The sequence below is a fragment of the Prionailurus viverrinus genome, chromosome B1, assembly GCF_022837055.1.
Source record: "Prionailurus viverrinus isolate Anna chromosome B1, UM_Priviv_1.0, whole genome shotgun sequence".
Lineage (NCBI taxonomy): Eukaryota > Metazoa > Chordata > Mammalia > Carnivora > Felidae > Prionailurus > Prionailurus viverrinus.
The window spans coordinates 111,273,103-111,394,998 of NC_062564.1; the positions used below are offsets into that span (position 1 = coordinate 111,273,103).

A 121,896-nucleotide genomic window follows, 5' to 3' on the forward strand; every position below is an offset into this window, starting at 1 on the left:
TGTAAAGAATGACCACACCAATGACACAAAAGAACATCTAAACATTTGATTCTACTTATATAAAGTACAAAATCAGATGAAAGTAATCTATGCTAAGTCTCCTCCCTTTGTGGAGGGAGTGGGGGTGGCTGGAAGAGGGACTCTGAGGGTGGCTCATGATGGTAGTTCTTGATTTGGGTGCTGCTTACCTATGTGTTCCTTTTGTAAAATTTCATTGATCTTTACTAAGCTTCAAAAATCAAACAAAAACACAAAGTACAGTTTTCAGTATACATGTTGTGCTTCTTAAGAAGTTGACAAGGTAGTTGTTGGTGCTGTGCTTTATAGGACATAAACAGTGGTGCTTTATGCAACATAAAGTGATTAGCTAGGTTACTTTTACTGAATTTTAGCTCTGTGCTTCTGCATATTTAAACAACTAAATATATAATTGTTACAAATGTAGGACTAACACATATAACCTTACATTCCCAGATATTGCTCTGGCATCATCAGTTTTTATACACAGCTATTTGGGAGAAACCCAAAATCCTTGTATTTGGCCTCTTGTATGATGATTGTAGTTTCTATTCGTCCAACAGTTTGTAGGACATTTTCATACAGAACTCCACCCTCAAATTAACATGTTAAAAAGTTGCTAATTATATCCTCACCCCACCAGCACACCTCCTGAAAATCAACTCTCATCTTAACCTTATTTATTTATTTATTTATTTATAGTTCATTTTGAGAGAGAGAGCTTGTGTGTGGGGAAGGGGCAGAGATAGAGGGAGAGAAAGTCCGAAGCAGGCTCTGCATGGTCAGTGCAGAGCCTGATGTGGGTCTTGAACTTATTTTATTTCTTAAAATCAATTGTTGTGTTCTGTCACCTAGCCTAGAATTTCTTAGATAGCTTTTACTCTTCCATTTCCACCATTTTTTATCTGATCAGTCACCAAGGACTGTTAGCCCTTCTGACCTAGACCTTGCATTCATAACATCTTTTTCATTTTCTCTGAACTCCACTGCTTCATGACTGAAATAGTCTAATAGTTTTTTTTTTTTTAAGAACTTTTTTTTTAAACGTTTATTTATTTTTGAGAGAGAGAGCAAGCAGAGGAGGGGCAGACAGGGAGACAGAATCCCAACAGGCCCACAACTGTCAGCACAGAGCCTGACGTGGGGCTCAAACTCATGAACCGTGAGATCATGACCTGAGCCAAAAGCAAGAGTCAGACGCTTAACTGACTGAGTCACCCAGGCACCACCCCCAACCCTGACACTTTTTTTTTAAAGTAAGCTCCATGTTGGGCTTGTAGCCCAAAACGGGTCTTGAACTCACAAAACTGAGATTAAGACCTGAGTTGAGATCAAGAGCCAGACACTTACTTGTTTCTTCCTTCTTTCCAATAGTTGACATATTGATGCTGGTTTTTTTACAGATACTTTGATATCTTTCCCTTGTTTAAAATCTACAGTTGCTACAGGGTAAATCCCTGAATCTAACATTCAAAAATTTCTATAGACCGATCCTTATCAACCTATCCTATTCTTTATCTTTCCCTATTTTCTTTTTACGAACTTTCTTCAGCTGCTGAGATTTTTCAAACACACCAGGCAAGTTCCTCCTTTAGCATTTTCACATGTGCTGTTTTCTTAACTCTACTGATACAAGAGATGGTAACAAAGGTCAGCTAACAACCTTTGCTGTCGTCTTGAAGAATGAATCCTAAACCTGTAGTCGTCTTTCAGAGTATCTACTTATTATAATTAATAATAATGCAAGAATGTACTCGACTCGACCCAAGCTTGGTCATGAGAGCTGGTCTCCTAAGGGAAATGGGAATTTTGAACTGAGAGTCCATGAGCCTGGAGAACACTGTTGCTGAATCGACTGAACAGTAATTTGAAGTAGCCTCTCTAAAATCTGTGAGGAAATCCAGAGCTGTCCTGGCTCCTGTACTTTATTTACTTCTTTCTCAGATTTCACAAGTTTCCCTTGTATTTACAATAATTTTTTTTTCCCTTTGCTTAATCTAGTGTAGTTTCTATTTCTTGCAACCAAAAAATAGTAAATAATAGGGCATCTGACTGTTCAGTCAGTAGGACATTTGGTTCCTGATCTCATTTTCATGAGTTCTGGCCCCACACTGGGTGTAAAGCCTACTTACAAACAAAAACCAAAGAGAAGGGGCATATGGGTAGCTCAGTCAGTTGGGCATCTGACTTCAGCTCAGGTCATGATCTTGTGGTTCCTGAGTTCAAGACCCACATCGGGGCTTTCTGCTGTCAGCACAGAGCTCGCTTCAGATCCTCTGTCGCCCTCTCTCTGCCCCTCCCGTTGTGCTCTCTCAAAAACAAAATATTTCTCACTTGCTCTTGCACACTTATTCTTTCTTCTAAGTTTTTTTTCTTGCATACTTATTCTGTAAGTATGTTGCTGGGTCCCATACTGACCTATCCTTACTCTGACAGGTGAAGAGAAGTAAATCAACAGTCACGGAGTGTTTACTTCATGAGACGGGCAAGTTATAGCACAGCACAAAAGCTCTGTAGTTATTTACCAGTCGTGAGCATGCTTGAGAAGTGGCATGAGAACTTTTGGGCTAAGTACGCAGGAACGAGGGATACTTATAAACCTGGAGTGAATGAATGACTTGGAACTGGGGCAGTGGCCTTCTCAGATAATAGGACTGGAAACAAATAGGTGCCCCTCCCACTTGCTATTGCATAAGCATCTAATATTGACTCAACTTTTTTTTTTTTATTTAAAAAAAAATTTTTTTTTCAACGTTTATTTATTTTTGGGACAGAGAGAGACAGAGCATGAACGGGGGAGGGGCAGAGAGAGAGGGAGACACAGAATCGGAAACAGGCTCCAGGCTCTGAGCCATCAGCCCAGAGCCCGACGCGGGGCTCGAACTCCCGGACCGCGAGATCGTGACCTGGCTGAAGTCGGACGCTTAACCGACTGCGCCACCCAGGCGCCCCTATTGACTCAACTTTTAAGAAAAAGGGAGAGAACCCTACACTGACTGAGGTTAAGAATTTTGTAGAAAGTAGGGCTTGAAATTGAAATTAAGTTGAATTATAAAAATATAAAGTTATACTTCTTGCACACCTTTGTGGGCCAAGATTTATTATATCGCAACAGAAATAATGGATTTTGTAATACTTATTTTTGAGAGAGAAAGAGCACAAGTGGGGGAGGGGCAGAGACGGAGGGACAGAGGATCTGAAGAGGGCCCCAGGCTGATGGCAGCCAGCTATATGCAGGGCTCGAACTCATTAACCATGTGATCGTGACCTGAGCCAAAGGCAGTCATTCAACCGACTGAGCCACCCAGGTACCCTTGGATTTTGTAATACTTAAGTACTGTAAGATAAACATTATTTGACCATATCCATTGGATCCAAAATCTAATTTATCAATTATATAATGAATTCACTAGTTAACCCACAGTATATCAAGATTAATTTTAATACATTCACCCAATTTTTCTAAGTATCACTTTATTTAAAATAAGGATTAGGCAGGTGTGTGTTTGGTTACTAAGTAATTTCATGAAAAGTTCTTCAGGTATAGGGGGGAGAAGCCCCTTAAATCCTGATAAATTTTTTTAAGCTCTATGCCTGACATGGGGCTTGAACTAGAGTTGCATGTTCTACCAACTGAGCCAGCGAGGCACCCCCGACAATTTTTATTTAGTTACCCCACTAGGGACTTACAGAAATACAAATTCAGATCTATTCCAGTCAAAAGATAACAAAGCTTACCAAATGGTAAGACCTAGAACAGACTTTTCCTAGTATCGACTAAGTCTTTTGTAGAGCAATAAGCATTTGGATATTTTCAGTTGATTCTTTCAGTAACTGAGTCAGTATAAAAGCTATTACTATAAATACTACCACTGATTCCAGTTGTACTGTGGTTTCTCCAAGTCAGTGCTATCTTACTGAAATATAATGTGAGGCATGTAAGTAATTTAAAGTTTTCTATTAGCAGGGGTTCCTGAGCAGCTCAGTTGGTTAAGCATCTGACTTCAGCTCAGGTTATGATCTCAAGGTTTCTGAGTTGGAGAGCCCTGCATGGGCTCTCTCCTGTCTGCACACAGCCTGAGCCTGCTTCCTACCCTCTGTCTCCCTCTCTCACTGCCCCTCCCCTACTCGTGTGTGCATACTCTCTCTTCCTCAAAAATAAACATTAAAAACAAATTAAAAAAATAAAATTTTCTATAGCAACATTAAAAAGGTTAAAAAAAAAAGCAAATGAAATTAAGTTTAGTAATATTTTAAGCCAATAAATATTACCATTTCAATAAGCTATTCAAATACGAAAACATTATTATATATATTTTTAGTAAGCTCTATGCCTGAGGTGCCTGGCTGGCTTGGTTGGTACAGCATATGACTTTTGATCTTGGGACGAGTTTGGGAGCCATATTAAGTGAGTGTAGTTGACTTTTTTTTTCCAGATAAATAGAAAGCACATGCTCATGGGAGAAGGGCAGAGTAAAAAGAGAGAATCTTAAGCAAACTCCACTCTCAGCACATAGCTGACATGGGGCTTGATCTCACAACCATGAGATCATGACCTGGGTGGAAATCAAGAGTTGGATGCTCAATGGACAGAGTCACCCAGATGCTTTTTTAAAAATTAAACTCTGGAGGCACCTGGGTGGCTCAGTCGGTTAAGTACCCGACTTCAGCTCAGGTCATGATGTCACAGTTTGGTGGGTTCGAGCCCGTGTCAGGCTCTGTGCTGACAGCTCAGAGCCTGGAGCCTGTTTCGGATTCTGTGTCTCCTTCTCTCTCTGGCTCTCACCTGCTCACTCTGTCTCTCTCAAAAATAAATAAACATAAAAAAAATTAAAAAAATATATATATAAAATAAAAACTAAACTCTGTGCACAACATGGGGCTTGAACTTGTGACCCCAAGATTAGTGAGAGTCTCATGCTTTACCCACTGGATCAGCTAGGTGCCTCCAAAACACAACTTTTAAGACCAAGCCCTGGTTAGTCAAGATAGAGCAAATCTAAAACATTTCGGTAGACATTCACAATATAGTTATATATATTATAGTTGTAAGTATTGCTATAGAAATTTTTCCTATAATGGTTGCAAAACCTCAGGTTGACATTTAGAGATCCCTAGTATAATGTCTATACTTGAAAGTCCCTATTTTGATAACCTGCTCTGTAATATAAACCAAGTCTCCAGGTTTGGATCACCTCAGACCTGGAGTACTGTGGTAATTTACAAGAATGTTAGTTTTTTGTCTTATTTCCCCAGCAGTGTAAGGATGGTCTCAATCACAAAACAGAAAAAGCTAAGGGTCACTGGGCTGTCATGTACAGTGTGTAGATTGTGCACTATATACCTCCAAGAACACCTTCACATCGTACTCTATGCAAATGCTAGCACTGGTGCGTAACTTGTGCAGCTGCATAAATGAGACAGTCTTGTTTGTGATAAGTCAGTCATCAGACAAATGGGGAATAAATAAAAGTGATAGTGTGGACTCTTCTAGTGTGACTGCTTCCTACTTTTTCATTTTAATTCTCTTTATGTTATAAACTTCCCAAGGTATTAAAAAAAAATAAAATTTGTGACTTATTTTTTAAAGAAAGGTATTGCTTTAATTAAGATTGTATTTGTCCACGGGGCACCTGGGTGGCTCAGTTGGTTGAACATCTGCCTTCAGCTCAGGTCATGATCTCACGGTTCACGGGTTCGAGCCCCACATCGGGCTCTGTGCTGACAGCTCAGAGCCTGGAGCCTGCTTTGAATTCTCTCTGCCCCTCCCCCACTCATGCTCTGTCTCACAAAAATGAATAAATGTTAAAAAAAAAAAAAAAGACTGTACTTGTCCACAAAGTCTCATGCTAACTCAAAGATTCCTGCTTATCTGTCAATATTCTGAACATGAGAAAATAAGAAAAGAAGGCAGGATTCACAGACTCCAGACTGGGAAAAATATTTATACAACAAATGTATTATAAACCAAGTTGAAAGGCAAGTGGTTGAATGGGAGAACATATTTATAAGGATATGTTAACATAAAAAGTTCTGCAGTTCAGTCCTTAAAAAGAAATTATCCATGCCATAAAAATCTACAAATAATAATTTGTTGCAGCACCCAGGTGGCTTAGTCAGTTAAGTATCTGAATCTTGTTTTTGGCTCACGTCATGATCATATTTATCATGAATACACTTCACATTTTCATGTTTAGATCGGGAAAAATGAAAATGATTATGATTAGAACCTGTACTTTTTTTAATAGTTTATTCAAGAGTGAACAAGCATAGGCACAAGTTGGGAAGGTGCAGAGAGAGTGGGAGAGAGAGAATCCCAAGCAGGCTCTGAGCTATCAGCGTGGAGCCTGACGGGCTCAATCTGAAGAACCATGAGATCATGACCTGAGCCAAAACCAAGAGTTGGATGCTTAATTGACTAAGCCACCCAGGTGCTCAACCTGTACTTTTTAAAAAGTAAACTCTATGCCCAAAGAGGGGTTCCAAGTCATAACCCTGAGATCAACAGGTGCATGCTCTGCTGAGTGAGCCAGCGAGGCACCCCAGATTCTGTAAGAGTTTAGATTAAAAAAAAAAAAAAAGGGAAAATGTAATTGTTGCCCAGTGAAAATTTATACACCATTTTGGGCTATTTCAGACATACTAATATAAAAGATATATATGTATTTTTAACTTTTAAGTAGGCTCCATGCCCATCATGGGGCTTGAACTCATGTTCTACCAAAGGAGTCAGCCAGGCACCCCTAAAAGATATCTTTGTCCCAATTCCTATTCCAGAAATCTATCCCGCAAATACATTTCAATAAGGTGGACATGATGTTCATTGCAGCATTGCTCTTAGTAGTAAAAAAGCAGACAACTACTTGTCCAATAGAAGCATGGTTAAATAAACTACAGCACATCTCTACCATAACATGGAAAACATTGGCTAGAAAGAATAAAATAAGGAAGAAAAGGAGAAAGGCGGGAAGGTGGTTAAGAAGGGAGGTATCACAGTTGTTAAATGTGTGGTCTTTAGAATAAGAGAAACTGAACTTAAATCTCAGATTAGGTATTATAACCTTTGACAAGTGCTTTAGTTTCAACAACTACTAACAACAGACAATGACCAATGAGTGGTACTGAGCTAATGTAAGGTGCTTAAATAAAATTAGTTTTGCAGTTAAGAAACTAAATCCCACCAAAATACATAAAGACAGGTACATAGCAAGCACTTACAAAAAAAAAGGAATGTGAACACTGAGAATCAGCAAGTTGAGTAAGAAAATATCCTTCATTGGAGCAAACTGTAACATCCATCCTGGGGGTACATCTTGAAACACATATTCAATTTAACTCAATTAAACAAATATGTATTAAACAATTACTATGTGCTAAGTGTTAGATAAAAGGGAAATTCACTTACCCCCCCCCCCCAAATTAAAGGTTCATAGAAACCTTGGAAGGTCACTCAATTATCATGAGTAAGCTTTTAGGAATGTATCCCACATAATCTGGAGCTACTTGTTACATTACTTACATAGTATCATGATTATGTTGGCTTGTGGGTCTTCCCCAAGGCTGTAAACTGCTCAAGGGCAGGATGCCTTACCTTTTATTTGTAGCTGTTTGTCAGGGTCAAATGTGTAGCAAAGACTAAGTATTTCTTTAATTAAATGAATTAAAGAATAAATAGAAGAATGAATGAATGGGGTTTCTCCTCCACCTTTTCTGTTTGTCCTAAGGAGTTACGTAACAAAGTATAACTTTTATTACTTATTTTTGCTTACCGTCTCTAACTACTGCTGAACTATAAGGTCCATGGGAGAGAGATCTTTGTCCCAAGTGCTAAAAGTGTCCAAAGATATTTGCTGAATGACCACTTATCTTGTTTTAAAAACTGCCAAGGGGAGAATTTCTTAAATTTTACTTAATAACCCTTCCAAAGTCACCTTAAGACCGTCCTCACTGAGACCAACTGAATCCTTTAAACATACATCCAACTGTTGACTATTCTGGATCAACTGAAGCATATTTAGTCATAATCTTCATAATAAGGTTTAGTAACTATTTACAGATATTTCTTTCCCTCCATTACAGTGTGTGTACATTAGCTTTCCTTCATAGAGAAAAAAAAGGGAACGGGTCAGTTGGCAACTTGCCAGATACCTATTTTTAGTATTAATAAACTGCTGTCACCTCAACCAGTGAGGCAGCCAATCTCCTCAAATCCCTGGCCCACAGAAGTAGTTTCCTGACTGTAGGTCTTCTACAATTACGCACCAAATGAGGCCCTCACTTCTGGATAAAGCTGATGGAACTACAAATGGTTTCTAGCCCAAGGAAATGAACCCCATGGCTGTTTTTAATATTCTGATAGGGGATCAAGATGCCAGTCATGAAAAGGCCCTGTAGATTCAGTTCTGAGAAGGACTTAAAATACTCCAGTCTGCCACTTTCCTGAATAAAATGATAGAGTTCAGTTATGCCCAAGGCTGATTCTGAGAAGATGTTTTTTCTCCCTGTGTTCAGAGCATCTGGTACATTTTACTTTGGTTAAGCAAAATAAAATGTTTAACTTCATTTATGAAAAACAAACTCAATACTTTTAAAAGTTTAATATTTTAATTGGACAGTTCATATGGCCTATTCAGTGGAAGCTCAGATAAGCAAAGTGCAATGAACAGAATGAAGTATCACACATAAGTCTCTGTATAAGTCAACATGAAAAGATATCCTAGATATTTGAAATGGAAAAAGCAAACTATAAAACAAGTACAGTGAGTCTACTGTCAAACAGATTTTCTTAAACTATTTGTGTAGTATTATTTTTGCAAATATTTTGTTTTTTGTAATATAAAAACAACAAAATCAATGATAATGTTCAAAACATTTACTAATTATTTTGAGGTTGATTTGTAGAAGATAATTTCAGCAAATAAGACGTTTAATGTAAAACTGTGGGTATACAATGTACTTGTCTCAAAAAAAAGTCTTATTTACAAGTTAAGGAACAAAGGTATTTTTTTTAATTAACGTAGGTTTCAGAAAAACATTCTTTATTATTGACTACCATAATAAAATGGATTTCCTAAGAAAAGTTCAAGTAATCATTGAAATCTTAAGAGGTGAACCAAAAGTGTTTTTTAATCATATTCAGAAAATCTAATATGTTTACTTGCTTGTTGAGTCTTTGCCAGTCTAATCTTCTCAGCTTTGGTGATTAACTATGGAGAAAGAAATTAGAAATCAGAATGTACCGGATGCTTAAAAAGATAATTACGACTAGAAAAATCAGGTTGAATAAAAATTTTTTAAAAGAGGGAAAGGTAGACAAAAGACATAAATTAAGCGTAGCCCAAATCAATATAGAAAGAACTGTTCAGGATTATGGCTTATTAAGTATAATAGATAATAAATCTTAGAATTACCTAAAACACTCAAATTTTAGTTTCACATTACTAAAAAATTTTCAGTTGAAAACAGCCACTCCATGCTGGCAATTTTTTTTAACCTTTTAGGAGGGTTCAAGACCCATATTGGTTAGTTGTTTCATATCCCCTTGGACTTGAGTATTAATTACTAAGACATTTCTTAAAAGATATGTGGTCCTAAATAATTATATTGTGCGTGCGAATTCATGCATTATTGGAATGAGACAATATATTTTGGTCTGAGTGCTACACAAAGGTTTGCTTACAAATCTGAAGATTAAAATATTCTACCTAGGGATCCACTCTTAAGAGAACTTATTACTTACCACACCCTTACATAAATACTTTAATATTTTTAAAGGCAAATGAAATTGTATGGAATGTAGAAGACCGTTTAAGATGTCTAAATATTCCAAAAGTTTTCTTGATGTAAAAATTTTAAATATCTTATTGTAGCTTTGGAGGAAATGAAAATCTTACTCCCTTAAAAAATAGATTCTAGGGGCTCCTGGGTGGCTCAAGATGGTTGGGCATCCAACTTTGGCTCAAGTCATGATCTCATAGCTCATGGGTTTGAACCCCACGTCAGGCTCTGTGCTGACAGCTCAGAGCCTGGAGCCTGTTCTGATTCTGTGTTTCCCTCTCTCTCTGCCCCTTCCCTGCTCGTGTTCTATCTCTCAAAAATAAACATCAAAAAATAAAAAATAAAAAAAATAGATTCTAGTAATTATTCACCAGTTTTGTTAAAATGTTTTGTGACTGTGGCCATTGGTAGGAAGTCACTTTTATTTATTGTTTAGTTTCTTAAAGTGTTTGCTTAATATTAAAAGTTTACTTAAAAGTTAAAGTAGAAGTCAGCATAGAGATAGACCGGCTACACAAGTTAAAAATACAAGTACTTAAAGACAAAAACTCAAAAGATGCCAAGGTCACCAAACAGTCTGTTTATGATAGAAAACAGTAATAGCCACATGAGGACCACATTCACAAAAGTCATCAGCAAAGCCAGAACCAGGGTTTATATCTATGGAAGTAAATGTTTATGGGATATATTTAAGATTTTATTACCATGGATATGAAATTAGGGTGCCCCTGTATTTGTTGTTTTTGTACAAAAATCACTTCAAGATTAAACCAAAAGCCTGTTCCTCATTATAATTTCATGAATTCTGTCTTTACCTGTTGAATATCTGATATATCAGTAATTTGTAGAAAAAAGACCATGCTAACTAAATTTCAAATATGCTTTAAAAGCTAAGGATGAATGAGAAAAGACTCATGGTCTCCAGTAGCTGTTACTGCATTTTACCCACATGCTCAAAGTGATAGGGAAGACTACAAAGAAGGAATGAGCCCCTTTCTGGGGGACGCTTCCTCATCTTACTAATCTTCTGTGAGAACTTACCCATATTGATCTCTATGTGTAAAAAATATGACCATGAGTATAAAACACCTTTTTTCTTCACCTATTCTCCTCTTTTAATATTGCATAAACTGACTGGGACTTAGGAAACTGTCCCTAGTTTCCTTCTGCTCCCTGACATGAAAATGCAGAACGAAGATTCATTACCAGTGCTTTTCTTCCTTCGCTCATGGACCAAACACTACAATACTACTGGGAAACTTTGAACTGTCGTATCAGAAAAGCGCTAATGTCATACTTTTTTAGCCGCTAATTTTTTTCTAAATATTTAACTTCCGTTACTACGGTGCTTGCTCCCAGGGATCTAGCTGTAGTGGCCTCCTTCCCTTTAAGGCTTCTGTGCTTTCTGGTGCCTCTGCCTGGAAAGCTATGCATTTAAGCTCTCCTGCTTGTATGCTCAATTTCCTAAGGTCTGCTCTAGTGTCGCTTTCACAGAGAACTTCCCAGAACCTCATGTGATGTAAAGATATCTCACAATACCCTTTACTTTGCTCTTTATACACAGCATTTGTCATCACCTGACCTAAACTGTTCATCTGCAAACTTCACGAAAACAGGGTATTTTGTTACTTGCAGCTATTTCCTAGAATGGTGGCTAACACAAATCAGCACTCAAAAAATATTAATTAAATGAATTATCAAAAAGGTAGACTGACATACTAATTACTGTGTTTTCTGCAAAGTATGTACAATACCCACTTTGTGTGGGACCTTATTTTAATTACATGACAAGAGCCAACTAGCTACTTTCACATCTTCAGCTAGAATCCTATACTATTTATCAAACAAATCATGCTAAGGACAAGACTGGTGGTGCAACAGATAAATGACATCAGGAAAAAACTTTCCAACTCAGTAACAGAGGCACTCATTGTGTTCCAATGAAACTTATAAAATTCCCCAGTAACTGTTTATTTCCTTGCCTCAAGTTTATTTATGGAGATTGGATCTTTCTGAAAAACAAAACTAATTCCTAGTTTTAAAAACATATACGATTTAAATGAAATTTCACACCAATTAGAATGGTAAATACTATTTAACAAAGTGATTTCATTTTAGTTATGAGCTCTGGTTCAATGATTTTAACATTTAAATAATCTCAAGCAGGCTTTGAAATTACCACCTCTTAGACCTGAAAGAATCCTTAGGGAGGAAGGAGGCCTTCCCACATTTCAGCAAATTCAGTCTGTATTCATGGAAACAGAATTAACAAAGACCAGTAGGAAACCTCCCTTCAAATCACCTTAAATTCCAGTGAATCCTAGGCAATGCAAGGCCAATGAAAACCACTCAACAAACCTAGCACACAGGAAGTATTATGATTTTAAGTGTAACCAGTCATAGAAGAATGCATATCTTTTTAGATTCTTATTTAATAATACACATTTAAAAATTTTATAATAGCATTAGTTATTATGTACCCTTAATTTGTCCTAAGCACTTAAAGATGTACTACTATTTATAATAATCTGATTAAAAAGAATAAACGTGACAGCACACAAGCAACAAGTATTAAATTACTCAGTATCATTTAAAATGAAATTATTGAAACAGAGTCTATTTTACATTATTTAAAGTATTTAAGCTTGTTTGTTTCACTTGTTGACTACTAGAGAGAAAAAGGAATAAAGCTTCTCATTGCTATAACAAACATTAGGCATAAAGTCTCCCAATCTTATCTGTGGGGGGTCATATCTTAAAAAACTACACCCTTAAGTACATTGTGTTTTTACCATTAAGACAATCTTTAAATAATCATTTACTAACCAAACTATGATACATAGCAGCCAGAATTCAACACTGTTGAAATTAAACTGCTACTAACAGGTACAATAAAAGACAGGAAAACAAGAAAACTCTAAATTAAAATTATGTACCCTGTGGGGAAAATAATTCTAATTTCGTATATTTCAAAATCCATAGAAACAAGTATTGTCTCTCACAATTTAAAATGCAGTATACACCATGTAAATCTTTATCGTGTATAGGAAAACCAAGGTTATTTTAGGACTACACATTACTGACTTCCAGAAAACATTCAACCTCTTATATTTAAGCTATCAAACAACTATAACAAAAAACAAAAAAATGAATTGATTACCTTCTCAGTGCCTCTTTTCTTTTCACGAGGCTGATTAAGTTTGGCCTGCCTATCTACCAAAATCTTCTGCCAATACCTCTGCTCATGATCACCTTGAAAACAAACAAAAACAATAATCACTGATACAAATGAAGAAACATATTCAAGGCATTAATCACACTTCAATAATAAATCTATAGTTGCCTGATTAAATACTACTTTGTACATGCTAGAATATGAATAAAAAGTTTATTAATCAAAATCAGAAAACGTAGTACAATCACCTCTAAGTAAGAGTTATTAAAAAAGACTCTGACGTTTTACCAGAAAGGATCTCGAGATTCCAGCAGTGTTTCTTTTTAATTTCCGTATATGCGTTTATTACTGCTTGAGCATCCTCAGGGGTTTTAAACCTAGCATGGCATTCTGTATCTCCTTCTAGCAAATCCACATAAACAACTTCTGAGATTGCTGCCAAAGTATCCTGCATTAGAGTTTAGAAAGATTTTACATAAATAATAGAAATGTTTGATAATAATTCTAAAATTATTCCCATGGTTGTGTTAGAATGTGTTACATAAATAAGCCATATCCAGTTTAAAATGTGGAGTAACTATCCTACTTATCATACACAGGGGTGCCTGGCTGGCTCAGTCAGTACAAGTTAGGTGACTCTTGATCTAGGGGTTTTGAGTTCGAGCTTCATGTTGAGGGTAGAGATCATTTACATAATCTGGGCTAGAACTCACAACCCCAAGATCAAGAGTCATAAACTCTCTTGACTGAGCCAGCCACGCACCTCTAAAATATACACAAATACTCTTAAAATTGACTTGGACAAAGTTGAAAACTCTAATCAAACCCTTTTTTTCAATCACAATCTTAGAATATTAACTAGAATAGGACTACTACAGAGAGACAACAGATTTATAGAGCAGGATGTACAAATAATTTCCCCTAGCCCCCACATCAAGAAGGGGATTACAAGTCACAGTATAGTTAAAATAAGGAATACAATTAAAAACAAACAAAAAACCCAGAATGGATTGGGGGAGAAGGTGCGTTTCCACTTATCTGTACAAAATCCCTTATGACTTAAAATATATGAAAAAAAATTCAACTTTTTCTAACAACTTGTGAAAAAAAACATTTCATGGGAGCCTACAAAAATCCTAGGTTCCTGAGTAGATCTATGGGAATATAGCTCAAGAGTTCATACTTTCTGATGAAATACCTCAACAATCTCTTCTAAACAAGTTGTGGTCCCCCAGCAAGGAAAAGTTTTACCTATAATGCCTGCTGTGAGGGCAAATTAACAAGATTCCTGCATTCCTAACCATTTCTTCCCAGCATGTTCTGTGGTGTAAACAATGCAATTATGCAGGAATGTTATATAATTCTTCATTCATCAACTTCCATTCAGAAAACCAAAGAAATTACTAGAGATTCCCAACTTAAAAAAAAAAAGCACTTTACGCATCTGGCTTTACTTTTGACCCAAATTTCAAGCCTCAAAGAATTTAGATTACTTTTAGATGTTGGATTTTTAAGGTCTGAATTCTGTAACTGAGCAGTATTCTGGAAATATTATTTCACCACAATATAAGAAAAGTTTATTAGTTAATAATAAAGAATAAGCAATAAAAACCTGAGAAGCCAGGGAGTATTAACTCAACCCTACTCTTAGCATATTGCCTATCTCAAAATTGGCACTTACTGATTGCTAATTACATGAAAAAAATAGAACTGGAGGGAAATATACTTGCCAATTCTTTCCATTTGTACTTGAGTACTAAATTTAGAAAGCAAGACAAATAATTGGTATGAAGTTAATGAAATGTGAATATATTAACTGGTAGTGTTTTGTAACTGACTTACCAGATAGACCCGATTACTACAATTCAAAATATTACCTATATACCCATTATAATGTTAGGCTAATCCCAGGACTTAAAACCATTCCTTAAAATGATAAATTAGCCTGGTAATCACATGGGCAAGTTAAATAGCAGTAAATACCATAATAACTCCATTTTTGTTCTGGCAAAATATAAGTAACTACTAACTTTTAACAATGTTATGATTTTTTAAGTAATTTTTAACTGATACACTTATCTTTTAGATAACAAAAGCTCTTTGATGAATATTACTGAATCTATGTTATTTCAAATAACAAACTTCTTCTAATTTTTCTTTTAAATCTTTTGCAACCTGATTAACCACAGCTTCATTTACATCCTCAGTTTTTTACCCTTCTGATCTGAAATTCTGTATTGTTACCATACTCTGAAATATAAATTGGTAATACCAATTTGGGATTCACCAAATCCCTCATCAACATCTTAAAGAGAATCTAAATTTATGTTAGTGACAGCTACAGGATTTTACAGGAAACAGGATTTCAGATAAAGTGTTCACAAGCTTATTTCAGTGAGCAACTTCAATGGTCATGCAAGTTAAAAAATGTGACCGGTAGGAGTCTATGCAAAATCAAAACAACATACCAGATGACGATGAATGTCAGCATAACAATTGAAAATATATTTGCTATGAAAATATATATGCTATTTTACATAGGAATATGTCAATAAGAAAGAAATATGGTTGTGCTGTTACAAAAGGCTGTTAGAAGATCAAATAGATAAAGTGAAAAAAGACTGCAGAGCAATAGATATAACAATGTGTACTGTAAATTATATAGGACTCCGTATTTATTTGTACACGCATACAAAATTTTTGTAGCTTTTCAAAATATTTTACACTTTTCTGTAATTGTTTCACATTTTTTTTAATTGTTTCACATTTTTAAACAATCAGTGCAGACTGAAAATAGCAAAAAAAAATTAATAAATAGTATTAACAAAACCTTTCTTCTCCAAAAATATCTTTCATTTCTTCCAGGAAAAAATTTCAATTTCCAAGAGGATTAACAGACAAAATTACTAAATTTACGTTAAGTTAAAAAATATGCATATGATATCCCCTTTGTTCCAAAATAGCTCTGACTTTCTTTAGGTCACAAAATCTTTTGGGAATCTACTGGAAGTTAAGAGCTCTAATGAAAACAAATTATGTTCGCTACAAAATCAGACAACAACAGATGATTAAAAATTCGTAATAACTTCAGACCAACTCTAACGTTGACTAGATATTTAATACATTTTAGCATGAAATATTTTCTAAAATAAATTTTTTCTGAAAATAGATGTCCCTTAAAGGAATACCAGGAAAGCACTTTACTTATTCTTTTAAGTTATAATGACTATAGTAAGGCTTACTCATTCAACTACTCAATCAACCATTAACGGCACCAATAAAAATAAGCCAAGTGCAGTTCTATAGAAAGAGTAATTTAAACTGAGCTCACTGCAAATTTCATCCAGCAGGGAATTTCAGACTTCAGATTTTGCTTCAAGTCAAATACAAGAGTTACGGTAGAATCAAATCTAGACATAGTTTATTGCAGAGGAACAAATTCTAATTTTACTTGCTTTGTTTTCCATATGCAAAACATTTTCACATGGGGAAGTTTTAAAAAGGAAAGAGCAACAACTATCCTCAACACACAAAAGCATTACCCTGACTTGTTTCCTGCCAGGCAGAGGCTCAGTGCTAATGATCTTCACAATCACGCCACTGACAAACTGTGGTCCTGTTGCATTAACCTTTTCCTGGGGACAACACTCTTCACTGTTTGCTGTTGATTTGAAAAGGAAAGAGAAATAAGCCTCTTACACTCAGTAATTTAGTAGGCCCACTTTAGAAGAACAACAGTAATTTCTTCAGCTGATTTAAGTAACCAATTTTAATTTACTTAATGTAACTGTAAAATAAGTTATTCTGGTGTCATACTGCTTACTGCAGATTACCATGAATGAAAATACCCAAACCTTTACTACTCTAATTGCAGAGCCTGGTTAGAACACTTGTAAAACCTTAGAAAAAACTCCCCCTTTTTCTTAACCAAATAATAGAGTACTTTACTTAGTAAACAGACACAGAACAGTATGTTAACATTCAACAAACATTACGATTAAAATGTGAAAATTTAAGATTTTCAATTTGTAAGAATTCCAAATATGTCCTAATAGGATAAAATTACAGACGGAAATTGTAATTTTTGTTTCTACAAACTTTCTCAATTGATAGACACTCATCACTAATTCTGATTAATAAAAACTGTAGAGAAAACTTAAGTAAAAAAGACACTTTCTTTTTTCTTTTTTTAATTTTTTTAAGTGTCAAGGGCTTGAATTACAAGGGGCTTGAACATAGGACTCAGATCCAGAGACACATGTTCTACTGAGCCAGCCAGGTGCCCAGAAAAACAGGAGTCATGGAAACGAGCACTTCAAATATTCTTATATCAAAAATAAATTGCACATTTAAGTTTTTAAAAATTAAGGTTTATCCTGTAACTCAGAAATAGTACATTAGTATATAAACACAATACAATACTACAAAAACTATTATAGTGGTATTTACTTTTTTCATTTTCTATTCCAGAGTTAGGAGCTACTCCATTTGTTTCCATTTTTGACTCCGATTTTATTTGGGATATTGTTTTTTTTAAAGAAGACATGCTGGCTTTTTGCAGTGCTAAATACTCTTTTTTCAAATCCATCCATTCGCTCCTGTAACGAAAAGAATGTACTTTTGAAATAGTGAAAAAAGATGGTCAAATAAAAAGTTATTATCAAAGTATATACATTCACAGTGCTTTGTAATCTTTTCCTTCTTCAAACACATACATTCACACTACTTCTGGAGTCCTAAGTCCATCCAGTAAATATATAAAGGGGAGTTCCATCTGACCCAACATTCAGATTGAATGTTTTAAATTTGACAATTCAATTCTTGAGTATGTTTCAAATATTTTCATTTATGAAAATAAAAGTTTTGAATTAATTAACTAGTAACAATTAGTCATCACTAGGGGGAAAATGGCAGATTACTATTTAGAGATTATTTGTTAAACTGCTTCCAATTTGGGAGATAACATTCCTTAGCATTTACTTGACTCAAAAGGAATTTCTAAGAAGAAAAAAAACGCCCCATGGAAGCAATTTATTTATTTACATGCATTTAACATGTAGATGTTTCTTCAAACAGCTAGAGCTCCTCCAGATAGAAACACAATGCCTCTCCAGGCTCCACAGGAGCACTCATTGTTACTCTAATCTATGCCATCAAACAAGCAGATAGGGTTTTTTTTTTTTTTTTAAAGAGGATATCTTGTGGTAATGGTCTTAGCTGTTATTATTGACATCTGTATACTTCAAAAAAAAAAAAAGTATCCAGACCCACCCAGGATCATACATTCCCAGAGAGCTGATACATTAGAATAACAAAAACCTCTTGTAATGATTCTCTGAGATAAAAAGGCAAGAGGAATTCAGCAGTTAAGAATAGTATAAATACAAGTGCCTGAAGTCCTTGCCTTTTAACCTTCAAGAGGAGGACAGGGCACTTCGAGAGTGCAATTCAAGAAGGATCAGAAAAACTTTCTTGGCAAAGGTATGGTTTTTTGCCTTTTCTTTTCTTTTCCTACATGGCTTCCGCTTCTTGTGTGGATGGACTCCCTTTAACTTTAACATGGAAGTACTTTCTTTGACTTTTAAATAGTAAGTGCTTCCATGTTTTAGTAGAAGTGAATCCAAATCATTCCTCTGAATGTAACAAGGCAAGTTCCTTATATAGCCCAAGGGGAGCCCCTTTGCTTTAACATGGGGGTACCTGCTGTGTAAAACAAAAGTAAGTGCTTCCATGTTTCAGTGGAGGTGTTCCCAAATGGACACAACTTTTATCTTGATCCGGCATTTTCTAAGCTTACTTTACAGGTTAAGGAATGGTAACTTTTTCACATTTTTACAAGACTGGGCTCCCCACCACTTAAACGTGGATGTACTTGCTTTGTATCTAAAAAAGTAAGTGCTTCCATGTTTTAGTGATGGTAAGTCTTACTTTTACATTTTAGAAACTTACAAGGCTTAATTTAAGCCTCACCGAAATGACCATCTATGGTATATTTAAGCTGTACCCTTAAAACTGTTAAGGAACGCACTCTACTTTAACATGGAGACACTTGCTGTGACATGATAAAAATAAGTGCTTCCATGTTTTAGTGTGGTGGTTCCTTTCAAATCCTCAACTGCCTTATATCCATTATATGTGCAGATCTTGGCTACATGCCATGACTGTTGCTAATATGCAACTCTGTTCAATACAAATTGGAATTGCACTTTAGCAATGGTGATGGCGTGTGCCAATTTTCAACTACAGAATCTGTATCATCTACTTACTTTGAAAGTACTCTTAAGGGTATAACCTCTTCTCCCATTTTGTGCCTCTCTTTGTGTTTTTTCTTATGCTTCCTTTTTGCTTTTAAAAGGGATCCATCTTTTACATCTCCAGTATCCTTTTCCTCTTCAGTAGAGACTTCTAAATCTTAATATCAAAAAGTTAACTTTAGGTAAATAAGGATTTCTTAATCTCATTTTAATTTAATTGTAGATAAATTAACCTTGAAGTTGTCAATACCTTTGTTTTCTTTGGGAACTTCTACATCTTCTTTTTTAATGTTGTCTTTCTGTGTTATTTTCTTTACTTTTGACCTGGGAGTTGGGTGTTCTGCTTCTTCAGAGATACTTCTCTTCCTCTTCCCCGTTCTGACTGTAGGTAAGCTGGATGCTTCTGCTCTTTCCCGTTTTTTCTTTTTCTTTGACGGTGGCTTCTGGGGTTCAGTAATCTCTACTTCAGATCCCTCAGATGTGGTCCTGGATCTTTTCATTTTTCCTACAGTCTCTTTACTTGTGTCAATATTTGACTCTTTGGTCTGGATATTGTCCTCTTTCTTCATTCGGCCTTTCTTCTTCTTCTTCTTTTTCTTTTCTTCTGTAACAATGTTATCATTAGTGTTCATTTTAATTCAACTACATTTACTTAAATATCAATATTAAGTTACCTGATACTCCAAGGACAGGAATAGGCTTATTTTTTACTGTTTTAGGAAATATGCCAGGTTTTCTTGGTGCTTCTTCTGGTGGGTTGTTAAGAAACTGAAAACCAATAAAATTTTGTTACTATTTAAAAACACTTGCTAATTGTCTTTGCTTTTCTTTTTAGGTTCGGGACCTACCTCAATAGCTTTTGCTGCTTGTTCTTTTGTTTCAAATTCTACAAAGGCAAATCCCTTTGGATCTCCAGTAGATTTATAATGTGGTATACTTATATAAACAACATTGCCACATTTCCCAAATACTCTTTCAATCCAGCTGTGATTAACATTTTTGGGAAGTAATTCCTATAAGTGAGAAGCAATATTAAAATAGAACTTTTTCAGGGTCAATAAATTTTTTACTTGTAATGTTAGAATGTTTCTGTCATTCTTTTGAATGCCAGCACTGAGCTTTTAGAAAATAAGGTCTCACCACATACATACCACATACACTGTCCGCTCATCCTCATCTTTTGGTCGTTCACCTAAAGGCTTTTTTCTCCTGATTCTGGTGCCTTCTAAGTCCAGCTATGAAATAGTTACATGAGATTAATAACTGACATAATAATTCCACGATATAGTTGTAATAATTCTTACCTCTACAACAGATGAACTTTTCAGTGCTCTGGCTATTAACTTCCCATCTGTGGTCAATTTTTTCATTTTGTTGAAAGACACGAGAAGTGATATATCAACATCTAATGGAAATGCATAAGTTAGTATTACAGAGAATAATTGCATTTTGGTAAAAAATTAATCACATTTCCCTCCTTTCAAAATTAATTAGTAAAATGCCTTATGAGAATTAATGCACTAAGCACACAGCATTCAAGAAAACTCTGCTCACTGAAAACTGAGCTTGCAAGGAGCTCAACCACACAAACATGGAGCCTGGGTGGCTAGTTAGGTTAAGCCTCCGACTTTAGCTCAGGTCATAGCACAAAGCCTGCTTGTGAACCCCTGTCCCCATATCTCTGCTCTATCTCTAAGATAAACAAAAAAATATAGGATGTGTGTCTCCAGAATTAACTGAAATCTTTGTCTTTTAACACTAGAAATCTGTCTTCTAAAGCAAAAGTGAGCTGTAAGAGTTTTCACGTGTAAAAACTAATGGATTTGTATGTATAGTATATGGTATATATCACAATACAGAATATGCTACCATTGTATTTATGGTAAACGTTGTACAAGTTTAAGGCAGTAACCCTCTAAAACTAGTTCCATTCATTATACAGTGAAGTAAACTTACATCCATCTCTGGACTTTTCTATTTGTTCTCGAAGAAATCTATCCTTGTGAAGATTTGCATCTCCAAACCAGAAATCCACTTGCTTAGCAATATCTGCAAGCACTTGTTTAACTCGTGACCGTTTCTTTTTTTCTACTTCTTTTTTCTTTTCAGGGTTTTCTTCTTCCATTGCTTTTTCTTGCTTTCCACTTTCAGCTTCCATTCCTGTGTACTGAAAAAAGTTTTATATCACATGTAATAATAGGAAAATATTTAGGTTACCCTTTTTATTGTCTGAAGGGTTAATAGACTCATTCAGCTGACAGAGAACAAACTTTGGGTTAACACTTGTAATTAGCTGAGAAAACTTTCATTGTGGTTTTTTTTAAAATACCTGTTCACTTTTCATTGGCCTTTTTACTTTCAAAATAATTTACAACCTATGTCATTAATTAGCTTAAGGTTTTGATGCATTTTAGTTCAGGGTCAGAATGTTCTAGTACAGCATAAAATCTCTACCAACATCTATATCTCACCAAGCTACTACACTTCTAAATATGTCAAATTATAAGATTAAAGTCTCAGATATTCTCCATCTTAACAAACTAAAAAATACAATCTCCAATGAAATAAGTTGACCTTGGTTTTGATTTTTAAGTGTTTTCGTTTTCAGTGTTAAGTAATCTCTACACCCAAAGTGGGGCTTGGGGGCTTGAATTTACAATCCTGAGATCAAGAGTCCCATGCTCTATGGACTAAGCTAGCCACATGCCCAGAAATGTTAATTTCTGTTCATCAGAAACAAAACTGGCTTTCTCTTTTCCAGGTGACCTTCCCATCCCAGTGTTTATTTCTTGGGACAGCAAACCTCTTTCCTTGAGTTACTTTGCATGTATCTTCTTTGTTATCTAGCTCTTCCTAAAACCTGGTTATCTAGCTCGTCCTAAAACTGGTTTTCTAGCTCTTCCTAAAACCTGGCTGGCAAATCTTCAACTGAGGGCCTTCTGAATTTGCAAACACTTGCTGCCTAGATAACATGGCTTGCTCCCTCACTTGCTAAAGTCTTGTTCAAATGTCACTTCATTTAAAACTGCAAGTTTCTGGGGCGCCTGGGTGGCGCAGTCGGTTAAGCGTCCGACTTCAGCCAGGTCACGATCTCGCGGTCCCTGAGTTCGAGCCCCGCGTCAGGCTCTGGGCTGATGGCTCAGAGCCTGGAGCCTGTTTCTGATTCTGTGTCTCCCTCTCTCTCTGCCCCTCCCCCGTTCATGCTCTGTCTCTCTCTGTCCCAAAAATAAATAAACGTTGAAAAAAAAAATTAAAAAAAACTGCAAGTTTCTGGATACCTGTATCTCCCTTGCCTTACTTTTCCTCCATTGCACTTATCTTCTAACATTATTGTACATTTAAAAAAATGCTTATTTGTTTTTAGGAGTGGTGAGGCAGAGAGAGAGGGAGATAGACAATACTAGGGAAGCTCCTCAAAGCCTGACATGGGGCTCGAACTCATGAACCGTGAGATCATGACCTGACCTGGAAGTTGGATGCTCAACTAACTGAGCCACTCAGGTGCCCCTACTGTACATTTTTATTTATCCTTCCTAGAATGTAATATTAATGAAATCAGGTTTTTGTCTGTTTTGTTTACTGATGAATTCCCATTCCCTGGCACACAGTAGTCACTCAAAAATTTGTTGAATGAATTGTGGCCTCTTCACTGAACCACTAGAAGTACATACACAAAAAGAAGTAAATGAGCAAAGGCTTATTAAATCGGGCCTGCGGTGAGATTTATCTCTGTAACATAGTTTTCCCATATTTTATTTCCCAGGCTTTTATTTCCCATAACTGTTTTCTTGGGACACAGGAGAGTGAAGACATATGGGGAGAGTTTTATCTGATTGCACCAGGGTGGGAGCCACTATTGGTTGGTATGCAGGCCTTGGACCTATGCGACCAGAATGGCATACTAGATTGATGGGAAACAGGGGCTAAGGCTTTTACACATCAAGGTGACCTAAAACATTCTGGTCCGTTATCTATGGAAGTCACACACGTCTGTTGTAATGTAAAGGGGGGAAAAAGTGGATTTGGATTAATTGCTCAGTTTGAGTAAGTGCTGGGGCCGAGACTCCAGATGAGATGAAGATGCTGTCCCTACTGTATCTTCTGTCTTTATCCTTCTTTAAAGCTCAGTGTACATAGTATAAAGCCTATTTCTGTCTCTTTGGCCTGTCAGCTGGAATCAGTTACTGAGCACCAATGCTGCAGACAGTAATAGAAATAGAAAATGTGTTTCAAAGTGACACCCAGTAAGAGAGTACAAGCCATTAATGCATTTCACTTCAAATCTCCAACTAAACATGCAATCTCACAAAAATCAGATGAGTATTTTGGCATTTTCAGAACAGGCTGGAGCTGATGGACCAAGTACCAATTTTGAAAATATACAAGTAATGGGGCACCTGGGTGGCTCAGTCGGTTAAGCGTCCGACTTCAGCTCAGGTCACGATCTCACGGTCCGCGAGTTCGAGCCCCGCATCGGGCTCTGGGCTGATGGCTCAGAGCCTGGAGCCTGCTTCTGATTCTGTGTCTCCCTCTCTCTCTGCCCCTCCCCCGTTCATGCTGTGTCTCTGTCTCAAAAATAAATAAACATTAAAAAAAAATTAAAAAAAAAAAAAAAAAAAAAGAAAATATACAAGTAATGAAGTATTTATTGAGATACATATAAAAGAATTACTTGTCAGAATTAATCATTAAAAAAACCCAAAAAAAACCCAAAAACCAATCAGGTGTCATTCAGTGCTGAATAACCACATTCTTCAGCCCATCCTGTAAAGCTTCCCTTTCCATCATTCTAGTAAAACTGAAAACAGTGATCTCCACTGACTACTGGACCCCTAAGTAGCTCTTGCAGTCAAACTCCCTCTTTGAAAATATTTTCTTCATCTGGCTTCCAGGAGAGTTTTCCTCCTTCTCAATTTCCTTTTCTGGACCATTCTACTCTGCTCTACCTTTACATGCTACCCAGAATTGAATTCAGTCCTGGGCTCCCTTCTTATCTCCACACATATCCTTTCTGAGGGTCCCAGGCTTTACGCTGTTTAGCTCTATGTTGATGTTGCACAAATCTATATTCTCCAGCCCTTACTTCTCCCATTAGCTCCCCCCATTCCAATATTCAATCATCCATTTGACATCTTCACTTATCTTCCTGAACTATATATATCTCATGTGGAAAATGGCAAAAACCTAACACTCAAATTTTAACAAACCTCTTTTTGCCTTGTTTTCCCCATTCTGGAAAACACCAATCACAAAACTGTTGAGAGCAAAAATTCTGAAATCCTCCTTCTTTTCCTCATATACCACAACAAATCCATTAGCATTTTTGTTAGCTCTACCTTTATAAAATATATCCTGAATATGAATACTTTTCATTTATCACCTGGTTCATGCTATCATTGTGTCCTGTCTGAACTACTACAAGAACATAACTTGTGCTTGCTTCTACTCTCCTTCCATTATCACCAACTCTCCAGACAGCAGCCAGAATATGTAAACCAGAGATGTCAATATCTTGGACAAAGTCCTCCAAAGGATTTTTAATCACACTCAAAATCCAACTTCATTTCTAACAATTTAGTTAGATATCTAACTTCATGGGGATATCTAACTTCATTTCTTAACAATTCTTTCCAACAGGTTCACTCCAACTACAACATATCATTCCTTAAACATGCTAAGGCCATTCCCATCTCAAGGCCTGTGCTCTTGCTGTTTACCTTCCCTGCCACATCGCAGGGATTACTTCCCTGTTCATTCAGGTCTCCATAAATGTCAATTTCTCAAAAAGGCTTTCTTTCACTCAATCTAAGATATTCCTTACCTGGCAACTTTAACCCCACCTATCCCCTCTGTCACCACTTTGTATCCTTGTATCTTCTTGGAGTTATAATTTTATTGTCTGTCTACCCCACTAGAATGCAAAAAACTCTGAAGGTAGGGACTTGAGCTTGATCACAACTTAAGCATTTGTTAACTAATTATTTAAAAGGATCTCTCATACACTGCAAAACGTTAAGCACTTCAAGTTCTTTTGAAAGGGGGTAGGATTATAATTTAAAAATACGCGGAAGCTAAAAATTATTACATAAGGATCCAATGTTAACTTTTCTTTTTGTAAAAACTCCAAATTAGTAAATGGCATACTATTAGCTCTCTAGTTCCTTTCCTTGTCAGAGCCACCATCTAAAGAAACAGTGGACAGAATTGCAGAAGAAAGTCACGATTACCCCAAACCAGATTTTTCCTATCATTCTCATTTCAGAGACCCTCCTCATTCCTTTTCCTAAGGATTATTTTTGTGACCCGAATAATTAAGTTCCAAAACTCTTGCCTAGTGTGTATAACATATGTCTGCAATTTCGATTTTTTTTAAAAATTTTTTTTTAACGTTTTATTTATTTTTGAGACAGAGAGAGACAGAGCATGAACGGGGGAGGGGCAGAGAGAGAGGGAGACACAGAATCAGAAACAGGCTCCAGGCTCTGAGCCATCAGCCCAGAGCCCGACACAGGGCTCGAACTCACGGACCTCGAGATCGTGACCTGAGCTGAAGTCGGCTGCTTAACAGACTGAGCCACCCAGGCGCCCCTGCAATTTCGATTTTAAGAAATATATCCTCTAGATAATCAAATACATCTCTGTTATTAGAGGAAGATATGGATGAAACATAAAGTAACAAGATAGGATTCAATTTAACTTTCCTATGCAATGGCTGCTAGAAAATCAGGAAGTTACACGGCAGTACTTTTGTCAGTCTTGATTCTCTAACTCTACCTTCTCACTCCCTCCATAAAACATAACCATTATTATTACCATTATTATTACCAACTTCTGGAAGGGCTCTTTCTCTCCTTCCAGTGTGTTCACAACTACTGTCACTATAATACAGGAACAGTTTATAAATGGTTCCAGAAGTCATCTATCCTTCTCAGAAGCTGTGTAACTTGTCCAAAACACAGATCTAATTTTATGATTTTAATGTTACAACTTTCAACATTAAAAATCCTTTAGCGCTTCCTTACAATATGCAAGTTTAAAAAATTGGTAATAAAAAAATAAAAATTAAAAAATTGGTGATGAACCAGTGACATCTAACTGGCTTCTAAACAGGGGCTTAAGGAATAAAAGTTACTGTATAACAATGCCAGTTACTTTACATATATTGTTTTAAATCCTCAGTCACAATCAGGTAGTTTCTTCCAACTTGTTTTGACACAGGCTTAAAGGTGAAGTGAATTGGCTGAAACTAGCTAGGTAAACAAGTTCTGGTAAATTCGACTCCTATTAGTAGAACCTCTTGTAGTCTGTCATCATTCATTCTATCTTCTGACTCAGATATTCTTAACCTAAAGTCCAGGGAATTTTGGATGGCAATTTCATGAAATTGTTAAAAGATACATTTTAAAAAGAAATCTAAATATGTGAATATAAAATGAATACACATCAAATATTTTAAGTAATAAATCACGGAACTAGTTAAGTAGGATTTTTTATGTGTGTGTTCTGTGTTAGGAAACAGTTAAGTATTAAAAACTAGCTCAGGGGGTGCAGAGCTGGCTCATTCAGAAGACCATGTGACCCTTAATCTCAGGGTCATGAGTTTAAGGCCCATGTTCGGTGTGGAGCCTACCTAAAACAAGATAAATAAATAATAAATTTAAAAAATTATATAAAATACCAAATCGAAGGAGAATTAAAATAAATAAGCAATGAGGAACACTGAAATGAATTTGTTAATAGGTGTAAAACTGGTTATGGCAGTAATTGCAAAATTAATTTAATTCCAAGACTAATTTCCATTATTATCGTTTTCTACAACTTCCACAAAGTAAAATAACTCAATGACAATGAAAGAGATAACCTAGACAACACATACAATATAACGCTTCTTGGCCGTTTCAAGGTTCTTCATAATTTCCCTACAAAATTATACGCAAAATATTTGGACATGTACATGAATTTTCCTGGGAAACTCATCCATAGCTTTTATCGTTTTTGGAGGAAATGGTGTGTCAAAAACGTTAAGTTCTAGTCACGGCTGACCACCCAACGGTACCAGAACTCCCTTGCCTGTGTGCAAGTTCTGAATTAGTCTTTTTACCTTACTTGTCTTATAAACCTCTATTCAATTTTCAGGATCCACGTTAAATGGCATCTTACTCTCTATAGCTTTCCAAGACCACTTCTTCCTTAATTAACTGCTACCTTACTTTCCCTAAAGGGCATCTATGAACGCACTCAGTACACTTAACACTTCTACTTTGTTAGCTCCTTCCCGTAATTGATTTTCGACATCCTTTGATGACAAAAACTAGAATCCTGAAAAAGAAAATGACTTAACTTCACAACACAAGCCCTCACATTCGCTATCGTTTGGCCGCCAAGGCTCAGATCGACGAAGTAAGGTAATTTCCACTTCGGCTACGGCCCCCCTCAGCACCCGTCCTTTCGCAAGGACGTCGCCAAATGCTGGGCGGACCCCCAACCTCCCAACGCCGGACAATACGCGCCCCCAACCTCTGAAAACTGGAACTACAAGGGCTGCCAAAGCATTTCTGCGCGTGCGCACAGAGAACTAGCACAAGCAAACTGATGGGTTTGCGGGAGGGGGCGAGGTGAGAAGAACGATAGATAAAATGGACTGCATGAAAAAAGAGAAACTGAGACCTCGCTCAACCTGACCAACACTATCTACAGTCTACTTGGAACTTACTCCGCTCAATTCCCAACACACAGGGCTGGGGACTGCGTCTTCCAACCTTTTCGTCTCTAGATCCTTATGGTCCGGGTTTCCGCGTCATAGGACGAGCGACACCGTTCTCCCGTACGCCTCGGAAAAGACAAGCACGGAGACCGCGCGTCCGTCGCTTACGTCACAAGCGTGAGCTGGCGCAGGGGGCGGGGCGTCGGAGTACGCGGCTGGCCTAGGCTCTCAGCGAAAAGTTTGGCGGTTTGAAAATGCTGCTTCTCGTGGGCGGGCCAAGTATTGGGTCCTGACTTGTTCCGGTCGCGGGCTAATGACGCCACAGTTTTTCGCGGGAGAAATTCGAAAGTGGATTTTATGCAATGGACCGGTGAAGTGTTTTCCCGGGATTGAGGGTGGATAGGCAAGGGGTTTTTGAGCGAGAGGCAGCGTCACTGATTTAGGGCAAAGAGTTAAAAGAATCTGTTCCGCCAGAAGCGGACTGGTCCGGGTGCCGTGCGGACCACGTTTGGGTAGTGACTGTCGCAACTTGCTCCGAATCCCTGTTAAATTGCTGCCTCCTCTTCGCCGCGTTTCCAAGCCTCTGCTCTGCAGTTCCCGCATACGTGTAAGGACCAGGGAGGGTTTTTCTGTTTGTTTTTAGGACTGACAAAGGGTCAAGTCCTTTGTCAGTCTCATTGCCACTTGGTTAACACAGGATCATGGTAATTACTATCTTGGTAAATGAAGTGTGGGCTTCTTTTGGTTACTTGGACTGACTGGTTTCTTAAACAGGATATTGGGTTCGAGACTCCAACTTTTGAATCTGAACCATTTATGGATTCTAAAGGTCCTGCTTGTTCCAGAATAAAAGACAAAAAAAATCTTGTGGTACTTAAAAGGAAGTGGTACTCATTTTATTGAGAACACTGAATTTTATATATGAATGTACAAAGCAGTGTAAGGATATATGAGTATATATGTGTGTGGGGGTGTGTTTGTATGTGTCTGGTTATATAAACATCACACCATCTGAGGGCTCCATACCACTTTAAAAGTTTTCCACATTAAACTTTGACCCTTTAGTGGATCAACACTTGATGTTGATGAAGACTTTAAGGAAATTTTTTTTTTCTTTTCAAAATGTTATGTAAATTATAGTTAATTAACATACAGTGCAATTTTGGTTTCAGGAGTAGAACTCCGTGATTCATCAAGGAAGACTTTAAGGAAATTTTTTTTTCTTTTCAAAATGTTATGTAAATTATAGTTAATTAACATACAGTGCAATTTTGGTTTCAGGAGTAGATCTCCGTGATTCATCACTTGCATACAACACCCAGGGCTCTTCACAAATGCCCTCCTTGGTACCCATCATGCATCTACTGTCCCCCACCTTCCTCCCTCCATCAACCCTCAGTTTGTTTTTTATCCTTAAGAGTCTCTTATGGTTTGTTTCCCCTTTTTCCCCCCATCCTGTAAGTCTCTGACTGACTTACGTGGCTTAACGTAATATACTCTAGCTTCATCCACATCGTTGCAAATGGAAAGATTTCATTCTTTTTGATCGCTGAGTAATATTCTATTGTGTGTACATGTATATATGTATAGATACAATACATCTTTATCCATTCATCAGTTGCTGGACATTTGGGCTTTTCCCATAGTTTGGCTATTGTTGATGTTGCTATAAACATTGGGATGCATGCACCTCTGAATCTGTACTTTTTTTATCCTTTGGGCAAATACTAGTGCATTTGCTGGACTATAGGGTAGTTGTATTTTTAACTTTTTGAGGAACCTCCATTATGTTTTCCAGAGTGGCTGCACCAGTTTGCATTTCTACCAACAGCTCAAGAGGGTTCCCATTTCTCCACATCCTGGCCAACACCTGTTGTTTCTTGTGTTGTTTACTTTAGCCATTCTGACAGGTGTGAGGTGGTATCTTATTGTGGTTTTGATTTGTATTTCCCTTATGCTGAGTGATGTTGAGCATCTTTTCATGTGTCTTGTTTGCCATCTGAATGTCTTCTTTGGAAAAATGTCTATTCGTGTCTTCTGCCCATTTCTTAACTGGATTGTTTATTTTGGGGTGTTGAGTTTGATAAGTTTGTTATAGATTTTGGATAGTAACCCTTTATCAGATATGTCACTTGCAAATAGCTTCTTCCATTGCATAGGCTGCCTTTTAGTTTTGTTGATTGTTTTCTTCCCTGTGCAGAAGCTTTTTATCTAAAGTCCCAATACTTCATGTTTGCTTTTGTTTCCCTTGCCTTCCACAATGTCTCTAGTAAGAAGTTACTCTGGCCAAGGTCAAAGAGGTTGCTGCTTGTTCTCTTCTAGGATTTCGATGGTTTCCTACCTCACATTTAGTTCTTTCATGCATTCAAATTTATTTATTTATTTTTTTGTTTATTTATTTATTTTAAGAGAGACAAAGATGGCATGAGCTGAGGAGGGGCAGAAGGAGTTAGAGAATCCCAAATAGGCTCTGTGCTGCCAGTGCAGATCCTGATATGGGGCTTGATCTCACGAATTGTGAAATCATGACCAAAACCAAGAGTTGGACACTTAACTGACTGAGCTACCCAGGCACCCCCATTTTGAATTTATTTTTGTGTATGGTGTAAAAAAGTGGTCTGTTTTCATTCTTCTCCATGTTGCTGTCTGGTTTTCTCAACACCATTTGTGGAAGAGACTGTCTTTTTTCCACTGGATATTCTTTCCTGCTCTGTCAAAGATTAATGGACTGTATAATTATGGGTTTATTTCTGGGTTCTTTGTTCTGTTGATCTATGTGTCTGTTTTTGTGCCAGTACCATACTGTCTCTATGACTACAGCTTTGCAGTATAGCTTGAAATCCAGAATCAGGATGCCTCCAATTTTGTTTTTCTTTTTCAGGATTGCTTTGGCTATTTGGGGTCTTTTGTGGTGCCATACAGATTTTAAGATTGTTTGTTCTAGCTGTGTTACGAATGCTGGTGTTATTTTGATCATGATTGCATTGAATATGTAGATTCCTTTTGGTACTATAGACATTTTAACAATGTTTTTTCTTCCAGTCCGTGAGCATGGAAAGCTTTTCCATTTCTTTGTGTCCTCCTCAATTTCTTTCATAAGTGTTCTATAGTCTTCAAGAGTATAGGTCTTTTACCTCTTTATTTACCTAGGTTTATTCCTAGGTATCTAATTGTTTTGGTGCAATTACAAATGGGATAGATTGCTTGATTTCTTTTTCTGCTGCTTTGTATTGGTGTATAGAAATGCAACAGATTTCTGCATGTTGATTTCATATCCTGAGACTTTGCTGAATTCATGTATTCTGGTAATTTTTTTGGTGGTGTCTTTTGGTTTTCTACATAGAGTATCATGTCATCTGCAAATAGTAAAGTTTGACTTCTTCCGTGCTGATGTGGATGCCTGTTTTTTTCTTTTTGTTGTGTGATTGCTGAGGCTGACTTCTAGTACTATTTAAATAGTAATGGTGAGACTGGAAATCTGTCTTATTCCTTCCTGACTATAAGGAAAAGCTCTCCGTTTTTCCCCATTGAGGATGATACTAGCTGTGTGTCTTTCATATATGGCTTTTATGATGTTGAGGTATGTTCCCTCTATACCTACTTTGTTGAGGGTTTTTATCAAGAATGGATGCTGTATTTTGTCAAATGCTTTTCCTACATCTTTTGACAAGATCATATAGTTCTTATCCTTTTATTAATGTGTATCACGATCGATTTGTGAAGACTGAATCACCCTTGCAGCCCAGGAATAAATCCCACTTGACCATGGTGAATAATTCTTTTAATATACTGTTGGATTTGATTTGCTGATGTCTTGTTGAGAATTTTTGCATCCGTGTTCATCATTGATATTGGCCTATAATTTTTCTTTTTAGTGAGATCTTTGTCTGGTTTTGGAATCAAAGTAATGCTGGCCTTATAGAATCAGTCTGGGAGCTTTCCTTCCAATTCTATTTTTTTGGAACAGTTTGAGAAGAATAGTTACTAGCTCTTCTTTAAAAAAAAAAATTATATATTTTGGGATGGAGAGCAAGTGTGTGCACCTGTGTGAGAGGGAGGAGCAGAGAGAGAGGGTGAGAGAGAATCCCAAGTAGCCTCCTCACTGTCAGTAGGAACCTGATGTAGGACCCGAACTCACGAACCATGACCTGAATCAAAATCAAGAGTCAGGTGCTTAACCGAATGAGCCACCCAGGCACTCCAGGCCTCTTTAAATATTTTTGAATACAGTTAGCCTTTTTTTTTTAAGCTAGTCTTTTTTTTTTTTTTATCTAATTTACACTTCTGAGAGCATGGATCTTTACAATTCCTTTTAAATTGTAAATCCCGCAAGTAGTATCTCAGATTTAGGAAAACAATGGGGATTTATCTTGCAATTCGTAAATAGAATATAAGTAATCCTATATTAGTAAATACCGGTTTCCTAATCTGTATGTTGTGGTGATAATATCTAAACCAGTGCTTTAGATCATGCCTTCAGGTTCTGAGACTGGCAAATATTATATATAATTTTTATATGATATAAATTATCTAGTCTACTTCCTGCCTGATATAGTAGGCACTCAATAAATAGTTATATGTCATATTTGTGAGTATGAGTGCCAGAGTTTAGACTACTTAGTTTTTAAAATTTCACATTTTTTTAAGTAAACTTTATGCCCACCATGGGCTTGAACTCAACTGGAGATCAAGAGGTGCATGCTCTAGGGGCTGAGCCAGGCAGGGGCCCCTAAACTACTTAGTTTTGAATTTTGAATCTGCCATTTATTTTGTGATCTTGGGCAAATTATTTACTGATATATACTTTCGTTTCCTTTTTTTGTAAAATAATGTGAAAATTGAAATCTATACAGTAAGGTTGTGAGCATTTAAAGCATGTTAGATGTCTAGCACATAATTGCACTGAATAAATGATAGCTGTTATTAAAGCAATCTCATATCAATAACTGCCACATGCCAAGCACTGTGCCTACACCATGTAGTCTCATACCTATGTAGAATGTCCAACACATTCAGTGGCTGGGAGCAAGTTGCTCTAAAACAGTAGTGAAAGATGTGTTTCTCTGGACATCTGTTATCTTCTTGGCATTCATTAGGGATTTAGCAATTCCTGTGGGTTTGAGGGGAGGGATGTAGGATATGGGAGTTTTTATCTCTGAAAGGCAGTGCCTCCAATAGGCCTGTGTCCTGTCCTGTGAACTATGTCCTGGGGCAAGTATTCATACCTCATTTGCCTAATCCCTTATCCCTCCTATCTCCATTCACCAGCCAGAGCAATCTTTGTAAAACCCAAGTCAGATTATGTAATCTTATTCTTAAAACCCTACCCTTCCCACTGCCTTTATGCAAAGTTCAAACAACTCGGCATAGCATAGAAGGCCCTCCTATTATTTCTCGGTTTTTTTCAGTCTTCTCTCTCACTATTCCCTATCTTGACTCCTTAATTGTACTGAGTTCCTTGATCATGCCTTGCTGTGTCTTTTCACACGTCCTTGTATATATTGATTTCATTTTGGAAATACATTCCTGGCATCTTTTGGTTATGGTTATTTCAACTTGCAGCTTAGACATTATGTTCTTCGGGAAGCCTTATTTGATGCCCTAGACCCAGTTAAGTGCCCCTCCTGTGCTTATTTCTGTCATGGTTTATTGTAAGTACTGTTTTTCACCCTGCTACACTGAAATTTCCTTGATTAAGAATAGTATTTTGTTCATTTTAGTACCTAGTTTAGCACATTGTCTGGCAAGTACTAAGGGAAATAATATATGTAATTTATAAATGATACGTATGTGGTATATTTTATATGTATGAAAGGGGATTTGAATCTAGAATCGCAAATTATACTTTTATTGAATCATCCTGGGTGGTTTAGCCGTGTGTTCTCAAAATTGAGCATATATCACTATCACTTGCAGGGCATGTTAAAACGAAGTACTGGGCCTGACCTTAGACTCTCTGATTGAACAGGTCAGGGGTGGGACCCAAGACCTTGAATTTCTAACTAGTTCCCAGGTGATGTTGTCTTGTTAGTCCAGGGTTCATACCTTTGGAACCAGTGCTTTAGAAATTTTTTTTTCATTGGCATCTCTGTTTACTTCTTCAATTCCCCATCAGTAATTTTAGATTTCTAAATTTGCCCACAGTAACAATTTTATCCAGTAGCATAGGATAACTACAGTACTCATTCCAATATCATTGCAGTGATATTGCAAAGATTATTCCTTGCAGAGGAAATTTGTATATTCTTGGATGCTAGGATATGTTGACTTTAAGATGTAAAAGGAAAAATTCAAAACGCAAGGGGGCCATCTTGTGGTGCCTATAGCAATTTAGAAAATGGAAAATTGAAGCTCTTTCCACAAGGATCCCATATGTTGTAGGATCATTTTCAGATACATGTTATGGCACCTAGAAAAAGCTTTCCATGCTAATTATTTTATATAATATATATATTATTGTTATATAATATATATTAATAACATGTTATTTTATGTATTTTATAATATACATTATCTTACATATTTTACTTAGTTTTCTCTTTTAGTTTTTCTTGGCAAATTCTTTTTCCACAGGGTAGGGTCACTCTTTTATTGTGTACTTAGTATCAGATAATTTGATTATACCTATGTTTCCCTTGGTGATTCTAAGAGACTTAGAACTCTCAGATTTCTCTCTTCTGTCGAGTTTGTGGGAAACAATTGTGTTTGATATTTATTCTTTTCGTCAAGGTTGAATGTTCTTTGTTTTCATTTTAGGTGATAGAAATAATTGAATAGCCACAGTTATTTTCTGGACCTGACTCGTTTATAACTTCGGAAGAAATAATGGAAAGCCAGGAATTTATTGTGAGTCTTACCAGTTTTCACTATTTCCTTTTTTCTTTTTTTAAAATCCTCTTTATTTTATTATTATTATTATTATTTAATATTTTATTTTCAAGTAATCTCTACACCCACTGTGGGGCACTAACTTACAACCTTGAGATCAAGAATTGCACGCTCCATGCATTGAGCCAGCCAGGTGCCCCACTATTTCCTTTTTCTTACTTCCTTTCACATTTCACAAATGTCTTGCTAGGGTTGATAGATTTAACAAACAACCTCAGAACCTAAAAGCAAGACACTTAGTTAAATTTAAGTATCAGATAAACAGTGAATAATTTTTTTGGTATAAATATGTATATTTCAAATATTGCCTGATGTTTTACCTGGCAACCCTATCTCTTGCCTACTATTCAGGTTTGTTATACAAAGTCCTTTGGAACAAACTCTTTGTAAGCTCTTTGTTAGGACCAGGAAATAATTTCTTTTGAAGAATTGGCATGCCTCTTCTATCTAGATTAGTGATTCTTAAAACTGTTTGGTCTTAGGATCCTTTTATGCTCTAAACAATTATTGGGGACCCAAGAGAATTTTTGATTCTGGGGCTTATGTCTATTGATGTCTTTCATATGATAAATTGTAACAAATTTAAAAAATATTTATTAATTCATTAAAAATAACCCATTACATCGGACATAAATTACTTTTTTTTTTTAATGGAAATAGCTATATTTTCCAAAACAACAACAGAAGAAAAACACATAGAAAAAAGTGGCATTGCTTTACTTTTTTTTGCAAATCCTCCTAGCAATTGACTTAATAAAAGTCCGCTAGATTCTCAGATCTGCCTCTGCATTAGTCTGAAATTGAATCTTACAACATTGCATATACATAACCCTGGGAAACTCCATTCTGCATGCCTGAAGAAATGAGAGAAAAGGCAAATAACATCACGAAAATATGACCTCATAGACCTATGACCTCATAGACCCCTGAAAAGGTCTTGGGGACTTATAGGAGTCTCTGGACTACATTTTGAGCACAGATCATGACTTCTGTATAACTCAACAAATATTTTCCTTCCCACAGATGACTGAGAAGCTCAAAATTACCATTGTTATTATTTTTTTGAGCGAGAGAGAGAGAGTGTGTAAGTGTGCGTGCAAGCAGGAGAGAGGGGTAGAGGTGGGGAGAATCCTAAGCAAGTTCCACGCTCAGCACAGAGCCCAATGTGGGGCTCAGTCCCACAACCCTGGCATCATCACCTGAGCTGAAATCAAGGGTCAGATGCTTAAGTGACTAAGCCACCCTGGTGCCCCTCAAAATTGTTGTGGTCCAGTTAACTTTTCAGTTTCCTCTTTAGATTTTATCTTGTTTCTTTCCTGCCTTGACTTCTACTACCAAGTTTCTTTTTTTTAAATTGATGTTTGTTGTTATTTATTATTATTATTGTTTTTTCATGTAAGCTCAGGGCCCAGTGTGGGCCTTGAACTCACAGTTATGTACTGTGCCAACTGAATCAACCAGACACCCTGATGTTTTGTTGTTATTATTATATCTTTTGTTTCGATAAAAGATGTCTAAATATTTTTTGTGGGTAGGAAGTGTATAAAGATATATAACATTTAATACATGTAAAAAGAAACCATTTCTTTTGTACTTTTGGAAATAAGGTACTGTATACTCATCAAAAAATGAAGAAGTCAAAAGTGTGGCAAGATGGAACTCTGAAGATCACTCACTTGGGAAACAAAGTAAGTACAAAGCAGTTGACTACAAAATTCAAGAGCTAGATTCTTGCCTTTTGATTGAGTATTAAAAAAGACTCTATAGATGATAGAATGTTAAATTTGTCCATAAACTGAAACAATATGAAAACAGAAGTGATCAGATGATTATAGTGATTAATTTGTGCATTATAGAAGTTCAGTAAATATTATTGAATTTGTTTTGATTTTCAAAAGTTGAATTAGGTTTTCTATAAAATGATTTAGGAATTTTGGCATTTTTTTTTCTTTGCAGGCATGAGTTTAATGATAAAAAAATATATTAAAATATATTTCTAACATGGTAATAGAGGGAAATGGTATGTACAGAGTTGACACACCATTGTAGAAAAGTAGCTGATTTCTAAAATTATGTACAGAGTACTCTTTATTTTCATGTTTTCTTTTAATCAGTTACTTTGATCGTGATATGTACCTATCAGTCTTGAGAGAATTATTTGCTAGGGTGATCTTTTACTTGACTAGATATGGTAATCCTTCTATGGGTTACTTTTCTCACCCCCAAGGATCTCCATCTGCCAAATTGTAATATTCTTTAACCAGTTCTCATGACCTTATGCAACACTGTTGGCTCCTCCATTCTTCTTCCTGATACCTCTTCATTTGACTTTTGTGACACCACACTTTCCTGATGTTGCTTACTGACGTCTAAGTATTTTCTGTGGGCTCATTCTCTTCTCAAAGTTTAAATTTTTCCTTAGGACTCAGTCTTACATGTACTTATAAAGAAATACATAAAGGTATATAAATCTTTCTTTCTCTTTTATCCGTGTGTGTGTGTGTGTGTGTGTGTGTGTGTGTGTGTGTGTACACACGTAGAGAGAGAGAGGGAGAAAAGAGATTTATTCTAAGGAATTGGATGATGTGATTGTGGAAGCTGACAAGTCCCAAGATCCGTAGTTGGTAAGATGGGAGACCCAAGAAAGCCAATAGTGTAGTTTCAGTATAAATGTTGGAATGCTTGAGACTCAGGAAGAGCCAGTATTTCAGTTTGAGTCAAAAGGCAGGAGAGCACTCATAACTCAGCTGAGAGACAATCAGGCAGGAGGAGTTTTTTCTTACTCAAGCTTTTTATTCTCTTCGGTCCTTCCTCTGATCAGATGAGGCCCACCCAATTAGGGAGAGCAATCTGCTCTATTTATTTTTTTATTGAAGTATAATTGACATTTAACATTATGTTAGTTTCAGGTGTACAGTATAGTGATTTGATATTCATATACATTGCAAAATGATCACAGTAAGTGTAGGGTACCATCTGTCACCATATATAGTTAACAAAATTTTTTTTCTTTTATTTTTTGTGATGAGTACTTTTAAGATTTACTTTTAGCAACTTTTAAATATGCAGTATGGTGGTATTAATTATGGTCACTATGCTGTACATTATTTATTTTTATAATTAGAATTTTGTGTCTTTTGACATCTTCATCCATTTTGTCCCTTCATTCCCCTTCCCAGATGGATTAAAAAAACATTTTTTTTTAATGTTTATTTATTTTTTGTGAGAGACAGAGTGCAAGCAGGGGAGGGCCAGAGAGAGGGAGACACAGAATCTGAAGCAGGCTCTAGGCTCTGAGGTGTCAGCACAGAGCCTGATGTGGGGCTCAAACCCACAAACCACGAGATTATGACCCAAGCCAAAGTAGGATGCTCAGCCAACTGAGCCACCCAGGTGCCCCCCCGGATGGATTTTTAGAAAAACTTATATTGTCAACTGCTTACTAGGTGCCAGGCATGCTTTAAATGTGTCAACTTACTTAGTCTACATAACTCCACTATTAGTTACTCTTTTTATCTTTATTTTACTGAGGATGAAACTGAAGCACAGAAAGGTGAAGTAACTTGTCCACAGATCTCACAGTTAGAAAATGGAGAAGTCATATGTGACCCTAGGCTTTTTGGTTCCAGAGCCCATATCCTAACCATTCTGCTGTCTCTGTTAATATTACAAATTAAAAACAAAAACAAAAAAAACCCTCCAACACATTTGAGTTGACAATACATGAAGTTAGAAGTCATACTTCTCAGTTAGCAGTTAAAGATCTCCATATTCTGTCCTTATTCTACATATCTATCATTGTGAAATTACCAGAGAAGCTTTTCAATGTAGAAAGGCTACTTGTTATTATTTTTAAATTAGCAATTAGTTAAAACAAAATTAAAAGAAAAAAATCGTTTTGCCTTAAGCCTTCAAGTTCAACTTACACTTCCTATTAACTTTAACGTTCAGTGGGTTTAACGTTCAGTCAATTTAAGTTGAACAAACTGGATACTTTTAGTCATCAGTCTAGTAACAGACAAAATTTTAAATATTTTAAATTTATAAATTTTTTTTCTTTTTTCTTTTTCTTTCTTTTTTTTTTTTTTAAGATTTTGTTTTTAAGTAATCTATACCCAACATGGGGCTCAAACCCACAACCCTTAGATCAAAAGTGAAATACTCCTCCTACTGAACAAGCCAGGTGTCCGTTTCTTTTTTTTCTTTCTTCCCCCCTCCCCCCCAAAGTAATATCTACATCCAATGTGGGGCTCAAACTCATGATCCCAAGATCAAGAGTTGCATGCTGGGGCACATAGGTGGCTCAGTCGGTTGAGTGTCTGACTCTTGATTTCAGCTCAGGTCATGATCCCAGGATTGTGGGATCAAGCCCTCCCTTGGGCTCCACATTCAGTGCAGAGCCTGCTTGGGATTCTCCCTCTCCCTGCCTCTGTGCCTCTCCCCCACTCACGCTCTTTCCATCTCTCAAGTAAAAAAAAAAGAAAAAGAAAAAAAGAGTTGCATGCCATACCAATTGAGCCAGCCAGGTGCCTCTGATTTTCTTTCTTTAGCATTTTAGTTGTCCTAACAAATAAAAACCTCCCAATTGCCAAAATCCTTCTATTATATCTAGTAAATTAAACATAAACATAGTTATTCTTAAGGCTTTGTAAGTATTCTAATACTGTTTATAAACTTAGTAAAATTTAGTTACCCACCTCTCTCACTTAAAAAGTCACATATCTGGGGCACCTGGGGGGCTCAGTTGAGTATCTAACTGTTGATTTCAGATCAGGTCATGATCCCAGGGTTGTAGGATCAAATCCCATGTTGGGTTCTGTGCTGAGCATGGAGCCTGCTTAAGATTCTCTTTCTCTCTCCCTCTGTTCTTCTCCCCTGCTTGCATTCTCTCCTGCTTGCATTGACCCAGCCAGGTGACTCTGATTTTTTCTTTCTTTCTCTCTCTCTCCCCTTTCCTTCCTCTCTCTCTAAGAGTTACAAAAAAATAAAGGCCACATATCCAAAATGAATTTTTCAGTTACACATTTGGGATCATAAATGTATAATCTGTCTTTGTAAATTGAAACATTACAAATACTTTTTAAAGTAAAAAATAATTTTTGAATGTTAAAATAGCACAGATACTTCAAAATCATGGGTTGCATAATTACTAAAACCTATTCATGATCTTAACTCAAAAGCATTGATATTTTGGGGGTGATTTACTGCCTTATCACTATCCAGTTCTAAATGTTTCAGGAGTTAAAAAGTCCTTTTCCATAGTTAAAAAAATTTTTTTTTTTTTAGGGGCACCTGGCTGGCTCATTCCATAGAGCAGGTGACTCTTGGTCTCAGGGTTGTGAATTGTGAGTTTGAGTCCATTGGGTGTAGAGATTACTTAAAAATAAACAAACAAACAAATAAATAAACTTTAGATAAAAATGTTACTGCCCAAGTAAATTGAAGGTATATCAGTGAACACAAGTTACTAATTATATTCTAGGCTGGGACTTGAGACCTAGGGTTATAGATAATCACTGTACCCTTACCAGCATCATAAAGGGATATGTTGAGCCTTGTGTTTAGTGGGAGTAACAACAGGATGTCTAAGTCCATGCCCTTTAGAGAGTGTTGGTCTCATAGTTGATATCTTAGGTTTAAGTCATGGCATTATCTAATTCTTTTATTATTTTTTAATTTTTACTTACTATTAAAAATTTTTTTTCAATGTTTATTTTTGAAAGAGAGAGAAAGAGAGACAGAGCGTGAGTGGGGGAGGGGCAGAGAGACAGGGAGACACAGAATCCAAAGCAGGCTCCAGGCTCTGAGCCATCAGTACAGAGCCCGATGAGGGGCTCGAACTCATGAACCTTGAGATCATGACCTGAGCTAAAGTCAGACATTCAACTGACTGAGCCACCCAGGCATCCCTATTTTTTAAAATTTAAGTCAAAGTTAGTTAACATATAATGTAATAATTTCAAGAATAGAATTTAGTGATTCATCACTTACATATAACACCCAGTGCTCCTCCTGACCAGTGCCCTTCATAATTCCCATCGCCCATTTAGCCCATCCTTGCTCCTAACACCTTACCAGCAACCCTCAGTTTGTTCTCTGTATTTAGAGTCTCTTATGGTTTGTCTCCCTCTCTGCTTTTATCTTATTTTTGCTTCCCTTCCCCTATGTTCATCTGTTTTGTTTGTTAAATTCTACATATGAGTGAAATCATATATTTGTCTTTCTCTGACTGACTTATTTCACTTAGCATGATGCATTCTAGTTCCATCCACGTTGTTGCAAAGGGCAAGATTTCATTCTTTTTGATTGCCGAGTAATATTCCATCGTATATGTATACCACATCTTCTTTATCCACTTGTCAGTTGATGGACATTTGGGCTCTTTCCATACTTTGACTATTGTTTATATTGCTGCAGTAAACATTGGGGTGCATGTGCCCCTTCGAATCAGCACTCCTGTATCCTTTGGATAAATACCTAATAGTGTAATTGCTGGATTGTAGAATAGTTCTATTTTTAATTTTTTGAGGAACCGCCACATTGTTTTCCAGAATGGTTGCATCAGTTTGCAATTATCTAATTCTTTTAATCTGAATAAATGAATGTCTATGCCTGCCCTCATTGATATTTTTAAATAATTTGTCTTAAACTAATTAATCCATTCACTGTTAGAGCTATTCTTTCTCTCTCTATATATATACACATATTTAATAGTTTTCCTATTTGGTTGGGCCAAGTCTGCAAAGTCTTACAGATTTTGTCTTATATTAAAAGGACATCTGGGGCCCCTGGGTGGCTTATTTGGTTAAGCATCTGACTTCGGCTCAGGTCATGATCTCGCAGTTTGTGAGCTTGAGCTCTGCATCGGGCTCTGTACCAACAGCTCAGGGTCTGGAGCCTGCTTTGCGTTTTGTCTCCTTCTCTTTCTGCCCCTTCCTTGCTCTCTCTCTTTCTCTCTCAAAAATAAATAAACATTTAAAAAAAAGGCATCTGATTAGATTCTGCATATCCTTCATGTCTTCTGGTACAAAATCATAATATTAGGTCACACTAGTGGTGTTATCCAACTTTATCTGCACGTATAGCATATATTTATTGAATGTCTATTTTATGCCTCTCATTGGTAAGTTACAGGAAGACAAGATAAATTCAAGTTAGTCCTAGGGATTTTCTGTGATGCAAGAAAGTTAGTAGATCCTAAATTACAGCCTTGTTCTCAAATCCAAACCACTGCTTGCACCATTTCTCTTACTAGTATTACCTTTTCCCTACCTATCCAAATTCTTACTGTCACAGTTACTCAACTTCCATTAATTGAGTCATCATTCAATAAACATATGTTGCTGGTAGGCAGTGGGAGAAGTTAAATAAGACATATGGAGGCAATGTAGAAGACCAGTTAATGTCAAACAACCTTAGTTTGAATCCTGGTTCTTCACTTACTAGATATGTAATCTTGGCAAGTTATTTAGTCTCTCAAGGGCTATAGTTTCTTTAAGTTGTCTTGAGGATTAAATAAGAAAAATAAGAAAAATGTATAAATCTCTTATCAAAGTACCTGGCACACTGTAAGAATGCAATAAATGGTAACTGTTATTATAGTTTTTGCCTTCAAGGAGCTTTTACCTGAGAACATAAGATTATAATATGTAAAGAGATATGCTTAGGGTTCTATAAGATTACAAAGGAGAGACATCAAAGTCTGACTCTGGTTCAGAGAAGTCTTTCCAGATGCAGCATAATTTTTGAGGATTTGTTTTGTTTTGTAAACAGAATTGATAGCTTGGAGGGACGGAAGTTAAAGATGGTATAACTGTAACAACGTGGAGGTATGGAAGTGTATTAAACATTTGGGGAACTATAAGCAATTAAATATGCCTGGAATGAAGGACTCATATTGGACAATTGTAGAATATAGCTAAAGAGGCAGTCAGGAGTCATATAATGAAGGACTTTGTCTTCTCTGCTTCAGGAGCCAGTGAAGAATTAGGAGTCGAAGAGTGACATAATCATGTTTCTATTTTAGAAAGATCACTTTGGCAGTAATGTGTATCATAACTTCTGAGCTGTGTAGGATGAAGTTAGGAAGAGTGTAGTCTAAAGAATAATGTAGACAAAAAGTGATGGGGGTCTGGCCAACCAGGCATTAGCAATGACAGTGGAGAGAAAGGATGATTAGGGAGAAATTATGAAAATATTATAGAATCTTAAGGTCTTGGATGTGAAAGATGAGAATTCACAATGACTTTCAGGTTTTTGTATTGTTTTTATGGTACTGAAATAGGATATCTCAAAAAGAAAAAAAGCAAGTTTAGGAGGAAAAATTAAGATTTTGAGTTCCATTGTTTTGAATTTACTGAATTTTTTCTGTCCTAGGAACATTTAAGTAATTGTCTCTAGAGACCTGGAACTCAGGAAAGTTCTGGGCCACTGATATAGAGATGTTAGGAGTATTTAACACTTAGATATTTGAAATTCCTGGAGTGAATACATTCATCTATTCATTTAGCAGATATTTTTTGAGAACCTGTTATGAGTTACACACTATTCTAGGGGATGCAGAGAGAGCAAAACACATAAATCCCTGACTTCATGGAAATAGCATGGAGGAAAGAGACCAATAAACTAAATGAATACGTATGGCTAGTGAGTTAGGCAAACAACAAGGAGTAGGGTGAGCAAGGGTGAGAATGGAGATAAAGGGGATTATGTAAGCCTTATTGGTCATTGTAGGAACTTTTGTTCTTATTCTTTGGGAGCTGTGGAGACATTGGAAGGATTTGAACAGAAGCATCACATGATCTGGTTTGTGTGGATGATATCGCCAAAGGATGGAGTAGAGAATGTAAAGAATAGAGGGGAAAAGATAGGGCCTTTGTAAACACCAATCTTTTAAAGAGTTGTGTTGAGATAACATTCACAAACTTTTCAATTCACCCATTTAAAGTATTCAGTTTAATGGTTCTTTGTATATTCACAGAATTTTGCTGACCATTGCTACAATATAATTTTAGAACATTTGTCACCCCTAAAAGAAATCCCATACCTATTAATGGTCACTACTCAGTATCCACCTCCCAACCCTAAGCAACCACTAATCTACTTACTGTCTCAATAGATTTGCCTATTCTGGACTTTTCACGTGTATGGAATTGTATAATATGTGTTCTTTCATTGAATGACTACTTTCATTTAGCATGTTTTCAAGGTTCATCTATGTTGAAGCATGTGTCAATACTTTATTCCTTTTTATTGTTCAGTAACAGTCTATTGTGTAGATATGTCACATTTTATTTATCCATTCTTCAATTGGTATACATATGAGTCATTTCCACTTTTTTGGCTGTTATGTGTGTTATGTGTAATGTTGGTATGAACATTTGTGTGCAATATTTGTGAAGTTGTGAAGATCTATGTTTTCATTTCTCTGTATATATATCTAGGAGTGGAATTGCCGGATCACGTGGCATCTCATGTTTAACCTTTTAAGCAACTGCCAAACTATTTTCCAAAGTGATGGAAACAGTAATATTTAAGGGACTAGTGGAGAAACTGGTATAAAAAATGTCTAGAGATAACAAGGAGAAAGCCAGAAAGTTATAACTACCTTAGTTTCCTTTTTCTCCTTCAAATTTTATTCCTTATACCTCATAAACAAGTATCCGTCCCAATGCTGATGACTTATTTCAAGCACTGATCATCTCCCTGGTGCTCTGTGCCACACCATTACCATAATCTCTTTACTCATTTTGCCTTCTGTTTTGCCCTCTAATACATTCCAGTTCTGTTTTCTTTCCAGTTCCATCCCAGATCCTTCTGGTAGAGATTAAGTTTGTGAATTCCTTATATGTATACCTTTGCTGTCTTGCACAGACTGAATAGTTGCTTAGGAAACATTTGAGATAGATGCACTTTTTTTCCTTGTTTTTGTTTTTTGTTTTTTTTACTTTTTAAAAAATGTTTGTTTATTTTGAAAGAGAGAGAGAGTGAGTGTGCTCAAATTGGGGAGGGCAGAGAGAGACGGGGACAGAGGATCTGAAGCAGGCTCTGCACTGATGGCAGCAAGCCCAATGTGGGCTTTATCTCATGAACCATGAGATCATGGCCTGAGCTGAAGTCACACTTAACTCACTGAGCCACCCAGGTACGCTGAAATACACTTTCTAGTCCAAAACAAAGTGGGTAATTCTTTCATTATATGATTACTTATGCAACAACTTTTGATTTGCTATTTATTGAAGATGTTTAAGAAAAGCAATATTATATTGTTTAACATTTGTTTTAATACAGGCAATTTTATATGATGACAAAGGAGAATGTTTGGAGAGTATATTTCTTAAGTGCCTTGAGGTATTTTAATGTTTCTATCTTATTTTTAAGTTATCTAAATCTCTATATTTAAGTTAAAAACATCTCTTTTTTTCCTTTATGAATATTGTCAAATACTATTAGTGTTACTATTAGTGTTGCTATAGTATTAATTATAGTTAGTACTTATTGAACATTTATTATTAGCCACACTCTGTGCTAAAAACTTTTAGATATTGTTTCATTTAATCTTTCCACAACCCTGTGATTTTTATAGATTAGGAGTGCAGTACAGAAAAGTTAAGTAACTTGCTCATGTTCATAGAGTTACAGTGGTAGGGCTGGGATTTGAACCCGGGAAGTGACCCTATAACCTAACTCTATTACATGATCTTGATAGGCTGAGAACTACAGTGGGGAATATTTTGTGAAATTATTCCTATTTATAATATTTTCTCAAATATTCTCTGTTTTTCCCTTTTGGAGGGAAAAAAAGGGAACTAAAGGCAATTTCAGTGTAAAGAATAAGGCTATTAAAGTAGGTCATTCTGGGTTCATGTCCCACTTTCAAATGCTTCCTAGCTAACCTCTCTCTGTGTCTAACTTCTCTACTGTTTATAAAATATAGACAATAGACAGATTTCATTGTGTTGGTCTAAAAATTAGAAATAATGTATGTGAAGTGCTTAGCAGTTTAGTATGGTGATTCTAAAAGTGTTAAAATGCATATTCTTGTTATCATTGTGTTGATTTTGACCATGGTGTTAAATCTTTTAAAATTTTTAAAGAAAAAATTTTTTAATGTTTATTTATTTTTGAGACAGAGAGACAGAGCATGAACAGGGGAGGGGCAGAGAGAGAGGGAGACACAGAATCTGAAACAGGCTCCAGGCTCTGAGCTGTCAGCACAGAACCCGATGCAGGACTCGAACCCACGAACCGTGAGATCATGACCTGAGCCAAAGTCGGGTGCTTAACCAACTGAGCCACCCAGGCGCCCCATAAATCTTCTAAAATTTTATGTGACATTAATAGTGGTTGTGGTATCTTTATATTTATCATAAAGAGGAAAAGCACTATCTCTGTAGATGCTTAATTGGGCCTAACTACTGTTATTTCATTTTAAATCATTTGCTAATGAGTAAAGACTAAGCACATTGTCTGAGATAATACACAGATTTTGTGTATTACCAGGGGTTAATAATCTTATTTTTATGCTACAGAGATGGTGGCAGGTGCTATGTTTTTTGGGTTTTTTTTATTAAAAATTTTTTTTTGTTTTTAATGTTTATTTTTTGAGAGAGAGATTGACAGAGTGTGAGCAGGGGAGGGGCAGAGAGAGAGAGGAAGACGTAGAATCTAAAGCAGGCTCTAGGCTCTGAGCTGTCAGCACAGAGCCTGATGCGGGGCTCCAACCCACAAACCGTGAGATCATGACCTGAGCTGAAGTCAGACACTCAACCGACTGAGCCACCCAGGCGCCCCTGTTTTGTTTTTTAAAAGTATTTTGTTTATGGGGTGTCTGGGTGGCTCAGTCAGCTAATCATCCAGCCTCAGCTCAGGTCATGATCTTATGGTTTGTGAGTTCGAGCCCATGTCGGGCTGTGTGCTGACAGAGCCTGGAGCCTGCTTCGGATTCTGTGTCTCCCTCTCTCTCTGCCCTTCCCCCACTCACACTCTGTCTCTCTGTCTCTCAAAAATAAACATCTTAAAAAATATATTTTGTTTATTCAAGTAATTAAAATGCATTTTTGGATTATGATTATTTCAGCAATTTCGGTTAATAATTTATAATATTATTTCAGTTAATAATTTATAATAATAATTAATTTGTAATAATTATGAGCATATAATTCATCTGAATTTATAAGGATAAATATATAATTGCTATTTAATAGCTCTAATTTAAAAAATTACGTTTAGTTCCTGATGAACTCCTTGAAAGAGGGCATACTTGTGCTGCTTGTCATTGTACCTCCTGCATGCAACAAAGGGTCTCATGTGTATTATTGGATACATAAATTGGTGACAATTTTTTTGCTGTATTGTTCCTTTTTGTGCTTCTTAACTAGTACATAATAATAAAGACTTAGTTATCGATTCATACATTTAACAATTATTTATCGAATACCTATTGTGTCTTGCTAGTAGTGTTAGTGACCTACTGGAACACAGAATCCAATAATCAGATATATGTGATTTTGAATTTATGTTTTAGAACTTATTTGTTCTTTAAAATGTATTGTTTAAAATTTAGGTGAAGCCTGGAGATGACTTAGAAGGTGACCGATACTTAATCACAGTTGAGGAGGTTAAAGTTGCTGGAAGCATAGCTATTAAACAGGATGTCAGTAAAGAAGCACCAGAGTTAAGTCCAAGGACATTTCTATCCTCTGGCCGATCCCTTGGATGTCAGCCTGCTGGTTTAAAAAGGAAGTTTACTGTAAGTTTATCTGTTGAAAATAATAAGTCAATATATATTTATAATATTGTTCCAAGAAGTAGTGAATTTGAAGCTATTGTACTCTATGTCATTAAAATGGTACTTCATAATATATGTTTAGGTAGGGAAGTAAACCCTAATTAGAAAAATCTTAATACAAATGAGCATTTACATTTTAATTTAGCAGATTTTATATCTTTATTACTGTACCTGGTAAAACAGACTCCTTTTTTTTCTTTCCTTTTTTTTGAGCCAGTTCATTTTACACTTCCTTTGTAGATAATGGGACAGCTAATAATTGTTTTAATATTTTTAGGGTTTTCAAGGACCACGTCAAGTGCCAAAGAAAATGATGATTACAGAAAATGGTGAATCAACGGCATCACTTGAGGCTAAGAAACCTGGCCCTAATTTTCTTTCTCCCTTGTACAGCATACCTCCTTTGTTTTCTACTGCTGGCAAGAAAGATATAAATAATATGCCAATAGACCCTGAGAACATTGTCACTTACAGGAATAGAGAAGCAAATGGCTTACGTTTTTCTTCAGTTGTCTCTACTCCATCTTTTAAGAGTAACCCAGAAATGCTATGTGAAGAAAGTTATTCTTGCTTTCCTGTCTGTTCTGTAAATAAGCATTCAGATTCTTTACTGACCAATGAGGCCATAAAAAAAGATGGTTTGATATCTCACCGTTTGGGAGTTTCACAAAACGTCAGAAGCAAAGCACATATATTAGCTCTTTTGAAGTCCAAGTCAACTATGTGTAAGGAGCCAAATTCTGGGATTACAGAACATCTCCCTCAGATACAACTACAAGGAAGTATAAACATTCCTACTAAACCAAAGTGCATAATTGAACAGAAGGAGTGTGCTGACGTGAAGAGCACAGAAAGTTTACACGACCGGCATCAATCAGAAAAAAACGTGAGAAATAAAAGCCGGTGGGCCGTGTATTTATCCTCACAGAGCTCACCTGTACATTCTTCTAGTGAAGATGGAAATAATATAGAAAGGAAACCCAAGGCCCAGGGAGACAATATAGATTTAAATTTGAGAGACCTTTTGGTACAAGAAAAGATACAGTTCTTTGAAACATGTGCTGAAGAGGGTAAAAAGTATAATGAAGACAAGCCAGTAGATGCTAATGATCAATTTTGGGATCAGGAAGTAGAACTGGAAATTCCTTCATTCTGTGAAAGCAACCATATACCAGTTACCTGTAGCAATGTAGAGAATGATGGCTTATTATCCGAGCCTGACATTCAAAAAAATAATAAAATACCTGTTAATGAAAATGACCAGATGTGTCTAAAAGGATCAGTTCTCATTAGAGAAAATACTCAGGAGATAAATATATGTGGAACACCAGAAAAGGAGTACAAACAGCCAGTGTCGTTTCTGCCAGAATCTGAACATCTACAGATTGAATCTTCTAGAAGTAAAAATTCTAGGGTCTCTGATGACTTTACCAGCATGCTTTCTAACAGTAATACTGATAGTGAAAGTCTTAATAGTATTCCCAAACCTATGAGCAATGTAACACAGCCACTTGTGGAGGTGACTTTTAATCTGAACAATTTTGAAACCAGTGACACTGAAGAGGAGTCACAGGAAAACAACAAAGTTTCCCAGGATTCAGGGAGTCGTGTAAAGGAAACTTTGGTTAATGACAGTCCAGATGTTCAAAAGAGATGTGAAGATATAAGCTGTACAGAAGTTGGCAGTAAACATTTGTCTCCCTTAACGTCTATTGGGGATAAACCTACAAAGACATTTCCTATTAAAGAGACTCTTCTATCACAATTTTGTGATAAAGCTTATGTGGGTTTTGACACAGGACCTTGGAAAGCTGAAAACGTTAGAAAAGGAACAGAAGAGTACAGTGACACATTAAGCAATTTTGACTCATCCTTAGAATGGACTGATGATGTATATGTAGATAATAATGAAGATGCTAATAAATCTATTCAAAAAGTGAGAATTAACTATGATACTGCTTCACTACTGAGTAAATCTAAAGATGTCAGCTCGAATTTACATATTCCTCATTTAAATATAGTCATTAATCAGACTCCTGAAAATAGCCTATTCTCAGACCAGGAGGAGCCTCAGCCTTTTGTTATGGGAAGTAATTTAGACAAAAACGATGAATGGGTTTTACCATCAACTTCTAGCAGTGATATCAGTATCCAACAATTAAATGTCAATCAGAATCACTCTGAAGAATGTGTTGCACTTGATAAATCAAATACCCAAGTTTCTAATTCTTTGTTTTACCCTCTGGGAAAAAAGCGTCCAATTTCCAAAGACACAGAAGCGTGTATTCCTGAACCTGAAGATTTGGGAAGGATTAGAAGTTTAGACCATGACCATATTGATGTAGAAACTGTTGGAGAAAGCAAACAATACTGGAATATTCCTAGAAATCCTTCAGAACTCTCTGGATTAGTAAATAACATTTCCCTTTTAAAGTCATTGTCTGAACATAGTACGGCTTTAGAAGGCTTGGAAATATTGAAAAAGAAAAATACAACCTTTAAGCAACAAGGAACTCTGCAGACATGTGAGCCAGACAGCAATCCTGAAGGTTAGATTGGTGTGTTTGTTTTGGATTGTTCTCTGTATAACTGTTAAGGATGAGAAATATTTGCTTTGGAGGCTACGTTAAAGAATTAACATGGTATTGGTGCATCTGGGTGGCTCAGTCGGTTGAGTGTCCAACTCTTGATTTTGGCTCAGGTCGTGATCTCACGGTTCGTGGTTTCGAGTCCTGCGTTGGGCTCCATGCTGATAGTGCAGGGCCTGTTTGGGATTCTCTGTCTCTCTCCCTCTCTGCTCATTGTCTCTCTCTCTCTCTCTCAAAATAAATAAACTTAAGAATTACATAGTATTTAAATAGGTAATACATGTACTTGGTAAAATCAGTTCTAATAGATAATCTAGTAAGTTCTGCAGTCCCTCAGTCCAATCCTCAGAATTAGCCACAGTTTCCTTCCAGGATATCCTTCTGCAAATGTTTTATGCATATATAAACATATATAGGCATATATAAGCAATATGTGTGTGAATATCCATTCCTGTCTTACATTTTTAGATGTGTGCTAGAAGATGCTTTTTCTTTTTTTTTTTTTTTTTGAGAGAGAGAGAGCGCAAGTGAGCAAGGGGCAGAGAGACAGAGAGGGGGAGAGAGAAGTGGGGCTCACACTCACCCGAAGCAGGGCTCGAGTTAATGAACCCTAAGATCATGACCTGATCTGAAGTCAGAGGTTCATCCGACTGAGCCACCCAGACACCCTGCTGGAAGATACTTTTAAAAAATAATCATGAGTTCATATTGATATCTCTAATTCCAGTTCTAAACCACAGGGTTCTTCCTGTCCTTCCATTTCATTATTATATTTCTTTACTTCTAAAATGAGAAGGGGCCCTGGTTCCCAACAACATCCGTATATTTACTTCCTCAATTCTACATACAATACACATCAAATAGCTTCCAAATTGTTATACTAGTATCACTACTAGCAAAAAAACCTTTACAAGTTTGTGAAGTTCACAAATCCTTTGATTTTTTTTTTGTTTTTTTTTGTTTTATTGGTTTTTTTTTTAGAATGTATCCTGGGAATATAGAGTTGGAGTGTTATGTTCAAAAGTTACTTGGGTTACTTTTCTTTACTGTAATTGTAGTATCATTTGATGTAAATATAGTTAAGTTTATTGTTTATATTTCAGTATGAGGGGTTTTTTGTGCAACCTTGTTGATTTATTTTTATTTCTGACTATGTAAAATATGAACCTAGTTAAGAGTCAAAGCTGTATAAAAACATAAATTCATATGCCTTCCTTAAGCCTTTTATCCTGTTCTTACTCACCTGCTATATGTAACCAATATATCATACCTGTGTTTCTTTTTTGCAAAAATAAATAGCTCCATGTTTAAATTCTTGTCCCCCCGCCCCCCCCCGCCCCCGACACACACATATTCAACAAAAGACAGTAAAGTCTGTATATTCTTTAGCACCTACTTTTCACTTAATATATTCTGGAAATCACTTCATATCAATTCATAGGACACATCCTCAATTTATTTGTTTGTATCTGTGTAATACTCGCTGTGTGGATAAACCATCATTTATGCAACCTGTCTCCAATACTTTGCTATTACAAATAATGTGACAATACATAACCGTGTGTGTGTGTGTGTGTGTGTGTGTGTGTGTGTTTTGCATATTGTTTGAGGTGTGTCTTCAGGGCAAATTCCCAGTAGGTTTGCTGCGTAAATGCGTGACTTTATTAGATACTTCAAAATTCCCTCCATTTCGTAGCCCTGTCAGTAATGTAGGAGAGTGCTTGTTTCTCTGGTCTTGCCAATATAGTGTGTTACCAAGCTTTTGAATTTTGCTTATCTAATAGATGAGAAATGGCATTCAGTATACTTACATTTGCATTTCTCTTACTACAAGTGAAATTGAGCATCTTTTCATATGTTTAAGTATCATTTATATATCTTTTTTTCATGAACTTTCTTACCCTTTTGTCCAGATTTTAATGGGTGTTGTTCTTTTTATTCTCATTGATTTGTAAGAGTTCTTTATATATTAGAGATACTAGCCTCTTATCTATGATATATGTTGCAGATATTTTCTTTCAGTATGGTATTGGTCTTCTGACTTTGCTTATGGTATGTTGCCAACAGCAACATTTTTTTTAAAGAAAAACTATTATAGAACATATTAGTAAATATAGCAAATATTATATACATATGAATGTGAATGAACAATGTACTTTATGATACTCAAAGAAAAGTTAAAATTGAATTCTTATTTGAATATCTCAAGGATTCCTGAGGAAAATAGGAATAAATTATTATATGTACTGATATGTTTCTTTAAGTTTGTTTATTTATTTGAGTGAGAGAAAGGGGTAGAGAAAGCACAAGTATGGGAGGAACAGAAAGAGAAGGAGAATCCCAAGCAGGGGCTCGAACTCACAAACCGTGAGATCATGACTTGAGCCAAAACCAAGAGTTGGCCGGCTTAACCGACTCAGCCACCCAGGCACCCCTGATATGTTTCTTTAAAATGTAGTTGTTTGCAATAGCCAAATTGTGGAAAAAGCCTAAATGTCCATCAACTGATGAATGGATAAAGAAATTGTGGTTTATATACACGATGGAATACCACTTGGCAATGAGAAAGAATGAAATACGGCCTTTTGTAGAAACGTGGATGTAACTGGAGAGTGTTATGCTAAGTGAAATAAGTCGTACAGAGAAAGACAGATACCATATGTTTTTACTCATGTGGATCCTGAGAAACTTAACAGAAGACTATGGGGGAGGGGAACGGGAAAAAAAGTTGGAGAGGGAGGGAGACAAACCATAAGAGACTCTTAAAAACTGAGAATAGGAGCGCCTGGGTGGCTTGGTCGGTTAAGCGTCCGGCTTCGGCTCAGGTCATGATCTCACGGTCCGTGAGTTCGAGCCCCGCGTCGGGCTCTGTGCTGACAGCTCAGAGCCTGGAGCCTGTTTTAGATTCTGTGTCTCCCTCTCTCTGACCCTCCCCTGTTCATGCTCTGTCTCTGCCTGTCTCAAAAATAAATTTTAAAAAATGTTAAAAAAAATTTAAGAACTATAAAAAAAACTGAGAATAAACTGAGGGTTGATGGGGGGTGGAAGGGAGGAGAAAGTGGGTGATGGGCATTGGGGAGGGCACCTGTTGGGATGAGCACTGGGTGTTGTATGGAAACCAATTTGACAATAAATTTCATATTAAAAAATAAGTAAAGTAAAAATAAAATTTAATTTAAAAAATGTAGTTGTTTGATGGCAGTTGATAGTTTGTTTTCTAAAAATTAAAAAAAAGGAGAAATTTTAATGAAAAATAAGTAGGGGTAGATATGATTATGTAATATCATATAAGGATGTAAATCCATAGTATGAAGACTTGAGAATTATAGAATTTAGTTTTTTTTTTAATTTTTTTTTCAACGTTTATTTATTTTTGGGACAGAGAGAGACAGAGCATGAACGGGGGAGGGGCAGAGAGAGAGGGAGACACAGAATCGGAAACAGGCTCCAGGCTCCGAGCCGTCAGCCCAGAGCCTGACGCAGGGCTCGAACTCACGGACGGTGAGATCGTGAACTGGCCGAAGTCGGATGCTTAACCGACTGCGCCACCCAGGGGCCCCTAGAATTTAGTTTTAAGAAATCTTTTTTCTCATCAAGTTAAAAAGAGGATTGCAGTTGATTCTTCTTATTTGTGGTAGTTATATTCTATAAAATCAACATAAACACTGAATTAGTGAAAAATGAGTCATTGCTTTTAGGGGTAGATTCCTTCAAGCCTCTGGTCAAAGCATTTTCATCAACTGATCAAAATCTTGTTTTTATCTGTGTTTCCATTTGAAGACAATATATATTGTTGATCCATTAACATTGAATTTGTAGTGAACAGCACTATGACTAATGTCTGAAAGAAACCTCTGTCTAGGGGCGCCTGGGTGGCTCAGTTGGTTAAGCGTCCAACTCTTGGTTTTCGGCTCAGGTCATAATCTCAGTTTGTGAGTTGGAGCCACACATCAGGCTCTGTGCTGACAGTGCAGAACCTGCTTGGGATTCTCTCTCTCTCTCTCTCTCTCTCTCTCTCTCTCTCTCTCCCCCCCCTTTCTTTCTGCCCCTCCCCTGCTTGCACTCTCTCTCTCTCTCAAAATAAATAAATAAACTTAAAAAAGAAAAAAGAAACTCATCTAACATATGTTCTCTCTGTAAGGGACATCACAGCCTTCTTGCACTTAGCAACACTAGACAGCACTATGCTTAGGGAACATTTTAAATGCACAGTCCCTTACAAAAAGCCCCCAAACACAAAAACATGGGCTAAGTAGATGACAAAAAGGATACTTGTTTATAGTATGAGAGCTCAAGAAGGCAGAGTGTTGCCTTGTTCTACCTCAGCTGGGAATGTATATGTCGGGCAACTTATTTTTTGTAGTTCTGTGTGTCTACAAATGACCTCAAAAACAGGGTATTGATTTGGGGTTTCTGAATAAATTTTAGTGCGTAGGTAAGATCTGTGAGTAAGGAAGATTAACTGTATTTGTTTTCTGATATAAATGTATTTCTTCAAAAAGGAATGTTGGTTTTCTTAAGACAATCTGAGAAAATTAATACAGAATTAGAGATGAGTCAGTTTTACCACCAATTTAGGATGTGTGAATGTGTTAAAAAAAAAAGATTTTCTTCAGTAGGTTAAAGTTTTTATGAGATCATTGAGAATAACTTTGAAATGTTAATTTAGAATTTTATTCTTGAGTGAAGGCAATCAAGGAAAACACCAATTTTCATGCAGTGCATGAAAATCTTTTTAAAAATAGCATCAAGTTCCAAGATCCACTTATTTTTATTTCATTTAATGTATTCTGAATTTTAACAGGAAAATAATGAAACCATAAATAACAATTGACTAAAAAATTATAGTCTTGGCAGCTTTAGAAGGAATTGAAATGATTGAATATGCACTTTTCTTTAAGAAAAAAAAATCCTATTTTGAAACAAGGTAGGATGGCCTGGCCACCATGTCCTTTGTATTCAGTAGACTTGTCAACTTCTCTGTCTCAGAGTCTTTTTACTTGTGCCTTTGGTCTCAACACCTTTACCCCTGGCATAGCTGGTGGCCTTTTCTTATATTCAGATCTCAACTTAAATATCACTTCCCACGAGAGAGCTTTCCAATCATCATGTCTACATTAGTCTCTGTCATATCAACCTTTATGATGCCCTTTTGTATCATAATCTGAATTTATGCGGTTTGTTTATTCTGTGGCTCTACCTTTTCAAGGGACTGCTGTTTTCCCAGTGTCTGGCATAATACACTTGGAAATAATTGAAGTTTTTTTCCTCAAACCATAGTCAAATGGGTTTAAAATAGACCCAGAAATAGCATGAAGTTCTTCTTTTCTTTTCCGTGTTTGCACATAGCAGCTGTATAGTGCTGGTCTTGGCTTTCTTCTAACAGTTAATGTTTCATTTTTAGAATTTTTAGTATAGATTATTAGCTGTTTACTCAGTTTTTCAATTAGTTTGAAAAAAGGAAGCATTTCTAGTACTGACTTAGAACATAACCAAAAAAAATCTTATTTAAAAATTTTTATCATGAAAATGTTTGAACATACAGAGAATAGACAATGAATCCTCAAATATCCAAAATCCATATTCAACAATTATCAAGACTACCTTATCTTCAAATTTAAGTTGTATTCCTTGTTTCATTCAGTTTTAGGTGGTTTTTTAAAGATTTTATTGTTATTATTTTAAATGTTTATTTTGAGAGAGCATACACAGACTCGTGCAAGTGGGAGTTGGGGGGAGGCAGAGAGAAGGAGAGAGAGAATCTTAAACAGGCTCTGTGCTGTCAGCATGGAGGCTTGATCTCTCATGAGATCATGACCTGGGCTGAAATCAAGCATCAGATACTTAACCGACTGAGCCACCCAGGTACCCCCAAAGATTTTATTATTTTTAAGTAGTATCTATACCCAGTGTGGGGTTGAACCTACAACCCCGACATCAAGAGTTGTCATCATCAACTGGGCCAGCAAGGTGCCCCTAGAAATAAGTTTTTAAAAAGTTTAAAACACTACTATATGTATGATGAATAAAATAATTTCATTTTATCTATTATAGCTAGGAAACCATTGACTGAAGTAGTTTCACAAACTTTACCAAAGTTTCCTCATCTGAACCAGGATTCTCAACAGGTACGTCTTTTTTTTTTTTTTTTTCCTATCAGCATATTCTTATATTTTGATATAGAATGTTGTCATTAGTAATGAAATTACAGTAATATAAAGGGTTCCAAGCTATCTTGCTTCATGACTCTCCCACACCTTGTATCAGAATATTTTTCATTATATCCCTTGGCTAAAAGGAAAAAAGAAAAACCAAACCTGGCAGTTCCATTTATTAAGTTGTTAGTAGTATTAAACAACATAGTAAGTATTATGTCCTAGTAATTTAGTGAGCTTTTTATTTTTTCCATTTTCATTGATATAAAAGATATAACATTGTGATCAGTTTAAGGTGTACAACATAATGATTTGATATATGTATAGTGAAATGATTACTGTAAACATTTTATTTATTTTTAATTTTTAGTTTATTGTTTAATTTACATACAAGTTAGTTAGCATATGGTGCAACAATGATTTCAGGAATAGATTACTTAATGCCCCTTGCCCTTTTAAACCATCCCCCCCCCCAACCCCTCCAGCAACTCTCTGTTCTCTATATTTAAGTCTTTTAGTTTTGCCCCCCTCCCTGTTTTTATATTATTTTTGTTTCCCTTCCCTTATGTTCATCTGTTTTCTATCTTAAATTCCTCATATGAGTGAAGTCATATGATATTTGCCTTTCTCTGACTACTTTCGCTTAGCATAATATCCTCCAGTTCCATCCATGTAGTTGCACATGGCAAGATTTCATTCTTTTTGATTGCTAAGTATTACCCCATTGTATATATATATATATATATATATATATATATACCACATCTTTATCCATTTATCCGTCAGTGGACATTGGGCTCTTTCCATACTTTGGCTATTGTCAATAGCACTGTTGTAAACTTTGGGGTGCATGTGCCCCTTCAAAACAGCTCACCTGTATCCCTTGGATAAATACCTAGTAGTGCAATTGCTGGGTTGTAGGGTAGTTCTATTCTTAATTTTTTTTTTTTAATTTTTTTTTTCAACGTTTATTTATTTTTGGGACAGAGAGAGACAGAGCATGAACGGGGGAGGGGCAGAGAGAGAGGGAGACACAGAATCGGAAACTGGCTCCAGGCTCTGAGCCATCAGCCCAGAGCCTGACGCGGGGCTCGAATTCCCGGACCGCGAGATCGTGACCTGGCTGAAGTCGGATGCTTAACCGACTGCGCCACCCAGGCGCCCCAGTATTCTTAATTTTTTGAGGAACCTCCATATTGTTTTCCAGAGTGGCTGCACCAGCTTGCATTGCCACCAGCAGTGCAAAAGAGATCCTCTTTCTCTGCATCCTCGCCAACATCTGTTGTTGCCTGAGGTGTTCATGTTAGCCATTCTGACAGGTGTAAGGTGGTATCTCATTGCGGTTTTGATTTGTATTTCCCCGATGATGAGTGATGTTGAGCATTTTTAATGTGTCGGTTGGCCGTCTAGATATCTTTTTTGGAGAAATATGTATTCATGTCTTTTGCCCATTTCTTCACTGGATTATTTGTTTTTTGGGTGTTGAGTTTGATAAGTTCTTTACAGATTTTGGATACTAACCCTTTATCTGATATGTCATTTGCAAATATCTTCTCCCATTCTGTCGGTTGCCTTTTAGTTTTGCTGATTGCTTCCTTCGCTGTGCAGAGCTTTTTATTTTGATGAGGTCCCAAGAGTTCATTTTTGCTTTTGTTTCCCTTGCCTCTAGAGATGTGTTAAGTAAGAAGTTGCTGTAAGCATTTTATTTTTAAACACAATCACTGATAGAATGTATGCATTTGTTGGGCACTGCTCAGCTTCTCAAACCTTAGAATAATTAGTTCATGTTGTTTTTCTCATGGTAATTGATTTTTTTTTTTATCATAGCAATTTCTGAAAACTCAGCTTTACAAGGTGCCATTGAGAGAAATGACATAAGATCTGTTGTTGAAATACAACTACCTTGGGGCACCTGGGTGGCACAGTCGGTTAAGCGTCCGACTTCAGCCAGGTCAGGATCTCGCGGTCCGGGAGTTCGAGCCCTGCGTCAGGCTCTGGGCTGATGGCTCAGAGCCTGGAGCCCGTTTCCGATTCTTTGTCTCCCTCTCTCTCTGCCCCTCCCCCGTTCATGCTCTGTCTCTCTCTGTCCCAAAAAAAAATAAATAAACGTTGAAAAAAAAAAAAAAAAAGAACTACCTTGAGTTAGTAGTTCATTCAATAGAGGTCAAATGACACTGTATTTCCCTTAAATTTAAAATATCTTATGGAGCCCATGTTGAGTTTCCTGTGGCACCCCAAAGTACCTTGAACAGTTTGGGAACCATTGTAGTAATATAAAAATAATAGTACTAATTAGATACATTGAAATTCTAGAATAAAATTAATTTATTAGAATAAATCTAAATTCTTGTTTCTCAGTGGGGATACTATTAGCATATTTGGAGGGATAATTCATATGACACTTTTTCGAGAAGATATATTTAAAAGAAAAGAAAGTGAAATGTTTCATTTGTCCCACTTTGTATCTTACTCTGTTTTCCATGTTACTGTTTTTTTTTTTTAAATAATCTTGATGTTTTCTCTTTTTTAATTTTGGAGAAAGTGAAGAAAAAATAAAACAACCTACTGAGAGATAATTATTATTAGTGTTTCCAGGATTTTTTGGCCTATTTTTAAAAATATGGTTAGCTTGAAGTGTACAAATAGTTTTATGTCTTATCCCCTTAATGTATTTCTCACATCATTAAAACACTTATTAAATATCTTTTATTAATTTATTTTATTTTTTTAGCTGCTTGGTGAATAGGTTTATTATTATCTTTAATCTGAAAAATCTTCAAAGAAAATTATAGTTTGGTTTATTAGCTCTCAGCAGCCGATCCTGTGCTTTAAGGAAGCTGCCTTCTTCTCAGCTACTCGATCTTTCTTCTGGGCAAGAGACATTTTGGAATGGTTCCACCTTTTCTTTTTAACTTCTTTCTTAGGCTTCTCTCAAAGATTGGATTCTCTTGTACAGCAGCATGAGCTTTCTTATACATCTCCATCATGCCTGGAGTTACATTGTTCTTTATCAAGAGAATTGTTTCTTGTAAGCATCTTAGTCTTCTTCCATTAGTGGCACATATAATCTGCAGCATTCTGACCCAGGATGTGCTTCTGATGTATTTCTGCATTGAATTCCTTGCTTTCCCAATCACAACCAAGGAATCTTTTGGTACTGTGAGGGGTAGAGAAACCTCCATCCACAACTCCCTTGAGGGCCTCCCAAACTTGATTTTCAGTAGAGGTTCTGGCAAGCCCTGCATCCAAATAGCAGATGAAGACACCAGATTGACCATCAGTGTTTTCCACGTTGTATTCATCTTGTCACCTCCACTTGGCCTTCATAGACTTTTGTCCGTGCCAAACCTACTGAGAAGCCTGTGGACCAGCAGCATGCCTGTACACTATGCTGCAGCATGATTTGTCAGGCCAACCTTCACACCATACTTTGGGAGTTCATGCCCATGAGCTGCACAAACTACCGTATCTCCTTTAGGGGCATTAGCAATCTGACAAATGAGATCTCTGTTACACAAATTACCATCCTGTATTAAGGTGTGTTGTACTTATTTTTATCCTGAATCGCCGAGCATTTCAAAGCATTGTAATCAGTTTTGTGCTCTTGTCTTCTAAATTTCACTTGGTATCTCTTGAAATCAGTCTTATTCTTGACAACTTTAATAAACCCCATCCTGCAGAACAGAGTTTGGCATTGGCGGCTTGCTACTGGGTACTGACCAGCAGTTAAATATATCTTTTAGAGGTTACTTACTATTCCGTCCTATGGATATCCTGTGCTTTGGACAAGCAGTGCCCTATTTTGAACATTTGGGTTATTTCCAGCATTTTGCTAGGATAAATAAAATATTAGTAAATGTTTTTGCACATAAATCATTGCTTACATTTAAGTTATTTCCTTAGATGTGAGTCCCAGAAGTGGAACTGATAGCTTGAAAGGCTATGAACAATTTTCTTGATATGTATTGTCAAATTTAAAAGTCTTACTGTTTTACAATATGAATATTTATTTCACTCTACATTCACCAGTACTAAGATATTTTCAATTCTTGCTAAGTAAAATAGTGTTTCATTAACATTTTTTACTTCCTTGATTATTAGTGATGGTGTTCTTTTATTTCTTATGTCTAATTGAAATTTATGTATTTTTTGTAACTTACTACTACTTTTTAGTTGTTCTTATATTAATATTCTGTTCCTAAGATTATAAAAGAAAATGAAGTCAAACCAAGTGGACCACTTCAGTCTTTGCAGGTATGTTCATTTTTAAACTATAAAGTAGCCAGAAATTATAGTTGTATATATAGGTATGGCATATAATTTTATGTTTGTATTTTACATTGTCAGTTTTCAGTCTCATGTATCTTATTTTTTATTTTTTAATTAATTTATTTTTGAGAGAGAGAGACAGTATGTGTGTAAGTAGGAGGGGGGCACAGAGAGAGGAAGAGAGAGAGAATCTTAAGGTCATGATTGTGAGATCATGACCTGAGCCAAAATCAAAAGTCAGATGCTTAACGCCTGAGCCACCCAGGCACCACTAGTTTTCAATCTCATTTATAATTAGTTGCTCCTTTATACTTACTTAGATGATCCTGCTATCTTTTGTACCAATGCCTGTGTGGTCAATGCAATTTGGTTATATAACAAATCTTTTATTGTAAAACTAAGTCTGTAAACTTTGTAAGCATTACTTAATCCAAGAATTGTCATTGACAATTACAGCTACACCTGCAACTCCTTTGCCTAAAAGAGAACAAAACATAACAAATAAAATTCATATTGTGGTGGCTCAATCATTTTTCACCCTTTATGTATATAATAAGAGCAAATGTATAAAATCAAAATTAGCAACTGCATAATTTAGCTTATAAATGGTCACTTTTTTTTTAATATTTATTTATTTTTGAGACAGGGAGAGACAGCATGAACGGGGGAGGGTCAGAGAGAGAGGGAGACACAGAATCTGAAACAGGCTCCAGGCTCTGAGCTGTCAGTACAGAGCCTGACGTGGGGCTCGAACTCACAGACCGCGAGATCATGACCTGAGCCGAAGTCGGAAGCTTAACCGACTGAGACACCCAGGCACCCCTCTTTTTTTTTTTTTTAAGTTCATTTATTTCGAAAGAGAAAGAGAGCGGGTGCACCATGCACGGGAACAGGGGAGGGACAGAGAGAGAATCCAAAGCAGGAACCACGCTACTGGTGTGAACTCATGAAGCATGAGGTCATGACGTGAGCTAAAAGAAACTAAGAGTGGGATGCGTAAGTGACTGAGCCACCCAGGGGCCATATATGATCATATTCTTAATGCTTTCTTTCACTTGAAAAATTAAGATTTAACCCTTTCAAGAACAGTTATCACAAAGTATAAACTGCAAATAAACAATATCACTGTTTTTTCCTCCAGAATGAGTTTCCTCTTAAAACAAGTATTACATGTTTTGGGACGCCTGGGTGGCTCAGTTGGTTAAGCATGTAACTCTTGGTATTGGCTCAGGTCCTGATCTCACAGTTCATGAGATTGAGCCCTGCATAGGGCTGTGCACTGACAGTGCAAAGATGTTTGGGATTCTCTCTCTCCCTCTCTCTGCCCCTTCTTGCTCACGCTTTCTCTCTCTAAATAAATAAATAAGTAAATAATTACAAGGTTTTTAAAAAGTGCATTGTAATTTTAACAGTAATGAAAAAGGTCTTACGGTCCTTTGCAAAAAAAAAAATTATTTAAATCTGTAGCATTAATATAGGAATATATTTGCATTTATGTAATGCGTTTTGTACTACAACCCTCTGAAGCAATCTCTTCATGTACACTAGTGATAGAACTTTCAAAATTTTAAATTAGGGTCCTCTTTGAGGATACACTTAATGACACTGCCACTTTATTTCTTTTTAAAAAATTTTTTTTTTTTCAACGTTTATTTATTTTTGGGACAGAGAGAGACAGAGCATGAACGGGGGAGGGGCAGAGAGAGAGGGAGACACAGAATCAGAAGTAGGCTCCAGGCTCTGAGCCATCAGCCCAGAGCCTGACGCGGGGCTCGAACTCACGGACCGCAAGATCGTGACCTGGCTGAAGTCGGACGCTTAACCGACTGCGCCACCCAGGCGCCCCAACCACTTTATTTCTATAATTAGCTACACATAGCAAAGCAGAAGAGAAGGTGCTATGCTAATTGATTTTTTAAATTCACTGTATTAGAAAATTCTAATTCTAAAATGTGAGTTGATAAAAAAAAATAAAATAAGAGTTGAAAGTTTTTAAGAACTACTTCGTTGGGAGATGTGTTAATGTATTTTGTTATTAATGGAAAGCTCCCATTATTTGAAGAAATACACTAATTTATCTCTTCTGTCTATTGGGGAAATTTTTTTCTCTATATTTTTTAAACATAAAAATTGCTTCTCAGTTGAATTCATTTTTCTATCTAAATCATAGCAGAAATCATGGTTATTTTACATAGGCATTTGATGAACTAAAAATGACTAGTTTCTATTGTCTATATCTTGTGTTTTATGGTTGCTAGAAAATTATTCTTTTTTTTTTTTTTTTTTTTTTTTTTTTAAGTAGGCTTAACACCCAGCTTGGGGCTTGAACTCACAACCCACAACCCTGAGATCAAGAGTTGCGTGCTTGACTGAGCAAGCCAGGAGCCCTGATTCATTCTTTAGATAAACTGTTAACACTGTTTACAATTTTTCCTCCTTTGATTTCATACTAATTTTTGAATTAAATAATCTGCATTCGCATTAAATATTAGGTTTGATGGATAATTATCAGGTACTCAACAATTTTTTCTAGTGTTAAAACATTCAATTAAAATTTTAGGATTAGAATTTTTTTATTGCTGAATTTTAAAATTAGTTAGCATAGTGCCTTATCTGCTAGAGAACTCCTTTGCCAGGGGTACCTTTTATACATATGTATATACAGAAGATTGAAATGGCAAGTGTATTTTCAAATGGGAAACTTTAAGTTTTGGGAGTATTTTCCCATCTAACCCATGAACCACCTACAAAACTATTGTAGCTAACACACTTACTGATATTTTATTCTAGTTCTTTCCCTTGGGAGATGAAGAAGAGGCTACTTTTCTAGATGTTATTCCTAAACAGTTAGAGAGAAAAACCTGTGATCCTAAGGTAAAACTTGTGAAGAACTTTGATTTTCTAATCTACTATCTTTTCCTGCTGTTTTTTATACAACTATCAGAGTTTTCATAGGTAGAAGGTTAGTGAGCATAATGAATTAACCTGGTTTTAAGAGCAAGAGTAACTGACTACTAGCCTTTGTTTGGTCTTGAGCCCTTTCTCTTTACTCATGAACTAATAATAATGCATCTCATATATATGTATATATGAAGGATATATATATACGTGTATATGTATATATATATATGTGTGTGTGTGTGTGTGTGTGTGAAGGATGCCCTAGGGGTTGGACAGGAAGATAAATTAAGTATAATTAATGAATGTTCTGTGGAGAACAAAATAGAGATCTTTATAGCTATGAACATATAGTCTACTCTACCACTTCTACTTCTGTAGAAGTATATATAAACCAAGGTCTAAGTAGTTCCACCTACTGTATATCAAAAATTGATAGAGAAAGTAGCATATAAATAGTTGAGTTTTGTTAAGTATCGATTCTGTTTCTTAAACCCAATAGATCTCTACAGAAGAGATCCACTTAGAAACATAGACAACAAGGCATCTGTGTTCTTGTGGAGAATGTGTATTCCCCATCAAACAAAACGGAAATATACAGTCTTTAACAATTGAGACTTTTTTATTGAAATGTGTGTGCTTCATAATTCAGGATATTTTCAATAAAAGTCCCATACAGGGGCAATTTAGATTTGATTTTCCTCTCAAATGTATGATTTAGAATCTTCATTTTTAATAAGAGAATATTCAGATTATATACTATTATAATTTTCTTCATTTATGAGTTAGAAATAAATTTGTCCTTTATGTACATTCCTTTGGCTCTATTAGCAATCTTAATTTCCTACTTTTTGGGTAGGTTTGGTCACCCTGTGAGGAGTAAAAATCCTAGAGCCCTCAAGGGGGCAGCAGAGAAAACCATTTGGAGCCTGAAAGCTGATCAAGTCTCTGAGGAGATGACAATACCTCCCTGAAGTACATGCCTAGATTGGCATCCTATTCTTAGGTCTCTGGTCTCAGAGCAATAGGATCAGTTCTTCTGGGAGCCCCCATCCCTCCTCTATTAAGCCTGATAGTGTACAAAATGCCTAAACAAAGTAAAATGCTTCTTGTATTTCTTCTCTTACTTTCTTTCCTATTATCATGTTTATTGGCTGTCTCCTATATGCCAAAGACAGTGTTAAATGCACATTATATCCTCATGAAACAAAAAGGTCTCTTCCCTCAAGGAGCTTACAGTATAGGTAGTATATAGACAAGAAGAAACTTCGTTGTACTATAATGTGATAAGTCTATAATGGAAAATTTTATAATGTACAGGGGAAGCATAGAGAAAGGAGCAACTATGTCTTCCTGTTTTTTTTTTCTTCTAATGTTTATTTATTTTGAGAAAGAGCACGCACAGGTAGGGGAGGGGCAGAGAGAATCCCAAGTAGGTCCCACACAGAGCCCGACTGGGGGCTCAGTCTCACAACCATGAGATCATGACCTGAGCCCAAATCGAGACTTGGACACTTAACTGACTGAGTTACCCAGGTGCCGCATCTTTCTGATTTTTTTAATTTATTCGTTTATTTTTGAGAGAGAGCAAGTGGGGGAGGGGCAGAGAGAAAGGGAGGGATAATCTGAAGCAGGCTCCATACTGTCATCAGTGCAGAGCCTGACACAGGGCTCGAACTCACAAACTGTGAGCTGCTCCACATCTTTCTGGTGGAATTAGTTCATTATAACTATACTTTTATGCTTATAATGAAAAAATTAGTACTTATTCATTTTGAACTGAATTAAATCAATAACTGAATTATATTTCATAATTAACATATTATGATAATAGGGGTCTTTCCTGGTTTTAGTATTGGTCACTTAGTAATTACTTACATTAAGTAATATTTAATAGAGCTGAATTGTGCTTTCTGTGTATATATACATTGTGACTATATATCAATATATACTTATGCAATACTCATTTTTAATAATTTACTTGTAGCCTGTTGAGTTTCAAGGGCACCAAGTGAAAGGATCAGCCACTAGCACTGTGATGGTCAGAGGACACAACTCACAGCTAGAATGCAGTCAGTTTCCAGATAGTATTGAGTATGGAAACTGCATGACGGACTCTTGTTTTTTGACACCAAAATTGACTAGCGCTTGTATGCAGATTGATTTCTTGCAGGTAAAAATATTTTTTCTAGTTACACCTTGCCAAATCATTTTCTTTATGTAAGTGTTAAATCTTACAAACAGATTATATTTAAATCTTTGAACAAATGTAAGTTACAAAGGAGTTTAGTAAATTGATAAGAAGCATGATATCTGAAATCAATCTAAATAAGAGAAAAATATTTTATTTGAAAGATTTGCTGCCTTTTAGGACCTGGAATTTAAAGGATTACTTTTCATTTAAGAAGACTAGGGATTCATGACAATGGCAAATAGATCACATTTAGAAAATATATTTAACAGCTATAGATTTTTTCTTTTCTTCTATTATCCCCACCCCCACTTCACTGTGACACCAGGTACTTCTCATTGCTACCAAATAGAGGTCATAGAGAGGGAACAATATGCATATATTTGAAACAATGTCAAAGAGATTAATTTTTTTTTCTTTTTTATTAAAGTGTGATGCACATACAAAATAATGTATGTATATACCATATGCACATACCATATGTACATACCATGGTATGTATGTACATACCAAATGTACATACCATAAGTACACAGCTTAATGATTACCACGAAGTGAACACACCCATGTAACCTCCACCCAGAAGTCCCCTTCTACTCCCTTTCAACTACTACTCCTTCTGTTCCCTCCAAAGATAACCATTAGTTTGACTTAAAACACCATATATTCATTGTGCTTTTAAAACTTGATGTAAATAGAGTAGTAATATGCAATGTATTTTTTGTGTCTCATTCTTTTTGTTCAACACTGAACGTTTGAAATTCATCACTGTTGTTACCTGTAGCTGTAGTTTATTCATTTTCATTGCTGGTGTGCTAGTCCGTTGTATGAATATTCCCCAGTTTATCCATTCTTCAGTTGTTTGCATTTGGTTGTTATGGATAATGCTGATAGGAACATTCGTGTGCTGCCATGCACTTCTGTTAATTATACTTTATTGGAGTGAGATTGTTGAGTCACCAGATATGCATATCTTTGCTTTTAGTATATAATGCCAAACTGCTTTCCAAAAATGGTTGTTATAGTTTACATTTCTATCAGAAGTGTATGAGAGTCCCCATCACTCTATATCTTCATCAACGCTTGGTTCTGACAGTTTGTGTTTTGAATATTAGCTATTCTGGTAGATATGTAGTGGTATTTCATTGTGGTTTTAGTTTGCATTTTCCTGCCTAACAGTGAGGTTGGGACCTTTATAGATGCTTATTGGCCTTCTCTGTATTCTCTTTGATGAAGTATTTGTTCAGATTTCTTCCTCAGTTTTTAATTCATGTGTTTATCTTTTTAATTAATTTTTGAAATCCTTGATATATTGGATATATACTCATTGTCAGTTGAATACTTTGCAAATACCTTCCCTGATTCTGTCTTATATTTTACTCCTAATGATGCTTTTTGATGAATGGAAGTTTATAATTTTTTAACATAATACAATTTATCTACCCTTTCCTTTATGATCAATGCTTTTTTAGGTCTAAGAAGTCTTTCCTCCATGGGGCACCTGGGTGGTTCAGTGGTTGAGCGTCCAACTCTTGATTTCAGCTTAGGTCATGATCCCAGGGTTGCGGGATTGAGCTTCGTGCTGACTGTGGAGCCTGCTTGGGATATTCTCTCTCTCTCTCTCTCTCTCTCTCTCTCTCTTTCCCTCTCTCTCTCCCCCCCTCCCTCTGCCCTCTCTCCCCTGCTCAGATGCACTCTCTCTCTCTCTGTCTCTAAAAAAAAAGAAAAAGGAAAAAGAAAAGAAAATATTCTCTCATATTATCTTGTAGAAGCTTTATTATTTGCCTTTCACACTTTGATGTACAATTTTTTATGTATTGAGATATGGATAAAGTTTCATATTTTTTCCATATGGACATTCAGTTGACCTAGCACCGTTTATTGAAAAGGCTATCTTTTGTCCATCCTTTTGTGTTTCCCCCTTTGCTGTATAAATCACATGTCCTTATATTTCAGGTCCAGTTTTGGTTTCTGTTCTGAATCATTGGTTTGTAGTTTTGGAAGTCTTCATATCTTACAAAGTATGTGTTTTCATGCATCTCTAAATCTTCCCACTTTCTTCTTTTTAGCTTTTTGCATTTCCATATACATTTAGAATTAGCTTAATAATTTCCACACATGTACATAAACATGCTGGGAATTTGATTGGAATTTCATTGTGTATGTAAGTCTTGAAGAGAATTGACATTTTTACAATATTTTATTGATATTTTTTCAATATTGTAATAATGTATTTTCTATTTTGATCTTAAATTTTTCCCATAAAATTTTACATTTGTGGCATACAGCATTCTCTATCTGTTATTTGTATATTTGATTTGTAGGAGCTCTTTTCATATTAAGAAAACTAACCATTTGCCATTTTTCCTAATGTATTAGTGTTTTGGTTCTGTTTATGATTTTCTGCAGAAATGCATTTTTAATATTTTTGTAATCAGATCTATCAGTGCTTTTTTTCATGGTTTCTGGAGCCAGAGCTCTTAAGTTTTCCTTCAGTTCTTTTTAATAATGAATCTTGTTGCTTTTCTTTATTATCATGGTTTTACACTATTTTTAGTAAGAACTAATGATTGGCTATGTTAAGTAGAATAAGTTATTTCTGAATTCCTTCTTTATATTCTCTCAGATTCCTAGTATAACTATATCATTTTTAGATAAATAGATGTTCAACATTTGTATTATAAATATTGTAATATTTTCACAGCTGAAACAATATACTGTGGTTACATTTTGTTTCTTTTATAATTTTGAATTTTTTTTCTTAGTTTCTAATTGTCTCATTTTTAAAAATTTGCTTAGTATTCTTTGAATATTGGAGTAAAGATTTTTCACATACTCGAAAAGCTTTTTATAAAATACCCTTCAATACAGGAATCTACACAAACTTATTAGATAAACTTTGTTAGTTCATTTTTTTCCCCCTTGGATCTCTTTCCTATGTCCTCCATCTGTCCGTTCTAATCTACACTGTATAGTTGGCATCTTAAAATTAACCTTCGCCTAGGGGCACCTGGGTGGTTCAGTCGGTTGAACGTCCGACTTCGGCTCAGGTCATGATCTCGCAGTCTGTGAGTTTGAGCCTCGTGTCGGGCTCTGTGCTGACAGCTCAGAGCCTGGAGCCTGTTTCAGATTCTGTGTCTCCCTCTCTCTCTCTGCCCCTCCCCCACTCATACTCTGTCTCTCTCTCTCTCTCTCTCTCTCTCTCTCTCTCTCTGTGTCAAAAGTAAATAAACATTTTTAAAAATTTAAAAAAATAAACTTTGCCTATTTCCTAGCTTGAGTTGCCTATATCTTGAACATTGTCTTTTTTTCTTGTTTTGTTATGACACATCTTAAGTGCCTCTGAAGAAAGGGAGAATGGGAAATAGAATTTGGGAGACTTTGTATGTTGTAAATATTTTTATTCTGTTGTCATCCTTGATTGATAGGCTAAATATAGAAATTGGATATGATCTGCTATTTTTCTTTTTAAATTTAAATTTAGCAGTGTTTTCTCCTAGAGGTTTTTAAGCATATTTTCTTTGTATTCTTTATTCCTGAAATTTCACAGTGATGAACCTTCCTTCAGGTTTTATTAATACTGGATATTGAATTCTCAGTGAATCTATCCTGCAGATACAAGCCCACCAGTCCTGTAAAAATTTTTTTAAAAATAATTTTTTGGTAATTTCCTCCCCATTATTTTCTTGATTTTTCTCATTCTAAAGCTTCTATCAAATGTTTTTAGCCTTTTGTAGCCTACTTTTTCAGCAGCCCCTGTGGACGGCATAGTTTCTAAGTGTTTCCATGGTTATAGGGGTAAATCACTTTACTTGTCATTGGACTCCCCTGTAATAGGTACTTTGGTGTGACTTTCTTTCATATGATGAAGTTTGTATTCTTCCCCATCCTCTTAATATATGGTTGTTAAAGGTTACCATTGTTTCTTAGTTTCATCAAAGATAAAAGATGTTTTTGTGTCTTATTTCCTATGGTTTTTTTGAGGAGAATAGAGGCACTCATATTGAAAATGAAATTTGTATCCATTTGTTTTATTTATTTTATTTTTATTCCGTGCCCAATGTGGGGCTTGAACTCACCACCCTGAGCTTAAGAGTCACATGCTGTACCGACTGAGCCAGCCAGTCACCCCCATTTGTTTTATTTCTAATTATTTTTACATACGTTGGTTACGGTAATGTTTTGTATCATGAGTTTCTATGATATGTTTTAAGGCAAAATGACCAGATAGATCTAGGACCAGAGAGAATTTTTTTGGTGTGAGTGTGGCAAATTGCATATAGCAGTCTCTGAACTTTAAAAAAAATTCTGTAGTTCATTAAATTCTCAGGTGCTCTCACTGATTGAAAGGCGCACTGTTCTATTATACACCACTAAGAAAGAAGAACAGTCAGTTAACATACGATGCTTTATCACTTAGACTTTTTATTGACAACTTTTTATTGTGGTAAAAAACACATCATAAAATTTCCAACTTCATCCGTTTTCATGTGTATGGTTCAGTCATGTGAAGTATATTTACAATGTTGTGAAACAGATCTCTAGAACTTTTTCACTTTCACTTAGATTTTTAATGTTATATTTATTGAAAGAAGTCTTGGATTTATTTGTATATCACAAATAAGGTATATCACCCTGCTTTGTTTCCTTGCCCTTCTGTGAACACAAGACTTTTTTGTTCAATGGCAAATGATAATGTCATCCTTTTGAATACATTTAAACAGCAAAATTTCATAACATGGTAATTAATGCAAACTCCTATTTAAGTGACCAATATATGAACAGTATGTCTAACTTGCATATAGTTTCACTTGCACAGCAATACCGACTATGTTACAACCATTGCTGGTGCTATAGAGATGTAAAAGTGTCATCACAGGATTCATCTGCATTTCAATGGTGTTAAGGTATAAGAAATGTGAACTGTAAGAATAGATGAAATGTAATATATTCTACTTTCCCTGACTAGAATTGGTTTCATAACATATTGTTTTCTGTTTGTCTGTGTCTCGTTATAACCACAAGCTATGTGTGTATATATAGAGAGGTAGATAAAGATATAGATATGTACACACACACACACACACACACATACAGTTTCTTTTTACTAAATAAACTGATAAATGGATCTCTGTTTTCTAGTTCCCAGATGAAGACGACTTTCCAAAAGAAGGTATTAGTTTTAATATTGAAGACAATTTTCAAGTGAGAGCTGAGTCTAATAAGGACACAGTTGAAAATGACTGTAAGTAAATTCTAAATAAAACATAACATTAAAAAGTTATTTGACATTGAACAAACCATTATGTAAAAATCCATGCTTTTTTTTTTTTTTTTTTTTCTCCACAGCAATTTTAGATTTCTCTCCTAAAAAGTCAGAACGTTCATATCATTATTTGGATTCTGATTTTAAATCAGCAGAGAGGACTTCATTGGAAGCAAATAAGGTACAGTATAAGCAAAGTTTTAATAGTTGGTAGTAAAAAATCTTGGTAGTCTTATAGGAAATTAATCCATTAAAAACGAAAAGATAAAAATTTTAAGATTGGATCATTTTTAACGTGATAAAGTTTATCAATAACCAGCCAACATTATTTTAACGATAAAACAAGCAGCAAAATTTCTGTTAGAATAATTAACAAAATGTAGATGACTAGCATCTTATTATTCAAAGGTGTTTTGAATTTTCTAATATGACATGACATAGGAGGCATACATAATTAGAGAGGAAGAAATAGAAGAATCAATTAAAAATGAGAAGTTTAAGAAGAATTTTGTAAGTTAGTTGAAGGCAAGATAAACTTAAAAAATTAATAGCTTTCCTGAACCAGTTAGAAAACATAATAGAAAAGTGTTCCGACAATAATAACAACTGATATACAATGCCTAGGCATAATCTTAATTGTAAATATATGGAACATGTGTGGAATAGACTATGAAATTTTACTGTGAAATATAAAATTCATGAATACATAGCAATGCACCAATACCAAATACCCTCTGTAGGTCAGAACTTGTAAGACTTGGGTATAGAGTGATGGACAAAATAGGTATGTATGATCTCTGTCTTTAAAGGCCAAGGATAAAGAGGATGAGATGGTTAAAGGAGAGAGAGAGATGTTAATCAAGAGTGCAAGCAAACAAATAAATTGAGATAATTGCTATGTAAGAAAGCTATGAACGTACTCTGAAATAGGGGAATCTACTTTATGGATAAATCTACTTTATGGCTTTTCCAGCTGTGGCAGCTGTAGGGGGAGGAGCATACCTTGTAAAGAAACTGCAAGTATAAATACCCTGAGATCGAAAAGAGTTGAGTGGGCTTGAGAAAGTGGACGAAAGCCAGAGTAGTGGGATTGTAGAGGGTGAAAGTGGTATTTAGAGATTGGAAAAGTGAGCAGGGCCAGACACACAATCTTACAGGTGAGGTAAAGAATTTTGATAGTCCTCTGTGTTCCTCAGGGAAATCCATGAAGGGTTTTCAGCAGAAAATTACATGACTTAATTTACATTTTTTTTTTTTAATTTTTTTTTTTTTTTTTAACGTTTATTTATTTTTGGGACAGAGAGACAGAGCATGAACGGGGGAGGGGCAGAGAGAGAGGGAGACACAGAATCGGAAACAGGCTCCAGGCTCTGAGCCATCAGCCCAGAGCCCGACGTGGGGCTCGAACTCACAGACCGTGAGATCGTGACCTGGCTGAAGTCGGACGCTCAACCGACTGCGCCACCCAGGCGCCCCTTAATTTACATTTTTAAAAGGTTTGCTGGTTGCTCTGTGGTAGATGGGTTTAATGGATGCTGTGGTGGAAACAGAGAGACCAGTTTAGAGGAGACTTAATTGATAGGGACTTGAGGATAGGCATTGTGGCAGTGAAAGGAGTTAGAAGCATGGATGTTGATGGACTGAATGTAGATAGTTAGGGTGAAGGAAAAGGGAGAAGAAAGATTCCTGGCTATCTGACTTAACAATTGTGTGATTTTCACTGCGTGGAGTAAGAAGGAGGAGTGTATTAGTCTGCCGGGATTGCCATAACAAAATACTGCAGAATGTGTCTCTTACACAGCAGAAATTTATTTTGTCAGAATTTTGGAAGCCAGAAGTCCAAGATCATAGTTCTGGCTAATTTGGTTTCTCATGAGGACTGTCTTCCTGGCTTGCAGACAGCTACCTTCTCACTGTGTCCTCACATGGCCTTTCCTCAATGTGTACACATGGAAAGAAAGAGAGCAGGTGAATGCAAGCTCTCTTTTTATAAGACCACTAATTCTGTCAGATCACAGCCCCACTCTTATGACCTCATTTATCATTGAGACTTTGTTACCTATTAGAGGCCATGTCTCCAAGTACAGTTACATTGGGGTTAGGGCTTCAACATCTGAATTTGTGGGGGACACAATTCAGTCCACAGCAGGGAGGAGCGGGTTTGGTGAATACATAGGAACAGACAGAAACGCCTGTGAATCAGTCGGGTAGATATGTAAAGTTAGATATCAGATACATGGGTCTGGTTCAGAGAAGTTTGCATGGTCATTTGCACATAGCAAAGTTTAAAGCACTGAGAATGGATGGGTTCATTTCAAGAGTGTGCAGAGAAAGGAGAATGTGTTATATCCCATTCTTAAGAATTGGGGGGTAGGGAGGGTTTGCTATGTCAGTTATTGTGGAGACATTGGTAAAATGACAGAAACAGGTTCATGTGGCAACTTGAGGGTCATTGGTGACTTTGGCAAGAGCAGTTTCAGTGAAATAGTGAGGATTGAAACCAGTTTAGATGGATTAAATGGTAAATGAGATGTAAGAAAGTAGTGACTGGATATGGAAAATTCCTTAAAAAGAGTAACATATTTGATTGATCAGCCACTCATTCCTCAAATATTTTGGGGGCATCTACTGTATGTTGCACTGTTCTACGTGTTAGAGGTAGGCCTATGAATAAAACAGGCAAAGATCTGCTCTCCTGGAGCTTGCCTTCTGATGAAAGGAGACAGATAATAAGCAAGTATATAGTACCTTAGAGGGTTTAAGTGCTGTGGAGAACAATAAAGCTGTGTAAGAGGGATGGAGTTCTATTTTATAGGTAAAATAGGGCCTCTCTAATAAAACACTGGGGTGGAGAACTGAAAGAAAAGAGAGGAAGGGAGAGGACACGCATGCCATGCAGATATCTGGAGGAAGAGCATTCCAGGCATAAGGAATAGCAAATGGAAAGGTTTTGAGGTGGGGGAATGCTGGCCAATTTGTAGAACAGCAAGGAGGTAGCCATGGAATGAGTGAACAAACGAAGGGGAAAGTGGTAGGAAGTGAGATCAGAAAGGAAGTAAAGGACCTAATCTTATAGGGCAACTGGGTAGGACATTTTCAGAGCTTTGTACTTTGAGAGAGTTTGGGAACCATTAGTTTTAATGAGAAGAGTGAAATGATTAAACTTATGTTTAGAAAGAAACCTATGGCTGGTTGATAGAGAATGTACTGTGGGAACAAGGTGCATACTCAGTAAGTATTGCCTATTATTGTTACTTTTGTTGAAAGTGCAATACAATCTAAGCTGCCTAGGTTTGAATCCCAACTCTGCTGCTAATAAGCTAGATGAGTTTAAACAAGTTTAATTGCTTAACTACTCTTTTTCTCAATTCTCTCAGTTGTAAAATAAGGAAAATGAGAGTACTGACCTCATATGGTTGTGTAAGGATCAAATAAGTTAAAACTAAAAGGTACTTAGGACAGTCCCTAGCACATAGTAAGAATTTGTTATTATAAGACTATTACTATGGTAATGATTGAATGTAATTTCCCATTGATTTGTCAGTTTCTTCTACTAGACTGAACTCCCTGAATGTGGGGATCATGAGTAATCATCTTCACATCCTTATTTCCTAGCACAGCAGCTAGAACCAAATGACTAATTAAGCGAGTGTTTTAAAATTTATATATACATTTTTTACTTTATTGTAATTTACTGAAAAAAAAAAAGACATGCACATTCTAAAAAATTTAAACCATTCAGGAGTACATAAAGTTACAAGAATCCTTTCTCCTTAATTCCACCTGCATTAGACACCAACCACTCTTAACAGTTTGGTATGTATTCTTCCAAACTTTTATTCTTTCATTCTATTGTTATATATATATATATATATATATATATATATATATATATATATATATATAAAATGTGATCATCATATTATATTTTTAAGGTGATTAATTTCTGGAAGCAGCAAGAAAATTAAATACTGTTCTAAGGAGAATAACATAATGAGTAATATGACTATTCATGTCTTGAATAGATCAAAAAAGTTCAGTCCATTTGGGAGTAGTATCTTCAAGTTTAGGTCAACTGTAGATAAACCCTAGACCTGAGGACATAAGAGAAAGCTGTTCATTCCATGAGTCTGCAGGAAGTTTTACCTTCACATCTTCAAACATGAAATCTGAGTTAGTTTTAAGCCCTATTGACTAGAAATTCATCTTCAGAACCAAATCCCCATAACCCAGATCAGTCTAAGTCAGGATCTGACCCATTTCAAATAAATCCAATGGTTTTTATGTTCTGCGTTTTATTTTTTTATTATTCTTGTTGATTTTAGTGAGTTTATCCTGTCCCTTTGGGAAGAGTTTTTGCCCTACTGTAGTTCTACATAATGTGCTTCAAAGCATTATTTGTATGATATAGATTACTAGAATTCATTCAAACTATAGGGAAAAAAATGTAGTAACATTTGGTTAGTAATTTTGTTTCTTCTTTCTGAATAGATGACATCACCAGAGCAAAAGATCTCGACCTTAAACCCTGTTTCTACTTTTTCTTTGAACTCAAGAGATGAAGACTTTGTGCTAGAATTCTCTACGGAGTCCCTGAAAGCAAGAACTTTACCTGGTGACCTTTACTTCCTCAGCTTAGACAGTTGCTACCCTGCTGCTCTAATAATACTTATATGTGTAAAATGAAGTTTTTTATTTGAGAAATTGTCACTAAACTAAAAATATCTTGAAACCAGATTCAGTGTCATCCGCCTCAATCCTTCCCACACCACTTTTCTATTTGAGATGGCTCTTACTTCCAAATACAGTACACCCTTCTAACTCTCAGGTCCTTCTTCTCCTCTCAACTTCTCATGACAGACCTCTGCAAATGTCTTCCATCATTGCAGTACTTCTCACAGCTGTAACTCCAGAGTCGGGCCCCTCTATAGTGCCCTCCCCTCCCAGGGAATGATTCATTGTGAGTGTCTGATTTACACCATTGGTTGACTTTGGTATAACCTCTTGTTTCCCCTTTTTTGCTTTGGGATCCTGGCAAAATCAGGGAACTCTTCCAACTGTTGCTACCACAGTTGCATTCTCAGATCTCTGTGTTTTCATACATTTTAAGTCTTCCCTATGAGTAATTTCCTGCTTCTTGATAAGTACAGTACATTCTGTAGGATTCTTTCCACTAACTTTTCTTTCCCTCTCTCTTTTCTTGAAATCTCACCAACGTATCTTCCCTGATTCCGAAGTTATATTGGGTAAGGGATGAAGTTGTAGGTAATTTTGGGGAGTGGACGATATAAAAAAAAGAACAAAAAAACCCCACCAACTTTGTAATGTGAATGGGTAGTTGGGTTGAAGAAGGTTTAGTGGGTATGGCTAGTAGAGGAAGCAAGGTAGGGAAAAGTCAGTATGGGAGGAGTGGGTATCGAAAACAAATGAAGTGACAATGGAATAATAAATGATTTTCATAGTTAAAGCATGAATCTTACTCTTGATTTTTTATTCAAGTATGATTAACATGTAGTGTTATATTAGTTTCAGGTGTATAGTGTAATGATTTAACAACTTTAGACATTTCTCAGTGCTTATCAAGATAAGTGTACTCTTAATCCCTTTATCTCTTTCCCTCCTCCTCCTGCCCACTTCCTCTCTGGAAACCACCAGTTTATTCTCTGTATGTTAGAGTCTGTTTTTTTATCTCCGTTTTTCTTTGTTCGTTTGATTCTTAAATTCCACATATGGGTGAAATAATATATTTGTCTTTCTCTGACTTATTTCACTTAGGATTATACCCTGTAGGCCCATCCGTGTTGTTACAAATGGCAAGATTTCATTTTTTTATGGCTGAGTAATATCCCATTGTGTTTGTGTGTGTGTTGTGTGGGTAGGTATGTACTACCTCTTCTTTATCCATCCACGAATGGATACTTGGGTTGCTTCCATATCTTACCTATTGAAAACAATGCTGCAGTAGACATAGGGGTGCATATATCTTTTCAAATTAATGTTTTCATTTTCTTTGGGTAAATACCCAGCAGTGGAATTACTAGATCATATGGTAGTTCTATTTTCAATTTTTTGAGGAATTCCATACTGTTTTCCATAGTTGCTGCACCAATTTGCATTCCCACCAACAGTGCAGTGTTCTTTTTTCTCCACATCCTTGCCAACACTTGTTATTTCTTGTCTTTTTGATTTTGGCCATTCTGACAGGTGTAAAGTGATATCTCATTGTGATTTTAATTTGCATTTCCCTGATGATTAGTGAACATTTTTACATGTGTCTATTGGTCATCTGTATGTCTTTGGGAGAATGTCTCTTCTGGTCCTCTGCCTATTTTATTTTATTTATGTTATATTATTTTTGAGAGAGCAAGAGAGAGAGGGAGCGAGGGAGAATGGGGGAGGGGCAGAGAGAGGGAGACAAAAGATCTGAAGCAGGCTTGGCGATGACAACGCAGAGCCTGGTGTGGGGCTCAAACTCACGAACCGTGAGATTATGACCTGAACCAAAGTTGGACCCTTAACTGACTAAGCCACCCAGGTGCCTTGGTTCCTCTGCCCATTTTAATCAGATTATTGGCTTTTTTTGGTGTTGAGTCATATAAGTTGTTTATATATTTGGGATATTAATCCCTTATCTGATATATCGTTTGCAAATATCTTCTTCCGTTCAGTAGGTTGCCTTTTTCTTTTGTTAATGGTTTCCCTCACTGTGCAAAAGCTTTATTTTGGTGCAGTCCCAATAGTTTAATTTTGCTTTTGTTGCCCTTGCGTGGGGAGACCTATCTAGGAAAATGTTTCTATGGCCAGTGTCAGAGGAATTACTGTCTATGTTCTTTTCTAGGAGTTTTATGACATCAGGTCTCACGTTTAGGTCTTTAATCCATTTTGAGTTTATTTTTGTGTCTCGTGTAAAAAAGTGGTCCAGTTTTATTCTTTTGCATGTAGCTCTCCAGTTTTCCCAGCACCATTTGTTGAAGAGATTGTCTTTTCTCAATTGTATATTCTTGCCTCTCTTGTTGTATGACCATAAGTGTGGGCTTATTTCTGGGCACTACTCTGTCCCTTGATCTATATGTCTATTTTTGTGCCAATCTTTTACTCTTTAATGATGTTTTAACTTTTCTGTCAGTGTTGCTTGATTGGCTTGTTAGAATTATAAAATAACACTATAAAAGAATATCATTTGCTCACTTACTGCTCTACTACCTACCCAAATGATCCCCAAAGTTTATTCCCAACAAATATTAACTCTGTCAAAAAGGTACATTATTATAAAATAGGAAACCATAGCATTGTCAGATAAAAACGTTAAGCTTATATAGCTCCCATGCGGTATTATTTATTCATTTATTTATTGAACAAATATTTATTATTGCTTTTTACATTTTAGGAATATATTTATTATTAATACTGCTGACAGAAGGAATTCTAAAACTCAGCCAAAATCTAGTTTAGGAGAATTATACTCTTACCACATACCAATAGATCAGAATAAAGCTAACTATCTTCTTTACCCTGAAGGTTAACATATCACTTCATGGGTATAGTAAATATAAAGGAAGTTACAGTCACATAGATAAATAAACCGTGAACTTCAGTCTCTGGAGTAAGAATATACAATTAAGAACAAAAAACCAGTTCTCAGTTCATGTCCTGACTCTGCCAGTTGATAGTCATGTTACCTCTAGGCCTTGGCAATCTCATCTGTAAAATGAGAATAATAAATCCCTTCATGGTTGTAAAGTACTTTGAAAAGTTAAGTGCTATGTAAATATAATCTAGTGATTGGTGGTGGTGGGTTGGGGGAAATCTTAGCTAAGGGAAAAAGAAAAAGGGAAGGATTTCAAATGCATTAACCTTAAAAAAGTTTGAGTCTCTTGAGCTTTGAAATCTTCATTTTTTTGAGACTAAAATCATTAAAAATATTTTATTATAAAAAAGGAACTAAAATTAGATTTTTTGTTTTTTGTTTTTTTGTTTGTTTTGGCAAGGCAAGTTGTTACTTTTTCTTTCTTGTATAGATAGCTACTGGTTTTTAGAGCCTAGTTGATGGCCATAATACATTTTTATTTAATCAGCTCTTTTTTTTTTTTTTTCCAGTTATCAAAAAACCCAGTTCTCTGGGGAATAAGAACTTTCAAAGGCTTCCATTAGTAAGTAGAACCCGAGTTCCACTTATTACTTTGCCACGTGTTGATAGGTCACCTGATTTAGATTCTCGTTCATACGACATCATCTATGACAGGCAAGAATCTTCTGGTTCCCCCATATTCAACTTGTGTGAAAAGTCAGCGGTTCTTTCTTTTAGCTTTGGACTTGACAACCAAAGTGAAACTTCCTTCTCTAAAGAATCCAGAGAAGTGACTCCAAAGGATGTTTTACTTCTCAATAATACATCTACTCAAAGCAAGTGGCTGAAATATCAAAACATACCCCAGTGCAACTTGACTACTCTAAATGTAGTTGATAAAGTAACAGATGGCTTCTTTGCTGAGGTTGTTTCTGGGACACATTGTAGTGACATAGGTGAAAGACAGAGTGATGCTGTGAATGGAAGCTCCATGCATTTGCAAATGATAAAAGACATGCTCCATCAGCAGCAACAGGATTTTAGCAGTCAGGATTTGATTTCCAGAAAGAAAGCACTGTCTTTGAATTTAAAGCAGACTACCAAGACTGAGAAAATTCACAATGTGTTAGGAGAGTCTGCCTGCTGCAACTACAGTGTAACAGGAGATTTACAGGTGAGTAAATGAGCCAATGTATCTTGGTGCATTGTGTCCAATAGTTAGTGTTTGAATTTCAACAAAAGAATTACCAAAATCATATAGGAGCAATGATTTTACTTTTAGAGCTAATGACTTCTTTTTTTGAGTTTTACAGAACTCTAGCTATAGTCATATCTTCTTTGACTTAAAATCTTACCTAGTAGTTATGAGCATTAAAAGAAATTATGTGGTATCTGGCACGTAATAGGTACTTAATAAATGATAGCTCCAACTGTTTCCACTTCTGCCACTACTATTACTGTGATTGTTTTCATTTTTCACTATCAGCTCAATTTTGCCGATCAGATCATGATTAGGGTAAAGTTACATCTTATACATTGGTTTTGCAAAATTCTATTGTAGTTGTAACCGGAAATAGAAACACATAATGATACCATTCACATCAGCTAAGTTTTTCCTAGAAAAAAGTTTTTACAAACTATTAAGAGGCAGACCAGAAATGGTTAGTTTTGGTTTTTTTTAATGTTCATTTATTTTTGAGAGAGAGAGGGTAAGTGGGGGAGGGGCAGAGAGACAAGGGAACAGAGGATCCAAAGCGAAATCTGCCCTGACAGCAGTGGGCCCAATATGGGGCTCAAACTCATGAATCATGAGATCATGATCTGAGCTGAAGTTGAATACTCAACCGACAGAGCCACCCAGGCGCCCCACGTTTAGTCTTATTTATATGATTAAAAGTGCGATGCGTAGCCATTCTTGCTATACTTGGTATCTCATTTAAAATGAGAAAATGAAGAGCGCCTGGGTGGCTCAGTCGATTGAGCACCTGACTCTTGATATCAGCCGGGTCATGATCCCAAGGTCATGGAATGGAACCCTGCATCCGGCTCTGCGCTGAGCATAGAGCTTGCTTAAGATTCTCTGTCTCTCTCCCTCTGCCCTGCTCCCTTGCTTGTGCTCTCTCTCTCTAAAATACTACTACTACTACTACTACTACTACTACTACTAATAAAATCAGAAAATGATTTTTAAGGATTCTGAAAAATCAAAAAAATGTGTTTGTTAAATATATCTATAGAAAATAATTCACTCATTAGTAGACAGTATTTTTCTGGAGTTGTTATAATAACTTGAATTATTCCATTTCAGGGGATAAGTGGCTCTGAGCTGTGCTTCCCAAGTGGGCAGAAAATAAAATCTACTTATCTTCCCCAAAGGCAAATTCATATACCGGCTGTTTTTCAGTCTCCTGCTCATTATAAGCAAATTTTTACATCTTGTCTCATAGGTATGACTTATCTTCCTATTTTATTATAATTGGTTGCTGCTTAATGTAAGTAGGATAGCTGTGAGAAAACATAGTATCTTATATTGTGAACTTTCATATTAAATTCTCTACTTGAGATTTGTTACTTTCCATATGTCCATTCCAGTTTTCAACAGTAACTTACATTCTAATTTCAGGTCAAATTGAGTGTCAAAAGTAGGAAATGACAGTATTATCTTTTACAAGTTAGAATTTTTCATTTAAAAAAAAATGTTTACTTATTTATTTTTTAGAGAAAGAGAGAGCAGGGTAGGGGCAGAGAGAGAGGGAGAGGGACAGGGCTGTTAGCACGGAGCCTGATGCTGGGCTCAGACTCACAAACCATGAAATCATAACCTGAACTGAAATCAAGATTCAGCAGTTCAACTGATTGAGGCACCCAAGCACCTCTTCATTTTTTTTTTTTATTAAACTAGAAGTGTTACTGGGGTGCCTGGATGGCTCAATTTAATTTTAAAAAATAATAATAACAACTAGAAGTGTTACAGATGGTTTTGTTAAGAAATTTTAAGTATGATGCATGATTAGTTTTGATTGTTTTGTTGTATAAGGGCAAAACTTGCCTTTAAAAAAATGAATATTAGTGTTATAGATTACTGTTAAAAGTCATTTTCAAACTTAGCTAACAGTACACATGATACAAACACAAACTTATTTTGTATTTAATTTTCATCTGTATTTATGTATATAGATTACTGTTAAAAGTCATTTTCAGGGGCGCCTGGGTGGCGCAGTCGGTTAAGCGTCCGACTTCAGCCAGGTCACGATCTCACTGTCCCTGAGTTCGAGCCCCGCGTCGGGCTCTGGGCTGATGGCTCGGAGCCTGGAGCCTGTTTCCGATTCTGTGTCTCCCTCTCTCTCTGCCCCTCCCCCGTTCATGCTCTGTCTCTCTCTGTCCCCAAAATAAATAAAACGTTGAAAAAAAAAAAAAAAAAAAAAGTCATTTTCAAACTTAGCTAACAGTACACATGATACAAACACAAACTTATTTTGTATTTAATTTTCATCTGTATTTATGTATATATATAAACATGTATATACATATACATATATATATATATTTTTTGTAGAACATCTAAATATATTGCTGTTTGAATTGGCACAGAGGTTGCACAAAGCTCTTTCAAAAGTTGACATATCGTTTTACACATCACTAAAGAGAGAGAAACTGAAAAATGTAGAAAGTAATGTGCCATCCTGCCATCATCATCAACCTGCAAAACTTGTCGCGGTTAAAAAGGAAGGTCCAAATAAGGTATTGTTCCCTGTTACTCACCGGTTGCCCCACCGAATACTTGTCTTGTAGAAAATTTAGGTACCTATTGCTTTATGACCGGCTTTGTTAAAGAGCAGGTCCTGATTAGGAACCTTCTACTTGAGGTATTAGTAACTAACCTACAGTAAACTCCCAGTAAATTTTTACTAAAAGATGATCTGTGTTCTAGGATATAAAAGTATGAGTTAAGATAATCCTTCAGATTGCCTGTGAATCTATTGCATAGTGGTGGCTGGAGACAGAAACATAAAAATAAATTTTATGTAATAGTATAATTGATAGAATAGGAAGGATATGCCCAAGTTACAGTGAGAACACTGAGGAGGAATATGTCCCAACCTGAGATCTTAGAGAATGCAGAGATGAGCCTGAAGAAGTGAAAGTTGAAGTAGTCTCCTGTGTGAGCCCCAGTAGGAGTAATAGATAAGGCCTGAGGAATGTAAAAGCAAACTAATTTAATTTACATTGCTGATAACATTATTATGGAAGATGTCAATTTAGTAAAATGTTTATGTATTGCGTACATACATTGAGATTTAAATTTAGGCGTCAAAGGCAAGAATTTGTAAATAATATTATAACCATAGAATAAAATATTATAGAGCCATCAAAAGCCTTTTTTTTCTTTTTAAGATAATTTGATGACATGGTTGTCATGCGTACAGCATGTTATTGTGTTAGGTTATATTAGGTTATGGAATAGAAAACACATCATCATCTGAGTTTTACTTTTTTTAAAAAAAACAGTGTATGTGTGTGTCCTTGTGCGCACACACACTTATGTGAGTGACAAAAAAGGCCAAAAAGAAATGCACAAGATGTTTCTTGTAGTTGTTTCTGGGTAGCCTTCAGGGTGTCTATGGTGAACATTTTAAATTGGAGAAACAAAAAATTTTATTTTTCAAATAAGCTTATGTTCTCAGAATAATGTAATTTTCTGATAAAGAGAAATGTCAACTAAGTGGTTTTAAATTTTAATTTGTTGTTTAGTATTAATAAAAAGATTAACTTGTATGATGAATAATTTATTGGAGCACATTAATGCCAAGCACCTTTTTATAGAAGTCTTGACAAACATAATACAAAAATAGTAAAATATAAAATTTTTCTTACTCAATTGCAATATCTTTTCCTCTTAGGGTCGTCTCTTTTATACCTGTGATGGACCCAAAGCCAACCGATGTAAATTTTTCAAGTGGCTTGAAGAAGTGACCCCAGGATATTTAACAAAGGAAGCCTCTCTAACTAGCATGGTTTTAAGTGATATAAAGAGTATTGGCTTATACTTAAGAAGTCAAAAGATACCCCTCTTTGAGGAATGCCAGCTTTTGGTGAGGTATGCTTTGGTAGCAAATAATGCCTGTAATTAATTATTATATCAGAAAATAATAACCTCACATGATTGTTATCAGTTTTAAAAGATATTGAGATGGGTAAATTATCTGAAAGATAGAGTACCTCAGGTTTTCTAACTTTAAAATGGAAATAATTTTCTAAAGCTATTTTTAGACAATCATTTTTATATATAGTCACAATCCTTAGGAAACCCTGTTGAACAAACCACAAGAATAATTTTTGTCAGTGCAGGATAATAGGTAGCCTAACTAGTTAGTTTTATAGGATAATAGAATGCTACAATTTGGAAACATGTCCTATAAAAGTGGGATTATCCAAAAAGTAGCTATAATGAACATGTGCATTGTAATTTAATAACATCTTTGGAGAGTTTATACATGCCTGCATTCTTCTAAGGACTTTGCATGTATTATTTCATTTAATCATCATCATAACCTATAAGATACAGAAATAATGGGGATGATTTATTACAGTTATTGAAGCTGAGATACTGTATCTTTTGTGTACTTTTTCAATACTTGTCCTGGCTTAGTCTCTCTTTCTTTTTTATTTATTTATTTATTTTTTTTTAAATTTTTTTTTTTAACGTTTATTTATTTTTGAGACAGAGAGAGACAGAGCATGAATGGGGGAGGGTCAGAGAGAGGGAGACACAGAATCTGAAACAGGCTCCAGGCTCTGAGCTGTCAGCAGAGAGCCCGACGCGGGGCTTGAACTCACGGACCGCGAGATCGTGACCTGAGCCGAAGTTGGCGCTCAACCGACTGAGCCACCCAGGCGCCCCTTAATTTTTTTAATGTTTTATTTATTTTTGAGACACAGAACGTGAGCGGGAGAGGGGCAGAGAGAGAGCAAGACACAGAATCCGAAGCAGGCTCTAGGCTCGGAGCTGTCAGCACAGAGCCCAACGCGGGGCTTGAACTCACAAACCATGAGATCATAACCTGAGCCAAAGTTGGACACTTAACCGACTGAGCCACCCAGGCACCCCTGGCTTACTCATCTTAAAACTAATGATAATTCAGGGTGCCTGGGTGGCTCAGTCAGTTGAGCATCTGACTTCAGCTCATGTCATGATCTTGTAGTTTATGAGTTTGAGCCCCACATCGGGCTTGCTGCTGTCAGCCTGCCGGTGTGGAGCCAGCTTCGGATCCTATGTCCCTTCTTTCTGCCCCTCCCTCACTTGTGCTCCTCTCTCTCAAAAAATAAATAAAACATTAAAAAAAAATAAAACTAATGATTCTGTGAGGGTTGCTATTTTCTTCCTACTTTTTTATTTTTTGTCCATGGATGAAAGTATATAAACTACACTCACTCTGGTTCCCTCCTTTTAATGCTATATTTTAAAGATGAAAAAAAAAAATGTACTTTCAAACTTATAAAGTCCTGGCGTTGTAATGTATTGCATGGTAACTGTTGTTAATAATACTGTATTGTATATGTAAAAGTTGCTAAGAGAGTAGATCTTAAAAGTGCTCATCACAAGGAAGGCAGTTTGTAACTCTGTGTGGTGATAGATGTTACCTAGACTTATTTTGGTGATCATTTTACCATAAATACACACACACACACACACACACACACACACACACACACACACACACATATCTCGAACCATTATATTGTACACCTAATACAATTGTTTCAATTGTTATTGACAACTATATCTCAGTAAAAATTTGTATCTTAATATTTAAATTCATTTTTGTTTTTGCTCATTTTTCAGAAAAGGATTTGACTTTCAAAGAAAACAGTATGGCAAACTAAAGAAGTTTACAACTGTAAATCCTGAATTTTATAGTGAACCTAAAAGCAAACTTTATCTTAAGCTGAGTCGGAAGGAAAGTTCTTCAACTTATAGTAAAAGTAAGTTGACCTGGTCATGGTGGTGACAGAGTCTACCCTTGTATCTCAGTTACATACAGCTCTGCAAATTCTTTACATTAAAGAAGGTTTATAAAGTACTGTTTAATAGTAGCATATATTCTGAGTTATTATAGGAGTTATTATGTAATAAATTAGACCATTTCCAAAAAGCTTATTTTAAAATTTTAGTTATTATTATTATTGTTATTTTTTAAATAAAAAAATATTTATTCATTTTTGAGGGTGAAAGAGACAGAGCGTGAGGGGGGAGGGGCAGAGAGAGAAGGAGACACACAGAGCACAGAGCCCGATGCAGGCCTCAAACTCACGGAATGCGAGATCATGACCTGAGCTGAAGTCAAACGCTTAACTGACTGAGCTACCCAAGTGTCCCTAAAATTTTAGTTTTAGTCCCTAAAAATTTTATTAAAGGCTAACAAAATCTATTTAATTTTGTTTAGAAAAATTATACTAGCTTCTTACCACTATATAAATAAGTATATTGATTCAGCTGTACTCTGACCTAATATCAAAAATAAACTGAAAATGTGGGCACCTGAGTGGCTCAGTCAGTTAAGCATCTGACACGTGGTTTTGGCTCAGGTCATGATCTCACAGTTTGTGGGTTCAAGCCCTGTGTCGGGTTCTAGCTTGGGATTCTTTCTCTCCCTCTCTTTATGCCACTCCCCCGCTCACAGTCTCTCTCTCTCTCTCTCTCTCTCTCTCTTCTTTTTTTCACTCTTTGTCTCAAAATAAAGAAATAAACTTTAAAAAAATAAACTGAAAATGTAATGACTTTATTGACACTTCTGTCATTGTCTGCACAATTTGACAGGACTAGACCACCAGTTTTAGAGAATTGGAAATAAAATCCTTAAAAGAATTTTTTTTTCTAAGGAGCTTAGATGCACTAAATTGGGTTCATCATTATCTTTGGTTTCATGACCTACTCATATCATTGGTCCTCACCTAGAGTGCTTTGATTATTTAGTTACTTTAAATGTAATTATCTGTGAATCTACAAACTGAGGCAAAATCAAGTACCTTTCTAGCTACCTACATTTAATATAAAGTGACCCCACTAACTCAATCTGGCTGTCTCCTAACCTAAGGTAATTATCATTTCATCCCTGTGTTCATCAGCATCTTGCTCCTCTTTGTTTGTAAGTTGATAGAAATGAATTCCTCAAGAGCGTACAGTTAACCATTGAGCAAAATAGGTTTGAACTGTGCAGATCCACTTGTACATCGATCTTTAAAATATATACAGTACAGTATTGTAACTATAATTTCTCTTATGACTTTCTTAGTACAATTTTCTTTTTTGTTTCTTTATTGTAAGAATACAATAGATAACTCATATAACATACAAAGTGTTTGTTAATTGACTGTTTATGCCATCTGTAAAGTTCTGGTCAGTAGGCTATTATTAGTAGATAAGTCTTTAGGGAGTCAAAAGTTATATGTAGATTTTTGACTGTGGGAAGTTAGCACCTCTAACCTCCATATTGTTCAGGAGTCAGTTGTAGTTTAAATTTTTTTTTTAAACATTATTAAAGTGATATAAATCTGTAATCTTTTGGAGTTTATTTATCTTTTTCACTTAGTGACAGACATATCGTTGCAATATAGACATTTTATTGATGTTGATCTGAAATCTAGAGTGTAGATTACTTGCTTTGACTGCTATATCAATTTATTTTGTGAATGTGCCACAGTTTATTCATTCACTCTTCCACTGATGGTGATTTTGGTTTCTAAGTTTTGCCATTGTGAGCAGTATGCTACATATATTCTTGTACTGTCTTGTAAATGTTCAGTAGCTTCTTTTGGATATAATTTTAAGAATGAAAATGCCCACACCTTCAGGTGGTACTGCCAAAGTCATTTCTAAAGTGGTTACATCAGCTTATCTTCTACTGTCTTGCATCAGCCTGATCAAATGGGTGTAAAAGGATCTCACTGTGGTTTTAGTTTGCATTTCTCTGCTCACCAATGGTGTTGAACAGCTCTTCATGTGTTTTTTGCTTATGTATTGTTTCTTTTTTTTTTTTTTTAACGTTTATTTATTTTTGGGACAGAGAGAGACAGAGCATGAACGGGGGAGGGGCAGAGAGAGAGGGAAACACAGAATCGGAAGCAGGCTCCAGGCTCTGAGCCATCAGCCCAGAGCCTGGGCTGACGCGGGGCTCGAACTCACGGACCCTGAGATCGTGACCTGAGCTGAAGTCGGACGCTTAACTGACTGAGCCACCCAGGTGCCCCTGTATTGTTGTTTCTTACCCATTTTATTATTTGTAATCTTATTTATAGTTCTTCTGTATTTTTCGTGCTAATTTTTTGTTGATCATGTATATTGTGACTGTCCACTCACAGTTTGTATCCTGTCTTTTCACTTTACTTTATTTTTATTTATTTATTTATTTATTTGTTTGTTTGTTTGTTTGTTTGTTTGTTTAAGTTTCATTTATTTAGGTAATCTTTACACCCACTGTGGGGCTTGAACTTATGGCCCTGATATCAAGAGTCATGTACTCTTCTGACTGAGCCAGCCAGAGCCAGCTGACTCTGTCAGCACAGAGCCCTGCAGGGCTCAAACTCACAAACCAAACTGTGAGATCAAGAACTGAGCTGAAGTTGGACGCTTAACCGACTGAGCCACCCAAGCACCCCTCTGTGTCTCATTTTTAACATCTTTCCCTATACTGAGGTCTAAAATTATTCACCTTTATTTTCCACTAATTTTTTTTAAAGTTTTCTTTTTGACTTTTTTTTTTTTTACTTCTTTAAAGTTTATTAAGGTTTTCTTAATGACATACTACATGTGAAAATCTTCAATCCATTTGGAGTTTTTATTTTTTTTTGTACATGGTATGAGATAGGGATCCAATTTCATTTTTTGTCTCTTTAATTAACAGTTTTGCTAGCATAGTAATCATTTTTTATTAATTAGTCCTGCTTTTCCTCTCTAAATTGAAATGCTATCTCGGTTATAGCCAAGTTCAAAATAATGTTGATCTGTTTCTGGACTCCCTATTTTATACTAGTGTTCAATTTGTATATCCTCGTGTCCATTCCATACTGTCTAAATTACTGTAGCTCCATCTATGGTATACTTTCTCCCTCCTATTTTACTACTTTTTGGATCTTATACATTGAGGTTATTTTAATATTTGAATATATTGAGGTTTATATTTTAAATTGCTATTATCCTCTTGGTAAACTGAAACTTTTATTATTGTATAGAGACTCTCTTCATCTGTAATAATACTTTTTTCTTATAATCTAGTTTTTAATATAACTATGTGAGATTTATTTCGATTAGTATTTGTTTGATAAGTCTTCTAACATTCTTGTTCCACCTTTGTGTGTTCCTACATTGTCCCTTATAAATAGCAGATGTCTGAATTTTTAAAATTTTTACTTGTAAATGGAATAAGTCCAGTATTTAAATTTATTATAATAATAATAATATGCTTGGGTATGTTTCTCCAATTTAATTTTTTAAAATTTTTATTTATTTTAATTTTTATTATTATATTTTAAATTTATATCTAAGTTAGCATGTGGTGCAACAATGATTTCAGGAGTAGATACCTTAATGCCCCTTACCCATTTAGCCCATCCCCTCTCCCACAACTCCTCCAGCAACCCTCTGTTTGTTCTCCATATTTAAGAGTCTCTTATGTTTTGTCTGTCTCCCTGTTTTTATATTATTTTTGCTTCCCTTCCCTTGTGTTCATCTGTTCTGTGTCTTAAAGTTCTCATATGAGTGAAGTCATATATTTGTCTTTCTCTGACTGACTACTTTCACTTAGCATAATACCCTCCAGTTCCATCCACGTAGTTGCACATGACAAGATTTCATTCTTTTTGGTTGCTGAGTAATACTCCATTCATCCATCGATGGACATTTGTGCTCTTTCCATACTTTGGCTATTGTTTATAGTGCTGCTATAATCTCTGGGGTGCATGTGCCCCTTCGAAACAGCACACCTGTATTCCTTGGATAAATACCTAGTAGTGCCATTGTTGGGTTGTAGGGTAGTTCTATTTTTAATTTTTTGAGGAACCTCCATACTGGTGTGTGTGTGTGTGTGTGTGTACACACACACACATATATATTGGTGTATATATATATACACACACACACACACACACACACACACACACACACACACCACATCTTCTTTATCCACTCATCCATTGATGGACACTTGGGCTCTTTCCATACTTTGGCTATTGTTGATAGTGCTGATATAAACATGGGGGCACATGTGCCCTTTCGTGTTTCTACAATTTTAAATTATTTCTTTTTATCCCATTTTATCTATGCTCTTTTAAATCATTTCTTGCTTTTTTTTTAAATTGATATTTAAAAGCTTACCCTCCAATAAGATAAGAACTTACAAAACACACCTCTTGTTTCTTCCTGTTTGTTTTTTTTTTAAGAGCTTGTTTCTTCCTCTTGACCTTTTCTTTCACTCTCCCCTTCCCTACATCTTATTGATATTTTCTACAATGGTGCTACTCAAAGGATGGTCTGCAGACTGGTTTTAGTCCAAACACTGTTACTGGTTTCCAAAGAGAGGTGAGGAGCTGCTCCAGGGTGTTATAAACTACCCATGTCAATAAGCAAACTAGTTTAGTTGGGTTTTGCTTTGTTTTGTTTGTAGCAAGACTTTCTGAATGAAGGAAGCGTTATGTGGATTTGTTAAATTGCATTCTAGCACAGACTTTATGTTGCAGACCTATAACAGAACTATTTAAGACAGGCTACTTTGAATAGCACTAATCTAAACCTATAAATTTTAGGTTAGTATGGATTTCTTTTCTATCTTCTTTGAATGTAAGTACTTTTTAAAAGATGACTCAGACTTGTCCAGGGTAATTTAATTACATTTGTTTATGTATCTCTTTTAGCGTCTCCTAAATTTTTCTCTCTTATTAATGTATTTCATCAAAAACTGTTTTGAATGTAGGTCGTTGTATGGTAAACCTTCTAAGCCTTGAATGCTTGAGGATGTTTTTGTTATACATTCATATTTGAATGATAGTTTGGCTGCACATAAAATTGTAGGTTATAAGTTCTTTTCACTTAAGACTTTTGACCCCCAGAAGCAGCAATTTTATATGTTTTAAGAAAATATTAATATACTTGGTTATCTTCTTGCTGTTGAAAAATCTGTTGGCATTCCAATTCTTATTCCTTTGTATGTTATTCGCTCTTTCTGACTGGAAGCTTTAGAATTTTCTTTCTGACTATTATAGTCTTATATTTCCTTGTAATGTGTCTAAATGTGTTTTTTCCTTTTTCTCCTCTTGGGCACACTGTGAGCCTTTTAAATCTATTAAGTGTCTATTTCCAAACTCATCCAGTATATGAATTAAATAGGTACAGCTTTTTGTATGTCATTCATACCTCCATAAGGTGTTTTTTTAAAAAAAATACTAAAGTCCTTTATCTTTTTTTTTTTTTTTTAATTCTGGGAAATGGATCTCCTTTATCTTTGAATAATCTTCATTTTACTTTTATTTCTCTAAGACTTTTATTATTCCAATGTAGCACCTCTGACTCAACATTTCTTTTATATTGTCTAGGCTTTTGTCATCTCTTCCTTCTAGGAAATATCCTTAATATGGTCTTCTAAATTGTTTAGTTATTCCTCAAATGTATCCATTCTATGATTTAACATATCAATTATAGCTTTATTTCAACTACCATATTTTTTCAACCTGATATTTTTGTTCATTACCTTTCATTATTTTCTGGTTCTTATTTTGCATTGCAACTGTCTTCTCTTCCTTCTTGTAAAAAAATCTCTTTACCAGGCTAAATTTAAATGACTGGTCCATCTGTTCTGGTATTTCTTTTTCTGTAGGACTCTGTAATCCAGTATGTTTTTCTTTTGAAGTCTTTGTCTCCTTAAATGTCTCATTATTTTGGCCCGTGAACTAATTTTCCCCTCGTGGTATCAGCTGTTCTTTCTGGACAATGCATATGAGTGAAGGCTGACCACAGTCTGGTCAGCTCCAATGAGGTCAGGGAGTTGGGTTCAGTCCCAGATCTGCTATTTACTGGCCTTGTGTCTATGGACAATTTAACTTCTTTGGGCCAGTCTTCCTTCCTCAATAAAATGGTGATAATAATAATACCTACTTGACATTTAAAATATCTATTGACCCAGAATATAATATAGGTTATTGTGTGGGGGTTGTTTTTTATTTTTATTTTTGGAAGATTTTATTTTTTTAAAGTAATTTCAGCACCCAACATGGGCTCAGGTTTACAACTCTGAAATTAAGAGTCGCATGCTCCATCAACTGAGCTAGCCAGGCTGCCCCTAGGCTATTGCGTTTTATTAAAAAAAAAAAATTCCCATAGATACATGATCTGCCAATAGATTCTGATCTATTCATCTTACCCTGGTGTCCAGGGAAAATTGTTTAAATATATATTACATAAGTTGGCAAGTAGTTTTTTAAAAATTAGATATAAAATATATATGAACTTTTTAAAAAATAGTTTCCTAAACATATTTTCTAAAACAGTAGTTTTATGGGGTATGATAAAACTCAGTGTAAAAAAAAGGGGCAGGTGGTTCTGTGGCTAAATAAATTTGGAGAGTGCTATGTTAAACAAATAATCTTAATCTCAGATTTTTCAGAATCTTAAACATACTGGTATGCATTGGACTTTCCAAGATGGGAATGTAGCCCAGTACACTATCTTTTCTGATGCAGTTGAGACTTGTGGTTTGTCAGTTAATTTTCTTAGTTGGTTAAGGTCAGGGATTATAATAAATAATGCATATGAATATTAAACATTTTAACTTAAAATATATGAGATAATTTAATGACCTTTTGATGAAGAATCAAGGTTTTTGCTTGGAATGTGGGGTTTTTGGTTGGAGATCTTTTTTATCTTGTATAAACTATACCCACAAATAAAGCACTCAGAGATTTACCATTCTGAATTCTTAAACATGGAGCAAGAACTTGTGAAGCGATCTAAGTAAGGAATGATTTAAGTGTTTTCAATTTCTTTTCTAATCTTTTATATTTACTTCACCTATGCTTGAGTCAACAGCAGTGTTTTTGTGTTTTGTGGTTTTCTTAAAGCAAATTGTAATGAATTCTTTCTAAATTATTACTTTAGTTTTCGTAAAACAATTATTTTTCTTCATACTCAAATAATTATATGTAATATATAATTATAACTAATCCAACTGTATAAGTTTTTAAAAAAAAATTTTTTTTTTAAGTTTATTTATTTTTGAGACAGAGAGAGACAGAGCATGAACGGGGAGGGTCAGAGAGAGAGGGAGACACAGAATCGGAAGCAGGCTCCAGGCTCTGAGCCATCAGCCCAGAGCCCGACGCGGGGCTCAAACTCACAGACCAGACGGCGAGATCGTGACCTGAGCTGAAGTCGGACGCTTAACCGACTGAGCCACCCAGGCGCCCCTGTATAAATAAGTTTTAGAACAAATACAGTTGACTGTTTGTAAGTGTAAACTCAACTGGTGGTAGAAATGGTGTACAGGTATTGTGGAAAATAGCCTACTAGCTATGAGTGCTCAATATGCCATGGAGATGGCATGTTATACAGAAAGAAAGAAGAACATTAATTAATCTACAGCATCAGTTAAGGATAATCCATTAAGAGAACTTGTATTCTATCCACAGATTGCCAACTTTATTTGAGCATGAAAACCATTATATGGCAGAGCCTCTTTTCAGACTAATGTTCTAGCTTGGGAAAGTCTAATACAGTTATAAAGTTGTCTTTTTAAAAATGTTTATTTATTTTGAGAGAGAGAGCAAGAGCGTGAGCAGGGGAGGGGCAGATAGAGAGGGAGGAAGGGAATCCCAAGCAGGCTCTGAGCTGTCAGCACAGAGCCCATCATGGGGCACATTCTCATGAACCCGGGGCTCGATCTCACGAACTGAGCCAAGATCAAGAGTCAGACGCTTAACTGACCACCACCCAGGTGCCCTTCAATTTTGTTTTTTTGAGAAATAACATAGGACTAAACATGTAAGAAGTCCAGAATAATTTTAAATTGAGCATAGTTCTAAGTTCTTTAAAAATTGTTTGTCTTCTCAGATGATCTTTGGGTGGTTTCAAAAACCCTAGACTTTGAATTGGATACTTTTATTGCATGTAGTGCTTTCTTTGGACCATCATCTACCAATGAGGTGGAGCTACTACCTTTGCAAGGTTATTTCCCCTCTAACTGGCCCACTAACAGTAAGTATTGCCATGCTTATATTAATTTATATTAAAAGAAGAATGATAGACATAAGATGTATTGTGAGCAAGGTTGCTAACTTTGGGGTTATTTGATTAAAGCCAACAAAAAGCATCCACCTCTACTTCCTATTATTGTGTATAATGTGTTCCTGAAAAATGTGTATAAAAGTCGAATATATAAATATTTCTGTAGTTCAAGTCTCAGACTCAGAGGGATAACAATATAATAAAATTTTGAATCCTCACTTAATTTGTTAAAGTTGATCTTTACACAGAATATACCTGACTTTTAAAAATATAAACATTAAACATATAAATAAGTATTTTCTCAAATGATTTCTTACAGCAAGTTTTGATTCTCTTGGTTTTTGAATTCTTTTGGTTTATTATTCTAATAGGGTACATTTAGTAAATAAATCGTTTATTTTATATTGAGAAGGTCTTATAGATTTTGCAAGAGATTTTGTATGCAGCTGAAGAGGAGGGTATGATTTTTATTTTGAGGGTATTTTATCATCTGTCTTGAGAAATTTTCAATAAGCTACTGGGCTACCAGTCTTATTACTATTTTAATAAAGGAAATTTTAGTAGGCTGAATCCCTGTTCAGTTCTAAGAATCTGTAGATATCTCTATACATCTTGGTCTCCGAAATAATTCCTGATGGTCGAATTTGGTCTATAACTAATTTAACATTTAATGATTCATTTAAGTACTTCATATACATTTCTAACTTTTGAATATTTTCTTCAAGAACGAAATAAATCTAGTCAACTAGCTTGAGTCCAGTAAGAGCCTGCCTAATTAAGTAAACATTTGTTACTTAGTCACTTTCATATGTGTATTTTTTTTTATTTTATTTTTTTTTTTTGAGAGAAAGAGAGAGAGCATGCGCACGTGCATGCGTGCGAGTGGGGGAGGGGCAGAGAGAGAGAGGGAGACAGAATCTGAAGCAGACTCCAGGCTCTGAGCTGTCAGCACAGAACCTGACGTGGGGCTTGAACCCACAAGGTGTGAGATCATGACCTGAGCCAAAGTCAGATGCTTAACTGACTGGGCCACCAGGCGCCCCATATGTGTATTTTAATATTTGCTACCGTTGTTTCCCCAGCAATATCAGCATTCTAACTTTCTACTTTCCCTATATTTCTATAAAATAGTTGAAGAATGAAAGAAAATGTTCCGAAGTTACACAAATACTATACAGCACAAGGTGGTATGCTGATTAGTTGGAACTGTCAAGGAGGGTCACCATGCACTAACTCAAAACAGTAGTTATTGCTCATTAGGTGATATATAGAAGTCCGAGTTTGATTTAAGTTATGCAATTTATGGATACCCGTGGAAAAAGTATAAATAAGTAGATCGTATAGTAGTTTAATGGGTAGAAGTACCTCCCCATATACTTAAGGGTTTATTTTATGTCATGTGATTAATGCAGTAGCTGAACTCTGAGTTGTATCGAATGTTTTAAATAGTTCCTTTATGATCCATTTTATTTTCATTAAATGTTCAGTTTCTGCATTCTCTCTACAGTAGTGGTCCATGCATTGTTGGTTTGTAATGCTAGCACAGAGCTGACCACTTTGAAAAACATTCAGGACTACTTTAACCCAGCTACTCTACCTCTAACACCGTACCTGTTAACAACGTAAGTCATTATTTACCAGCGGTCGTTGGTGTTCAAAAATGGTGACTAACTGTGAATATGAAAATGCGTTCAAAGTACATTACATACATTTTTGCCAAAAATATTTTAATTATCTTTCAGAGACCATGAGGTTACTGTCTGTCAGTAGTTAAAAGTATGTTAGTGTAAATTTTTGCCTTCTTCAAGGAATGATATTTTAGGGAGATTCTGAGTGTTGATTTTTTATTCATTTCTGTTTTTATGCCACAAATTATTTAACATGTAAAAGAATTCTTTTAGTGGGAATGCAAACTGGTGCAGCCACTTTAGAAAACAGTATGGAGGTTCCACAAAAAATTAAAATTAGAACTACTTTATGACCCAGCAATTGCCCTACGAGGTGTTTATCCATAGGATACAGGAGTGCTGTTTCAAAGGGGCACATGCACCCCAGTGTTTATAGCAGCTGTATTGACAGTAGCCAAAATATGGAAAGAGCCCAAATGTCCATCAACTGATGAATGGATAAAGAAGATGTGGTGTGTGTATGTATATATATATATATATATATATATATATATATATATACACAATGGAGTATTACTTGGCAATGAAAAAGAATGGAATCTTGTCATTTGCAGCATGGGTGGAACTAGAGTGTATTATGCTAAGTGAAATTAGATAAAGACAAATACTGTATGACTTCACTCAGAAGTGGAATTTAAGATCCAAAACAGATGAACATAAGGGAAGGGAAGCAAAAATAATATAAAAACAGGGAAGGGGGCAAAACATAAGAGACTCTTAAATACAGAGAACAGGGGCACCTGGGTGGCTCAGTTGGTTAAGCGTCCAACTTCATCTCAGGTCATGATATCACAGCTCGAAAGTTCAAGTCCCATGTCAGGTTCTGTGCTGACAGCTCAGTGCCTGGAGCCTGGTTGGGATTCTGTGTCTCCCTCTCTAACTGCCCCTCCGCCGCTCATCCTCTGTCTCCCAAAAGTTAATAAACATTAAAAAAAATTTTTCTTTTAAATACAGAGAACAAGCTGAGGGTTGCTGGCAGGGTGTTGGGTCAGGGGATAGACTAAATGGGCAAGAGGCATTGAAGAGGGCTCTTGTTGGGATGAGCACTGGGTGTTATATGTAGATAATGAATCACTGGATTCTACTCCTGAAATCATTATTTTACTATATGCTCACTAACTTGGATGTAAATTAAAAAGATAAACTAAACTAAAATAAAAAAGAATCCTTTTTATAGGTTGAATTCAGTATGTACCTTGATACTATTTTTTTTTATGTTTATTTTGAGGGAGAGGGAGCAAGGGAGGGGCAGAAACAGAGAGAGAGAGAGAGAGAGAGAGAGAGAGAGAGAATCCCAAGCAGACTCCATGCTGTCAGCGCAGAGCCCTGTGGGGGGCTGGATCTCATGAACTGTGAGATCATGTCCTGAGCCAAAATCAAGGGTTGGACATTTAACCGACTGAGCCACCCAAGCGCCCTGTACTCGCTTTATTCTTGACATAAACTTAATTTCTCAAGTTTTAAAATACCCCCTTTTAAAATATTGGAAGTGATATTCTGTTAAATTCACTAAAATGGTAGAAAAAGTCTAGTTTCTAATTTGGAATGTTATCTGTCTTGTGGTGTTTCCTTTCTCTCAGTATAATGAAGTTCTCGGTAAAAAATAAAAATCCTTATGATCCCATTATGTTATTATCTATCTTTGTTATTTAATCTTTGAAATGAATTGATCCTTTATAAAAATAGAAATAAAACCAATTTATTTATTATAGTTTTACCTGAAATAGAGGCTGTATTAATTACCTAAGACAGCCTTGTATAATAGAACATGGGCTTTAAAGTCAGTACACCACTTATTATCTGTGTGCTTTTTGGGAAAAAAATTTAATATTTCTGTATCTTATTTGGGCTAATTAACTACTTCTTAGTGTTGTTTTTAAGATCACATCAAATAATATGTAAAATGCTTAGCATAGTGCTGGCACATAGTTGGTATTCAAAATAGCATTAAAACATTAGTTTTCTTCTCCTCTACCCTCCTTCAAAATGGGGTATATATATCCATTTGTGCCCTTAAAAAAATGTTCTCTATGATGCTTATGAAATGAAGGTTATTAATAGGTTTACTCACTATTTCAAAAACCCCTCATTTTCCTTTGATTTTTTTTTTTTGCTGCCTTTTTACTAGGTCTTCGTCAACTGTAGTTAGCAACAAGAGAGTCAGTAAGAGAAAATTTATCCCACCAGCCTTCTCAAGTATCAATACAAAATTTGAACTTCTCAGCCTAGAAGCAACATTGCAGTTAGCTAGTCAATTAATTCAGGCACACAAGTTAAATGAGGATCAAGCTACAGCCTTAATTCAGATAGCTCAAATGATGGCATCGCACGAAAATGCTGAAGTGAAGGAACTGCAAACACATACCCTCCCTATCACGATCATACATGGTAAGAAGCAAGAAAGAAAGCAGTTCTAATAAATATACTGTTATATGCACTTTTGTAACTCTGTCTGCTTGTAATTTCCTAATCACAGAAGATTCTAGAATGACTCTACATAGATTATTTTGAGTCTGAACCTACTTTAGTAAACAATTAGATGAGAGCAGAACTGACCATCCTGAAAGGGAGAATAGGCAGCGTATCTAATGAATGAGTAGCATTATATACTCATTATTCACAGTATCCGGACTTGACCTAGATATCTACATGTTGCACTATCAGAGTGAACTTCAAGCCTGAGCAGCAAAGCCTTTTGTTAATTTCTAGTGATCCCACACTGTCATCCTCCCCCAGCAGCTATTCCAAACCTTTAATCTCTCCTGGCCCTTGCCCTACTCCCTCTAAAGTTGATTCTGCCTTTAAAACAGGAAATGGAGTTTATAACAGAAATTCCTCTCAATATCCTGCTCTCCCCCATTTTACCTAAGTTTGAACCTATTTTTACCTTTTTTGGTTCTGTCCCAGTAAAGGAGCTTTACTTCCCCCTCTTCAGAGCTAATAATTCTATCTGGATTCTGTCACCTTTTTAGCTCATTTCCTCAAACATCCACTCCAAAGCTATTTTGTGCTATTTTGAGGATTTATATCACATTCACCCTGTTGACCAAGCTAGATACCTGGGACTCATCCTTGATTATTCTTTCTCCTTAGATGAAGTGACTCTCTTAATCTTCCTCCTCCTCTCTGTTTATCTCCCCCCATCAGATTAGTCACTGAGATGTTTCACTTCTGGTTTCTACCTTTCTTTCCTCTAAGTTTTCTCCTCTCCAGGTTACTTGGGTCCCCTCCATCCAAGCCTTCACTGTACCTCCTATATAGCCTGGTGGTGAAAAGGTAGGCTCTAGAGCTGGAATCCTGGATTTACATCCTGGCGCTCTCGTGTATTAGCTGCATGACCTTAGCAGGTTACTTATCTCAGCTTTAATTTCCTACTCTGTAACATAAGTTGATAACAGCATCTTTCTCTTAGGGTTGGAGGACCATATGAGTGAATGCTGGTAAAGGGCGTAGAACAGTGTCTGACACATGGGAGGCACTGAGGAAAGTTAGCATGTATTATTGTTATGGTTACCTCACACCCCTTTCTAATTGCTCCACCTTTAGTTTTTTCCTTCTTAATATTTTCACTCAAGTAGTTTTTACAAAATACAGTCTGCCTAAGTCAATTCTATTGCTTCAAATCCTTCAGTGACTTTCCCTGGTCTGCAAGACAAACTTTAAACTTTTTAGCCACACCAAGCAGAATTCTTGTGATTTATCCTCTTGCCTACTTTGTTGGCCTTGTCTCTTACCTATTTTGCTATAGGCTGTATAGAAATAGTTAACATCTGCATACTTTGTCATGCCTTTGCCTGGAATGACCCTTTCTTTAAGCAGTCTGGATATATTATGCTGGAAGACTTAGTTCTGCTACTTCTTATTTTTAGGAAGCATTCCCATCTCTACCAAAGCAGAGAGGAGTGTTCTTTCTTTGATACAATAACAGTGTTGCTTATCATATTATTTTATCATTGTCCCTTCACTTTGTTTTCCTGCGTAGATTCATTAAATGTGGAGGCCTTTGGTTATCTATTTATCCCTTGTGCAAAGCATGTAGTAGTCACTCAGTGAATGTCTTTTGACTAAATTAATTAAATGAAAGGGAGAGGGAAGCAGATGGATGAAATATTTCTTATACTTTCAAAAATTTATTTATGACATTGCCTTTATTCTATTTCCCCTTCCTTCAAAATAATTAGGTGTTTTTGGAGCAGGAAAGAGTTATTTGCTGGCAGTGGTGATTTTGTTTTTTGTACAGCTATTTGAAAAGAGTGAAGTTCCTACAGTTGGAAATGCAAGACCATGGAAACTTCTCATTTCTTCTTCCACTAATGTAGCTGTGGACAGAGTACTTCTTGGGTAGGTATGACTAGTGTATTTAAGTGTCTAATATTTTATTTATTTATTTTTTTTACAAGTTTTACTTATTTAAGTAATCTCTACAACCAACATGGGGCTCAAACTCATGACTCTGAGATCTAGAGTTGCACACTCCTCCACTTGAGCCAGCCACGTGCCCCTAATTAACCAATTTTTGATCCGTTAATTTTTTCCATATTTTTGCCATTATAAATAATATTGTGACAAAATCCTTAAATACAAATCTTTATCTCCATTTCTGATTCTTTCCTTAGGAAACAATCCCAGGTCTAGAATAAAAGATATCAACGTTTTTTTGTTATTAAGTAAGCTCTGTGGCCAACGTGCCCAATGTTAGCTTAAACTCTCAACCCCGAGATAAAGAGTTGCATTCTTACCAACTGAGCCAGCCAGGTGCCCCAAGATATAAACATTAAAAAAATTTTTTTTTAAGTTTGTTTGTTTATTATAAGTTTATGTATTTGTTTTGAGAGAGAGAGAGAGAGGGAGAGAGAGAGAATCCCAAGCAGGCTCTACCCTGGCAGTGCAGAGACTGACATGGGGCTTGAACCTGTAAGCTGTGAGATCATAACCTGAGACAAAATCAAGAGTCAGAGGCTCAACTGACTGAACCATCCAGGCGCCCCAAGATACAAACATTTTTAAGCTCCCTAATATATTTTGCAAAATTGTCCTTCAGAAAAAGAGTGATGTATATATACAAATGATCATAGCCTTTAGAGGTAGACAGACTTGCCTAGGTTGAATCATGGCTGACTCCACTTTTTAGCTATGTGGCCTCAGCAAAATACCTCACTTTTTTTTTGGAGTCCTCATCTCTAAGATGAGATACTGTCGTGCAGAGCTGTAATGAATATTAAATGAGATAATGTATGTAAAGATAAAGTATTTATTCCTAATAAATCCTGATGCTAAGTATATGGTAGCTATTGTTTTCCATATTATTATGTTGTTAGAGACAATTTTATATGTGATAAATACTAACATCAATATTTTATAAACATTTAATGAACCCTCAGTTGAATTTAAAAATTCTCTATAAAACGCCTTATATAAAAAAGACTTTTAGCTACATTGCATTTACTCTGAGTTTGGACATTTCAGATTGACTTCTATAACTATAAGATACACTATTACACAAAATTAATTTTAGTAACATAAATATTATATGAAACTTTGCTTTATATTCTTCTAAATATTCGGAATCTATTTTACCTTGTTTTCTTTAAAGGCTTCTCAGTCTTGGATTTGAAAAGTTCGTCAGAGTTGGGAGTGTTAGGAAGATTGCCAAACCAATTTTACCTTATAGGTGAGAACACTGAATTCCAGAAGTCACAGAGTGCTCAGAGAAGTACAATTTTTTTTTTAAGTTTATTTATTTATTTTTGAGAGAGAGTGCACCCACGTACACACAAGCGGGGGAGGAGCAGAGAGAGATTGGGATAAAGAAAATCCCAAGCAGACTCCACACTCAATGTGGAGCCCAGGGACTTGATCCCAACACTTTGAAATTATGACCTGAGCCGAAACCCAGAGTCTGTTGCTCAACTGACTGAGCCACCCAGGCGCCCCAAGAAGTATAATAATTTTATGTAACTCTTACCTTAAATTTGGTTTTTGAAGAAGAGTGGAGAAAGATTTATCTTTTTTTTTTCTGGTTAACTTAGAAAATCTGTATTTTATATTTTTATAATGTGAAAATGGGACAAAGAGGGATATTGTTTTATGTAATACTTTTTTTAGTTTGCATGCTAGCTCAGAAAATGAAAATGAGCAACTAAAGGAACTGAACGCACTAATGAAAGAAGACTTGACTCCTCTGGAAAAGATCTATGTCAGAAAAAGTATTGAGCAGCATAAATTGGGGACCAATAAAACCCTGCTGAAGCAGGTAAGTTTGTTTCTTCATTTATACGTACTATTCAGATTTCTTTTTCTTGTTGACGGAGAATATTTCCTTTAAATAAAACAAATGACTGTGATAGTTTAGATTCAAATAAGGTGTGTGTATGTCCATCTGGTGTGTGTTTTATCCTATCGGAAAACACTCTTCAAATTTGTGAACAGATCCAGCTTACCATGACTGAGTTATCTTTTCTCCTTTTCTGTATTTGCGTGTGTGTATTTAAAATATTTATTCATTATTTATTTATAATTTTGAGACAGAAAGAGCACATGTGGGGGAGGGGCAGAGAGAGATGGGGAGAGAGAGGATCCCAAACAGGCCCCGCACTGTCAGCACCGAGCCCAATGCAAGATTTGAACGTATGAAACTGTAAGATCATGACCTGAGCCGAAATCAAGAGTCAGACTCAACCAACTGAGCCACCCAGGTGCCCCTATTTGTATATCTTTTTATAAGCTTAAAGAGGAAAGAGAAAAGGTTTTTATTATTAATGCATTATTTTATAATTTTTATATAAGTTATATATATTATTTATAATAATTATTTATTATTGAGAAAAACCTCCCCTTAAAGAGGAAACAGAAGATAGTTTTCTTGGCAAGTTAAGTGAAACTTGGTTTTTTTCTAGGTGAAATTGGAGAGGAGAAGGTCTGACCTGGGCAAAATATCAAGTGAAATTTGTCTTTAATGCTTTCCCTAGAAAGCCAAGCCTTTCAGGGTCTGTCTGTATCTGAGAATCTAGGAGTCTCAAATACTTGCTTCTAGGTATTGGAAGCCAAGACTGGACACATAGGATCCTAACCTGTAACAGGTAGCATCATCCCTTTTATCAACTTCTCATCCAGAGCAGCTTCCTTCAGCTGGCAGCTGATGAGAAAGAAGCCAATGAGTAGCTCCCACCAATGAAAGGAGAGCATGCAGAAAAGAAAGAGGAATGGAGGAAAAGGGGGTTGTTGGCTTTTTGGACCATGTGGACATTGGTCACTTTCTGCAAGAGATTTGGAAAAATCGGGGCACCTGGGCGGCTCAGTCAGTTGAGCGGCTGACTCTTGGTTTCAGCTCAGGTCATGATCTCACGGTTCATGAATTCAAACCCCGCATCGGTCTCTGCACTGACAGTGTGGAGCCTGCTTGGGATTCTCTTTCTCTCCTTCTCCCTCCCCCACCCTTTCTCAAAATAAATAAACTTAAAAAAATTATATAAAAAGAAATTTGGAAAAATCAATATGCTTGGGTCCTGGTATTGCTTAGCTCTTTCCAAAAAATGCTGCTTAACAAACAAAATCTCAGTACTTTAAGACAACAGACTCATGACTGTAGAGGTCATTTGGCACGGCCCAGCTTGAGGCTGTGGTTCAGGTCTCTCGTTCTGAGAACAGTTGCCTATGGCATGATGGCCTTCTCCTGACGGATGGCAGAAGCACAAGAAGGTGGGCAGGATCACACAAATACATTTAAAGAGTTTCTTCATATTATGTCTGCTAATACTCCATTTGCTTTAACAGGTCAGATGGCCAAGCCCAGCAGTAGTGGGACAGGGAAATACACTCCACCTACTTCTCTGGTGGGAAGCGCTGCAAAGCCACATGGCGAAGGGTGCGGATGTGTAATACTCTCACAAGGAGGGAGGGGGGGAATTGGAAATGATAACCAATCTGCAACAAGTTTTGTTTACAGAAGTCCTCAGAAGGCTTCAGATGAGCTTTCAAGTATTTTGAATTATAGAGTCAAACTCTACTTCCTTCTCCTCAACTCTACTTCCTTCTCTACTTAATCCAGAAGGGCTTAGTTTGACTGTGTTCAATCAATGCAAATTAGTCACTAATGTAAATTATTTACCATTTTAGTCACTTATTCAACATAATATTGACATGTAAGAATAATTGTTAACAACTTCTTTGATAATTTTCTGAGCGAAAGCCCAGATAGCTTAATCTGTTGCTCACTGGTAATATCTGTTCACAAATGAGAACTCTTTTAAAGGAAACATTTTTCTTAAAGTTTATTTAGCAAATTTCCAAGGTCAGAGCTAATACATTTCTCAAGTGGCATGTCTTTACAATAAAATTAATTTTAAAAAATTCTTCGTGGTTAACTATTTCCTAGATCAATAATAAAAATCTCTTCTGTGGTTAGAACCTCAGCAATACAAGGACAAATTAAAATATATAAATAATACAGTATTTTATTTTATTTTTCAATATAATTTATTGTCAAATTGGCTAACATACAGCATGTGAAGTGTGCTCTTGGTTTTTGGGGTAGATTCCCATGGTTCATCGCTGACATACAACCCCCAGTGCTCATCCCAACGAGTGCCCTCCTCAATAATGATATGATATTTTAAAGAAAACTTAGTTATTTAGGTTTTTGTATTAGATATTTATTTAACTAAAAAACTGCTTCCTGGGTCACAACTTCAGGATTCTCATTCTAAGGTTGTCTTATCAGATACAGTTCCCAGAAATTAAATGAGGAATGCCATTTGAGAGTGGTACCATGAGAATGTATAGTGCTACAGTGTGGTGTCCCCTGCTGGATCCTTTCGCAAGAGCTGAATATTTAAAAACTGTGGAGTTTCTAATATAAATGGGGCCTTGGGATTTTTGGTTTTGTTTTTAACAAGAGGAAAACCTAACTGACGAAGGGTTATTGTATGTGATAAATGTTATCTATTATTAAAGAAAATAAGGAGTTTATAATATTTCTTGTTTCACAGGGCCTATGGAGGCAGTGTTTAATTTGTAAAGCATATTTTTGTCAATCACATTTGTTGACAAAATTTTGGTCAGTTTGTGTGGACTGCCGTTGCTACCAAGAAGTAGAATTATACTTCAGATTGTTAAGAGAGGAAAAAAAATGTATATATGCTTGTGTGTATGTGTATCTATACACACATGTGTGTTTGTGTGCGTGTGTGTGTGTGTGTGTGTGTGTGTGTGTAGCTATTAGACCACTAGTACAATGGCCACATGTAATTAGAAAATTCAGTCATTTTCCTCTTGTTTATATTTAGTTGCAGAGATTAAATATGAGGTTTTTTTGTTTGTTTGTTTTTGTTTTTTTTACATCAGGCTTTTTGCCTTGAGAATAATGGTATTCTCTTATAAGATTCAAATATACTTACAGGCCACAAGGACACTAATTTACTGTTGTTTAGAAGTAGCCATCTTTACTTTCTTAAGTAAGTTAAAATCCTAGAGTGCAGTTCATTAGTGTGTTCAGTGCTCTTCGTGGAGCACTTTGGCCTGTGTTGATGATAACACATGTGGTGTTTATTTAGCTTCATCTAGAAGGATAAAATATGCATGTCATCCTTAACGTTTTAAATCCTGACACCGTAATACCTCCCTTGTGAATATCAAAATGTGTCTTTTATCTGTTCTTATTAAGGGGCTTGTGGCTTAAGTAGCCTCTATGCTGTGATTTCCATTCACTCTGTGGGAATGACAAAAATGTGGAAATAAAGTGACCTATGATTTCTGATTGCCAGTAATTAAATTAGGACAGCTCGTTTCTGATTTTAGCCTACAAGTTCTTTGGTAAATACATTGTCTTTTTTTTTAAAGTTTGTTAATTAATAATATTCTTATTGTAATAAAGGTGCGGGTAGTTGGAGTTACCTGTGCAGCCTGCCCATTCCCATGCATGAATGATCTTAAATTTCCTGTAGTTGTGCTGGATGAGTGTAGTCAAATAACTGAACCGGCCTCTCTCCTTCCCATTGCAAGGTAACCTAAAAAATTCCTTTCCAAAACACACTCAGATATCATAATATTTCAAATGATTTTGCACTTCAAACTCTTACCAAACTTTTTGAAAATTTTTAACAGTTTAGGTACTAAAGTGACTTTTTAAAAGAATGCAGAGGGGAACTTGAGAGGGGTTAATGTGTCAAAATTTTGTTAGATCACAGTTGAGACATTTGGATCACATAATTCTTTTTAAAGTTTTCGTTTTAATTCCAGGGAGTTAATATACAATGTTATATTAGTTTCAGGTATACAATATAGTGATTCATCAATTCTGTACATCATCCTGTGTTCATCACAAGTGCCCTCCTTAATCCCCATCATCTATTTCACCCCATTCCCCCCACCCACCTCCCCTCTTGCAACCATCTGTTTGTTCTCAATAGTTAAGAGTTTGTTTCTTGGTTTACCTCTCTCTTATTTTTTTCCCTTTCTTGTTTATTTTTAAATTCCACATATGAGTGAAATGAGATGGTATTTGTCTTTTTTTGGTTGGTTGGTTTCACTTAGCATTATACTCTCTCACTCCATCTGTGTCATTGCAAATGGCCAGATTTCATTCTTTTTTTATGGCTGAATGATATTCATTGTATGTATACACCACTTCTTTATCCATTCATCAGTGGATGGACACTTGGGCTGCTATTATATCTTTGCTATGGTAAATAATGCTGCTGTAAACATAAGAGTGCATGTATCCCTTTGAATTAGTATTTTTGTATCCTTTGGGTAAATACCTAGTAGTGCAATTGCTAGATCATAGGATAGTTCTATTTTTAACTTTTTGAGGAACCCCTACAGTGTTTTCCATGGTGGCTGTACCAGTTTGCATTCCCACCAATAGTGCACAAGGGTTCCTTTTTCTCCACATCCTCGCCAACACCTGTTGTTTCTTTGGTTGTTGATTTTAGCCATTCTGACAGGTGTGAGGTGATATCTCCTTGTAGTTTTGATTTACATTTCCCTGATGATAGATCACATAATTTTTAAAGCCTTGATAACACTAGTGCTAGAATTTTACTAGGACCTTGCAGGTTTCTCACCTAGATTAGAGGTTCTTCTTTAGTCCTATTTTGAGAACCTAAGTCTACTGAAGAATGTTCTTCAGTTGCTTACTTTGATAAAGTTCCAGTGTTTAAGTTCTGAAGATAAAATTTATATTATGAAAGGATATAAACTATGTACAGAAAAATAAGTTGAAAATGAAACTTTGTCCAATAAAATTTAGAAGACTATAAAATCTTCTAAGCTGTATCAGTTAATTGAAACATTGTGCTTTTAAAGCATCTCTAACTGAAGGATCCTGAAGGCAGTGGAAAGAGTGCTAGACTTGGACTCAGTAGGCCTGAGTTCTAATCCTTGTTCTATCCCCAGTTAATGAGGGAACGAGTACCTACTGTCATGATTTTCCCAGGACTTGGGAGGTCCTGCATCATGGGAATTTTAGGTTAAACTGGGACAGTCCTAAGCAAACCAAGATGAGTTGGTCACCCCACTCAGGAGCCGGGAATGGAGGGACAGGAAGGTCCTGCACAGAGGATAGAGGAGTAATAGGGTTAATCTATTTAACAATAGAAGCAATAATGCTAGTATGAGTAACAAGAAATATTTCCTGTTACGTGAAGCACCTGCTGTATACTTAAACACATTATATACTGCATGAAGTCCTGATAACAGTTATACAAAGTAGTAGCACATCCAGGTTACTGGTAAGAGTGCTGAAGCTTGGAGAAGTTAAATAACTTGTTGTGTCCATGGAATATAATGGAGTTGAGATTTAGATACAAGTTTTTCTATAAAAAATTGGACATTTTCCCACGATATCCTACCTCGATTTAAAAAGACATTTAGCCCCAGGAACCTAATTTATTTCATCTCTAAAGCAAGAGTTTAAGCCAAATGTTTTCTATGAAAGCCTCTAAGTTTATAGAATTTAAAATCACTGTTTCTCAAAACGTGTTGTGCAAAATGCTAATTCCACGCAGAGGCAAGGGGACATTTAGTACGTTTTATGTAGGAAAAAATTGTAAGGGGTTTTTTACTGAGTAAGTTCAAAGCCTTTTAATACATTTATTAGCATTATTAAGCCTTGTTAGTTCCCAGAACTCTGGGAATACATGTTGGAAAATAGTGCAGCAAATGATGTCAATGCTTGCCTTCTCTTATTGCTTAGATTAATTTTTGGAATTCTGTTTTTAGGTTCGAGTGTGAAAAGCTGATTCTTGTTGGAGATCCCAAACAGCTTCCTCCTACTATTCAGGGTTCTGATGCAGCTCATGAAAATGGATTAGAACAAACTCTTTTTGATCGGCTCTGCTTAATGGTACTACTGTTCAATTCATGCAGAATTATCATTTATGGATTATATACTGCGTAGATAGATCGAAAATGAAAATATTAGAAGACTTAGTTCCTGCCCTAAAATAATTGTAACTGTTTAGAAAGTACCCCTCTTAAAGATAACTAGCACCTTGTAATTTAAGTACCCTTTTATATAATGAATGTTTTCCCCATGTACTACTTTAATAGTGGGTAGTAAATATATTGCTTTTGCTCTAAAATCTTAAAAAACTCTATATAATGTCTTTATTATCCATGTCCCCTATTGTAGAGCTGTTGTAGAGTGCTGCTTCATATTTAAAAGAATTTTTTTAATTAATTATTAATATACACATATATATTTTTTAACATTTACTAATTTTGAGAGAGAGGGATCCTGAGCAGGGGAGGAGCAGAGAGAGAGAGAGAGAGACAGAATCCCAAGAAGTCAGCCAGAGCCCAATGCAGGGCTCGAACTCTGAACCATGAGATCATGACCTGAGCCTAAATCAAGTCTGACACTTAACCGATGGAGCCACCCAGGCTCCCCTAATTATGAATATATCTTTTTTAAAATTTAATTTATTTATGTATTTATTTTTACTTTACATCCAAGTTAGTTAGCATATAATGCAACGATGATTTCAGGAGTAGATTCCTTAATGCCCCTTATCCATTTAGCCCATCCCCCTCCCCCAACCCCTTCAGTAGCCCTCTGTTTGTTCTCCATATTTAAGAGTCTCTTATGTTTTGTCCACCTCCCTGCTTTTATATTATTTTTGCTTCCCTTCCCTTGTGTTCATCTGTTCTGTGTCTTAAAGTCCTCATATGAGTGAAGTCATATGATATTTGTCTTTCTCTGACTGACTACTTTCGCTTAGCATAATACCCTCTAGTTCCATCCATGTAGCTGCTCATGGCAAGATTTCATTCTTTTTGATTGCCGAGTAATACTCCATTGTGTGTGTGTGTGTGTGTGTGTGTGTGTGTGTGTGTGTGTGTGTGTACACACCACATCTTCTTTATCCATTCATCCATCGATGGACATTTGGGCTCTTTCCATACTTTGGCTATTGTTGATAATGCTGCTATAAACATTGGGGAGCATGTGCCCCTTCAAAACAGCATACCTGTATCCCTTGGATAAATATGCTTTGTCAAAGATTAGCTGGCCATATGTTTGTGGGTCCATTTCTGGGTTCTCTATTCTGTTCCATTGATCTGAGTGTTCTTGTGCCAGTACCATACTGTCTTGATGATTACAGCTTTGTAATACAGCTTGAAGTCCAGGATTATGATGCCTCCTGCTTTGGTTTTCTTTTTCCAGCATTGCTTTGGCTATCTGGGGTCTTTTGTGGTTCCATACAAATTTTAGGATTGTTTATTCTAGCTCTGTGAAGAATGCTGGTGTTATTTTTATAAGGATTGCATTGAATATATAGATTGCTTTGGGTAGTATTGACATTTTAACAATCTTTGTTCTTCCTATCCAGGAGCATGGAATCTTTTTCCATTTGTTTGTGTCTTCAATTTCTTTCATAAGCTTTCTATAGTTTTCAGTGTATAGATTTTTCACCTCTTTGGTTAGATTTATTCCTAGGTATTTTATGGGTTTTGATGCAGTTGTAAATGGGATCGATACCTTTATTTCTCTCTCTGTTGTTTCATTGTTGGTGTATAGGAATGCAACCAATTTCTGTGCATTGTTTTTATGTCCTGCGACTTTGCTGAATTCAAAATCAGTTCTAGCAGTTTTTTGGTGGAATCTTTTGGGTTTTCAATATAGAGTATCATGTCATCTGCGGAAAGTGGAAGTTTGACCTCATGGCCGATTTGGATGCCTTTATTTCTTTATGTTGTCTGATTGCTGAGGCTAAGACTTCCAATACTGTGTTGAATAACAGTGGTGATAATATATCTTTAAATAGAGGTGACATTCACATAATGTAAAATTAACCGTTTTAAAAGTGGATAATTTAGTGGCATTTAATATGTTCACAGTACTATGTAAACACGGGCTCTATTTGAAAACACTTCTGTCACCCAAAAATAAGAACCCATACCCATTTAGCAGTTTCTCCATTCCCTCCTCTCTCCAGACCCTGGCAACCACCAGTCTGTTTTCAGTCTGTATAGTCGTATCTAGTCAGTATACTTTATGTCATACAATCTTAAAAGTTTCATATCATATACAACCCAGAATCTATACAATATGTGACCTTTTGTGCCTGGTTTATGTCACTTAGCACCGAGTTTTTGAGGTTCATCCACATTATAGCATATATCAATACTGTATTACATTAAATAAAAATACATTCTTAATGGTACTGTAGTCATCTCCCTACTCATATCTAGAACTTTTTCATTATCCCAACAGAAACTTTGTACCCATTAAACAATAATTCCTCTTCTTTCCTGAGCACCTGGTAACCTCTATTCAGCTTTCTGCCTCTGTGAATATGCCTCCTCTATGTGCTTCATATAAGTATAATCATATGATTTGTGTCCTTTTGTGTTTGGCTTATTTACTTGGCATAATCCATTCAGCGTGTGTCCATGTTGTAATATGTGTCAGAATTTCATTCCTTGTTAACACCAAATAATATTCCACTGTATGTAATACCACATTTCATATATCCACTCATCTGTGGATGGATATTTGGGTTGTTTCTGTCTTTCAGCTATTGTGAATAACAGTGCCATGAGCATTGGTATACAGATACCTATTCGAGTCTCTGCTTTCAGTTCTGTTGAGTATACATGCAGAAGTGCTACTACTGGGTCATATAATAATTTTATGGGTTTTTTTTTAAATCCATTCTCTTTGTTTTTTAAGTTTTTATTTAAATTCCAGTTAGTTAACATACAGTGTAATATTAGTTTCAGGTGTACAGTGTAGTGATTCAACACTTCCATACAACACCTGACGCTCATCACAGTAAGTGCCCTTCTTAGTCCTGGTCACCTGTTTAACCCATCCCCCACCCACTTCCCCTCTGGTAACCACATCAGTTTGTTTTCTGTAGTTAAGAGTCTGTTTCTTTCTTTTCTTTTTTCTTTTTTTCTTTTTTTAACCTTTGTTCATTTTTGAGAGAGACAGAGTGCATGCAGTGATGGAGCAGAGAGAGAGGGAAACATAGAATACAAAGCAGACTCCAGGCTCTGAGCTATCAGCTCAGAGCCTGACGTGGGACTTGAACTCACGAACTGTGAGATCAGGACCTGGGCTGAAGTCAGACACTTAACTGACTGAGCCACCCAGGCGCCCCTTGACAGTTTCCTTTGATGAACAAAAGTTCTGTAATTTTGGTGAAATCCAGTTTATCTATTTTTTTTTTCTTGTGTTGCTTGTGCTTTTGGGGTCATATCCATGAAACCTCATCCAGTATCATACAAATTTTCCCCAGTGTTTTCTTCAAGAGTTTTATAGTTTTGGTCTTACATTTAACTTAAGATTCTTTGATCCATCTTGAGTTTATTTTTGTAAAGGTATAAGATATGGTCCAGTTTTTTTTTCCCCCATGCATATATTCAGTTTTTCCAGCACCATTTGTCAAAAAAATCTGTCCTTTCCCCATTGAATGGTTTTGGCACCCTTGACAAAAATCAGTTGACTATGTGCAGGTTTATTTCTGGACCCTCTATTCTATTCCATTGGTCTATATTATTTAATTTTTTATGGCTGAATAATATTCCATTGTATGCATGTACCACAATTTGCTTATCTATTATTACTATCGTTTTGATGCAATATTCAAAATCAAGCTATTTTTATAAGCAGAAGATTAAAATATTACGGCCAAAAGAATATAGAAAATCTACCAAAAGAAAAATTTTATCAGTGTTGCTAGCTTAAATTGCATTTAAGGAGTTACTTTGCTGTTTGAACTTTCAATAATCTGTACTTTTTTTGAGAGAGAGGGTGTAACTGAGCAAAGGGCAGACAGAGAGAGAGAGAGAGAGAGAGAGAGAGAGAGAGGGAGAGGGAGAGAGAGAGAAGTGGGGCTCACCCAAAGCAGGGCTCATGCTCACCCAAAGTGGGGCTTGTGCTCATTTGAAGCAGGGTTTGTATTCATGAACCATGAGATCATGGCCTGAACTGAAGTCAAATGCTTAATTTACTGAGCCCCCCAGACACCCAATAATCTGTACTTTCTTTTTAAAAATTTTTTTTTTCAACGTTTTTTATTTTTGGGGGGACAGAGAGAGACAGAGCATGAACGGGGGAGGGGCAGAGAGAGAGGGAGACACAGAATCGGAAACAGGCTCCAGGCTCCGAGCCATCAGCCCAGAGCCTGACGCAGGGCTCAAACTCACGGACCGAGAGATGGTGACCTGGCTGAAGTCGGACGCTCAACCGACTGCGCCACCCAGGCGCCCCAATCTGTACTTTCTTAACAGAGGAAGAAAAATGGAAATGAAACTAAAAGAATGATTAAATCGCAAATAAATGTTTCTTCACCCTTAAGAGATAGTATTTCCTAAAAGATCCTTCTAACAAGAGATTTTAGATGGATGGATTGATTGCTTTGCTCTAAACGGTAGAGATATTAGTGCTCTCATGCTTTTCCCCCTTTTCTTATCCCTTCCCTTATTCCTATTTTTGTTAGTTATGTTATTATTCTTTTTGTTCTATAGTCATAATTTGTACGATTGTTTAGAGTCATTCTATATATTTTTTAATTTTTTAAAAAAATGTTTATTTTGAGAGAGAGAAAGAGCACGCATGCACGCGCGCACACACACACGTGTGCGCATGCATCTGGGGGAGGGGCAGAGAGAGAGGGAGAGAGAGAAAATCCCAAAAAGGCTCCACACTGTCAGCACAGAGCCCCGACCCAGTACTCGATCTCACAAACTATGAGATCATGACCTGAGCCACCCAGGTGACCGTAGAATTAGTTCTATATTTAGAAGTTTCAGTGTCATTCATATGGGTGCTTTGGACTTCATCATCAATTTTTTTTTCAAGAATGACTTATAGATACATACTTTCCTGAGTCCGTTTTGTTTCAAATGTCCATTGCTTTTAAATGTAAAAGGCATCTTGGCTTATTGAATAGTTGCATCAAGTATTACTGTGAATTTTAGGGCCAGCCTGATTATTTTCCCCTTGTAATGATTTATTTTTTCTACCTAGATACAATAACTCTTTTTACAACCTTAAAGTTTATAAATTTGCCACAGTATATCTCAGTGTGGAGCTTTCTGTAACTAATCGTTCTGTAATAAAAGTTCTCTCAAACTGGAGACTCTTGTTTCTTTGTTTCAGGAAAGGCTTCTGCTCTACCTGATGAATTCTCTACCAGTAGCTTAGTCTGTGCAGGATGCTGTAAGAAAATACCATAGACTGGGTGGCTTAACCAACAGGCATTTATTTCTCACAGTTCTGGAGGCTGGGAAGGCCAAGATCAAGGTACCTTCAGATTTGGTTCCTGGTAAGAATGCTCTTCTTGGCCGTGTCCTCACATGGTAGAATGAGAAAAAAACTCTGGCCTCTTCCTCTTCTAATAAGGAAACTAATCTTATCATAAGGACCCCATCCTCATGACCTCATCTGAACCTAATTACCTTCCAAAGGCCTCGCCTCCAAATATCATCTCTGTGGGGTTTAGGGCTGCAACATAGGAACTGGGGTCGGAGACACATTTGGTCTAAAATACAAAGGCCCCTCAATTATTTTTATATTGGGTATCTTTATCTGTTTCCATTAATGTTACTTTAATTTTTTGTCTTCATTATCTGTGAAGGCTTTCTAATATGTCTGTTCCCCTTACATTGAGTTTGAAGTTGCATTGAGTTTTAAGTTGGGTTGTAGTGAGTTTTATGAAGAAATTCCATTTTTTCTTTGCTTCCTTTAGTTCTCTAATGATACTATTTTGAAAATTAGTTTGTTTTCTTAGGATTGAAATTTCCCTTTTAATCTCATTATCTTTTAAAAAAAATTTTTTTTTCAACGTTTATTTATTTTTGGGACAGAGAGAGACAGAGCATGAACGGGGGAGGGGCAGAGAGAGAGGGAGACACAGAATCGGAAACAGGCTCCAGGCTCCGAGCCATCAGCCCAGAGCCTGACGCGGGGCTCGAACTCACGGACCTCGAGATCGTGACCTGGCTGAAGCCGGACGCTTAACCGACTGCGCCACCCAGGCGCCCCTCTCATTATCTTTTTAAATCTCATTGTCTTTTCATCATCTCACTGTTGAGATTTTATTTCACTCAGTTACATTCTGATTATATTCTAAAGGTTGAGACTTGAGGAAAACTTTCTTCTGTTTCTTGGTTATATTTTGTCTAGGCTGCGTTCTATACATAGTGTTTGCATTGTCTTTATCTTGTTAGTTTGAGGGGAAGCTGTAGTGTGTTAGCACAGTTGCCATTCCTGCTTGATCTCCTGATGTTCTTGCTTAGGTAGCTCTCAGATTCTGTATTTTCTTAGTACCCTGAAAATAGGGTGTGAGGAGTGGGGTAGGTGTGGGACTGGAATAGAACTGAATTAAGAATGTGTACTGTCTTGGGGCACCTGGATGGCTCAGTCGGTTGAGCGTCCGACTTTGGCTCAGGTCGTGATCTCACGGTTCATGGGTTCGAACCCTGCGTGGGGCTCTATGCTGACAGCTTGGAGCCTGGAGCTGCTTCGGATTCTGTGTGTCTCTCTCTCCGCTCCTCCCCCGTTTGTTCATTCCCTGTCTCTCTCTCTCTCTCTCTCTCTCTCTCTCTCTCTCTCTCTCTCTCTCAAAAATAAGTAAAAAAAAAAAAAGTTAAGAACGTGTACTGCCTTTTTTTGCTTACATGGGCTCTCTCAATTCTAAGGTTTTATTAAATATCCAGTATCAGGATTCATTCCACATAGTTGGAGGTATTGTCCCTTTGCCAGACAAGGAATATTCTTGGACTTCAGGTGTCCCCCCAGTTTGATGTTTCATCCTCAGAGCCTTCACTTCACTAAAAACTAACTGCTCAGATCACTTTCCCTCTTTCATTACTATTCTTAGGAGCAATTTCTATGTTATGACTTCTAGAGAAGTTAGGAATCTCACCATACAGATGGTCCTTGACTTACAATATTTGGACTTAACAATTTCAACTGTATGATGGTGTGAAAGTGATACACATTTAGTAAAAACTATCCCTTGAATCTTGAATTTTGATCTTTTCCCAGGCTAACGATATGATGTAAGATCCTCTCTCATGATGCTGGGCATTGCAGCGAGCCACAGCTCCCAGTCAGCCACATGGTCATGAGTGTAAACAACCTATACACTTACAGCCATTCTGCACCCATACAGCCATTCTGTTTTTCACTCTCAGTATCGTGTTAAATAAATTACATTAAATATTCAATATTTCATTATAAATTAGGCTTTGTGTTAGATGATTTAACCCAATTGCTAGCTAATGTAAGTATTCTGAGCATGTTTAAGGTAGAATAGGCTAAGCTATGATGTTCCATAGGATAAGTGTATTAAATGCATTTTCACTTCCATTTTCAACTTACGATGAGTTCATCAGGATGTAACGCCATCATAAGTCAAGCATTTCTCCCTTCTGCTTTATTTTTTTTTTTAACTTTTTTTTAACGTTTATTTTTGAGACAGAGAGAGACAGAGCATGAACAGGGGAGGGTCAGAGAGAGGGAGACACAGAATCTGAAACAGGCTCCAGGCTCTGAGCTGTCAGCACGGAGCCCGACGCGGGGCTTGAACTCACGGACCGCGAAATCATGACCTGAGCGGAAGTCGGCCACTTAACCGACTGAGCCACCCAGGCGCCCCTCTCCCTTCTGCTTTAGAATGCTGTTTCTTGATAAGCACTTTATAAACTTTATGGCATTGAGTTGTCTCTAAACCTTTCTTTGGTGCATGGCTACTGAATTTTTCCTTTGCTATTGTTTTTAATATATTGTTGTAGATGTTTCTTTAGATATTGGAGAATGGATTCTGCAAGGCAGTGTTATTCCACCTTTTTCAGAAGTTTCCCCTGACACTGAGTTTCAAGTTGTGTTGTTTTGAGTTGAGTTGTACTCAATTTTGTGAAGACTCAAGCTTTCAATTATCTTGAGTTATTAATTGTAACTGAATTGAAATGCACAACTTTCTACCACTTCCATGATAAGTCTGTGTTCAGATTCTTTTGAATCAGACCTTTCCATTGGCTTTTTAAAAATCTTAATTTAAAAAATTATTTAGATTCTGAAAACATTTTTAAATTGGTAACCTAGTCACATGATTCAAAATGCAAATTCTAAAGGAACCATAAAGTAGAGTGAAGACTTTTACTCCTGTCCCCCAACCACTCAGTTTTTCTCCCCCAAAGCACTGTCATCTTTTTCTTGTATTCTTCTAGTGATAATTTATGCCATCATAAGCAAATACATAAAATATTTCCCCCCTCTTTTACAAATGCCACCATACAATACATGCTGTTATGCTCTTTGTTCTTTCACTTATCTGTTGTCGATGATTTTTAAAACATGAAGTCGATTATTGAGGGAATTTTAAAAGGGCAAATAAAGATAGACTGAAAAGTGGATTTATTTGTAGAATATAATGGAATTGAATTTACGAAATGGAATATATAAAACATTCAAGGTGAATGAACTTGATCCATATAGATAATTCTCATAAACATAGTAGATGTTGAAAGAAGCAAGGTACAAAGAGATACATAGTATAAAATACAATTTATGTGAATTTCAAAAACACAGCAAATAATGTGTATTATTCATACATACATGCCCATGTATGAAACATATAAAGCTTGCATGGGAATGCCATAAAACACAGTTCGTATTGGAGCTGTTTCTAGAGAAGGTGGTAGAGGAAATAGATGAGTGCGGGGGTGGGTGGGGGGGCATAGCTATCTATGCCACATTTCATGTTTTAACAAAAAGGAAATCTGAAGCATGATGACTAAATACTAATGTCAGATTTGTGTGGTACACAGATGAGTATTATATTTTTTTGCTTTTCTATATATTTGAACTAGTTCAGAATTAATTAAAAGAAACAAAAATAATATCTATTATTCATTATAGAAAGTGTGGAAACTACAGAAAACTAAAAGGTTAAAAAAAATCTATAATAACCTCACTGCCCCCAAGAGAAAATCCTTTGTAATATTTTGGTATCATTCCTTCCAGCTTTTATCCTAGGGATGTCTGCATATATCAAATATATACACTGTAAGAATACATATATTTGATATATGTGCACACAATGGAATATCATTCAGCCATAAAAAAAGAGGGAAGTCTTGCCACTTACAACAACATGGATATACCTTGAGAGCATTATGCTAAGTGAAATAAATCAGAAAGAGATAAATACTGTATGTTATCACTTACCTGTAGAATCTAAAAAAAAGCTGACCTCATAGAAACAAAGAGTAGAATGGTGGTTACCATGAGCTAGGAGGTAGAAAGGTAGGAAGAGGGAGATGTTGGTCAAAGGGCATAAATTTCCAGTTATCAGATGAGTAAGTTCTGGGGATCTAATTAACAGCATGGTAATTATAGTTAATAATATCATATACTTGAAAATTGCTAAGAGAGTAGATGTTGCATGTTCTCACTATTAAAAAAGAAGTGTAATTACCTAATTATGTAATGTGATAGAGGTGTTACCTAATGCTATGGTGGTAGTCAATTTGCAATATATGAATATCAAATCAATTCATGGTTCACCTTCAGCTTATACAATTGTGTTATACTTACACAATTATGTTAAATGTCAATTATATCGCAATAAATCTGTAAAAATATGTATTTTTACGTAGTTGAAACCATACCATGTAGTTACTCTCCTGGATTTTTTAAACTTTGCATTATAATAAACCATTTCCCTGTGTTATTACTAGCTTTGTAATCATCACTGTTGTCACAGATATTTTAATCACCAAATATTATGTGAATATACCATAATTTAATCATTTTTCTAACATTGTTTCTAGTACTAAATAATGGTCCTTTGAATAAAAAAAAAATCATTTGAGAATTTTTGTACTTTGAGCATATTTTGTATTTTTGGCAAGGTTTTCACATGCCCACTGATTTAGACTCATCTGCAAACTTATGCCCTAAATAATACAAGGACTGTTTTTTTCCTTACTGTTTTTCTTCCATAAAAGATACCTTGTCTGTGTGATCATTAATCCTGCCTTTAACTATGCATTATTATTATTAGAGTACCTTGTAGTTATTCAAAATGTTCAAATAGTGCTCCAAAACATTTTGCAAACACAGAGCATACTCTACAAGAGCTCTAACTTGGATGGAATGTGGATTTTATGATGCACTAACAAGATTGAAGATTCAAAATAAAAGATGGCTTATGCCCAAGGAGGAAAATTAATGAGCTATCAACAAGTCTTTCTAACATTTTTTAAAAATTTTTAATGTTTATTTATTTTTGAGAGAGAGACAGAGAGACAGAGAGAGAGAGCAAGCGGGGGAGGGACAGAGAGAGGGAGACACAGAATCCAAAGCAGGCTCCAGGCTCCGAGCTGTCAGCACAGAGCACGATGCAGAGCTCAAACCCACAAACCATGAGATTATGACCTGACTGAAGTCAGACACTTAACCGGCTGAGCCACCCAGGTGCCCCTCAAATATATATTTTTTAAAGATTCCTTTTCAATTTAGTGCCACATACATTATGAAACCACCTAATGTTAGTCACCAAACTTATTAGATAAGTCTAATATTTGACATGCTTTATAATTTTGTGGTGTAAATAATAGGTTACCATGAAGATATTTTTAGTAATTAAAAATTGTTATTTATAGTCTATTTGATCATAGTCGTAATTCATTTACTAAGAGCACAGTATGTTGATATTTTTAAATTTTTAAATACTAATCTTTTTTTCCCCCCTAAGGAAAAAAATGCTTTAATTTTTTTTTCTTGATTTAAATTTCTTAGGGTCATAAGCCAGTTCTGTTGAGAACCCAATACCGTTGTCACCCTGCAATCAGTGCTATCTCTAATGATCTGTTTTATGAAGGAAACCTCATGAATGGCATTTCAGAAACAGAGAGGAGCCCTTTATTGGAATGGCTCCCAACTCTGTGTTTCTATAACGTTAAAGGACTGGAGCAGGTAAATGACATTAATGAGAGTCAACATGGTTTAGTTTCCTGGTTTAATTTTATTGTTGTTGTTTATATGGTTTTCTTGGTCTTTCCACAGCCTTTCTGGGAAATATAATTTAGGCTCTGTTTCATATTCCAGATTGAAAGAGATAACAGCTTTCATAATGTGGCAGAAGCTGCTTTTACACTCAAGCTGATTCAATCACTGATTGTAAGTGGAATAGCAGGCTCGGTGATCGGGGTGATAACATTATACAAATCCCAGATGTACAAGGTTTGTATCGTATTGTGACACTTAAATATTGGGACGTTTTGTTACAATATTTGATAGTTACATTTGAGTAGTAGTTGGGTTTGGTACTTAAAAAACTTTTGGGAGTGTAACATTTTTAAAAATTCTGATTTTTGTGTGGTCTGGCTTTTTTTCTGTATAATTAAATGTAAACCTAACAAGGTTTAATTAAATTCAGTTTACAGCTGTTAGGGCAAAAATGCAAATAAACAAATTAGAGGGAAGAAAATACAGTGTATGCTTTGTGTTTTGGGCCAGATGGGATTCAATCTCTGTTTTCCAAAATGTTCTTTCATTATTATTTCATTTTATTAATAAATCAAAAGTAGATCGCAAATATTAATGTACATGTAAACCAATTACTTCTAACTAGTTTTTACTTTTTTTTTTAAATATTTTTTATCTATTCTATTATTAATTTTCAACTCTGAATTAGTATATCTGGATGAATTCCCCAACAATAGATAAATCATCACTTTTGCTTTTGTTTCCTAATTTATATTGTCATCTAGTTATTTATGAATCATTTTAGAAACTACCAAATCTATGTGAATCATTAAAAAATGAAAATTATCCACTAGTTAAATAAAAATGGCTGCTGTGAATAGGTTCAGGGCTTAAGTTCTTCATGATCTCTTCCCTGTGTGATCTCGTCTTTTCCTCCACAGCTTTGTCATTCACTCAATGCCGTGGACTTTGATCATCCTGATATCAAAGCCGTGCAGGTATCCACAGTAGATGCTTTTCAGGGAGCTGAAAAGGAGATTATTATTCTGTCCTGTGTAAGGACAAGACAAGTAGGATTTATTGATTCAGAAAAAAGAATGAATGTTGCATTGACCAGAGGAAGGAGGCATTTGTTGATCGTGGGAAATTTAGCCTGTTTGCGGAAAAATCGACTCTGGGGACGTGTGATCCAACACTGTGAAGGTAAAATATAAAAATGTCTTTAATTCAAGTGTTTTGAATTAAAAATGACTCTTGAGTTAGTGCTTGGAGTGGTTCAGGTAGGACTAGCTCTGACTTTGCCACTGTGTGAGATGACTGAAATATCGTCGTCTCACATTTTATCTCTTTTTTAGGAAGGGAAGATGGATTACAACATGCAAGCCAATGTGAACCACAGCTGAATCATCTTCTTAAAGATTATTCTGAAAAACAAGCAGAAGAGAAACAGAAGAAAAAGAGTGAAAAAGATAAATCTCATTCACAAAAAGTCATGGCATAGATAATTTGTATTTATATGAATTCAAATTCATTTTACACTATATATTTTTTATATTTTTACTACCCCAAAATGTTATTGATAAAAAATTTATAATATTTATGTAATAAATTAACTCCAAATAAAAATTTGTTCTTCAAAAAATATACATACTTATATTAAGATAGGCAGATGTTGAACGTAATATAAAATCTTACTAATAAAAATACACTTTTTTCTAAAAATTATTATTTCTGTTTGCTAAAGGAATAAATTTTACAAAGGGTATGGAAAAGCCTTCCTGGGGAATACCAATGTTACTTCAAAAATAAGTAAATATCTCAAAAACTCATCTATTAGAACATGGCTACAAAGTTGTATCAATACACCACTGTCTGAACTACAGTTCTATCAGAATCTTTAAAAACTAAATATAGGGGCGCCTGGGTGGCGCAGTCGGTTGGGCGTCCGACTTCAGCCAGGTCACGATCTCGCGGTCTGTGAGTTCGAGCCCCGCGTCGGGCTCTGGGCTGATGGCTCAGAGCCTGGAGCCTGTTTCTGATTCTGTCTCCCTCTCTCTCTGCCCCTCCCCCGTTCATGCTCTGTCTCTCTCTGTCCCAAAAAATAAATAAAAAAAAAAAAAAAAAAAAAAAAAAACTAAATATATATAATGCCCAGTTATAAGTAAAAACATATTCACAATAACTTTTTAGAAATATGAAAAGAAGAAGAAAAATGCAAAAAATTCACTCCTGGAGAATGCAGTGCTCAGTACCTGGCCTTGTCCAGTATCCAGTACCATACCTGGTATTGTAGGTTCTCAGTAAGTAGCCATCGGATGAATGAACAAATGAATGAATGAGAGACTACCTTTGGTTCGTTTCTTTCTCGTCTTTTTCCTGTGCATTTATTCACATGGTAGATATTGGTATATAAAATATATAATGGATTTAAATTTTTTTATTTTGAAGTATTTTTTAATATACACGTATAGAAAAGTGTACAAATTACAAGTATACAGCTGAGTGAATTTTCATAAAGTGAATACATCTTTGTAATCAGCACTCAGATCACAGACGGAACATAACCAGTATCGGGAAGCCCCTTCGGTGTCCCCTCACTGCTACTACACTCTCACCCTCAGGGTAACCAATATCATAACTTTTAAAAACATAGGTTTGAGATTCATGTTATCATGTGCAGGCTTTGGACTTTATAGAAATGTAATCACATTATGCTTCTACATGTGATTGATTAAATATTCTCACGAGCTTCATTCACATTGTTTTGAATATTGGTAGTTTTTAATATTCTCGTTCCTGTTTGATATTCCACTGTAAAAATAACTGTAATCTACTTACGTATATTACCCTTTTTTTTGCCAGTTTTATTGAGAAATAATTGACATACGTCACTGCATAGGTTTAAGGCATACAGCATGATGGCTTCATTTACATGTATTGTGAAATGATGA

At 35.9% G+C, this 121,896-nt stretch overlaps 2 protein-coding genes and 1 pseudogene across 10 annotated transcripts; 1 reads left to right on the forward strand and 2 right to left on the reverse strand.

Moving 5' to 3' along the window:
- Positions 1-8,603: 8,603 nt before the first annotated feature.
- On the reverse strand, positions 8,604-28,078 carry LARP7 (La ribonucleoprotein 7, transcriptional regulator). 4 transcript variants are annotated; one of them, XM_047856269.1, is made up of 13 exons: positions 27,938-28,078; positions 21,181-21,391; positions 20,529-20,629; positions 20,376-20,459; positions 20,073-20,237; positions 19,899-19,992; positions 19,475-19,825; positions 19,237-19,381; positions 17,420-17,568; positions 16,513-16,631; positions 13,259-13,418; positions 12,956-13,047; positions 8,604-9,224 (listed from the first exon to the last, which is right to left on the reverse strand). In XM_047856269.1, exons 2-13 carry the CDS (start codon positions 21,380-21,382, stop codon positions 9,144-9,146), a joined length of 1,743 nt encoding a protein of 580 aa, XP_047712225.1. In that variant the 5' UTR covers positions 21,383-21,391; positions 27,938-28,078; the 3' UTR covers positions 8,604-9,143. The 4 variants fall into 4 exon arrangements, with proteins under 4 accessions (XP_047712225.1, XP_047712222.1, XP_047712224.1 ...); XM_047856266.1 differs by having other exon boundaries at positions 19,475-19,828; XM_047856268.1 differs by having other exon boundaries at positions 19,475-19,828; positions 21,181-21,384; positions 27,938-28,056.
- Positions 28,079-28,141: 63 nt separating this feature from the next.
- ZGRF1 (zinc finger GRF-type containing 1) lies at positions 28,142-120,532 on the forward strand. Of its 6 annotated transcripts, none has more exons than XM_047856260.1 (30): positions 28,149-28,535; positions 34,685-34,774; positions 36,424-36,504; positions 45,107-45,166; positions 47,382-47,567; positions 47,884-50,155; positions 56,249-56,322; positions 60,553-60,603; positions 63,409-63,492; positions 65,504-65,689; positions 70,850-70,952; positions 71,057-71,154; positions 75,465-75,588; positions 79,071-79,714; positions 80,849-80,987; positions 82,097-82,281; positions 83,442-83,638; positions 85,385-85,524; positions 93,635-93,778; positions 95,316-95,430; positions 97,625-97,884; positions 99,678-99,837; positions 101,090-101,167; positions 101,602-101,749; positions 105,368-105,495; positions 107,716-107,839; positions 118,757-118,933; positions 119,066-119,200; positions 119,887-120,148; positions 120,301-120,532. In XM_047856260.1, the coding sequence occupies exons 2-30, from the start codon at positions 34,754-34,756 to the stop codon at positions 120,444-120,446; spliced, it is 6,522 nt and encodes a 2,173-aa protein (XP_047712216.1). In that variant the 5' UTR covers positions 28,149-28,535; positions 34,685-34,753; the 3' UTR covers positions 120,447-120,532. The 6 variants fall into 6 exon arrangements, with proteins under 6 accessions (XP_047712221.1, XP_047712218.1, XP_047712216.1 ...); XM_047856264.1 differs by having other exon boundaries at positions 28,151-28,535; positions 79,071-79,123; XM_047856262.1 differs by lacking the exon at positions 45,107-45,166 and having other exon boundaries at positions 28,148-28,535.
- On the reverse strand, positions 59,158-60,034 carry LOC125163746 (60S ribosomal protein L5-like; annotated as a pseudogene).
- Positions 120,533-121,896: the final 1,364 nt, after the last annotated feature.

What these genes read in the sequence shown, in the direction of transcription:
- LARP7 (XM_047856266.1), bottom strand. Translation starts at nt 21,382, where the DNA reads ATGGAAGCTGAAAGTGGAAAGCAAGAAAAAGCAATGGAAGAAGAAAAC. An exon ending in AAGCAGCAAAAGCTATTGAG is followed by an intron (nt 19,993 to 20,072) that starts GTAGGTCCCGAA and finishes ATTGGTTTTCAG; the next exon opens with TTTCTTAACAACCCACCAGA. An exon ending in CTGGCAGGAAACAAGTCAGG is followed by an intron (nt 13,419 to 16,512) that starts GTAATGCTTTTG and finishes ACTCTAATGCAG; the next exon opens with GATACTTTGGCAGCAATCTC.
- ZGRF1 (XM_047856260.1), top strand. Translation starts at nt 34,754, where the DNA reads ATGGAAAGCCAGGAATTTATT. An exon ending in GTGTAACAGGAGATTTACAG is followed by an intron (nt 79,715 to 80,848) that starts GTGAGTAAATGA and finishes ATTCCATTTCAG; the next exon opens with GGGATAAGTGGCTCTGAGCT. An exon ending in AAAAGGAAGGTCCAAATAAG is followed by an intron (nt 82,282 to 83,441) that starts GTATTGTTCCCT and finishes TTTTCCTCTTAG; the next exon opens with GGTCGTCTCTTTTATACCTG.